Source organism: Lepisma saccharinum, chromosome 21 (assembly GCF_977018435.1).
Source record: "Lepisma saccharinum chromosome 21, izLepSacc3.1, whole genome shotgun sequence".
NCBI classification, from domain to species: domain Eukaryota; kingdom Metazoa; phylum Arthropoda; class Insecta; order Zygentoma; family Lepismatidae; genus Lepisma; species Lepisma saccharinum.
The window spans coordinates 20540245-20662140 of NC_139249.1; the positions used below are offsets into that span (position 1 = coordinate 20540245).

Consider the following 121896-nt stretch of genomic DNA (forward strand, 5'->3'; position numbering starts at 1 on the left):
CCCTTGCAACTTCATCTTCAATTGAAAAAGTGAGAATAACAGTTCAATTTAATTTCAACAATTTCCCCCAAAAATCACGCTGTATTTGAAGTAATACAAGAAGGACCTAGGGGAAATTGTCCCTCTCCCACTTAAAATCCTCCAGGTTTAGCGAATTGTCACTAAAGTTTCCAACTATGTAGCACAGACCTTTTCGAGTCCCCCTAGACATGCCTTGTATATGCTGCACTCTGGTGCCGAACGTAAGAAGTATTGTCGTTTGCATCAGTGTTCGAACAGCGAAGTGAACATCTTCGGGGTATAGTGGCCAACAGCCCCTTAGGTCAGCTCTATGCAACACGCACAGCAATTGTGTTCGACGCCCTCCGTGGAACACCGTAGGAGTCAGTGTTACCAACTATCTAAAGAAAGTTATCAGTCGTGAAATAAGTCGTGTCAGAGTAAATTTTGTGTATATACTCGTACATCAAACATAGTATTTTTTCGAATAAAAATATATGTATGTGTGCATTTAATATGTACGTAATTTAAGATACATGAGTGTTCACGTGCTCATGCGAACATTATCAGGCGACGCGCCTGGGCGTCGCAAAACAACTTCAACAAATGTTGGGTGTTGGCAGATATTATACAACCGAGTGACTTTTCCTTCCAAACATTACCTCGAAAACGCTTAGTTTCTGAGCTATAAGCGCTTAAAATCTATCCTGTATGTATGCAACCCAACATGCATTTAAGAAAAAAACGTTTAGCAGCAATACTTCTCTCTCTGGTAATTTACAATGCATTAGAGACAACAAATTGCGAGCGAAGCGAGCAAGAAAATTTTCAGATCACAATTTTTCCAAAATGAAAACCGTATTGATTTAATATGGCGCAAAAATTTTTATGGAGCGCCATGGCATTCTGTTTACATTTTTTTTTCATTTAGATCTTCGGCGTCCACGGCAAACCCCCGCGGACCCCTAGATACAGTTCTGAAGTTGACAAGGCTGCAAGAAAAGCAGGTATTGCGAGCAAAACGAACAAGAAAATTTAAAAAAATGTATTTTTATTTCTCTAAAATTTGAAATCGAGGGGGCAACTGCTGGTCTCTTGGCCGTCTGGAAGAAATGATGCAAGAAAGACGTCAAAACTAAATCCATCTTGAGTATCCTTTTGTCCTGCTAGTCTTGCTTTCCTTTACTTGCATATTTGCCCCCCTAAAATTAATTTCCGTCCAAGGTTAGGGGCAATGCAATATGGTTGCACCACTGCATACCGTAGTAGTTGCTTTGAACTTTCATCGGCTTGAAAATACTTAATTTTCTTTAAGAGTATATAATATCATTTATTAACGGCGATAAGATTCCTCTATCCTAAATTTCTAGGTGAAAATATAATAATATAGGGGTATGAACGTCTGGAAGGGGGCAAGGATGGCCATATCTCCCCCACAGAAAACGAATGCCAACCTAAAAGTACATTTTCACACGTATAATTTGATTTCAGTCATAATAATTTACATTAATTATTATAATGAATTTGCGATAATTTCAAATTCAAGAAGTGTTTTTTGAGAGGGCAACACTATTCTCGGGGTAATATGCCCCATGGTAAATACCTTGCTTGTCCCTCCGTGAAAAAAACTGCTGACGTCAATGATTAGGGGGCTTTTGCCGCCCGTTGTCCCCCCCCCCCCTTGCGCACGCCTATGCTTGGGAGTCTTACCTGAGGAAAATCCACAAGATTAATGATAATTGCAACGTTGTAAGAAGCATTTACAGTATTTGCAAACTGGCCAAGACAAGAAATAAGCGGACTGAAATTCAAGACTCTTCATTCTAAAGTGTCTTCATTGTTGATTGATTGATTTGGTTTATTGTACTTCGCCTTTCTTCCACTTTTGTCTAATGAGGATTAGTGATGACGTAATGAAATTGATGAAAGGACACTCAACAACACCCATGCCAGGCCGAGATTCGAAGTCGGGACTACGTCACCACGGAGTGTTTCGACGTGCTAGCTACATTAACGAGCGGCTGGCTTTGAAGTCGACGGAGCACGCCCATCAGCTCCAACCATACATTCACCGCACGGTTGAGACTCCACGTGGACTAGACGAGCAGAATGAAAGCTGCGCCCATTGGCTCAAGGACTCCACGTGGAGTAGACGAGCAGAATGACAGCTACGCCCATTGGCTGAAGGTTGAGTGTGATTGGACGAAAACAACTCGCCTGCTGTTTATCCCCACCCACGTTCGTGGCGGCATCTCGCTTCAGATCTTACACTTTAACCAAGTAAAAGCACCAACTATAAAATGCATTATCAACAATAGCAAGGAACACGTTCGACAGAGGAAATCGACGAACAAACAAATGCAAAACATAATGTGTTCGCTGCCAGTATGGAACACGCAAACTGTAATATTATAACAATTTCTTTATTTGAAAATTTTACCTATGTATGCTAGCGTCATTGTGAATCGAATTCGTCACATACGAAAATAATAAGTGCTGTGGCAATTAAATTAAAAACGTCGATTAAACATGAATTAATTTGCACATTAAAACTAAAGGCCGAATCACACGACACTGAAAATCCAGTAGGAATGCTCTAGTTGGCGCTGAACTGACTACGTAACCGGAAGTGCCTGGCTGCTTGACTGGTTTTGAGGGATACGGCATGTTCTAATTGCAACTGGCTTTCCTCGGATGGATTCTGTGGAACAACCAATCAGAGCGAAGTTTGGCCATGTGAAGATAATCTGCGAGTTTGCAAAGGGGAGTTTTTAGTCTGTGGTTTCCGAGTGTTGGCTGTTTTTGTTAGTTTCTCGATAAAAAACGAGGAAAGATGACGTGCAGTGCATTCGTTTTCAGTTCATTAATTTTTAGGTATTTATGCAAAGCTATGAGATGTGTGTACGTACGTGAAAAATATGATTAGCTGAAAATGAAAATCCTTATTATTAGGCCTACAGGTGTATTAAATGTTTGATATATTTAGTTGAAGATTTCTTTTTTTAATGAATGAATCCTGCATATCTCATATATTAATATGCATACCAGAGTTCATTAAAAAGCTTGTTCGGTACGCACAATATGATTACCATATTTTTTTCGAGCCAATTTCTAGTACATATTGTTGCTCTGCGCAATGTCTTACGGGAACAACAGTATACCGACAAGTACAGTAACAAGTATCATGTGAGGCGAAAACTAGCAGATGGGTAGCCAGTTCAGCGCCAACTAGGGCATTCCTACTGGAAATCCAGTTCCGTGTGATTCGGGCTCAATATAGGGATGAACTGCTTATTACGAACCAAAAACAAGAAATCCATACTTATCAAAAGTTGATCTGTATAGCGCGTTCGGAATGAACAATGACAAACACAAGACAACATAAACCTCCGCCGAGGACTGTTCTTGAGCCAGAGTACGTTTAGTGATCGATACATGATATAGATTCATATTCAACATATCTAGTTATTCTAGTGAAATGCCTATGTGTGGATACTTTTGGTGCACCCTGTACTGCTTTCAACAATGCTTGTTGAAGAAATCACTGGATTTCCCAGTTCTGAAGTTCACAGACTAAACTTCGTATCGCTCCTTCTAACTGATAATTTATTTTTAATGCTGTTCCTAGTACCTCATGGTGTCATCATAGCACTTATAGAAAACAAAGACACAATGGTTCTTATTCGCGAGAGGTTTATATGAGATAATTACTTATTGTTGATAACAGGTAGGACAATACTATATAAGGATAGATCTTTCAGAAGGACGACCTAGCCTTTCAAGATGTTTCGTTTGATTGTGGCATCAGTCCTCGTGGCGTGCGCATTGGGTAAGTATTGCCATTTGGGACTCTTTGTATTAATCTATGGTGTGTTAAAAGTGATAATCAGGGGCGGCGTCAGGGGGTGCTTGCGCACCCCCTACGTTCAACTGAAAACACTACATACTTTCCTGTACTGGAGGCAGCCTCTATAAAGATCAGCGGCCGTTTTTTTTTCTTTCGTCAGCATTGTTGTTATGATTTTTTTTCTTCCTTTGTTTCTTCAAGTGGTCTGTTTGTGGTTTTCGATACTTGCCTACAGATCAATGTGAGTTATGTTTTTCTTTCTTTTTCTTTTGCATTGTTGATAAACTGTTTATTTTCCGCCTATTTGTTCTTCCTCACACTGGAGCAAAAAATTCAGCTGCAAGAGACCCGGGTTCCATCCCCGGCAGGAGAGAACCGGGATTTTCCCCACCTGTTCAAGCGGCTCCGGCGCCCACTCAGCGTCGTATAAAGTGGGTACCTGGAGGAAACTCTGGGCGGTAAAGGCAGCCAGGGGCGTGGTGATGATCACATCACCCCCACCTTGGACAGAGATCAAGAATGTGTGCACAGGGGAGCACTTCACTTTTTTTACTTTTACATTATTATTATTATTATTATTAATATTATTAACAATAACTATAAGAAAATATTAATGACTCATAATAAATCATTCATTTCCTCACAATAACAAACTATTTCCGAGCATTCATTGTTCAACTCCTGGTTTTGTTGAATTTTGATTTTTCCATTCAATATAATTGCATTAATTTCTTGAATATTTATTTACTGTCTCTGTCATATATAAATAATTATTATATATTATAATGAACTTCCAATGAACAGTTCATCAGCCCCTTCTTTTACAAACTTAAGCCGAATCACAAGGAACTGGATTTCCAGTAGGAATGCCCTAGTTGGCGCTGGACTGGCTACCCATTTGCTAGTTTTCGCCTCACATGATACTTGTTACCATACTTGTCGGCATATTTTTGTTCCCATAAGACCTTGCGCAGAGCAGACAATTTAAAAAAAGATGGACGAACAATTTGAAGAACGTTGTAGGAGAATTACTGCTGTTATTAAAAATTGAAAGATAAAAGTTTGGACTAGAAATTGGCTCGAAAGATAATATAGTAATCAATGCGTACTGAACAAGCTTTTTAACGAACTCGGGTATGCATATTCATACACGAGATTCGTAGGATTTATTCATTAAAGAAATATATTCAACTATCAAACATTCAATACACTTGTAATAATCAGTATTTTCATTATCGGCTAATCATATTTGTCACGTACGTACACATCTCATTGCTTTGCATAAATACCTAACGAACTGAACACGAATCATTTCTGTTACTTTTTCTCTTATCGAGAAGCGAACAAACACAAACATTCGGAAAGCACAGACAAAGAACTTTCCTTCCGCAAACTCACAGATTATCTTCACATGGGCAAACTGGTTGGCTGTTCCACAGAATTCAGTCGAGGAAAGTCAGTTGCAATTAGAACATGTCCTATTCATCAAAACCAGATAGCCAGTTCAACGCGAACTGGTAATCCAGTTCCGTGTGATTTGGCCTTTGGTCGTCTCTGATACAGCAAACTTTCCTATTCAATGCTACAGATGATATTTAATAATATATGCTTGCTTTATTTCAGCCGCACCCAAGAAAATCAACTGGTTCCCAAATGGTAGAATTGTGGGAGGAACGGAAGCAGGGCAGGGAGAATTCCCATGGCAGGTAATAAATTAATGTCAAACAATTGAAACCAGTGTTGCCAAGTGCATTGACATTTCTCCATGCACAAAAATTTGACTTTGGTATTTCCCTAAAGTAAATATTAAAGATAAATTTGACGGAGGGATTCACTCAGCTCAGTTATTTTAAACGCGCATTTTTAGAATCCGTTTCTATTAGGTTCTATTATACAGGGTGACTGGTAATTAGATGTATGCCCTGAAAGGGGTTAAAGTAGAGACAATTTGCAATAAATTTGACCATATGATACCCCATCCGAAAATTAGTAGTTTTCGAGATAATGCTCATTGTATGGAACTTATTTCAGAATTTTCTGATAGCTAACAAATAAGTGGTTCGTTGGAAAAAAAGTTTTTCCCAAATAACAATCACATGTAAGTACCGGATGGGTCTAAACTTACAAGTGATGATAAAAAAATGCACTCTTAGTTTACTTGGCAACGTATTAATAACAAAAATGGTATGACACGAAGCGTACAAATTACTTTAATTACTTCCTTGTGTCATCTGATATCCAACAAGGTACAAATGTTGCTAACATTCACATTTGTGTACAAGAAATAATACTTCATTCATCTTCATGTGAATGGAATCAATGAACAAAACAATTAAAGAACATTACACGTCTTGCTCAAAGTGGACACCTCCGTTACGAATGCAGGCACGCAGGTTTTTACGGACATTTGGTCTCGTAACTCGTGATGTGATGGTGTCTTTGACGTGTTGACCAGCTGTTAAGATCCTCTCCCTGAGCTCTTCTTGCGAGTTTACCGGTGTCTTGTAAACTGAGTCTTTCATGTGGCTCCAAATGTAGCAAGGCCTCAAATCGGGGAATCGAGCCAGCCAGGGAATAGGGCCTCCTCGGCCAATCCATTTTTTGGGGTAATTTTCATCCAGACACTGTCGCACGCCCAGGCAGAAGTATAGATGGGCGTCATCAACATTCATTTGATGGATCCATTTTTCCTGCCCCAAATCTTAAATGGCATCACTTATGAACATTTTTTGAGGCAGACACCATCACATCACGAAATACGAGACCAAATGTCCGTAAAAACCTGCGTGCCTGCATTCGTAACGGAGGTGTCCACTTTGAGCAAGACGTGTAATGTTCTTTAATTGTATTGTTCATTGATTCCATTCACATGAAGATGAATGAAGTATTATTTCTTGTACACAAATGTGAATGTTAGCAACATTTGTACCTTGTTGGATATCAGATGACACAAGGAAGTAATTAAAGTAATTTGTACGCTTCGTGTCATACCATTTTTGTTATTAATACGTTGCCAAGTAAACTAAGAGTGCATTTTTTTATCATCACTTGTAAGTTTAGACCCACCCGTTACTTACATGTGATTGTTATTTGGGAAAAACTTTTTTTTCAAGGAACCACTTATTTGTTAGCTATCAGAAAATTCTGAAATAAGTTCCATACAATGAGCAGTTTTTTCTCAATTCATCTTTTTATGTGGAAAATTGTCATTTTTTAAAGAAACAATAGAAATTCGATTATCTCGAAAACTACTAATTTTCGGACGGGGTATCATATGTTCAAATTTATTGCAAATTGTCTCTACTTTAACCCCTTTCAGGGAATACATCTAATTACCAGTCACCCTGTATAACTGTGCATTTCGAGTCAGAGAAATCGTTTTTACAGTAAATAACTGACAGTTATTGGAATTAGGAATTGGAATTTATTGTTACCAGAACTTCCAATAACTTTATTTTGAACAAAATCTCCCTCCAACATCACGGATAATATGCAACTGACCGCGAAAATAAGGTCGAAATTTGCAAAGTCGGCGGCAAATGTGTTAGAATTATTTAAGGAAGTTAGAAATCGATAATGATGTAGCCAGCGCTGTAAGGATAACGAACCGGTTGTCATTGCCTTTCACACAATGCACAGGAAACTATGCGTACAAATATTCTTATGTCCGTTATGGACTCAAACCTAGAACGTCTAACTTACAGATTTGCATTAGAACAACAGATACAAATGTTATAGTACATACCCCGTTTTAGAACATTTGTATTAATTATGTACTCTAACGCTTCTTTCAGAGAATGAGGGGGTAGGGGGGCTGTGGTTAATGCCTACCATAATTGCATCCTGAGGGTTCCAATATGGTAAAAGTGCAAAATGAGGAAATTATCAGTAAATTTGCAACCACAGCTTTATAACGCCAAAACCTTGTGCTATGCGCGTGAAACTGTATTGGTCTTATAACAATGTGCACACAGTATATACAATCATGGGCGTATTAGCCCTTATGGCAATGAAGTTCCCCGCCCCCTCCTGAGCCCCACTCCGTAATAATGTTTTGGGCCCCCTTGAACTAAAATAAATTTAAAAGGGTAGAAATTCAAAACAGATCCATTTCAATATCGTTGTGAATATCAGTAGAAAATAAAACATGTCCACTACTGGCAAGTAAAAAAAAAAAACATTAAGTAAACCTCGTATACAAGAAATTTTACAGAATAGTATTCTTAAAGGAAGAAAATAGGTAACAGCATGCATTAAAATAATGTATCTTCTAACATAAAATTAAGATACGTGAAATAAAAAAAGGAAAATAGTAAAACAAATAATACTCCCACTCATATTCATGTTGACATTAAAATTGCGCGGTTGTTTTTGTACTAACATTATATATTTGTGACGTTGGCTATTTGTGGACAGGGTCCAAAAGGGGGGGGGGATCTTTAAGAAGCGAAACTGTCTGAATGAAAATTAGCGTTAAAAATATCTTCATTATTGGAACCGGAAATGGTCCACAAAGATACTTAGCCTTTCTGACTTTGTCGCTACTGCCAAGGCTGCCCACAGAATTTTTCTCAGGGGGGGGAGGGGCAGCAGTGCTTAAAGTGGGGGAAAGGTGGGGTGATGTTTTCTCCCGGTTAATATGAATTATATGAGTCTTTCTAGAAATCTCAGAAGGGCAAGTGCCCCTCCTGCCCGCCCTCTGCGGGTGCCCTTGCCTACAGATATGTTTGTTTAAGCGGAAGCGACCAAGAAGATTTATCTAATAAAGCAGGTTAATATTCCATCAATTGAGCATAAAACGTGTTCAATACAAAGTGTACCATCATTCTCACATTATAAAAAGAAAGCACACTATCTACGTTACTTAAAACTAAGTAGTGGGAAAGTACCTATTATAAACTCAAGAAATGATGAGCCCCCCTCAAGCAGGTTTGGCTATACTTAAAACAAGCTCAACATGAGCATATGAGCTTTTTGCTCTAGTGTAGAACCCTGCCTAATCCAAGATTTTTGTAAAAATGCCCTCATGGATTCCATGAGAAATGAAGAGCCCCCTCGGATTGATGAGGCTACACTTATAAAAGGTACTTCTGTGAGATTGTTGTCCATAATCCTGTCAAAAATATGCCCCTCTTGATATTTTTTTTGGCCACACTTAAAAGTAGACCACTCACACCCACATACACACCCATATACACACCAACAACCACCCATATACACACATATTTACTTCCAGTTTAAGTTTAATTGGACCCCAGCCTCAACTTGCATATCCAATATTAAAACAATGCAATATGCAGAGACCCTCTAGAATTGCTCCGTGACTCTCTCATTTCTTACATCATAAACATATGATTTTTCTCCTATGAGAATAACACTACATATGGTGTCATCAGGTAATGCCTCATGGAATTCACAGATAATTTTAATATTTGTTCTGTCATTCACCACAACTTGTTTTCTTTTTGAAGTGTTGATTACAAACATGGGTCTCTGTGCTTTGAATTCATCTGGTGTGTAATACATGTCAGTATTGCCAGTTGTGACCCTTTTGAAGGATGTAAATGCCTCATATAATTTAAGGAAATCATTCTTGGACATGTCTAAATTGTAATTTTCTCTAGGAAATACCTCATTTCTGCCATTTTTAAGATATATGTTCTTGATGTTGCAGTTATCAAATTTGCTTGAATTTTTTTCCTGATTGTTGTGTCTTCCAGTCTGAAACAATACCACTACAAAATCAGGCATGTCATATTGAATACTGGAGAATGAATTTGTAGCATCAAACTCATAATATGTACCAGATGCGGGCTTCTGTACGCATTGATATGTATAAAATTGCAGAGGAATTTGTGGATTTTTTATTATATCAGCTTTGTATTTAAGAGCATAACTGGCCTCATACTCAACAACAGGGATTCTTAGCTCCATAGTCTGAATAATGCATTTGCCTGCATCTGGTAGGGTATTAGGCAGAGCTTCTCCTGTGGGGTTTATTGCACTGTACCTCATCAAAGCATTATTATCGTTTGCAGCTCTTCTAAATGTGATTCTTAACCCACCCTTCCACATAATTTCTTTGTAATCTGAGAAGAATCCTGGCAACAGGCGCATGGGGAACAGCACTGTGTGGTTCTTAGATAATATCTTATCACCAGCCTCAAATCCCCCGATTTTGTAATATGAAGCCTCGGTTTTGGATAATTTTAATGTGGCCAAAGCTGTGGAGGTAATGCCGGGATAATCCACTCTGTTTATAACAACGCCATGCTTTCTGATCTCAATTTCAGAGAATAGATGTGGCACAAAATTGTCTACAAGTCTTATATTAGAATTTGCCGGATAATCGGTACCATCGAGCTTTACAACATCAAATTTGATGTATAGATCTGCTCTGTGAGGGTGTATAAATCCATCCCCTACATCAAGATCAACCTCAATCTCTGTGTTGGGTTGATTTAAATTTGCAAATGTCCTCCTGTTTGGGGGGAATGATTGTAGCTCATAACTCTCAATATTTTCCATTTTCTTCTTGTATGTATTTTTATTTAAATATTAATCTCTATGATTGCAGTTGTTGTGGCTCCAGCAAAATCAACTAATTCTTCTTTTTCATTAGTGACCATCAATTCAATATAATCTATTCTATTATGGCACACAGGAAAATATAACGTTGGGGATGGATTGTAGATGATGGGCTCCATAAATTCAGAATTAGGTTTGAATGTTGCAATGATGCCAGTTTGTTTGTGAGTGCCTATGCCATTTGATTTGGTGATCATACCCTCAGCCACATTGCAGTGAATATTCAGAGTCTCTATGGCTAAGAATTTGGGTATATTCATAGCAGTGTGTTTGATGCCTGGTTCAAGTTTTGTGTTGTTCTCAAAGCCTAACAGCTCTCCTATGGTACCCAGATCTACTGTTTCTGTGGCAGATACAATTTCTACCCTGTGAGTGACAGAATTTTGACTTAACACTACACCTCTGGGTAATTGAGCATTTAGAGTGGATAGATTATACTGCCCTGGAGTAATGACAATTTTTTCATCCCCTACTGCAATTGTATTGTTGTGGTGTGTAATATTAGGGATCAGGTACATGCCATAAAATGCTCTGAGAGCTATTGTTTTGGGATATACAATATCATCATGCAATTTGAGTTTCAATATTGAATTTTGGCTGGTGAGATGGAATACCCCCATGATGTTTCAGATACCACAAGGCTTTTTGAAAATCTTCAATTGATGGTTTATTTATTTGAGACATGTATCTAAGAACAGATAAACACAAATGTCCGCAATTAACATCTTTGAAGTTTTGAACACGGGCATTATTGTAATAAAGATTAGGTGATTTTAGATATTTTATTAAATTTTCAGGTGGAACACCTCCAAATGAATCAAACACAAATGCCTCATTGTTTAAATATTTAAGATAACAGATCCAGTGAGTGCCCTGATTTTTGTACTCATCCAAATTAACAATGCCACACTCTTTGTTGAGTGGTTGTTCTGGCAAAGAATCAGACATGTACACACCTCTAAAATGTTTGATGCCCAATGGCTTGATTAAAGCTTCAATATCTTGGTTTGTAAGCGGCTCTTGTTTTTTTTAAACTTATTCATGGCTCTTTTAACACCTTTGCCTTGTTTCTCCATTGCCAGGTTATGGCGCCTCTGCTCATCTAATTCTGCCCTATTCTTCTTGGCATCAATTACTGTTTTTGCTATGGCGGCTGAACCCCCAGCCAAGCTCCCCACAGCCCCGAGAGCAGCTAAGATGGCAGGGATGGTAAATATAAATCCCCCCACATGTGATTTTTTTCTTGATTGCTGTAATTTTTTTAATTGGGGGGTACTAAGCAACAATTTCATACCATGGCCCTTTGCAAGACAAGAATTTTTTTTCTTGCGCTGTTTTTTGGTCAAAAGACTGTCAATAGTTTTAAGAGATTTGAGACCTGCATAAGGTATTTGATACATAACACCCTTGGCCTTCATTGTAGGTTTATTATATACATATTCACAACCCCCACCCCAGTTTTTGTTTGGTATTCATAGCTATGGTGGTTCCCAATGCTGCTATTTTTTCCCTCAAAGATGCATCTTTGCTTACAAATCTGCCAAATGCAGCCTCTTCTAATTTCTTGTCTGCAACATGTCTCTTGTCAAGATCGGAATGTGTGTTGTATGCTATGTCATGGTCTCTACAAGCAGCATCTAAGGGATTAACACCAGGATCACCTCTGTTTAATCTATGGTCCAATTTTGTGCCTGGACCACAATATTGATAGCCTGGAATGTGTAGTTCAAATGGCAACTTGTTTATAATGTCATTAACAAGGCCCCGACCCTCAGAAATATTCCAAAATTTGGGGGGTAGAGTATTAATAATTTTTATGAGATATCCAATCCCCTTAGTGTCATTCACTATAAAATTAGACAATTTGGTGCTTATCATGTCCATAATTCCAACCTTTTCATTGTAAAAATTGTGGTTCCCAGCATTTTCTTCCCCAGCTATCACCAATAACCTATCTACAAGTTTCCTGACATCATCAACCCACACAAATTCTTTGGGCAGGGTGTTGTATTGTTTGATTCCACTGCCAGTCTTGATTTGTGACCATATGGGCTTGATTAAATTATTGTATTTTGCTCCACTGCTCGACTTGACTCTTTTTTGTGTGGGATCATTGTTCTGGTATAGAGCATCTGATTTTATTAATATTTCTTTGTAATCCTCATAATCCTGATCTGTATAGCTGCCAGGCCTTTTCCTAGTCATCAGTTCCCACAATCCAGGTGTTCCGGAGTACTTAACAAAAGCACCTTTTTCTCCAAGTCGAGATTCTGAATATACAATTATATCATCTCCCATAAATGTTACTCTGAAATTGCCAATTCTATGTATGATGCTGCCATCAAGCTCTGTGTCAGCATATAAGCCAAACACCTCATCTTTATTGTCTTTAGGTGTGGTTAAATATTTTTGAGCAAGAAGACCCAATTCAATAGGATCCTGACTAGCCTCAATTCTTCTAGGAGCAATAGGACTAGGTGTATGAATACTTGAAAGTGGGGTGAATGGATAATCTAATATGTTCCTTGCAGCTAAAGGTACAAGCTCTGTGAGCAAATTTTGATTTTGCTCTGTAACAGTTTTGATATTTTTACCTAAATTATTAATAGCATCAATTACAGGCTGTTCTGTTTGTTTGTGTTTTTCATAAATTCCACGGTTCTCTGATTTCCATCCCTTAAATCTTTTTACAAGATAATCTCTTAACTTAAGGTCATCAATGATTGGCCTTTTCATGTTTATTTATATACGTCTCTACGTCTAGAAAATTGTTAATTTTATTTCTGTATTTGCCACTATTGGGTGTTCTTGTCATATCAATTGTGACAAACCCATAACTGTCCTGGTTCCAGCACTTGCTGCAAAATTTAGAAAAATCATTGTAGCTCAAGTCCCCACCTACACATTCATCATGTATGTGTTTGAGGTTGGTATGATCCTGATGAAACACACATATAAAATTGCTGTTGTCTCGGATCAGTTGCTTCGGTATTTTTGAAAAAGTCTGTGCCAGGTAGAAGCAATCAATGTTTTTGTGCCGGCCCTGTGTAAAGAAATTTCTAACCTTGTTTTGATTATCCAATATAATGTCATCAAACACAACAACAGAATTATCGAGACATTCATGAAGTGGCTTAACATCTGGTTCAAAAGTGGCAATATCCAATCCATCATATAGCTTCATCAGCTGCTGATATTTTAATTGTTCCAAGCTCTTAGAAAAAATATACAAGTGCCTGTTTTTCCAGTCTAACCAGTTGGGTGCCAATAAAAAATTATCAACCATTAGTGTAGTTTTACCACAAGCAGATGGCCCAACAATAAGACACCTAATATTATCAGGTAACAATTTGCCATTTCTCTTATTCTGTTTTTCAGGTTCTGGCAGCCTTTTTATAACATCCCAGGTGCTCATATTATTATTTTGTTTGCATCGATCCAGCTGTGTTCTGGAAGTCCTAGCCATTTGACAAATAATTTGTTGCCTTTTCTGCGGATGATTTTTTCTATGAGATATGTGTCAGGCTGTTTAGTTTTGCTGAGCTCTTGTTCATAGAACCTGCCTTTGAGAATTTCTCCTCGGTGATCCTTTATTATATATGTGTTAAGGGTCCCGGGTTTAACTTGAACCACTGTAAATAATTCAGTGCTCCAGTTTCTAGTAAAGCCTCTTTTGAATAAGTGCTTATATTTGCTGATTCTTACTTGATCACCCACCCTGTATTTGGCCTTTCTTATTGTTGGCTGATATCTAGGATAATAAACAGTGCTGATCAATTTTTGCTCATCAGATGAAGTTACTTCAGAGGGTTTCATGTTGATTGTGGAATGGACCGAGTTGTTATATTTTTGTAGAAGTTCTGGAAGAATATTAATCCATTTATAATTACCTTGAAGTGTAAATTGTTTATACATAAGATTTTTTAGGGTTCTGTTGAATCTCTCTACAATTGAGGCCTTGAGGTCACTGTAACTCGAATAATGTTTTATTGCCTGGCTTTTAATAAATTGTTGAAACACTGAATTATAAAATTCTTTGCCATTATCTGTTTGCAAATATCGCGGGGATCTTCCACTCTGATTGATGATTGTTCTCAAAGCTTCTCTAACACATTTTCCAGTCTTGGATTTGAGTGGTACAGCCCAGGCAAATTTTGAAAATGTATCTATTACAGTAAGTAGATACTTGTAGCCCTTGTTGATTTTGTCTAAGTTTTTCAACTGTCCACTTGCAATTTCAATCAAGTCCCCCTGCCATAAATCATCTATGCTTTTTGTGACTACTGGGAGTCTCTTAAAATTATGTCTGGCCTGTCTGTGTAATTCATCAACAATAATTTGTCTAGACATAATATGTAAACAAGAATATTGCAACTATGGGGTGTTCAGCAGCTGATACTGCAGGATTTTCTAAATATAATTTGTCCCCTATATGTATTTTAAATTCCAAAGAGCCATCATCTTCAGTATAGGCTGTTTCCAATGTATTGGGATCTGTAAAATCCTCCAATTCTACACTGGTGATTTTCACTTTGTTCTCAGCATTTGTTATTGATAAGGTGGGGAAGTGGTGTGCCTGTGGTTGAAGCCAATATTTGATCTTGATTGGTCTCAATGTGCCCCCAACAAAAAAATGATAATAAAATTGTGCAGGGGACAGCATATATATTTTGCCACCTGGTGTAAATGGAGAATCATATTCTTTGTTGGGGATGCTGTACAATTCAAGAATTACTGTATGTTTTGGATTTTCAATTATGCCTGTTATTTCCTTTTCTGCTGTGAGCAATCTGCTTGTTACAGATTCAAGGTGCTCATTGATAGTCCTAACAACATCATCATGGCCCGGCTTGATTTTTATGTCCACAGCAAGTCTCTTGTATTGCTGCACAATTTCTTGAAGCTGGGTGGCAAAAACAGACAGAGCATTTGCTTGATTGGATTCCATGGTCCCTAGCTGTTGCTTGATATTAGCTACAATTTGTTGCAAATTTTCAACAACTGCCAATTTTGAATTTTGAGCTGTAAGATCATGGACCTGTATTCTGATATCCTCAAACAGGGCATGCAATTCATTAATATGTTGATTGGTTGGTAGAGTGGCCACTGTCTGAGTGAGATGTTTGATTTCTGCTTGGATATTCTTGATATCTTCTGATTTCAATATCCGATTCACTGCCCTCTTAATATTTTTAAGTTCCTGTGATGTAGGAAGATTTGAGACTGTATTTTGCAAAAATTCAAGTGCCAATTTCACATTGTGTAATTCAGAAGCATCAGCCACATTTTGCATAGCATTTTGGAGCAGGGCTATATCTGCCTGAGAGGGTGTGGATTGTTGTAAAATTTCAAGTTTTGTTTGGATATCATCTATCAAGTGATGAAAATGAGACAGTTCAGATTCAGTGTTGAGGTTTTCAAGCTTTGTGATTTGTTGCTGGACACTGATGAGTGTGTCTACAATCCCAGGCAATCTGGATTCTAGTACATTTGCCAAATCACTTTGCACTGCTGCTATTGTACCTTCAAGATGGGTTATGGAACTTTGAATTTTTCCAAAATCTTCATATGTTTCAAGTTGCAGCTTAATATTGGCCACACTCCGAGTTATTGTATTCAAAGCATCAGAAGATGGCAAGTTGTTCATAAAATTTTCAAGTGTCTCAATTTTTTCTTTAACCTCGGCTATGGCATTGTTCAGAGGGTCCAGATTAGGTATTTGGAGTGACTGAATCTGTTCCTTTAGAGTGGAAATCACTAGATCAAAATCTTCTTGTGATTTTATGCTTTTGACAATTGTTTGGAGCTGTGCCTGGACATTATTTATTTGCTCTTCCAATTGTTGTTTCAATTGCTCAGAGTTGGTGGCCTGGGTCTTAAATCTGGCTTGAAGAGCTGCTACAGCTTCTTCTAAACTTTGAAAATTATCCAATGTGGCCAAATCAGTATATTTCTGAAGCAGCAATTTGAGTTCTGAGTCAATTTTAAGAAGAGGGTCCATGCATTGTGATTGCAAATTTGTAATTTCTAATTGAAGACTGGCATTGAGTGTGGTTTGTAAAGCTTGTAAATCACTTCTTAATTTCTTGACTCTGACATCAAGCATCAAAATCTCATCACTGTGATCTTCATGCCTTGTATGGCCAAAAATATCATTAGGCATTTTGTTTAGTGGTTATTTATTATTGAATATCTGATTCTTAATTCTATAAAAAAGGGTATAAGCTTGTCATATGATCCAGGGACCTCAATATATAAGCAGTCACCAGCAGAAACAGTATAAACAGTGCCAGAAATCATGTTTGAGTGCTTAATTCTGTAAATATTTCTCCCTACTGAAATTTTAACATCACCCTCAGGGGTTGTAATAAATTGCAATTGCCCACCTACAGGTAATTGGTAATGATTTAAATTATTGTTAAATATGTACAATGTTTTGCCTGTTTCATCATCAACATCTGTAAATATGCTGTTCAGATGAATAATTAACAAGCCACTCAGTTTAGACTGCATATCAGAAGAGGGTTGTGGTGTTGGCAGCTCCATAGTAGCCTGTTTTTTGAACCCAAATAAGTTCATAGGCATGTTTATTTATTTCAAATCATGCTCTGTAATTGGGCATTGATTCCCATTTTTCAAATCACAATGACCCCATGGTAAAGTATGTATGCCACATGATAAAATGCATCTCTTATCATCATGTGGGTCCAGAGCCACTTTTCTTACAATATTGCTTGTCAATAAGTGATCCACACTCTGAATTCTGGATTCAGATGTTTTGATTAAATTCTGGGATTTGAGGCAATTTTTGTAATCCTCAAAGCCAAGCTCTTTGTCAACAGTCACTTTGCCAATGCCCTTGGCTTTTTTGACAACAGCACTACATGTTTTAAAACTGTACATCTTGGCACTTAACCCAGCAAATTCCACAATAACATCACCAAGTGTCTCATCTTTTAACTTGCCGGGCACTTTTTTGTTGTGGGGTTGAATATTCAAATAGCCTGGCAATTCACTGGTATCAAAGTATTGAAACAATTCAGGCTGTGCCATATCTTGATAAACATCTTCTGTTTTAATATCAAGAACAAAACTATCCGTGTCCATGTATATCAGTTTTACTCTATCACCATAAAAAGGTTTGAACACATCATAATACAATTGTAACATATGTAATTTGGCCAATTCCAATATTACAGCCCCTACATAAATAGGTTTATCAAACTTAATTTTTTTTTTCATGTTGAAAAGTGCCATATTTTCATCATAAATTCTTCTGTAATTGAAATTAGGCTTTGCAACCAATTTTTTGCTCAGGCTGGGGTCAGTAATTATTTTAACATCGGTATGTTTTCTGACATTTTCAATTGTTTTGCCATACACAGAATTGACCATCAATTTAAACAAGCCCTTATCAAATTGGCTCTTTGCAGATGTTCGAAGCTCCGTGTTTGTATCAATGTATGGTTTCAACCATTCTGAGTGCCTGAACCTCAAAACTTTTCTAACTTTGGTCACTTGAACACCATGTTTCATCAGGAACTGGAGGTTCTTGTAATATATGACATAGCCCTGTTTTGCCTCCAGTGTCATCATGAGCTTCTTCTGTTTAGAGCCAGGTGAGCACTGAACCTCGGGAATTGGGGGCAGATCAGAAAATTTCTTATGTAAATGATTAGGAATTGCCAGATCAACCTCTAAGAAGAGGCCATTTTCACGGTCATCAAACTTCTGAAGATCCTCAATATTGAAATCTTCGACCCATTCAAGCCCTGCATATGGCAGTTTATCCATCATAGCGTGACCATAGAGGCTGTTGGCATCTACATACACTATATAATTTGATGGCCGTGCTGGATCATAATCAGGCATATATTTGTTATTTGCTCTGGCATATCTCTGGGAACATTGCACCATGCCTCCTCTTATACCTTGCTCCATAAACAAGTACATATCTTGATCTGGGATCAAATCCAATTGCATGTTAGTGTTTAAAAACATTGCAGCCCATGCTAGGCCCGGGGCACTGAAAAAATACACTGGGTCCAGTCCATAATTTTGCATTGAAGATTTTCTGAATGCCTGCATTATATCAGCTAAGAGGGTCACATCAAGTTTCAAATATGCCATGTGATAATCACCAAATGTCTGGCATTTTAAATTGTTCCACATCAATTGGGCATGGTGATAATCTTCATCAGTGATTCCAGATCCTCTGATTTTGCTGTAAAACTGTTCTTGTGGAGGCAGGGAGCACTCATCAAATTTAGAAAAATCTGTAACATAATCATAGGGATATACACCCTTCCGCCTAATTAATTTCAGATCCTGATTTGGAAACAAGGCACGTGTGATTTTGAATTGATCATCAGATAATTGAGTGGCCAGTGTATCCAGGCTAGCAGATAAAAATCTGTAAGAATCAAGAAATCTTATGTGAATAGGAACACCATTAACTTTAATTGTTTTGCTAATAGATATATATTTTTCATCATTTTCAGCTAAAATATTTAAATTCTGCTTCTCAAACCCCTCATATCTGATCAAATGATGAAAATCATAATTGGATGCTCCATGACAAAATATGGGGACAAATCTTGGTCTCTTGATCTTAATATTACAGCTATTACACAGGGCCATTTTGAATTTACCATCTGTATGAGAATGGTGTTTCACCTTGATATTTGTATCTGAAAATTCAGAATCACATACCGGGCATTTTTCTGCATTGTTGAAATCTTCAATCTGTTTCTCTGTTAAAGGCAACATGGGTTTTGATTTTAATAAAATGTTAGATGCTATGTCACGGCACTCATTTTCTATTCTATGTGCAAATATTTTGATGGCATCTGGTCCCATGTATGAATATTCTTTACTAACAACACCATCCTGTACAACCACATAACAAAAGCTGGAAGGTTCATGTAGCTGGTATGGTGTAATTGAAGATTCTTCAGGATCTGGATTGCAGGATGCAAGAGATTTGAGGATTGATTCAAAATCACAGAGAATATATACTGGGTGTTCCAACAAGGCTTCAAACTTTTTGAATTTGCAATTCTCACTTGGCATTGGCATCACCATATGAACAGGTTTATGATTTTTACAGTATTTCAGATGCTCAATTAACTTGTTTTTTGCAATTTCTGCATTCTTTTTACAAACACCATTTATTATTTTTTTACCATCAAATACACATAAACATCTTCTGCACAACTTGAATATTGTATTGGATTTGTCTAGTTGTGTTCTCACTAAAGCTTCAAGATTATGTATCAGAGTATAATGATATGTGCCATCCCCTTCAATTAAGAGCAGATCAATCGGAATAGCAGATTCATCATCAAATGTACTGATTCTGAGAGGTTCTATGGAGCAATTGCCAGTGGAACAAGTAAATACATTAATAGATAATTGTTTGCCATTAATATCCCGGGCCTTTTTTTCAAATTTATCAATATTCTGTACAGACATTGGATATTCTAAACCCTCCATTGCATCGTCAAAATCATGTTCATGTTGTTTGTAATAATTTATTCTCTGAGGATTCCTTGAAACTGGAAACAAAGCAGCTAATATACACCACAAAAAGCATTTCTGGTCGGTATTTTCAATATTAACCACGGCTCTTCTGTTTTTAATATTATCAGGTAATGGCAAATATGTAGATCCTTGTAATGGAGTGAATTCAGAAATATTAACATAGAGCCTGTGTGGAGAGCCGCATAGGCTCCATCCAGACTCTTTTGCCTCAAATTCAGAGTGTTTAATATTCAATTGATCCATCAACCTGCTTATTATTGTGTCTGAATTTGCATTTGAATATACAGGTACAGTTGCTGTTATGTGGGGCTGTGTAAATTTTGTGCCGTTTGGTTTCTTATATTGTGTAAACAATTTGAGGGACAGCTTATAAGGGCTATTTTGTGCATTTAGAATTGCCTGCACATCAGGATTTACACTGTTCAAAAAATTCTGAATACCACATCTTGGCTCTGATACAAACCGATAATCCCTAAGTTGGGCATTAAAACTGCTATGGATAGGTTCATAGCGTGGCTGCTTTGCTGCTCTGGCATTAACAGGTACTTCATGTTTCCTTTTCAGACCAGATGTAGATGCTTGTGGGGGCAATGTTGATGACTGTGCAGAACAAGTATTTTTATGTGTATATGTGAAGTATTGCATGTTATATTTTCTATTGCATTTGGGGCAAATTTTTGTAGGGGTTCTGTATTTATCTGGGTTACAATTCCTTTGGTGTCTGGCCCAATTGGGGCTGGATATATTCTTATTGCATTGATTACAATATTTTTGATTCGGCATTTTTGTTGTTGGTTTATTATATATATTTCCTGGGCTTCAATTCAAAACTCTATGCTGGATAAGTTGGGTTCAGCACTGTGCTTTGTGTGTGTGTATGTATGTGTATGTGTTAATATTTTTGGCTTTGGTATTTATATACAATTTCTTGGGATTCAAATCAAAACTCTATGCTGGATCAGTTGGGTTCAGCAGTGTGATTTGTAATTCAATTTATACAAATCTGCAATTAAAAAATATGAGCAGCACTGGAACAATACAACCTTACTCTTCAACAGCTCTTACAATACTGGCTGATATGCAATGCAAAATCTCTTTATATACCCTAAGCACGGACCGCATTGAAACAATAAGCCAATCAGAATATAACACATAATCACATTATGTCATAAGCACCCAATCAGAAAACAACACATCTGAAACAATAGGCCAATCAGAATATAACACATAATCACATTATGTCATAAGCACCCAATCAGAAAACAACACGTATCTAATAATTTATTGCACAGCATGATGCAATATAAATAAACCAGAAATAGGCCACAACTTGGCCACAAATAGACCGGAAGTGGTCAAACCGGAAGTGGAATGGAAGTAGTCAAACCGGAAGTAAACCGGAAGTGGACCGGAAGTAAACCGGAAGTGGACCGGAAGTAGACCGGAAGTGGACCGGAAGTGGACCGGAAGTAAATATGTATGTGTGGGTGGGTGTGGGTGTATGTGGGTGTGTATATGGGTGTGTATGTGGGTGTGAGTGGTCTACTTTTAAGTGTGGCCAAAAAAAATATCAAGAGGGGCATATTTTTGACAGGATTATGGACAACAATCTCACAGAAGTACCTTTTATAAGTGTAGCCTCATCAATCCGAGGGGGCTCTTCATTTCTCATGGAATCCATGAGGGCATTTTTACAAAAATCTTGGATTAGGCAGGGTTCTACACTAGAGCAAAAAGCTCATATGCTCATGTTGAGCTTGTTTTAAGTATAGCCAAACCTGCTTGAGGGGGGCTCATCATTTCTTGAGTTTATAATAGGTACTTTCCCACTACTAAACTATCATGCAAAAGATTTCATGCAATTAAACAATCAGATCAGTTACCTTCTCAATGAAAATATAACAACTTGTAACTTTTTATAGCGTTTTATATTTCAAGTTGCTCACTGATGATAGTATAAAAATGTGTAACAGAATGCGATTTCAATTTTTCAACATTTACAAAATGTGCTGCTCGTTGCGCAACAAATTCTTCAAAGAGTTGATGTAGCATATCCTCACGCAAATTAATAAAAGTCCGATTAAAGGCAGTTTTCTCAAGATTCATTTAAAAAATATATTAAAAGTAAAGTGATAAAAAAGTGTTCCCCTGTGCATAGCACCACGCCATGAAGGCGTATAGGGGGTGTGGGGGTAACGCCCCACACTTTCTTGATCCGGTCGTGAGTGGGGGTGATGTGATCAGCATCACGCCCCTGACCGCCTTTACCCCCCAGAGTTTCCCCCAGGTACCCATGTTATTCGACGCTGGGTAGGCGCCGGAGCCGCTTCCAACGTTAGAAAAGTTCCCGGATTTGAACCGGCCGGGGATCGAACCCGGGACCTTGAGCATGGTAGTCAGACACGTTACCGACTGAGCCACCGCGGCCACTACAAGATATAATTATTATAAAAATATTTCTTGCAAAGTTTATCAAAAATGATTTATAATTAGGCCTATTAACGCCAATAACGTTACATTACAGAACAGATCATTTAGTGATTTGACTCTAGAAAGTTACCTCGACAATCTTCCACAATCCTAGAAACTTTTACGATTTCCATTCTACTTTCATAAATACTAATTATTCGTTTGGAACACTTTAATAAGTTACATTTACTCAAAACAAGGACATCCGGTCATCTCGGCCGTAATAATCGCACCGAAAAAGTAATGCGCATTATTTAAAAATCCCAAATAGACACGTATGAACCGTGATCACAAATGCACGAATTAAACAAGCTTGGTCCTACTTGTGTTCACCCATAAACCCTTTACAAATATGTTAAGAAAGAGTATACATAGGGTTGCCAGACGTCCCGTATATACGGGATTGTCCCCTTTTTTAAAGAAATGTCCTGGTATCCCGGAAAATGTTCTCGGGACGCCCATTTGTCCCGTATTTAGCTAAAGAAATAACGAATTCAAATTTCAAAAACATTTTATACATCATATTTTCTATGATGACTGTTCAGTGGACCAAGAACGAAATCGGCTGGAATTAGCAACAGTGGAAAGCATATTGCAAGTTCTAGTGAATTAGAATAAGTCATGTTTTGAATTTTATAGTAATGCATTCGAAAAAAATGTCCTTTTAAAGGATGCCAAGAGTTCGCTCAAATATTAATACATTTTGCCAAAATGTTAAAAATTAGGGATTAACAATGCTTTAAACAGCAATTCATTTTGTAATGTTTAAAAATGTTATAAAAAATAAATTTAACTATATCCATGCCTATAGCTATAATCTGTGTCCCATTTTTTTATTTTAGAAATCTGGCAACCCTAAGTATACGTCATTTCGTATCTTAATTAGGATTGAATAATGTTTGATAGGATATCTAACTTTCCTTCGTCGTAATTAATGCGTCTGATCATGAATGCTTAAATATTTCAAACTGTCGCTGTTGCTTCTTGTTGCATTGTTTCGTGACGAGAAACTGTACTTCAATATGGCTGTCGAGTAGCAATATTTTAAATATTTCGCACCGTTCAGTTATTTGGCTAAGCTAGTTTATTCCTGTTCATTAGCTCAGTCTTTACGCCGGTTATGTGACGTAATCAAATAAACTGTTAGATTTTTCGCCGTGAATACGACTCTGTTAGTTTTTTGAACACTTTGCAATTCTAGTTATTAACCATGCACACCAGTAACAATAAAAAGTTCTGTTTTACCTTAAGAACTCTTGGAAGTATGCTGCAACGATCCTGGCCACAGAAAGCATGTAAGGATCCTTCAACACTGATCACCCCATCTAACTGTGATTGGAAGGCAAGTTAACTGCATCCAATAGTAGCCTCGGTACGAAGCTTTCACCCTGCGACGTCCGAAGGTTGTGGATCGTACCGAGCTTAGTGAAATAAACCCACCATTCAAAGACGAAGTTCGAGTATAAGAAAGAAGATGCTGTCAGGCAAATTTGTTTCAGGCAGACAACAAATTATCCTACTACAGACAGCAAACGAGTCGTGTGCTTCCTTCCTTCCTTCTTCTTTGATTGGCACACACCGCCTATGAGCGATTTCTTGCCAGGGGTCCTATTTGGTTTGTTATGAGAAAGTTTGTTTACATTCCAAGTGTCTGTTTGTTTATGTTACAATGTTGTTTTTTCGTGCAAAGCTGTACAGTATCCACATGACATCAGATCGTGGCTCGTAGAGTAGAGTCGAAAGGGACATCGGAAATGGAATACCCACACGTTGTAACTGTTTGTATAGAGTATTGCGATGTTGTTGTCGAATTGGGCATTGTAAAAACAAATGTGTGGTTGATTGAATAGGTTCTCCACACTGACAGGAAGTTGCAGGCACGGTATATGAACTGGGATGTATAACTACGTGACCTGTACGCATTCGCATGGTAAACACTAAAACTGCACGGGGTAGGTTAATGTGTTGAAACCAAGGACGTTTATTGCCGACTTGTGCATGCCATCTATATGTATTGGTATTGAGGAGTTGCTGGGTGCACCAATCGTCCCATTGTTGTTCTACTTTGATTTTTACCCGTGGGAGGAGGTCAGTGTACGGCAGGCGCATCGGGGTAACAGTTTCTTTCGTTCTTGCTTGTTTAGCCATTACATCAACGCGATCTTGATATTTATTAAGGTCACTGTGGGCGCGAATATATGTGAAGGTCGCTGACAGACCCTGCTGTTGAAGGTCTAACATGATTCGGAGAATAAGATAGGGAAATACCGTTAATTTATATGCTGCCCGACCTGTTCGTGCTAACGTTTGAAGTACGCTCAATGCGTCCGTAAGAATTAACGAATGATCGATTCGTAACTGCAGGGCGAATTGTAGTGCTTTATAGATAGCATAACATTCCGCCGAGAAGATCGACATATCGGATGGGAGTGAAAATTGTCGAGTGATGTTATGAGATGGTACGTAAAAAGCGCATCCCACACCGTCTGCAGACTTCGATCCGTCAGTATAAATAAAGGTTGATGTGGGCCACAATTCTCTATAATTTTCATGTCTGCCATGATCTTCATATTGTATCTCTACTCGGGGTTCTGTGGGAATATTCAGTTGATATAAAAGCGGGTCCGGATGGGTAAAAGTTTGGTGGTAAGCGTCAGGGTCAATATTATAACATTGTAAGAAAAAAAACGTTTGGTGGGGGAGGGGGGGTCGGTAGGTCAAACCATTGTCGTTGAATCGCAAATGTTTTATTAAAGGGATGAGCGTGTCGCGCCCACGATTTGAACAAATATTGCACAGTGAGTTTGATGCGTATGTGTGACAAAGAGGATTCATTGCTTTCTAAATATACACTAACATTGGGACTGGACGGCATGAGTCCTAGACATGTACGTAAGGCTCGTCGTTGTAATACGTCTATAGACGTAAGAAGTTTTGGATTGGCCCCACCATATGCTGGTGCTGCATAATCAAACAATGCACGAAAACAATTTTTATAAAATAATAGCATTGTATGGGGGTGTCCTCCCCACTTGGTCGTGGAAATACAGCGAAGTAAATTAACAATTTTTAAACCCTTTTCCTTGAGATATTGTATATGCCTTGCCCAATTCAGTTTCCTATCGAAGTATACACCCAGGTATTTGACATTGTCGACTACTGGAATGTGCTGTATTCTGTGATATTGTTAGGGTAACTGCTCATTTTTCTCGAGTTAAAAATTATGATTTTGGATTTCGGAATGGAAATAGTGAGTCCTAAGGTATCTAAGTGATCTGTAAGAATCGTGACTGTTTTCTTTAGAGCGAGTAAGCCTTGCGTGGCGTCGGGAGTGCATTTATAGCAGCACAGATCGTCGGCGTATTGTAACAATTTAAAGCCGTGCATATTTAGGTGATGTATATGGTGGGTATAGATATTAAATAGTAGGGGGCTAAGGGGCGAACCCTGAGGGATTTCCGTGCGAGCTATACGGGGGCCTTCCAACCTATCTTCAAACCAGAATTGTAAATTTCTTTCGTGATATAAATTCCAGATTATGGTCCCTACTATGGGATGTATGTTTAGTTGTACCATCATTTTATATAAGATCGGGATATGAACAGCATCATAAGCATGTTCTATGTCAGTGGATAGGCCAAAGCAATAATCATGAGTAATCTGGCTATTTTGGATTTCAACTGTAAGGGTAGCTATGGCATCTTGGCTTCCATGTTGCATGCGGAAACCCATTTGTGTTGGCGAAAATAACTTATTCTTTTCCAACGCCCAATTAATGCGATGTTGAAATGTTCGTTCGAAAAGTTTGGCAACTACTGGTATTAATACTATTGGTCGGTATGACTTTGCCTCCGCGGGAGGTTTGTTAGGTTTTAATATGGGGAGGACTATGTGGTGACGCCACTCGATAGGGATTCGTCCTGTGCGATAGACGGTATTGAATATATGAGCAAGTAATTGTATACCTTGCTGTGGCAGATGTTTGAGCATGTCATAAGTGAGACCGTCATATCCCGGGGAAGTGTTCGGCACAATTTCTAAAATTTGTTGTATTTCGGTAGCATTAACAGCCGGGAAATCGGCAGTGAAATCGAAATTCTGTGCAAAGGATTTTGCCTCTCGTGCGCATACAGAGGGTGGCGTGAGTATTTGCATGAATTCTGCTTCCCACTGTCTATCGAGATTTTTCCGTTTTGGGTGGGCCGGATTCCTAATAGAATGAAATTTATTCCATATGGAACTAAGGCTATCTGTGCAATCGAGAGAATTACAAAATGAATGCCGCGCTTCTCTTTTCGCTTGTAAATATATTTTCTTCGCCTTAGCTTGCAGTCGCCTAAGTTCGATTTTCTTCCCCGGCGAGGGGTTTCGTTCGTATCGTTTTAATTGATTTTTTTTTTGACATTTTATTAAAGCACAGTCTCTGGTCCACCAACTGAGGGAAGGAAATTTAATTGGACTACTATATTGACTTCGATGGGCACTATTGTCTATTGCAACGGTAATCATACGGAGGAAATTTTGGTATGTTATATTTCCGTCATTGTGGGGAGTTGTTTGATCATAAATGCTTTTAAATTGTGCTGTAAATGCGTCCCATTTTATGGAAGCTTTGGTCCAACGTTTCACTGGAACCGACTTCCTATTTTCTCTTAACAAGCCTGTGGAAAACGATCTACGGGCTATAAGTAAAATGGGGGAATGATCACTGCCACGGAGTTCTTGTTCCTTTACCCAATGAAAACTATGATACAAGCGGGGAGAAGTAATTGTGAGGTCAATACAGGAGGGTCGATTACCATTTAATGGATAATGAGTAGGGCTGCCATCGTTAAAAAGTATAAACCGATTGTGTGTAATCCATGCATCTAAATTTTTCCCCAAACGGTCCGCGTACGGATGTCCCCAAGAGGGATGATGGCCATTAAAGTCACCGAGAATGAGATAGGGGCCCGGAGCAAGGGTTATGATCTCTTGTAACTCGTGAGAACGGATTCTTTGGGAGTTGTTTGAGGAGGGAATATATAATGAAATGATAACTATATACCGGTCATTAATGTTGACTCTGATAGCCACTAACTCTAGTTGAAAGGTCTGAACGAGGGAAAGGTTATGTGGAATTTGGATTTCTGTATGAGAAAGGGTTTCATGAACATATATGACAGTACCACGCTGATGCGTAGGGTTGCCGTACAAGTGATAATGGGCGAGTCTATATTTCTCGTGCTTCGTACCTTTAACTTCCTGCAAGCAAAGAATAAGCGGGTGGTATTCAGCAATTAAATCTAATAGTTCGAGTTTACGTGCGGAGAAACTATTCACATTCCATTGTAAGATGGTACCCATTTCCGATGTCACCTTAGGCATTGTCTTCGAGTAACGTCAAAAGTTTGTCTGTCAAAAATTGAATGTGTTGGATGAGTCGAATTCGATGGGCGTTGTCCCGTATGTGTCTAACAGTATCCCACATGCTGGGAATCATATCTAAAAGAGCTTGATACACCTCGCTGTGTTCGGTAGGTTGGTCAGTAATGTGCGAGTGTGGATTATCATGCCTCTTGATCGGGTGCACATATGGTTGGCGTTGGAAATGCTTGGAATGGGAAGGAGTGTTATTTATCGGGTATGTGTTATTTCCTACGGGTTGGGATGTCACTTCCTCTGGGTCGGTAAGGGTCGATGAACTAACAGGGGACTCTATTTCGACGTCATCATCTTCCCATCGCGGACGGCGATGTATTTCTTTCCTCGGAGAAGGGCGGATTTTGGATTTCTTAGTGTTTCGTGGTTGAGAAGTAGTCTGAAAGGATGGCACCTTAAAGCGAGAAGAATCAATTGATGTTTGAGGATCCTTATTTTCAGGAAAGTCTCTGTCAGGTTGATTACGTAGCGGGGAAAATATATTGGCATATGTCCTGTTTGAGGAGTGCCAAGTGTGATTAGTAAAGAAAGGTTTTGTGCGGGAGGTCTGCAAGTCAGGGAATGCCTCTTTTGTCACTCGTGGTCGATAAACATCATCGCGAGTGGGAGTGGGGAGGAAGATGCCTTGCAGCTTGAGTTTCGCCTCCCGATATGATAAATTGTTTTCAGCCATGCTGGTTTGGACAGCTGATTCCAACCGCCAGCTCGCACAGTTACGGTCTAAGGCTGAATGTGGTAACTTGCAATTGATGCAACACAAAGTACTGTCACAGTCCTCTGGGTGGGAGTCCAATCCACACTTGGCACACTTGGGTTTTGATTTACAAACTAAATTTAAATGGCCGTATCGGAAACATTTGGAGCATTGCTGGACTGATCGTATACGCGGTCGAACCTCGAATATTTCACTGTTAATGAGAACTTTCTCCGGCAAAATATTACCGCGAAATGTGATGCAAAAGAGTTTAGTGGGAACTAACTGGAAAGATCCATCCTCTTTCCACAGCTTTTTGTTCATGCGCTTGGCCAAAAGGGCCGGGATAGGACTCTCGAAACCATCGAGAACGTCCTGTTCTGACACGTCATGAGCTATGCCGAATATGAGTCCTTCCCGTTGAATTAACGATAATGGAATTCTCGTTTTGACTCCCATATCATGATGCATTGCACTACGCGTGAGAAACTCATTAGCAGCTTTAGCGGTGGGGAAAGTCACCCGAACGCGATTACGACCGCATTGTTCCACTAAGTGTACTCGGACTTCTTTCTTACGGAGATAGTTACCAACACTTCCAGCGGCAAGAAATTTCTCGTTATTGTCTATACCGTCAAATAGGACTATGTATGGACCCGGCATATCCGTGCCATACCAATATGTAGGTGGAATCTGGGGGGACACATTAAGTGTATCACTTCGGGAGATTTTATCGGGGTGAGCATCGTCCACTTCTTCGCGAGAACGTTTATTGGAACCTTTCTCAGCGTCCATGTCGGATTGGGAGTCCGGAGTATGATTCCCGGCCATGATATAACGGGCCTATTTCACGGTCCCGTAAATGTAATTCAATACTCAAGCACAAGATCACTTCACAACACTATCACTGGTTCACAAATAATTTCCCGTACAGGAAAAGGATATGGAGACAGTTCGAACTGGTATACGGTGGTAGTTACTCAGGACCGCTTTAACTACAGGTCTTGATCCTATCACTTCCTATCGCGAACTCCCGAGTCGTGTGCCTATGCAGTAAAACGGCTGACAGAACTGTGTTAAAGGAAATCGTAAATCGACAGATCAAGCCTCGCGCGCACAAGCGATTAAGGTGGGTGATTTGTTAATCACGGAGAAAAAAGTTGCTCGTGCTTTTGTCAAGTGTGCATTGGCGATAGAATAGTTGCGTGATTTGGGGGACATGGCGCTCTTTTACTAGAGCATTCCGTGACATTCGATACGAGACTCGGCGGAAAGCGGTCCGGCGTCAGCGCTTGTCTTTCCCGGTGAACGGGGTCCGCGACGTCGGCTATTAAAATTACAGTTTTCATATTGTGTACTAACTTTGACTACAGAAGGTGTTGAAAATGATGTCCCTCTGCTGCAACACATTCCTGGCATCTCCGAAGGAAATTGGCATTTACACGTGCAAGTTCGTCTACTGTAATTCTCCCGATTTCTCGTACAATACTGTCTTTTAACTCACGGATGTGTGCGGATTGTCTTTGTATACTTTAATTTTTAGATTTCCCCATAAATAAAAATCGCAGGCTGACCCTGTTACTCTAAACTTTTTACGAGGTTTAATATAGTGGTCCTATGTGGAACGGGACCAGGAAATTTCGTTGCAAAACGTCGTCGCACTTCTCCACAATTCCTCTTTCCGAAGTAACACTCGACAAGATAAATCCTTTGTTGTAATGTAAACGTTTGTGGTGCCATATTAAGCCACAATCTTCAACACAAGGACACGACTTCCGAGGGAGGATTATACTGGCGTCAGTCTGTAACGTCAACAGAAAGGGAAAGAGAGCGAAAAAAACAGACTGTAGCTTACGACCGTCGCGGACCCGTTTACCAGGAAAGACAAGCCCTAACGCCCGGCCGCATTCCTAGTGAATGTCACGGAATTCTCTGTAGTAAACGTCTGTGTTTCTTGTAGCTTTCCTTTTATTTTCAAACTGATGTAGTTGTGGAGAGAAAATGTTTCCTTTAAATAACAATTCGTGACGTCTAAATGTAAAATATCGTGATAAAATAAGAGTTGGAAAAAAATCGAAAACAATGAGTGAAAGAAACTTCCGTTTCATTGTCAGAGTAATTTTAATGTCACTGCTGAACACAGTTTTTCAAACTCTGTATTAAGAAAAAGAAAAATTAGGTCATATATTTGTTTTTCCCTACAAAGTTTCAGGTGGTTACGTGACACTTCTAGCTGGCGTGAAATCGAAACAAGAATTATTCAACACATTCATTGTTGCCAAACGTATTGCGAGAAAGTATGAACTGTTTTCATTTGCGCAAATATTTACTGATTAGCCACTCTAACACAGTTCCTATATTGTATTTTGAACTAGAAATATACTAACATTTTTCAAACATGTCTGAATTTGTCCATCCCTTGGATCTTATTTTCTGCAGGCGATAGTTCACCCCACTGTTCTATTAAGATCTCACGCAATCTCGCCCTTGTTCGAATATTCTTTCAAACGTGCTTTTCAACTTTCACTACAAAACGTTCAGAACTTCTTGCCCGACAGCTAATCAACATTAACTTGGGTGATACATAATCGACAGTGCACGCTAACACGTTCCAATCTGTGCGTTTAATTTTTACGGGCAACAGTTTCATCACCTTGAAAATGGGGCATGCCGCAACTTTTTAATCACCGTGATTTAAAAGTTGCCAGTGTGCGCATTCCCATACCAACGCTTACGTTCTATTTCAATGTTTAAAAAGAGCAACTTTAGATCACTAGTGCGCGCTGGGCCTTCGTGACGTAAACGAAGGTGGGGTTAAGAAAAAACCTGGAGTCTACCGAGAGAAAAGAGAATTACAACTTTCACGTAGATCGAAGGCCGAAAACTTAATGAATTTAATAGACGAATTAATTAAATTATAATGAATTATGGTATTAGGAAGACATGATCTTTATAATATAGCTAAATAGTAATTCTGTATATTTAGATATGGGATCCGACGTGTCAAGCTTACCACGACCCTGTATACAATAAGTATATTATTACAAACATGCTACCATTTTCTGGTGGATGGGGAGCGCATTGGTTTTGGGTAGAATTGCACTTTTCTCTGAATTCTAAACAATGCTAACAACACACCCTAAATGTACAGTCGAGGAAAGAAATATTTCACCATAAGACTACTTGTATTAAGGCTCTAGGAGGAAGTATTTTTTCCATGACTGTACATGGGAGTGGTCAATTTGTCAACTAGGGCCTCCCCGATGGCGTAGTGGTAATGTCGTCACCTTGTAATCAAGGGGTCCTGGGTTCGATACCCGGTGGAGGCACATGACACAGTGGTTCAGATCCCACTTTAAACTGTAGGTCCATCTCGATAGCCTTCTGTGCATAAAGTGGACTTAAAACTTCAAATCAATTCAATTTGTCTACTGTTACATTTGCCGCCAGATGTACTTACATGTTAATTGTACATACTGGAATTATTAAACCAAAATTCAAAATTTGCTTTTATTGTGATGCAAAATAAATTTAATTTTTAAAGGTTTTTTAAATCCTGTTTTCCTTCATCATGAAGCTTAATACATTCCTTGGCTTTCTCCTTGTAGATATCACTGCAAGTTATAGGATCACATATTTGTGGAGGCTCTATCATCAATGAAAATTACATTGTTACAGCTGGCCACTGCTCTGAGTAAGTATTTACGTAATTTGTCACATCTTTACTTCAATGATTCTTCTTGGCAGTGTTGCCTTGTGATTTTGACTATTAATATTTGTAACATACGATGCTTCTTAAAGAGTATTTGGTTCTGTCCATAATGAATTGTTCAGGAATCAGGATAGAAGAAAGAACAATTGCCACATTTGTTATGTGAGTACAGTTCCCTTATGATTAGCTGGTGTAGCTCAGCATTTATCATGTTGCTTTTAATGTGTTTTAACTTCAAACTAGCCCATACAGCACACATCTCCAAGGGATATCCAGATCAGATCCATGGATATCCTATGGATATCCAGTCCCAACGTATGGATGTTCCCTGGATGGACATTTCGATATCCAGGGAATGTCTATGAGACATTCCTGGATATCCTATCCAGAACACATCCATTAGACATGTCCTGTATAGTTGTGTGCTGTATGGGAGATGGAGATTCATGAGAGTTACTTCGCATTACCATTTTTTTAAAATTAATATTGCTACTTTCATTCAATCTAAGTCTTACAGATAAGACCAAAATAAACTTACCCCCCCCTCCCCCCAAAGGAATTCCTAACTCAACACAAAAGTTAATATGTTTCTATAGACTTGAGTAAGTTTAATGTAAGAATTGCATCTGCTCTGTGGGAGATTTCACGCTGAAGCAACAAGCGACACATGCTGCTTGAGAATGATAAAATCTACAGACTGTAGCAGCATGACAGGCTGCACAAGCCTCCATTCGATTGGTGAAATCCTCAAGGGACATATGTCACCTGTCACCTCAGTGTGAATTCTCCCTATATCATATTGTTACCTTCAAAATGCAAAGAATAGTAAAACTAGTTGTTACTTAGTAATATGATATTAAAACTGTATGTTCATGAATTAACAGTACAAAATATAAAATCTACAAACGAGGGAAGAAAAGTTTATATGACAAATAAACTGACAAGTAAAAACTTTAATGTAAAAAGCAAAGACATTAAAAAAAATATGAGGGTTGGGGCATAAGTCATGGCAACTATTCTCGAGACAACAGGACCGGCACAAAAATTCTATATATGGAAGAGAACACTGAATGGGACTGAACTATGTACAACCAGAGGTTGGTAGGGGTATGCCAAAGAAAAAAAAATCATTAAAAAAGTATTGTTCTACATACGTGTATCCTACATAAGGCTACATTGACAGGATGGAAGTTACTCGGCATGAACAGCGATCTTATGTGAAAATAGACATCCTCTGTGAGAGAACTGACAGTGAATACCACAGGGATTTAGTGGAAGCAATTAAGGACAAACATCCAGATCTTCTTGAATATGCTATCATTCTCCAAGAAAATGCAATACCGCATAAAGTAGCATGTCTACCGCAGCTACTTAACTGCTGGGGATAGGAGGCAGTAGAGCACCCAACACAAAAACACCTGATGTGCCCCCATGTGATTTCAACCTCATACCAAAAATAAATGAACAATTCTGGAGGAGACAGTATCTGACTTGAGAGCATTGCCATCGCAGTGAAACATGAGATGTCCCAACTCAAAACCCTAAGAGACAATGTTATTTGACATCTCCCACATCGTTGGCAGCACTCAGGGGAAATACTTTGAGGATTCATAGTGTGTGTGCTTCTTTTGTTTTTGTAGTACCAATGTAGCCTTGAAACTAACCCAACATATAGAACAGTACTTTTTATTTTTAATGATTTTTTTTTGGCATTTCCCTGCCAACCGCTGGTACACATGACCTGCATTGTTCATACAATAGTTGCCAAGACTTATGCCCCATCCTCATAGAAGAACAATGCTTTCCTACTGTTGCCGCTAATTGCAGTGTCATTTTTCATTCTGTTTCTCTCTCAGCTATCCTGCAAATTACTATAATGTCGTAGTTGGAACCAATAGCTTGTCAAGTGGGGGATCATCATACGATGTTGATCAAATCATAAGGCATCCAGATTATGACACTCTATCTAGTGGCATCCCCATTAATGACATAGCTCTCTTTAGGGTAAGTGAAGAACTGCAAATTTATATTACAAATTAGTCAATATTGTACAATTCATGTTCTTGATATAAATTGAAGCTGTATGGGTTTCGAACAAGTGTTCTCGGGTTATCAGTCAGATTAAGTTGATGTTTTAACCTGGCTGATAAACGAAGAACACTTGTTCGAATCACATCCCCAGGAAAGATACATTTCCATATGGGTTTGAAGAAAAATATAATCGAGATATGGTTGTTTTTAAAACGTACTCTGTAAAAATCTTAAAATTGAAATAGGCCTAATTCTCATGCACTTTTTTCTTTTACAACAACTCTCTTTCAAGTCACAAGTTTCAAATTTGAGAGATGATGATGGTTGGGGGTAAGAAAAAGAGAGGCAGAAAGAATGGAAGGATAAGAGATCGAATGAAAAACAGAGAGAGATGGGAAGTGAAAGTGAATAATCAGAGAGAGAGAAGATGTAAAAAGCAAGAATATTATAAAATTAAGATATGTTATGTTCGAAAGATCTCTCTTGAATCCATCCATATTTTCAAAGTCACACTACAATATCTTAATACTTTCGTAAACAGTTTAGTTCAATGTATGCTTTTCTTTCAGCTGAGCTCTCCCCTCACCTTGAGCAACACTGTTCAGGCAGTTGAACTCCCAACTGCTGGACAAGAGTTGGATGCTGGAACCCTGGTTACAATCAGCGGATGGGGTGCAACTGAGGTAAGTGCCATCCCAAAATCGTGCTTCAATCAAAAACTATCATTTAGAAAAAGTAAATATGAGGCATCACAATGACTGATTTACATGCAGATGTGCACATAGAAGGGTTTTCATAAAACTTTTAAGAAGGGTTACACTGTTAGAAGTTACTTTAAAATTAACCATATTCAATCAGTTAAATATAACTCTGCTGTCAATTTACCAAAATCGAAAGCAACCGTTTTTATTTAAATATGAACATTGAATCATCCATAAATACAGAGTGTATATAAATTCCCATTACAGACTTTGAGGGCTTGTAGTGGGGACCGAAACGGTTAAGTTTTGCATAGGAACTCATGTCCGGAAACGTACAGTTTCCCGCTACAAGTAAAACTCCAACACAACACACGTTGAACGCACCCGTGTTTTCGGCACCAATGACCAGGGTATATGTACGTCATCCTTGGCCAGCACGTTCGCCAGACTTGCCTCCACTCGATTATTTGCTGTGGTGTCACATGAAGAGACTGATTTACGAGACCCTGGTGGAATCAGAGGAAGACCTGCCGGCGTGGGGTATGGCAGCGGCGGATGTTGGACTAGCAGGTTTTGGTGATAGTGTGTAGCAGACCATGAAACGTACGTACGGTGTTTGTGTTGAAGTCAATGGTCGCCACATTGAGCCCTTCTTGTAAGTGGATTCTGCCGCTATGCAAAAACAATGTACAGTAAGCAACAGAAGTGGAAGTGTTCAACGTGTGTTGTGGTGGTGTTTTGCTTGAAGCGGGGAAACTGTGCATTTCCAGACATGAGTTCCTATGCAAAACTTTACTGTTTCGGTCCCCACTACAAGCCTCAAAGTCTGTAATGGGAATTTAGATACACCCTGTATAGATCATTATAAATAGCAGTTGAGTGCATCATAAATACATATTTAGAAACTGAATCTTATAAAATTACATTAAGTTAACTCTGTATACCCGGCCCGTACCCAGGATTTCTTTGAGGGGGGGGGGGGGCAGACCCATAGGCAAATTTTAAATAAATTTTCTCTCAGATTATACTATATATATATATATAAAATATGGGGGTGTATAGGAGAGGGTGGGTAGAGAAATTTGCTAATTTTGTTACGAAATGTTGAAGAACAGCATTTTGTAACCTATATGTATGCAACCACGTGACAAATATTTGCAGTTGACACTGACATTTGTTTCTGTCAGAGAGCAAATAAAATATATATCATACGGGTAGACTACATGAGTGCATAATGCAAACAATTCAAAGAGCTTACGTAAAGCAATATATGTGTGTGGGGTTGATAGATGAGGGTTCACATCCACTTTGCAAAGTCCCTGACTTTTCCAGGTATATTACATAACTGTGTAATGTTTTAACATGCTAAAAAATAAGAGTTACACTTCAATTTTGTAAGTTAATCAAATGAATCATGTTTGTTGAACATTTTTGAAAATAAATTAAAAATAAAATAAAAGAACGTTTTTATAAGCAATATTACCCAAAAAGGAAGATTGTTGGGAAGATAAAATGAAACGTGTTTCTGGTCACAAATTCTGCCAAGCAAAAATCATTTAATGCCCCTGTCTTTTCCAGGTTTTGGAAGCTTTTTTAAAAAATAATTTATTTCCAATGACCTCAGTCCTAGCCTTGTTTTCCTGACTCCTCCAGTTGTCCAGGACTTTGGAGTCAGTTTGAACCCTGTAAATAAATTATCTGAAGGGAACAGCTAAGTGACTTCACCCTGGCAGTGTGTCTGCTGGCGTAATATTGTTTCCATGGCGTATTTTCACTTTTAGAATCTTATTCGACAGTAAAAATAAATGCCAGTGGCAACCAAGAAGCTATTAAATGGGGATGCATACATGTGGGTTACAAAATACCATTATCAACGGCTCGTAACATCGAATATTTTGGCCTTGATGTCCTCTGCTCACTGTGAAAGTTGTCTGCCGTACGGTCACACCACTGTGTACTTATGTTCAAGACAATTACAAGTAGAAAAGAAGAAAAGTTGCAGTAAAACAAATTCCGATTGACAGAATTTCGTAAATAATAATGTACTTAATTTCTTGAGTGTTTTGGACAAATAACAATATACAGGTAATGGACAAAATAATATGAACACCAATGCAATTGCAGAAAACTTGTATTAGTAGGGGGTTGGGCCCCCCCTTGCCTGAATGACAGCTTGTATCCTACGTGGGATAGACAAATAAAGGTCCTGTACAGTGTGAACTGGAATACGTAGCCACTCCTCGCACAAAACAGTCTCAAGTTCCGAAAGTGTCATTGGAGGTGGAAACCGATTACGCACTTTGGCCTCCAAAATACCCCGCAAAGGCTCAATGATGTTAAGATCGGGGGACTGTGGTCACCAGATGAGATGTTCTACCTCATCACTGTGCTCATCAAACCATGCATCAACGCACCTAGCAGTGTGAATAGGGGCGTTATCATCTTGGAAGATGGGGCATGCATCGGGAAACAAAGTCTGAACCATTGGATGGAGGTGGTCACCCAGGATGGTGCAGTACTTCTCTGCGTTGATTCTCCCACGCAGGACGACAAGTGGGCCAACACCATTCCAAGATATAGCCCCCCCCCCCAAACCATCACAGACCCCCACCATGTTTCACGGTAGGCACTAAGCAGTCAATATCAAATGCTTCAGCAGGAGTTCTCCACACATAAACACGTCCTGTGGTCTGAAATAATGTGAAAGACGATTCGTCTGACCATATCACATGTTCCCATTGCTGTTGTGTCCAATGGAGAGCTAAATGCCCCTTATATGGTTGGTTTTGTATTGCAGTCATTGAGGAACCTTTCTTCCATAATGTAAAGAGTATAGAAAATTTCCCTCTATTCTAATTATGTGAAACATTTGTGACACTGTAAGAGAAGAAACAATTCAATAATGAAGGGGTTCCTTGTCGAGTGTCAAACAACTGTTTTTGACTCATAAAAAGTTCAGACAATTTTAAAAATGTACACAGTATTCTACAGAAAGTCCTACATAACCAGTACAATGTCTGTAGTGGCACAAAAGTCTTTCTTCCCTTATAGCAAATAGTGTCCGAGCCGAGGCAAAAAAGTCGGGACATGGATTAAAAGGAATGGACTGTCCTGGCTAAATCGGAACGTCTGATAGCCTTGCATCAATGGTTATAGAACTAAAATAGCCCAATATTGCAGACTGCAGACTTCTAGAGCCTGCCTCTGTCCAGAAACAACATATTCATTTGCGCAAGGACAAAATCGAAATTCATGCACAATTTGAAATACAATCAACGTAATTTTTGTAGGCTTCTATACGTTCAAATTACAATTTTTCATGGCTCAAGGAAGGAGGGGGGCATGGCCCACCCCTTAGGTACAGGCCTGATGTATATTTTTAAAACAGTGAGGTCATTCTTTTACAGTGGTAGGTCGACTGTGGAAAGTGACGGTGATAGACCTTTAAACCTACTCAACTAAGATTATAACTAAAGTCCAACAGCTTTTGTGCAAAGCAAGCGAATTTCATTTTCCCCTGCAATATATTATCACATATTTTAGAGAAAGTGTTATCACATATTTCAAGTTTTGAAAATCATGAATGGTGTGAGGAAAATTTCCTATCTCAATACTGATTTTGCAAAATAATTTCCCAGTACTCAGGATGTCAAACACGGTGAAAATTTCGAGCATACTGAAAGCGTTCAAGAGTTGAAAAGTTCTTGTGATTCCACATAGCTTGAAGTTGACAGTAATAGTCTTTTGGTAATTTTTTGTTTGGTTTGAAATTATATGTATGAATTATTCATTAAAAAATAAGAAAAAAGAAACAGTTTTGGTTTATAACCAATTTCCTTGCCATTTCCATTTGCAGGAAGGTGGTGGTGTCTCTCCAGATCTTATGAAAGTGGAAGTTCCAATCGTGAGCAAGGAAGATTGCGACACTGCTTACTCACCATACGGTGGTCTCCCTGCTGGTCAGATCTGTGCTGGCCTTGACCAGGGAGGCAAGGACTCTTGCCAGGTAATTACTTTGCTCGGAAAACTTATTTCAGTTGAGGATATTATATTGTACACAGTCATTATGCAAAAATATAGACTGATGTGTTTGTTTAATCGAGGGATTTGAGGGAAGTGTAAATTGCCTGTGGTTCAGGTCTTACGTGACTGTATTAAGCAATGAATCGAGCAACACCTCACAAACAATAAATGTCCGCTGGATGATGGGTGATGATGAGCAGTGGGCTGAAATGTCACCTGACTGTTGCAAGTGTGCTGTATGGTGCTCTATCATAGATAGGGACGTGAAGTTTTTTTTATTTTCCCCTAAATTTCAATGTTATTTTTTACTCCAAATTCATTGTTATTTTTCACGGTTTAGGGCAAAATTCGGTATTATTAATTCCAAATCGGTGTTATTTTTACATGCATTTTTACTGTTCCTTCTGCGCATAAGATTTTCACATTGTTTTAGTTCTGTAAAATTGAGACAAATTTTAGTATTAATGACAAAAAAAATATATGGCTTACCTTTGTGAGAAATGACCAAATTTCTTCCATTTGAAAAACTATTTCATCTCATCAGCCACTAAATATGAAATGTTTATTGAATGATAACACCGAAATCATTGAACACAATCACACACATCACATTTCCCTAACAATGAACAGAAGAAGTATTAGCCCCAGTTTATATTGCATATTTCGCGATGTTTTTCGCGTTAAAATGTAAAATTCGGAGTTATTCTGAAAAATGGCATAATTCACGTTATTTTCCCTCCTTTATCTACCCAAATACATTTTAAACACTTTATTTTGCTTTCCTCAAATTTTCGGTGTTATCGTTAAAACAAAAACTTCATGTCCCTAATCATTAGATCATTAATGTATTCTTGTGTGCTGTTGACCAAAAGGTTGAGGTTAGGAAAAGTACGAGAGGCAAAGATGTAGTTGCAGAGTGTTAGGAAAAGATTTTTACAATCTTACTTATTCATAGTAACAAAATCAGAAAAGATTCGGTACATGGTACTCAAGTTAATATTTTGGTGGGAAAGAATCACACTTATTATATCCATAAATCGGTGACTACGACAGGGGCCCTCAGGAAACTTTGTGGCTTAACCATTGGTATCTTGTGTATTTAAAATATATAGATTTCTTAAGTTATTGAGATGAAATTGTGAAGAGAGTTTCCTCAATTAAAGAGCATATTGATGACATAAAATTTCCTGCATGGAATCTGTTTCTGTGAGTGCAAAAATAAAACCTCATTGATATTGCAACAGAAGAAAATGTTCATTAATAAAAGGCTTCTGTTTTGTTTCTTAAGCATCAAAAAAACTTTTTAATAATACATTGGCTACAACATTTAGCAAACTGGCATGCAAATTGCATGCTTATGTTTCACAATATCTAAAACGCTGGCAGGGTATTGTTACCATGTATAATATATAACTATGGGCTATATTATTAATAAATTTATTCCATTTCTCCAATGGTAGCATTCTAATTGTTAAATTTTCATTGCATTCTTACACACACAATGAAGTAATTACATTGTATACTGTTACGAACTTGAATGCTTATCTCTGTTGTATTTCTAGGGTGACTCTGGTGGACCCCTTACCCTGGGCAACGTACTGGTTGGTATTGTGTCCTGGGGCAATGGCTGCGCTGAGCCAGGCTATCCTGGAGTATACACTGAGGTTGCTGCGTTCTTGGATTTCATTGAAAGTACCATCAGTTAACATTAGGCAAGAACGAGAAAGGATTTAATCAATGTAATTAGAAGAAAATAAAAACAAGAGGTTAATTCATCTTCGTCTTTTCATTCGGCGTTCTTGAAATATTATACATTACCAAAAGCAGTGTGTTCCATATCTTTATTATTATTTACAGGTAATATCGTGCACATTTAACAGCCTCTCTTACATTTGTGAAGCAAGATATAAATAATCAGCACATTCAGGCAACGAGGAACACTCTGTGTCCAGCCAACAAAGACCCCAAACTGCTCTTCCGCCCCAGCGAGTGGAAGAAAGGGATGTCTGTGTGCTGGATGATTGTAGGAGAGGAAGAAAACATTATGCTTATGGAAGTATTATTTTACTCGTTCTCATGGGAATTTCGATCTTCCGATGATGTAGAAAAACACATGAATGAAAATAGGACAGGTTGAAGATTTTACTTGGGCGGTAAAAATTAAAATCTTGAAATGATTAGCCGAAACTTGAAGTTGAGTTTGTTTCTTCATACAGAATACAGGGAATTCTATAAATACATATTCATCATATTTTTTACAGACCGCATCTACCTTAATAATAAACTTAAATCTTTGGCATTAAAGAGTAATGGTTCGATTATGTGTGGTGTGGCTTGTTGACAAAGATTATGTGTGGTGTGGCTTGTTGACAAACATAAAATTAGGGTTAAATTAGTTGTCAAGCATTGGAGATAATGAAATGACAAATTTCCTGAGAAACTCTTGCAACCCGGTATAATTGATGACAGGGCCAGCAGTTGAGAAACACTGGTTTAGATTTGGCCTGGATTTGCTTCATCTCACCAAGCAAAAATCTTGCAAAATAGGAAAAAAATCATGCCACTATTTATAATATGTTTATGAGAATGAAACATAGTTTCATACCATTTATTACCACTGTATTTCTTCCATTACATACACTTATACACAGCAGTGATTTACAGTATATGGTTGAATAATTTTTCTATAAAAATAGTGTTTTATATACACAAAATATTTAAAAACAGACAACTAAGAGCATAGCAAAAATGGACGATTAAGTAACACTGTAGCAGCTTCTACTGAAACCCACGGATCAAGTAGTTGTATCTTTCTCAAGATATATGTTGAATCAATAACTTGATCAAAAATCTAATTATTAATGTTCTTGGATCTAGCGCTTACTTTATCTGCAAAACATTCATCAATGGTTCTATTAATTTCCATCAAGTGCAATTAACAGAACCATAGTTTTGCAGATAAAATAAGTTTTGATTCCAGTGTATTAATTTACCTTGAAACAAAAAACCTTAGAAATGAAAGTTGTACTGAAGTAAATTACATCACTGAACTAACACATAATATCAATACTGTATTTTGCTTTTGAAACCAATACACAGAGATTATCTTCATGTAAATCCCATGTACGCCCCAGCCCCACTTGGATCTGAAATAGCAATCTTGCCTTAACTTATTTATAGTGTAAGTTGTATTTTTGTTTCTTTGTTTTGTTTGTCGGAGGAGGCTGGAACTGTAAAGGTGGATAATTATGTAGCTGCATTTTAGGGGACATAGGACACACAATAAATTATTTCATAACTGCTGTTTTCAACCTTCAATTTAAGAGTTGTCTCAAGACAGAAATGGAACTCGGAGGCCATTTTAAAATCATTTACTGTCTTCATTTGATAATTTTTATTTTCTCAAATTTTAGAACTGGCTGTAGCTCCTCTGCTAACCACTGTATACACCAGTGTGTACACTTTTAACTGTAGTGAACATTCAATTTTCCTGATCCAAAGAGATTGAAATGTTACAAAATTTTCCTGAATTTGATATTAATTTTTTTAAAAAACAACAACATAGATTACCTTATAAACGTAAAATCGACGTTCCACTGTAAATATACATCTTCCAATGAAAGAGTCTGATATGTTGTTACACATATGGGATTTTAAACCAGTATATATGATTGTTAATGTAAAAATGTACATATACAGCTCCCGTGTGACAGTAAGGGGCCTCCCGATGGCGCAGTGGTAATCAAGGATCTCAGGTTTGATACTCGGTGGAGGCACATAGTGGCTTGTATCCCACTTTAAACTGTAGGTCGTCCCGATTAGCCTTTCTGTGCATAAAATGGACTCAAAACAAAAACTTAAACAAGGCCATGTGACAGTAAATACAAACTCAATCTCCCGTCTGGATCACACCTCTTTGCTCTGTGATGCAAAATGTTCCGCTAGAAGATGAAAAATTGTGGGAAACATCCTTCTACACATGGTTTCATGTAGGTGTCAAAAATTACTCCATGTATAATACACACCATAATTTTTTTAAATAAAATTTTGGAAATATGATACAATTTTTTAAGGTTAGAACTTTATTTTACTTCGCGTTTTGTGCCTCTCGGCTAATTTGCGAAGATGGGGATGAGTGATGAAATTGATGAATGGACATTCACAAACAATCAAGCCCAAACGGGATTCGAACCTGCGACCCTTGACTTTACTGAAGAGCGATAGAATGAAGATACTAATCAGAAAAGTAAAAACAGTGTGTCATAAACAAATTAACATTCTGTGAAGTTCCTAACCACCCCAAGTTTACCAGAAAAAAACTCAATTAAGAAAATTCTCCTCATAAGTACATGGTTCAAGAAATAAGGTACATCCCTCACAAATGTGGAAGTAACGAGATGTCACACATTGTCAGAAGACTTGTAAAGTGAAGAAAAAAGTATCCCAGAAAACTTTTCTTCTACACAAAATATAATAAAGGAAAGGAAGCAATTTTAAAATTCTTGCCTGGCAAGACAGTGTTTCCATACAAAACAAACACAGCAAGAATTAATATATTCTAAAAACTGCTCTGTCTTGCATTATGTTTTTTACAGACGTTTACCTCACATGAAGCAGCCAGGCATTATTGCTTTCTAAATTAAGAAGGTCATCTCATCTCATCTTTACATTTCTTACATAGGTACCAACATCAAAAATTCCAATTCTTACATAGGTACCAACATCATAAATTCCAATTCTTACATAGGTACCAACATCATAAATTCCAACAAGAAATCACTTGCTACATATATATTTCGAGGCCTTGTTCCTTGTTATAAATAAGTAGGTCTGGATATGTGTAGTTATAAGTGTTAATATAAGAATTTAAAGTAAAGAAAATTTAGTAGTATACCATATGAAGTATGTACGAGGGCAAATCGAAAAGTCTTTGTCCCTATTTTCTTCTTAGCCAAAATAATAGTGTGAATAAGAAACAGAGATATACATTCAATGCAATAGTTTTTTCTTGGAACGGTCCAGCGTTAAATCTCAGCTGCTCCACAGCATTGCTCCTGGCAGTTTGCACAGATGGCTGTAGTACTCAACCCGTGCACGTCGTATGAGCAGCAAAGTATTATTCGTTTTCTATGGAGCAAGGGACGAATGTCTATCGAGATCCATAGGTAAATGCAGCCAATGTATGGGGACAAGTGTCTCACTTTGAGAAGTGTGCGGTGGTGGTGTTGCGAGTTCCAAAATGGCCAAGAAGACCTTGATGACAATGAACATCCTCACTCACAATGGAAAACATTGTCTGCGTGACAAACAGGACCATCGACCAACTTCAGTTATTCGAATGGGAGATTCTGGAGCATGCACCGTATAGTCCAGACCTCGCCCCCAGTGATTTCCACGTGTTCTGTCCACTGAAGAAGTTCCTCGCAGGACAGAGGTTCATTTGCGACGATGAAGCGAATACCGCTGTACGGCGGTGGTTCCACGATCAACCGGCCGAATTCTACAACAGCGACAACACCTAACTAGTGGTGCTTTGGGACAAATGCCCGACCCGCTGTGGTGAAAAATAGTGCAAGGTTTAGTTTAGTTTGATTTAGTTTATTTTACTTCGCGTTTTGTGCCTCTTGGCTAATTTGCGAAGATGGGGATGAGTGATGAAAAGATGAAATTGATGAATGGACATTCACAAATAACCAAGCCCGAGCAGGATTCGAACCCGGGACCCTTGGCATTGCAGCACAATGTGCTAACCACTCGGCCACAGAGTCCGGCAAATAGTGCAAGGCACATAGAACAATTCCTATATTTTGATTTCCTTGCATGTTTATTATCATTTTGGCTGAAAAAAAATTGTGGCAAAGAATTTTGATTTGCCTTCGTATTTGAAACAAGATTGTTTGTGGCATATGGTGAATATATCAAGATAATTGTATAAACTTACCTTGTCCCAATGTTCTGGTACAAAAGTTACCAAAAACTACCGACCTAATACAAAAGTTACGAAACACTACTGATAAAATATCCAATAGTGCAATAATGAGCTACACATACATATAATGACTCTACTGTTGAACAATGTGATATGTCTCACACTTACTCAATTCTGTCTACTCATTTTTAAAATAAACACACACATTACAAGATTGTTCACAATGACTGATAACCTTGATGAACACGTTCTTACCAAGATCACCATGTTACATCATATGCAACAATGAGCACATTTGAAATTGTGCTGAAGTAATGATCAATCTTAATTTATAAAGGATATGTAAAAAAAAATGTTACAAACTGAGCTCTTGTGTCAATTAACGAAAACCTTTACATAATACTTGGCTTTTCCTTCAAGTTCTACCAGGATATTAGGTAACTTTTATAACTGACTGTAAATTACAGGTTTATAAAATTACAAATTACCTGATATGATATTACATGTTGATAATAACTATTAACAAGAAAATCTGTGAAAGTACGTAGAGGTTGGATTTTCCTTAAAACACACCCAAAGAGCAACATGGTCAAGATTCGACAACCATCAGATCTAACGAGATCACAAACAAAAGTTAACATTATCTAATATCCTCACATCATACGTAACAGTGACTAGATAAAGAGTCCAAAATAGAGAGCATCTCTTGCATAATAGGTAAGGCAATCACAAAACCCCTACAACAAATGGACGGTAATTTTCTACTAAGGCAAAGAGTCTTCAAATACAGGCACTTGCGATTCCTCCAAGAAATCCTAAACAAAAATACGAGAAATAATTAATAGAGTAATTGTTGCTAATAGTGGACATTTTAGACATACATTATTAATTAATTACAGTGAAATGTTATGTTTTATGTTCCCGAATTTTACCTTTTCCTGCAATTTAAGATTCTTCCCCTGGGTCCTCTAAAAAATGTAAATTCGAGGTTCCACTGTATATTGTTAACAGTAAAGGACCCTTTTCACCATAGCACCTACGGAACAGAGCCGGGAATATCTACGCTGCAAGGTAAAGTTCCCCGTGCTTGTAACACCGTGCCATGAAGGCATATGTAGGGGATGTGGGACCACACATTCTAGATCTTGGCCATCTTGGAGGTGATGTGATCAGCACCACTCTCTGGCCCCTTTTGCCCCTCAGATACCAATAGATTTGAGGGTGGGTGAGCCCCAGAACCGCTTTATACAGGGACAAGGCCGAAAAAATCAGACCTTCAATCACCCACCTTGGGAATCGAACTCAGGTCTCCTGCATGACAGTCAGAGTTCTAGGAATAATAGCAATTGGATTCCTACTGACTAGACCACCACAGCTCCATATCTATGCTGCACTATGTTTATATTTTGCAGATCCTTCTATCCACAAAATTATACTTTTCTAATTCTTGCAGTCCCCGAAATAGCAAATGTTGGCAAACATGGACAGCAAGTACTATCCCACTGAGTAGCACTAGTCAGACTTCTTATAAAATTTTGAAATATGATCTTTAATAAGTCAAGAAGAAACTTGAGAGACTTACTCAATCGTAAACTTCAGGGATGATGGTGTCGTTCACTATCAACGAATGGATTATTCCTTCTCTTCTGTTTCCACTTGTCACAGCCTTGATGTATGCAGGGCAGCTTCCCAATGCAAAATGTGTTTCCGTGCCATCCTCAACGAACTCGCCCTACAACAGAGAGAGTTATTCATTGGAACATTGAACTGTGGATAAACATATTAATGGATTTCATATCAGTACTGGCTGATATAGGCACATTGATGTGTATGTTTATCAAGAAAATTACCACTCTGGTATTTCAATAAATCACTTTGTACAAAATACAGCCATTTTGTTTTAATTTTCTTGAACATCAAGGCATAATTCATAAACTACTAATAGCCAATATTGGACATACTTAAATTACACTTAACTACTCCATGGTTGGTTAGTGCACCAAATTTGGAATAGAATCATAGATCTGCCATAGGTTTAATCATCACCACCGGTAAAAAGAAATCTGTTCACTTCATTGACTGATTTGGTTTATTTTACTTCACTTTTTGTGCCACTTTTGGCTAATTTGCAAAGATGGTGATGAGTGATGACATGATGAAATTTATGAATGGACACTCACAAACATCCATGACCAGGCTGGGATTTGAACCTGGGATATCTGGAGTCACACTTGACAATGAGGCATTCTCTCTAAAATAGTGTTATAATAAGTATAGTTTACTGTAACGGGCAAAATTCTTTATTGTATTGGAAATAGTAACACCAGTCTCAAACAATTAGTTGCATTAAGTAAAATCCTTATTGTGCAGGCTTTCTGCCAAACAAGCCACAGAGACAGCGAGTCCGATACTTCCTCTAGGAAAAGTCAAAGGAAAGATACCATCTTTCCCTTATTCTGGTAAACAACACAGTTGAATAACAGGATGTGGCCTAGCAAACGCAAGAGTGAGATAATCTGTCATTAGAGGAGACGAGGTCAGATAGCAATCACTAGTGTCCTCAACCAAGGTCTCCACATGCACATGTGGTCCACCCAACCCCTCCACGTGCATGAGATAGTGATCGCTCTGATAGCTTGTCCTCTGAAGGGAAAGACAGTAGGAAATGGACTTATGCGAAAATGGCCACTGGAATAGAGAATGTCTCTTGAAGGTTAGGGCAAGTATCGAGACACGCTGACTGAAATGGTATAACCCCCCCCCCCCTTTTTTTTAGGAAAACAGCATCCTGTACTAGAGGAATTGCTGCCTGACGCTGATGGTGTCGCTTCTGCCAATCTTAGGTAAAAAGGACTTTACTATATTCTTCAATAATATGGCACCTTAGATTATCTCCATTCAGTTACTTACAGGATTAGAACTTAGAACTTGGTATCTTAGAACATAGTGTCTGTGAGGTTGGAAATTATGCTATATGCGCATTACTGGTCTTATATATCCGAACTTACGGAACCTTGTGTAAACTAGAGAGAAAATACACATTAGAAATGTATTATTGAAGTATCCATGAAACACCCTGAGCTATAACCCCAAGTGACATCAAAGGACCCTTGGCGTTGCATTACAGCAATAGACAATGGATAATGCACAATTAACATTGCATGCTATTCATAGATCTTGTGTTAATATTCAACAAATTTCAGATAGTTTCTGGTGTAGCTTGATGCACTGACCACACAACACCCAATGAATAGCCAGCCATCTAGCAAACCTTTGGATCTCATCAAAATGTATTTAGTGGAAAACTATGAATGAACTGGCTCAACTTATAATTCAAGCCCCTGCATTGAAAGTACCATATTATGACAAACATTAACAGAAACCAACTGACTACTCACTGTTGCCTCCAACTTTTGACCATTGGCCCATATGTCTAAGGTGTCCTTTTCTAAAAATATAACGGCACTGATCAGTTTTACAAACAAATCACACGGGAACACGAAAATACATGAATAAGCAGATAATCTGTTACACACACGCACAAAGTGCAACACAAAATACGAATTCATATATCTTACATGCTGTCCCCATTATGAATTACAGTAAAACCTCGTTAATCTGGACTTTGGTTAATCCGAACAGGCAAAAGGCAAAACAAAAAGCAGAATGCAAGGTTTATTTAGGCCTATGCCCTTTAAATACACCATAATAAACGTGTTTTGTTGCTATAAACGGAGTTTTAATGCACTTCCTACTGTTCTTTTAGGTTATTTCAGTTAATCCGAACTTTCGTTATACCGGTCAATTTATCCCTCCTTAGTCTGGATTAACGATGTTTTACTGTATTTTTACAAGCATTATGCACATCTTTGCGTTACAAACTTATTCCAGACAGAATCCTGCCTTGAAACACAGTGCGTTACCTTAGTTTTATGTTATAATAACTTTTCATCCAGAGTCCACAGATGTTGTCAAGGCTTAGAAAAGATATATCAGTTATATGTGCAAGACTGATTACTCATGTATAATGAGCACTTTTTTCCAAAACTTTTGCGCACAAAATACCTAATTCAGACAGCCAACATGAAACCATACAAAGTGATTCCATGTTTTTGTGACACTTGCATTGATTTCTAGTCTTTATGCAACCCTAGCATATTATATAACGTTGTAAAGCTTAAATTGTACAGTTTCTGAATATGGCAACAGTGTTCATTTCAAGATGGTTACACTGATGTGCAATGCGGTTGAAATAAGCTCATCATAAAATGAAGGAACATTCTGATTTTTATGGTACTTTGGATGAAAGTAAAGATAAGAGAAGAGAAAATAATAATTAAAATGTGTCAGTGGCCAAATAATATGTATGGAGTGTGTAAATGCCTTAATGGAAGAAATCTTGTCCTGCTAACTGTTAGTTTGAGGGTCCTGAATGTGCCTGAATGTATAGGTGTTACGTTAGTCATGGAAAAAGCATATTTTCAAGTTGTTGTTTTTTTATAAAAGTTAAAGACGGAATTAGTAAATCTCTTACACCAAAGTTAGAGCCTAAATATAACCAATAAATGACTTCATAAACTATATTCGCTCCAAAGCACTAATAAAAGGTGTGATTAATGTAACCACATCGATATGGCTAACATATAGGCTCTACAACATTGTTACTTTACACAAATTTGCTGGTATCTTGGTCAGCACATGTCTTTAAGACCTACAACTACGAAAGGCATTTCTTGAACATGAATTGTACTGCACATTATATATGAAATATACATGTTACAGTCACTTTTCCCTATCAAAAACCATGGTGCGCATTATACATGCATAAATACGGTACTTTGGTTTTGAAAATATTTATTTCATGTGGTAACTTCACTATACTAACCCTACATCCTTAAATACTAAAGTCAGTTTAAAAATTTGAGGAAAGAATGACCCGTAATTGTTCATTTGCTTTAGTCCAGTAAATTTTATGGATTATAATCATGTTAAACAATGACATATATGCATCGAGTACATTAGAGAATACATGCTATTGAGATTAGCAAATAATCACAGCACACAGACATTTCATTGCAAATAATGACTTACCAAGCACAACTCTGTATGTCTCATCATCTAGCTCCACGATCCAAGTCTTCATAATTTTTGTTTGGTTTTCTGTGAATTTCTTGTAATTTTTTCCGTTAACTTCTAGGGAATATGAGTATGAAAAACCTCCAACTGGTTCAACCTTGATCACACACTTTGCCTTCCTGAGTTCAAACACTTCCAGACCAACAAGTTTGAACATCCATTCTCTACGAACTATTTCCTATAAGAATTGAAAAGGGGAAAAAAAAACATCATTTCAAATGTTTCTCGAAAATATTTGTTGCAGGTCGTAAATAAATTTCTATGGAGGAGGGAGGGGGATCTTAGTGGAAATCACTCATTATAAATGTACAAGGTCCGCCCATAAAGAAACCGAACTGTCAAAAAAAAAGAACCAAACCAAATAAAAAGGTACCAGATTCTGGCAACACTCCAAAGAGCTATATCTAAACTTCCCGTCAGTGCATGTTTCAACCTGTTACAGGCAAGCGTGCGTCAGATGCAGGTCATATGAAACAACGTTACAGCATAAAGTTTTGTTACAAATTGGGTAAATCATTTACCGAAACGTTACAGATGATACGGGCATTGTATGGTGAGATGAAACCTGTGTTTATAATACAACCCCGAAACAAAAAAGACAGAGTACGCAGTGGAAAGGGCGGTTCTTGCCCGTAAATAAAAAAGCACGATGTCGAAATCGAAGACAAAGGTGCAAGCACTGATCCATCATGAATTTGTCCCTGAAAACCAACCAATCAATCAATGGTATTACAAGGAAGTGCTTGGTCGACTCATAAACAGGATGAAGCAGGTTAGGAAGGACCTCTGTGATTCTGGCCAATGGTTTCTGTTACACGATAATGCTAGGCCTCATACCGCATTGTCTGTACAATACCTTGCTAAGCATTCAGTGACAGTGATCAATCACCCTCCATATTCTCTGTACTTATCGCCTGCTGATTATTTCCTTTTTCCCAAGCTTAAGATGGCTATGAAAGGGCGAAGATTTGATGACGTCGCGGACATTAAATTAAATGTTACCCGTATTTTGCGAACACTTACTGTTAATGACTATCAACAATGTTTCCAAGACCTATACAAATGCTGGTCAAAGTGTATTGCCTCCTCTGGTGATTATTTTGAAGGTGATAAAGTCATTTGAAGGTAATTGCTTGTTTTCTTTCCTAAACAAAAGTTCGGTTTTTTAATGGGCGAACCTTGTAGTTTCTTTGTGTTGTTTGCTTTGAACAACATATGGTTTCAAATATGACTAAACCCCTTCATTAAAAAAATCTAGCTTAAAAGACCAATTTTCTAACTATTGTTACCCAAATTGTCATAATAATTTTTGTACTTAGGATGCAATTTTGAGCAAAACATACTGAATATCATAGAAAGTATACTTCATTAGCTACAAAATTAATTTTGTTTCAGGTCTCTAGCTCTTATGGTTTTTGAGATATTAAGGTTTCTGTAAACTGCTACATGAACAAAAAATGCGATCCACCATGTTGGAAAAATGGCCACTCCAGGAAAACTAAGCAAAGGAATTTATTTTTTAATGATTGGTTCTGATATCTTGAAATTTATACAAACCTATGTACTAAAAATGATTTTTTTCTAAAATGGTCTTGCAACCACTGTTCGAAGATTTGGTATGGAATGACCCTAACGCAAACATTCAACAAATACGTTATGTATTTGTTACTCTTGTTTAACTTCCGGGATTATTAGATTAAGCGAAAGTCTCACGTGGAAAAGACTTAAATGTTGGAAAAGTATCAGCCAGTATCAGTGCATACACATCAGCATGGGCTCAGCCCTAACACACAAACAAGCAGCTGACTCATTGCAGTGTAATAAAATGACTAATACACATGAAACTTCACATTTAGTGGAGTCAAAAGGGGAACGATAAGGGTTGCAATGATTTATTAGTATTATAGTTTTTCTTGTATGTATGCATTGCTTGCATTGTAGAATTATTTTCCTGTAGTTTAAGGTTATTACAAGCATAAGGAAACAGTTTTTCGTTGTGACGTTTCAGGCTCCCTTCATCAGACATTTATTTTCATTTTGACTAAAGATACAGTTATAACAATGGTTAGCAATTTTTAGAACAAAAATAATTATTAAATATATATAAAGCCCCAATCCCACCACTGACTCACTGACATAAATGTTCTCCATGAAGGAAGCCCCGGAGGCGAAAAATGCCCGATTACGACCCCCCATGAAATCGTCCCAAAAGGCCGAGAAAATTAAAAAATCGCTGAATCGGCCCTTCCTTAAGGGTGAAAATGCCCTTTTTCACGTCCTTAGCAACCGTTGGCACGGGCATTTTTTTGCAGCACACATTGTTTCCTTCAATTCTGAATTGTGTAGCTAAATACATTATATTTCTCACAGATCACACACAGATGAATCAACTCCTGGTTCAAAAAGGTGCCTCAAACAAGGGTGACATCTACATAAGGAGTTTCAGCCCAGACATAATTACTTACGTATATATTGGTAAACTCAATACGAAAATATCTACATCGTGGTTGTATTAATTAAATGTTTAGAGGTATAATAACATACCATTACTTAGAGAGTTTGCGTTGCTTGTTGTTCACCATGGAAACGGACGTTGCTGGGGAACTTAAAGAAAGTTTATTTTCACCCCCAAAACTACTGTAAGTGAATTATGCTAGACTTTTCGAATTTCAAAATATGAGCGTCAGAATTTATTAAAGAGGAGAGGTAGGAATTCGTGGGGAATGACGGAAAACAATTATTTTTGAATTACGTTTAAAAATGCGAAAATGACAAGAGACGTTTCCGAATTAGTGTCGCTATTAAATTCGTTTATACAAAACATCCAACTAACTATCTTAAAACGGTTATTACTTACTTAGTTTATTATTAAGAAAATGGACAATATTTGTAACATATTAGAAACTATACACACATAACATTACATTGAAAACTTTTCAAATAAGGGAACCACGTCGACGAGAGCACGAGATGCTCGCTTAGCCTTTTTCAAAGGGTGAAAATACCCATTTCATACTCCCTAGCAACGTCTGTTTCCATCCAGGGGCTACAAATCCGCCATTTTCCCCTCATGGCTTTTACAACTTCTACATACAATAATTACATTTGAAATTGACATACGTTCTTTAAATATTTTTTAATTGCAAACGAAATTGGAAAATAGTTAATCTTGATATCTAAAATAACAAGAGATCTCCTGCATATGTTTCGATTTCTATGAATCGCACTGATTAATGTAAGCGCAGATGTTGCAATGCTAGATTGAAAATGTACATGGTCATATTCGACTGAGATGACACATGGTGTCCAAGAAAATAATAACAATTCAAGTAACTTGCACTTGGTATCTTTCGGTGCTTAGTTGAGAGTTTTTAAAGACTTCGAACATTTTTATTATCCTCGAGGTAATCAATATCACATATGATTAAATTCATAGTTAGGAAACATGCATCAGACAATAGTGACATCTACATAAGAAGATTTAGTCCAGAGATAACATAAACAGTCATGTATAACTTACTTAATTAATACTCAAAATTCGATACATCATTGTTATTTTAATGAAATGTTTTAGACATGTTATACTGTCTTGTTAGCCATGCCTGTAATTGAACTTGGAAACAGACGTTGAAAATGGTACCTTAATGTCATATTTTTCCAGTTGTGACGTCACGTAAAATATGACTCGTATCGACTGTCCATACCTTACGGAAAATAAATTATGTGAGGGGAATTGACTACCAGAAGAAAACTAAGATTGTGGCTCATGTTGTTTAAAAGTGATTCGTGTGCACAATAAGAGATTCTAACAATATACCGTAGAAAATTATGGGCTGTATCTAACAAGTGAAGATAACATTTATTTCCTTAATTTTCATGTAGGAACACAAATGAACACTGATGTATAGTATGTTAGATATAACTAGAATTACCTTTACCGTAACTTAGGTTTTAAGTTTTGTGCAGAATGTATTTATTGTGTTATCTTAAAAATCGATACTAGGGAACTTAAAGAACGTTTATTTTCACCCCGGAAACTACTGTAAGTGAATTATGCGACACTTTTCGAATTTCAAAATATGATCATCAGAATTTATTACAGAGGAGAGGTAGGAATTTAAGGGGAAGGCCGGAAAACATTGCTATTCCGAATATAGTGTTGCTATTTAATTCGTTTATATGAAATATCTGTTTTGAAACGGACAATATTTACCCAGTTTATTATTATGAAAATAGACAAAAATATGTTGAATATGTATAATACTAGAGCACTTCCACACATAAAGTTACTTTCTAAGCTTTTCAAATAACTCTTCATCCAATACAACATGCAGACATTTTCAAAGTCATTAAGATCTATGAAGAACCCTAACTATAACATGGTTGCGTCCACAACGTGGCCAAAGGTCACACATGCGAGCGTACAAGACGTGGCCAAGGGCCACGTCGAAAGTACGCGAGTCCAATATATATAAAGCCCCAATCCCACCACTGACTCACTGACATAAATGTTCTCCATGAAGGAAGCCCCGGAGGCGAAAAATGCCTGATTACGACCCCCCCATGAAATCGTCCCATAAGACCGAGAAAATTAAAAAAATGCTCAATCGGCCCTTCTTTAAGGGTGAAAATGCCCTTTTTTCATGTCCTTAGCAACCGTTTCCACGGGCATTTTTTGCAGCACACATTGCTTCCTTCAATTCTTAATTGTCGAGATAAATTATATTTCTCACAGATCAATAGCACACAGATGAATGAACTCATGGTTTTGAAAAGGTGCCTGAAACAAGGGTGACATCTACATAATAAGGAGTTTCAGCCCAGATACAATTACGTATATATTGTTATACTCAATGCGTAAATATCTACATCGTGCTTGTTTTAACTAAATATTTAGGGGGTATAATGACATGCAATTCCTTAGAGCTTGCCGTGCATGTTGTTGTCCATGGAAACGGACGTTGCAAGGGAACTTAAAGAAAGTTTATTTTCAACCGGAAAACTACTGTAGTGAATTATGCTAGACCTTTCGAATTTCAAAATACGAGCGTCAGAATAATTTATTACAGAGGCAAGGTAGGAATTTGAGGGGATTGACTGAAAACAATTATTTTCCAATTACGTTTAAAAATGTGAAAATGACAAAAGACGTAAATATTACATTTCCAATTTAGTGTCGCTATTGAATTCGTTTATTCGTTTATGCAAAACATCCGACTAATTATCTTGAAACGTTTATTACTTACTCAGTTTATTATTAAGAAATTAGACAATACTATTTTGAATATTTGTACCTTAGTGCCCATACACATATAAAGCTACTTTCTAACTTTCCAAATGAGCGAACTTATACACTTGTTCCCCTTCATCCAATACAACATGCAGCCATTTTATCCCATCTAAAATATGATTTTGCCCACAACATGGCCGAAGGTCACGCATGCGAGCGTACAAGACGTGGCCAAGGGCCACGTCGAAAGTACGCGAGTCCCTTATATAATGGATGTTGTCAATGTTACATTGTTGTAATATAGCAACCTAACTGTGAAAAGAAACAGCCTGTTTTATTTTTATTTCAGATATTTTCTTTCCTTTCTTTAATCACATTCATATTTAAAATTATGAATCCCAAATATCATCAGGTAATTCAAAGTTATCATTGTTTTCACAGTCTCTTGATGTTTCCTGTAACATTAAATTTTAAAGATGGTGGCTTACTCCATTTGTGAAAAAGAAAACTCCATACTGGATCTATGTTACCATTTTCTGCAATGAACGAAGCTTCCCAGACATTCAACTCTATGTTTCCCGTCAATCTTTTTAAAACCCTTCTCTTTTTGATCAAATGCTTCCCTTCGATGATGTGAGCTGACAAACCTGTTCTTGGGTTTAGATTTATAATGTCCAAATCGAGTTCATGCCATCTTATTGCCATTCTCCTTGCTGTTTGTCCTACATAATCCTTTGAACATGAACAACTTATATTATATATTCCTGTGGTTTCCACATTCGGTAGAGAGTTTCTCATTTTGAATTCATTAAATGTACATTCTTAACTTTTTGGTGATCTAAAAACAATTTTGAAATTAAATCTTCTAAAAATTTTGGCAATTTTATGTGAGAATCCCTTGTGGAATGGAATGCACACAAATTTCTTTTCAACAGATTTTTCAACTTTGTCTGTATTTCTCTTCTCCTTTAGTTTTCTTGCAACTTGTTTTTTTGATTTTGTTTATTCTGTTAGTCTGAAAGCCATTTTCTTTTGCTATATTAAAAAGCCTTTTTTCTTCATTTTTCATATCCTTATTAATAGAACATAGTCTATGTGCTCTCAGGAAAAAAAATTAAAAATATATTATCCATTGGTATACGTGAATGTTCTGAATTGGCATGGATGTATTTTTCTCCTGCTAATTTTTTCCTATGGCCTGATTTTTGAATTGTTGTGTCAATTATCTTAATTTGCAGATGAAGGAAAGGAAGGAAAATGCTGGAGATGATTCCGGATACTGGGTTTCCTATTGATAGACCATTACTTTGCTGATAGATTTTGGCATCGAATATAAAGTAATTGTAATTTGCACATACAGCAAAACCTTGAACCATTTCCCATGATTCTACTGGGTTAACCTTCATCTCAATAAGCCATCTGTGTGTTCTCCTGAAAAGTCACAACGAAAAACTGTTTTCTGCTTGTAATAACCGTAAACTACAGGAAAATGATTTATTACTAGTTGTATGGATGGTTTCTTCTAGTTAATGTTAATAAGAATGGGGTTTCAAAGGAAATATATCATTTCCTGTAAAGAGCATTCTTCCCAAAGCAAATATCCATATACAGGTCACAGAAAACTTACCTTACCATCCACCCTCACAATCCGTCTTCCGGATGTAGTTCCATGTTCAAATTCAATCCTGTGGACTCCATCACTCAGCGGAACATCCCAGTATGCGACAACTTCTCCAGGCATTTCAGGCACTATTCAGAAGAAAATAATAATTATTCCTGTCGCAAAAATTACTGTTGTTGCTGACAAAAATTAAATTGGTTTGCCATTCTTTACACATCTCTTATCATATTGCACCCTTCGCCAACATGTATCAGTCTCTGTGAAGGAGTCCCAGGTTCAAATCTCTGCTTGGTATTCTTTGTGAGTGTCCCTTCATCAATTTCTTCATATCATCATTCATCTTCATCGAAAAGTGGCAGCAAAGCAACACTAAATGAAACATCAAATCAAATAAAATTCTGTGAAGGAGTGCTTAATCTGTGTGTCATGAGCCTTTTCATTAAATGCTGACCTATATCTACATCTGCCTAATTCCCAGTTGTGGACTGATAGCATAGATTCAATGGAATGTTGATATATGGTCTAAACTAAAGCATGATCTAAACTTTTGGCCATTTACACACTTACCTAACAGATCTGAAAGGAAAAGCTAAAACTCTGAAAGGTTCTCTTACTTATATGAAAAGTTTGTTTATGTATCACCTTGGCAATTAAACCTTGCTTATGACATGTTGGTAGATTACATCATCACTGTAGCTTACATTAATCAAACTAGCATAAATATCATCACTAATGCAAACTTCAAATACAGGGTAAGTCAAAAATAATGAAACAACTTTACACAGTTATTGTGTCATAACTAGTAATGACACATCAAATAAGATATCAATGTAAAAAAAAAAATTCTGGAAGTTTTATTCCCACTTGGCACGCTCATGCTGCTTTACTATTGCCCCTCCAGAATCGCTAGTGTGGCAAAACGGCAAGTGACCAGCAGAAGGCGTATTGTGTGGTGGAGTTAGTGAAGAGTGAGACGGTCGCAATGGTGTAGATATTTCCGCATGTGTTTTTGGTATCCCGAGATGGTGGGTTACAGTCAATATAAAGAATTTGATGAGACTGGTTCGTGGGCTTTTTGTGTGCACATCCTTAATTGATTGATTGGCTTTATTTTAATTCGCCTTTTGCGCCACTTTTGACTAATTTGCAAAGATGGGGATGAGTGAACACTCACAAACATCAATGCCCAGGCTGGTATTCGAACCTTGGACCCCTAGCGGAAAATGTCCTTAATTCTGCTCACCGACTCATCGGGTACATCCTGCCACACATCTCTTTCACACAGAGACCCAGTCTCTTTGAATTTGTTAGTACCAACGGTAGACGCTTTTCAGACCAGGCCCATAGCCAGCTCACCTGACAATAGGTAAAACTATTTTGCATAATTTGTTTGCAACGAAGAGTGAAAAATGTAGACAGCAGATATTACTTGGCTTACAACTTGGTGAAGGATAAATTCACAGAAGATGAACAGAAGCGATTACATTTGTTCATTTTGTTTATGAGCAGATACTCTACATTTTAAAAAGTTATTTCATAATATAACTTCTTTATCCGTACCTTCGCCTCCTGTTTAGACAGAAATCTGCAACTTTGACGTCATCATCCACATTCTTTCCACACCTGCATCAAACATCAACAGCTCCTAAGTCTTGGGAATGGAGGGGAGTTTTATTGCTTCAGCCGGGAGTGGAATGTACAATAGGCTCTATGATTGAATATTGTGCATTTTTCTTGTGATATAAATATCTGTACCATCAAAAATAGTATGGAGTGTTTAGTAATGTACGTTGTCAGTAGTAGTCAATTAACGCTTCAAGAAAGGTTTCAGATGTAGAAAAAAACTGCAGTATTTGCACGATATTTCTAAATTTTATATTAACTTAATGATCTCCTCCCACACACACACATACAAACAATTTACCTTCATTTAATACTGTTAAAACCTTGAAAATGAACTTTGTATACAAAGACCCCGTCTCACACTGGCGACCAATTCTAGCTAAGGGTCTGCTTCAGATATGGTGGATTACAACCGAAACACGTGTGGAAATGTCTTTGTACCATTGTGATCGACTCAGTGTTCTCTAACTCCACCATGCCTTCTGCTGGTCACTCATCATTTTGCCACACTAGAGATCCTGGCAAAGCAGCGGCAAATCAGCATCAGTGTGATGCAAAATAAGAACCTTCATAGTTTTTCTTCATATTGATGTCTTCTTTCTGCGATTAATAGTTACGTCATAATAACTGCGTAAAGTTGTTACATTCTTTTTGACTTACTGTGTATTATAGATGACCACTCAACTACATTTCCTCCTCTAACACACAGTACACACTGTAGGGCAAGAATATTACATATATGCTACAAAAATTATGCGACATCTACAAGTAACAGCACGTTACATGTTATTGACAGAAATATGAGATCAGTAAATTTATCCATACATTTACCAATCCCCTAATACATCATTCATTAACAGTTGATAATTATTACTACCTTAATGCCTATGAAAGTCAACAAGTGATTTATTTCTAACATTATTGAAATATGTACTTTGATGGACCAAAAGCTACGTTTTCCATTGGCTTACCTGTAAATTGATTTCACAGTGAAATAACTGAAAACCACACAGTATTATTCTTGAATTGACTTCACCATTACAAATATTTCTGTACTGCCCACTATTGTAATGATATGACCAAATCTATTTCTTGTTTCATAGTTGATAAAATAGGCTTCATCCTGAGAAGGAAAAAATAAGATATCGTCATTTGAAATTTCACTTTTACAAAACTACGATCTAATTTTATTCCATAAGTTTGCATTGCCTAAATTGTGCAAATTATGTGCATTTTACCAAAAAATAGCATGTGTAAGAACAGGTCACTTTCTAGGATTCAATGAGAAATTCCGCAGAGTTCCACTGTGGGCGAGTGGATGAAATGAAAATCTTTTGGAGTATCAGCAGGTCTCACCATATCAACTGGATATTTTTTAGTCCCAGGCCCACACGTAGTTGGCTACAAGGATAAGTTCCTTTCATCTCCTATAAAAGTTTACTTTGATGTCTCTCTTAATGTCCAATGCAGCTAGTGTATATTTGCATTCAGAATGCTACGAAATAAAGTACTTTACTACAAATAAACATAACAGCACTACAGCTAATTGTACAGGAAAAAGTATCTTGTTACAAACTTTTGACAAAAATTATTTTCTATATTTTGAATACCACTACAATTAATGGGAATTACAAAGAAACTTAAAAGTATTAGATGTATTATTGTTATCGGCATGAAGAATGTAAATTAATGGTTCTTTATTTTATTTTAATATTATCGTATTGTTTCCGACTTCAGTACATTGGATGATGATGGTGGAGGCACACAGTGGTTCGGATTCCACATTAAACTGTAGGTCCAGTCCCAATTAGCCTTACTGTGCACAAAGTGGACTTCAAACACAAAATCAATCAATCCATCAGTACATTGGATGATTTTTGCAGGTTTGTATGAGGATAGAAGAAAATATGAGATAGTTTTCAACTTTCAAAATGAGTGTGAATTAATATTTGAAGTTTGTAGGAAATGTATTTTAGTTTGGAGACATTGTGCAGAAATTGGACAACAAAAAGAAGTTTGTGGAAGTAATCGTTCTTGTAAATTTTGCCTTTTCGAATTCCATTTTCAGGTAAAACTATGTTTATGAATACCCTGAATTCATGCTTGCCTAGGCAAGAATTTACAATACCGGGTCCCTCCCCGATTTTTGTAATATTTTGCATACTCACTAATTGAGGCCCCCCCTAATCACGAATTCGATGTTAAAATTTGGTGGTCATGTGTAGAAATTGCAAAATAAACAAAATTGAGTGGTCTGTGATAATGATCTGTGGTCATTATTTACCGGAAAATTTTGTAAATAATGACCAATCGTGCCGATCACAGACCACTCAATTTTGTTTATTTTGCAATTTCTACACATGACCACCAAATTTTAACATCGAATTCGTGATTAGGGGGCCTCAATTAGTGAGTATGCGAAAAATTACAAAAATCGGGGAGGGGTCCAGTATTGTAAATTCGCTCCCTTGCCTAACCTAACCTTATGTGAATGGTTCAATGGGCTACGTGAATGGTTCGTGTGGCAAGTATGTTTTCCACATTTACTGAAGACGTCATACTGTCACATGTAAAGCAACCCTCCATGAAACAGATAGCGAACTTCACTTGTACACATCATCAAACATGGCGACCATTAGTATGGACAATCATAGCGGTAATGTATGCACGGTATTCCACATTTTCTAGATGTGACCGCCGATTTTTAACTGCAGATTCGTGATTTTGAGCAATCGGAGATACTCCCGGTATTCTGTAATTATACCAGGTAAAAATGTCATAGCCGGGAAATGGATTTCTTCAAATTTACAGGAGAAAGTACTTTCGGAATTGAGTTTCTGCCTAATTTCGGAAGGTCGTAGAAGTGTTTTCTCGCATTTTCAATGTATTTGGCCCCTAAATCAGTATTTTTCTATAATAATGTCCGTCCGATGCACGAAAGCTGTTGCTTGCATTTCCATCCATGTACTTGAACCGGATTTTGCGAGCATCTGATGATGTAATCCCCAGTAAGTGTTTCCAAACACACAGTTTTTTTCACTATATTGCCCAACCTAACCTAACCTTACCGTTATGGTGTGTGGGGCTATCGTGAATGGATTTTGGGGCTATGCGTGAATGTTTTTTGGGGATATGCGTGAATGGTTTTTTGGCCTATGCGGGAAGGGTTTTCAGGGCTCTGTGGGAATTTTTATGTTAAGAAGGTTGAAACACTGCTTTGCCTTTTGAAACACAACGCTAGTCAAGATTTGTCCGCCATTTTGCATGTTCAGGAAGCGAGAAAAGAACGAACTAATTACTCGATATGTCGATAATAGATACTAATTTCGTTTTAAAAAAAAGCGAAATCCCTTGTTAAACAATCTTTCGCAATAGAGAATAGGTAAGTACGAATGTCAATAATTACAGAATAAACGAGTTACAGACATTTCCCGGCTTTGATAGTTTTACCAATGTTCTATGTATATGTAAATAAGAAAGGCTCGGGTACCCTTTTCTACACCCTCGATTTTTCGCACATTTCAAATATTCTCGTTACGAAAATTAGTTCTTCATAAGAAACGATGTTTCTAAATAGCGCGGAAAGTAATTTTTTTAGATCTACGTGCTAGGAAACTTACGTTTTTCAATATTTAGATTCCTTATGTAACGTCGAAACTGTTTTGCAGGGATTTGATCATGGCGCATCTTAGATTCATGACACAGGCGCACGTCTGAATATTTTCTTTTTCTTTTTATCTTTGACTTGTGCAATGGGATAATTTGCAATTTTTTCTTGTTATGAATGACTTGTGCAATGGGATAATTTGCGATTTCAATATATTATTTATTGTAATTTATTGGCGGATTGGATATTTGAGACATTGCAATTGTTTTGTGCGACTTTAGACATTGGAATTGATTTGTGTGACATTGAATTAATACAAAAGGACTAAATATGAGATTGACACACGTTCAACGGATGAAGGACATAGAGGACTTTGTTCGACGAGACATACGGGACATTGTACTTGACTTACAGGGAGATGGTCTGCTGACCCACGAACCATTGGCGCTAGCCTCACGAACCATTGGCGCTAGCCCCACGAACCATTGGCGCTAGCTTCACGAACCATTGGCGCTAGCCCCACGAACCATTGGCGCTAGCCTCACGAACCATTGGCGCTAGCCCCACGAACCATTGGCGCTAGCCCCACGAACCATTGACGCTAGCCCCACGAACTATTGGCGCTAGCCTCACGAACCATTGGCGCTAGCCCCACGAACCATTGATGCTAGGCCCACGAACCATTGATGCTAGCCACACGAACCATTGGCGCTAGCCCCACGAACCAATGGCGCTAGCCCCACGAACCATTGGCGCGTGGATAGGTTAGTTCAGTTAGGTTGAGATCGATAGTTAAAATTTGGTGTTGTGATAGTATCACGATCTAGAAATTGGAAATAATTGCGAACCATTTCAAACGACAAAATTTCGACTTTAAACGGCTGTACAGTCGTAAATACTTCTTTCCGCGCTCCAATTTTTTTTTATTCACAAATAGGATCAAATAATGTTCATAATGAAAACAAAAATATTTCAAAATTCGAGGGTGTAGAATAGGGTACCCGACCCATAAGAAATACACCTGCAGAGGTTCTATGACAATCACACCAAATCTGCCTAACAGACTCACATAATTTATCTTCAGATTAAAAATGTTCTTATATGTATGTAAAGCAGAAAAGGTATGGAAATACGAAGGCAATGTAACTGACTCTGCCTAATCAGCAAGATTCTGTAAACACTATACATGAAGACACCTTTATCACTATGCTAGCAGGATTGTTGAGTGGTCGATTCAAGAGACTCACCGCTAAAGATTTCGGATTCGAATCCTTGTTCTTCAGAGAATTTTAAACAAGTCGGGTCGGGTGCATGCTTTTAACATAAATTCGCATAAAGGAAACGTAAGAGCACAGACGGAGTGAGTAGTAAGACTGTAGAAAGACGAGTTTCCTTCATTTACAACAGTACCAAAATCGCTAAAATGGTACCTCAGACTCAAACATTCACTTGGGTGCACTTGTAATTTAGGCCTTTGTCTAACACAGGTTCATTAACTAATTAACGTCCATCACATAATCGATTACTTTACATAGAGTAATTTGTTGTTGTTGTAGTTAAGGAGCTGTAGTGCCGTGTTTGACAATTTGACTAAACAGTAACCAGTGTTGCCAATCCCTTGCAGTAATCATACGCAGAAGTATTGCTCGGCAAATTGTCCATGACTACTTTCATTAATTTTTCGGTAGAATCTCTTGCCACGCGCGTGTCAGCAGTAAGAATAAGCGTCAAATTTGCTTCTGTCACGTAATTCATATGCTAAGAGGATGTTACAAATCTTAAAGAACAGATGAAGACGATAAAAATGCAGGTTTATGACTAGTGGCAATGAATGTACAGGTAATTTAGATTTTTTTTTTTTAGAAAGCTGTTAGCGATATTATTTTAATGATAACAGAACCTAACCTAACCACGAGAGCATTTAGCTTTATTATTAGAAGAATGCTAAGGGACCTAAACCTGACTCGCGTTCAACAAAATCTTAAAACATTTTTGTGTAAGTAATCGCTAAAACTTCAAAGTATGTGTTACAGACGTAATCACGATAAAACAAAGTCCGAGTCTGCTGCCACGCGCATGTCTCTTTTGAGGTTACAGCAGAAAAAGAACGTGGCAGCAGACACTACCTAATTTTTCTCATGCATCCCATGTTTTATTAAGGACTGTATTCTTACGTGCGTTGCTGCAGAAGTTGTCAGCTGCGTGTTCGGCATTTTGTTTCAATTCTGGGAGCTCTCATTGCATAAAATAAAAAATAAACATGGTGATGGAAAATTTGCTTGGTAATACCATTATGCATTCCACTGTATAATACGACAAAAATCTACAACACGCATAGGCGCAGTTTTGTCCGTTGGGGGCTAGCTGGGGCTAACCATGGACGTCCGCAGGATTTTTTCCAGGGAGGGGCAAGGAAGGTATTTTTTTCCAGGGGGGGCCAAACAAGGCACATTTTCTCCAAAAAGTGTTGTTCTCTAAAAAAAAATTGCTTAAATTTGAATTTATGATGTTCATGCAATAATTAACACATATTATTGTGGCTAAAATGAAATTATATGTGTGAAATATATCATTTTTGGTTGACTTTCATTTTCCAGGGGGGGCATGGGGCTAACTTTATTCATGCGTTTATCCATTACAAAAATCATAACAGGCATTGTTTTTAGGCCTCCCTGATGGCGCAGTGGTAGCGTCGTCGCATTGTAATCAAGGCTTCCCGGGTTCGAATCCCGGTGGAGGCACACAGTAGTTCGGACCCCACTTTAAACTGTAGGTCCAGTCCCGATAAGGCTTTCTGTGCATAAAGTGGATTTAAAACAACACTTCAATATTACAGGCATTCTTCTTAATCTTGGGAGACAGGTGATCCCCACATAATCTTAGCCAAAAGAAATGGAATAAATACGCTATTATACATAGGCCTATGGTTGTAAATTTATTAAAGAACACATTTCTTCTTTAGAATAAAGAAGGTATAATTTTAATATATGGTAATATTACTGGGTAATCCTGTGTGCATGGTACTGAGCAAATAATCCTGCAAGGCATTTAAAAGCACAATCTACATAGGTAATGGAATAGTAAAAAATTTCAGTTTCCTTAATTTCTATACAACGAAACTTGGCATTTTCCTAATTTTGCTAGAACTGAGAACCACTTGCGACTAGATTCATGAAGAAAACTTTAAGATGAACTCAGAGAGGAGAGAGGAGATGAACTTAGTTGGTTTGCCTTCTTAATAATCTTATAAATGTTTGCAAAGAACTCCCCAGAATACTATTTAGTAGGCTGTAATTAGTTTACATTCATTTAAACCTCACATGCAGATTTTTTTTTTACCAAAATACAATTCATGCTTATAATTTAACGTTATTTGCTAAATCATGGCCACCCGCAAGATTTTTCTCGGGGGCGGGGGGCAGAGGAACTTTAAGTGGAGGAAAGGTGGGGTGATGCTTTTCCCCAGTTTAGAGAATTCTCTTATAGCATCCGCACCACTAGAATAATTTGCATAGGCAATTAATCTGCTGTCTTTCACCTCGCCCCTCGTCCATGTTTTCACGCTACAATTTCAAAATTTGAATTGTATAAAGTGTTTCCAGATATCTCCACTCCCTCTGCGGGCACCCTTGTGCTTAATATCTAATCGAACAAACAGAAACCAATGCCCCAATGCCATTCTAAGTCTCGTAAATTCAGATTATAGTCCAGTACCGCCTATTGGCAAATCGGATACCAAATAAGAATGAAAAGCAAAGTATAAGTTTTGCAAACATTTAATGAGCAGCGAGGTATCTTTAGGAAATGCTTAACGAAATAATGGGTATTTTTATATGTAAATACATATGGGACTCTGAAATGAAGTGCACTAAACTGGAACACCATAAGATTATGACGCTTTCTAATCTTAAGAAATGTCTATTGAAGAAGTGAATTAAGGAAACGAAGAATTACGAAGAATTACAAAAATTGAGAACCTCGCAAGTTACTGAATTATTGCGAAAGGTGCGCTATTCTTGGTCTCTATGTAGGCTTAATGATAAATTCATTTTTTATTCAAATAATTACCATTCGTGCCTGAAAACAAGGTCTGAATGAAACAAAATATATAAAGAAGAACATGCACTACTAAATGATGGCATGACGAATGTAGAAAGTTGCTATCTATAGGCGAAATATTATTTAATTAACCTGAAAACTAGGCTTTTAAATGAGGATCGTCGACCAAACATAACATTTATATAACACTGACCAAGTGACTTCAAATTAAAACCGATTATGACATTTGAAGCAGGTTTTATATGAAATCTTTGCCTATGGATTCTTCAAATTTTTTTTCTGAATTTCAATAGTCTAAGCTTGTTTGCTCGACGCCTGACTTTTACTATTAATAAACTCTCTATTAAAAGGAATAATCATTCTGTCATCTGTGTCGTAATATCACAAACAGTACGAGCACATCAAAAATTGATTTTCCGATAATTTCCAATCTCCAAAAGATGGTTAAGATTTCTTGCTGTTATTGAACCAGCATAAACACGTGTCCTTCCACGATAATCTTCCTGTGGGTTACTCGAAACAACAAATAAGCTTCTTCTTATCTCCAGAAGAATGAATCTATCTAGAGACTCGAAGAGATTCCTAGAGCAGCATCCCTAGAAGTGATCCACGAGATTCGCCCGTCACCAGGAGAGTTGAACACAACTTTCAACTGCACCGCCTTCGTGCAATGAAAAATCCAAATAAACCTGGCACATATGCATGCATACTGGTGACGCGATGCAACTCACACTAGGGTGACCATCCGTACTGATTTTCGCAGTACAGTCCTTTTTTTTTGATGGGCTGTCCTGCAGAATGCGAAGCCATGTATAAAATTTAAGATATGTCCTTTCTTTCACATATGTCCTGCGAAATGTCCTGATTCCTACTCTGGTCTCCGACGTCCAAATATTTATTTTCTATTTATATTTTCTTTTGTTTTTTCCATGTCAACAGTTTATGCAGTACATACTTTTCTGTTGTGGTCGGGCTGGAGAGAATGAACATCCGGTTAGAACAATGCGTAGTTACCACGGCAGAGAGCAGCTTGTATACAGTTGCGAACAAAAGGGTCAGGTGGCGCCGATCTGTCCAGTTGTTGCGGGGTGCGTAGAGTGGAAGTCTCGTTCCTGAAGTGCACGTCTCGTATTTCAACACTGTCGGGTGAAGATGCCTCCTAGGAGGAAATGTGCATTTAATTCAGAACTGAAATCTCTTTATCCATTTCTTAAGAGAGGCAAGAGCGATAGTGATGTTCACTGTGAAAAATGTTCAGGTCAGTTTTCAATTGCAAACAGTGGAAGGTCTGAAATAACACGACATCTGCAAACAGCAAAACACAAATCTGCCGACACTGCTGCTGCATCTAGTGCTACTCTTTCTACATTTTCTCGAAACAAGAATTTTGGGCCTAAAGAACAAAAATTGGCAGCAGCAGAAGCGTGTTTTGTATTTCATACAGTGCAACATAATCAATCGTTTCGTTCTACAGACTGTAGTTCGAAACTTGTTAAGAAGTGCTTCGAACCACAATATCCTTGTGCAAGAACAAAATGTGAAGCGATCGTGACAAATGTGATAAGCCCCTATGCAATTGCAGAGCTTCAGAAAGAGTTGGATCAGGTAAATTACATTACAGTTTACACAGATTCGTCGAACCATAAAGTTACGAAATTGTTTCCATTGTTGGTGCGCTACTTCCTTTCTTTGAGGGGAGTGCACGTTCAAGTTCTGGATTTTCAAGATCAGTGTGGTGAAACGTCCGATATTGTGTCTTCGTATATCCTGAAGACATTTAAATGAATACAACATTGAAACTAAAGTTGTTGGATTATGTGCTGACAACACCAACTGCAACTTTGGAGGAGCAGCAAGAAAAGATAAAAAAAATGTTTACAGTATTGTATTGTTCAGGAATGCTTAAACAAACCAATTGTAGGTGTAGGTTGTTCTGCACATATAGTGAATAATTGTGTACAAACTGCGATGGACTGTTTACCGATTTGCATAGAAAGTGTGGTGCACTGATAGAAGGTTCTGCATTGATTGCAGAATTTAAACAAAAAAAAATTTGCCTCTTATAGTGCAGTCGAAACTGAAAAGTCTGGAGGAAAATGGGTTTGTTTGTATGTCAAGTTTTAAGGAACATGTGCGTTCATTTTATTCAACTTGTATTGAATATATTAAGCACTGGTCCTCTCCCTTTTCTGAAATGACTGTGTTGGATTGGGTAAAACTGGATTCGATGATCGAATGGGACAGGGTGCAAAATACCGTACAATTTTTCAACAAATGGTCAGGAAAGCAACTTAATGATTCTGATCTCTTTGATGAAATTTCAAATGTAAGAGCGTATGCTACTCTTGAAAAACTGAAAGCATGGTATACTGCTCAAATGAGAGTAGATTTAAGATGGGTTGAGATATTCAAATATTCTCAGGAAAAAATGTATTTCCTTTTATCAGGTATTTGATATTGTAGAGTTCAGTTTGTGCCTTCCAGCCACAAATGCACCAACTGAGAGTGTTTTCTCATTACTGAATAACATGTGGACTGCTGAGAAATCTCAATTGAAAACTGAAACTCTGAAACACCTAATAATAACTAAATATAATTTCAGTTGTACCTGTAGTGAATTCCATGATATGGTTATGGAAAATACAAAGTTATTACATGCTATTCACTCGAAGCAAAAGTACAGAACCATTAAGGATGATACTTAAATATTGGTACATTTGATTATGAAATATTTGTAAATTTGAAGTTATTGGAATTGTTTTAAAGACTTAAAGTGTAAGTGACATGTTCTCAACAAAATTTTGCTCACAACTGTAGTTTGTTTAATATGTCAAATTTTAAATACATTTAGTTTTCATTTTTGTTTTATGCCACTCATATACTTTGGGGATTCATCAAATAAAAGAATAATTATTTTTAAAACTTTTGTCCTTTATGACTTTCCTTTTTTGAAGAAAGTTTGTCATGGTATGTGTGTGTACTGTTTTTTGCTGGTAAGGATCTGGTCACCCTAATCACACAAAAGACTTGGAAAAGAGTGATTTCACAATGAACTGTAGTGATCACCACTTAACAAAACAATTATGCACGATTCAATCGTTTCTACAGGATCGCGACACATTCATGCGACATTTAGGCGTACTACCTCTGTACCTCTTTAAATCCCCCCCCCCCCCCGGCGATACAAATCCACAGAAACTAAATTCACTTCTTTCAACTAACGCCTTTTCCGTATCAAAACTGCTATTCTGTTTAAGTCCCTACAATGACGGGTTTTCTTTTTCATGTTAGAAAAAACACAATTGTAGAAACTCATTGTTGAAAGGCTACATTTATATAAACACTGGTTGCAACACCACTATTTTTGGAATGTAACAATATTAACCTAACGCTCCAAGGTGGAAGATAAAAGTAATAATAATGGGGATATGTATTCTTTGAAATCTTGTTTCGGAACATATGGTTCCCGTAAAAAGGCCCACGCACATAAAATTTATTCTACATCAGGACATAATTTGAAATTCTTTCCTTAACTGTGACTGCCACACCACGAGAGTAATACATGAAAGTTTCATGAGAATTATCTAATTTCTCTTTCTTTAATTATTTTATGCATGTCACATGCATTTGGGGGGGGGGGCTAATGGCTGGTCCTGGGGGAACTTAGCCCCCCTAGCCCCTACCTAACTACGCCTATGACAACACGGATTAGGCAACTTTCTGCCTGACTAGAGTTTGAGGAAGAAATCAACCTCTCCCCTCCTCTTTAGTTGTTGTTACACATTAACCTACTATGTTCAGATTATTAAATATTGAATGTTGCTGAAACTACCATGAGTAGATACGTATGAATGTTTAAAATTTGCCCTATCTACTGTAAATTGATTGATGGACTGAGTTGGTGTTTTAAGTCCACTTTATGCACAGTAAGGCCAATTGGGACTGAACCTACAGTTTAAAGTGGGATCCGAACCACTATGTGTCTCCACCAGGTATCGAACCCAGGACCGCTTGATTACACTATCTACTGTAAATAATAGATAGTGTAAACATTGTCGAAATTAACGCATTGCATGACATATTACCAGGGCTATAGCTAGGAATTCTTAGTGGTAGGGGCGCAACCATCCATCGCGCAGACCTCTCTTTCTCTAGCTCGTGGCGGGGATAGGTCTGTGGAGGAGGGGTGATTTCCGGGTGTTTCCAGAACCTCGGATCGTGTGCACATGCATGCATGTCAATTTAATGTGAGAATTTGTGCCTTTTTCAGAAAAGGAACGAGAAAGCAGAAATGCAAAAAATTCAAATTACATGCAAGAGAGATGTTAACAAGGTTGTTCAGAGAAATGTAAGACTGTACTAATACATTCCATATACTCCCCCTCCCACATACACAAATTCGAATTCTGTTTATTTTCTCCATCAAAATTTTCCGAACCTATGTTTTTATTATCTTTTTTTCATTGTTTACATATGGGGAACACACTCCTGAAATTATGCTACTTAATTTTGGTACACCCTATAAATTTTTTGCTCACGATAAAACCATTATGAATTTAAATATTAATGATTTAATTGCAAATTAGTGTTAAAATACTTTGAAAAATTCAGAATCTTTATTCAGAACCGGTATAAGGTTGCGTGTTTTGAAGCTTTTACGTTCACGCACTGTCCACCTATTAAATCAGTAGTTAGTGCACAGCGGCTCATCATATAATGCGAATGGCACCACATACATAACTAACTGGAGTGTGTCAGCGCACCTAAAGCATATCGAACTTAAACATACGTGTACAATGGAAATCAACAATTGTCCAATGCAATTTTGAGTTGAGATGGAAATTTAAGGTGGGGATGAGGGACAATTCCTACGTTCTTACTCTTGGGGGGGGGGGGGTTAATGAATAATTTATATAATATCCCGACTCCAGTAACTACCGTACATCAAGAGTAGTTGCTGGAAACCGCCTTACCCGCTGGAAAATTTTGAAAAACCACACTGAAGATAACAAACAAGACCCGTTGGTCAATTTCTAGACAGTTATATGTAGTATAGTATAGTAGTATGTAGGTATAGTAATATTTTGTTGTCCATTTTAACTAAGTTTGCTGTAGCCCATATTTTAGAATTTCAGTTTTTCATACGGCAGAAGAAAATTCTAGTTTTGTGCATTCTAAAGGATAATAGTTCACATAATCTATTATATATATTGACGTGTCCAGCAGGGGGCAAGAGGGCACTTGTGCCCCGGGAAAACAAATGGTGAAAATTTCGTTTCGTTCATTGTGCTTCATATGTTGAAAAGTAAAATAAATATCATTAACTTTTCAAATAATTCAAATTGCCACAATTTCAAAGTAATCATACGTATATATGTCCTGCCGACCCTGGAAAAGCGTTACTTGACTCCCCCCTCCCTCTTTGGAAAAAAAAGTTTTGTTTTGTTCTCCCGGGAAAAAAGTCTGGGTACGCCAATTATTAGTAGGTAGTCTCACGAATGCACCTTTCCTTATTTTTCTTTGTTTCTGTATGAAAGCAAGTTGAAAGTAATATGCCAAATGTACAAGACTGGTTAGTATATCTAGAAAAAGATCACTAATGAAATTGTATGTGCAGTTAGGTTATTAGCTATTTCTCAAAAACGTCTTTGGCCATTTGATTCGTTATGTATTTCAATTCTCTTTTACAAACATCCCACCAATCCAGAACCAATTACTGGATGTCCATAACTTGCATAGTGCTACACGTAAAGTACATTTTCTAAAATTGCATTCCAAAACCAGTTTTAACTTAAAGAAGAAGAGGTTACTATACTTCAACATCACCCTCATTCTCTTAACAATAATTATAACTGTTATATTTTTCATTTGTATGTAATACATGCCATTGCCCGCTGCCGTAAAACTACCCGAGCATCAAGAATGATAGTGCCTTGTCTTGTTCCTATGTTTGGTGCCTGAATCAAATGCTCTTCTGCCACTTTTCACAGGTAAATTGTGACTAAATTGCTACGTCAGGACAGGTTAAATGTGCCGTCATGGTGTTCGTCCTCCATAATGGTTAAATCGTGCATCTGCGCTACATTAAGCGATGTCTTGGCACTGGCCTCAGTTAATGTAGTGTAAAGACGGACACAGCTAAGGTTTATACTCTGTCCTCTCACCTCTGTAAGAACAAAGACAATGTAAACAAGTACACGTGACTTCTGAGAACTCCTATTGGTTATTTCAATGGCAGCTCTGCATAAATCTTGCGCGTAGGAATATAGTGCATGTGATACAACCATACCACTCAATGTAGCTGATATATTGAAGTTATGGAATCTTATATCATGAGCTGTACAGCTACCACCGATGTATTCATGCGCAAAATAACATCAGAACTAACACACGGGAAAGGAACTATTTCTCAGAAGTCACGTGGTTTTGCTTGAGTAGCTACGGATGATATCCAGACGAGTGTCTCATCTCGCCTCGTGTGTTCATTTTTCGTTCCATGCCAGTCTTGTTCTCGTCTTCATTTATGAAATAAGCGTTTCGGTCCCGTCTCGAAATCACAGGCAATATGCACCGTGTGTGAGCGAACCAACTTTTATAGCAACATAGACCAGTAGGGTCTAACTTAAAATAACATTTCACAACAACGTTTACCTGTTCGACGACTCGTTTCGACGCTACAAACACTAGAAAAACTTCTTTTCCTTTTTTTGCTGAATGCATGCAACCACGCTGCACATCTTCCTAGTTGCCACTAATGGACTGACTTTTGCTTAATAAATAAATAACTAAACATTTAAAAATAAAATAAATAAACAAAATATATGATTTTCATACATGAATAATCGAGAAGATATCTGCTTGATATGTTATTTTATTTCGCTTTTGTACCACTTTAGGCCACTTTTGGATATGATAAAACTGATTAAGTGACACTCACAACGAGCACCTATGTCCAGGTTGGGATTCGAACCCGGAACCCCTGCTAACTACTCCGCTACGGAGATCGGCTTGATGTATTTGAAATAGTACCATACTAAAGTAATGAAGATTTTAATATATCGTATATTACAGTTTGTAGCTTACATATATAGTTCTCTCGATTTTACAGAGACCTCTGTCGTTCTTGGTGGTCTCTAGTTTTAGTGCAATTTCCTTAAAAAAAATGCGGAAACCCTCATGATGAAACCTCAGTCCTACGTTGGGGTGTCACAGATGACCCTGTCTGAAGGCACCCCAATGTCAACCTATCTTCCAAGCAGTACACTCTGGACTGCATTTTGCATGCTGGCAATGCTCTGGTGACTGGTCTCACAGCCAGAATAATCCTGTGGTTTGTGTTGTGTGCTTTCCATGGGTGTTTGTGATTGTTCTTTCACTAATTTAATCTTATCTTTCACCCTCATCTTCGCGATTAGACAAAAGAGGCATAAGAGCGAAAATAAAGCAAATCAATCAATGAATCGAGCAGTTCCGCGTTAAATGTACGATCTCGACGTGAACATGAATATAACAAATGGCTTTCAAAATGTTCACGTTAACGATACATACCAACAAACTGTTGGCCAAATTCAGGAAAAGTTGGCAAAATATCGGACTGATTTAAACAAGAAATGGCATAACCACAATCCTGGGCACGCTACTGCTTATTGACTGTGAAAGTTCGGCCCCCCTATCCCTCGTTTCTATCCGGCCCTCTGGATTTCTTCCTACTTTTATCCCTCAATCTCTCCTTTCACCTCACCCTGGGTGCCAAGCGAGCAGATTATTTTTGCACCGGAATTACAAAAGGGGGTTTCACATAATAATTTATATTTTTAGTCCCTGGTTCGTTTACACATGTACAGCAAGTGAATATACAACTGGTTTTAAATTGACAGTACCGTAGTTCTTTGAATCATAACATTCTAGTAGGATATATTGGTTTATTATACGTAGTTATATATATATATATATATATATATATATATATATATATATATATATATACATATACATATTTACATTGCGTTTCCATGCGTGTCTTGCATAGACCAAATTAACAAATCTCTAAATCAATATAATTGCGCACCTATGGCATAACCATCAGCACTTCCTTTACCGCAGAGTTAGCATAACTATCTCTGCGGGCCTACCCTCAGCTTAAATGATATTCCGCTCCTTACAAATGCGTTTCCTTACGCCTTCAATCTTTCTTTTGGGCATCAATTATTCAATACGAAAATATCCACATAATCAAAGCTTTTTCTAAAAGGGGACTTGGGACAGCAACAGGGGTTGCTTTAACCAAATGCTACATTATTATAACTAGTCTAGCCACCATAAGTGGACTAAACTTGAGGAGACGTTCCTCTTTCGTCGGTCAATGGGGAAACACTGTGTTTCTCTAAAGCCCACTGGCCCTTTTTATAGTCGGGGTGGACGTGGACCCCGTAGCGTTGGAAAATTCCACTGTAACGGTCTTTTGAAAGACAGCTAGCTTCCCCAACCGGGGAGGTAAAAAACAGGGGAATCTAATATCCAGCAAAGCACATACACTTACATGCAATAATAACATAAAAGTACACTCATGGAAACATATTACTTAACCCTACACCTTGTAGCTAGCCAGCAATTAATTAATACAATATACCAAAACCAGTAATGGTCAATCCGAACATGAATATAACAAATGGCTTTCAAAATGTTCACGTTAACAATACATACTAATAAACTGTTGGCCAAATGCAGGAAAAGTTGGCAAAATATCGGACTGATAAAAATCAAGAAATGGCATAACCATAATCCTGGGCACGCTACTGCTTATTGACCTACCTGTATGTGAAAGCTTATAAACGTAGGGCACAGAAAACACGAACAGGAGTGAAATGAGCAGTCTTATCTGGAAATCACATTTTGGATAGTCTCACTGGATTTTTCGATTCGACGAAGTCGAACCTTGGAATTCATAATTTACCATCGCGTGCTTTCGGCATGAGTTCATCACTAAGCACGGATTTTGTATTTGACATTAGACCTGCAATATTTTATCATATCGTGACATCTCTGTAAGCATGCAATGCTGCCATAGCTTCCGTTCAAGTTCAAGTCTCGGTACAACGAGATAATAATTTTAAAATAATGCAAAACCCGAACCTATTTTATACAGTGATTTATAATGAAATCACCATTACTTTGACAATTTCACTTTTATTTAATGTAATACAGTGGTATCCATGAGTATTACCGTGCAAATTGTCCGTCACCATGTTCGTGCACTTTATTTGACCCAATAAGAGCTTCAAGAATTATAAGAAAAGACAGAACAAGCTGTTCACAACTTCTGCAGATGCACCACCATACATAAAAATACATCGCTTAACCATTTGCTGCCCAAGCGTCTCGAACGAGATACCGAAAAGTAACCTTCGGGGTACCAAGTTTCTCGATCGAGACGCTGTGTCAAGGTCGTAGTTTTTACGTTATAACTTTTTTATTTTTGGCTAGAATTTCGATTTTATTTTTTTATATTGTTCCTAACACATGTATTTAACAAAAATGTTTTTTTTTTGCATTTTTTTTGCCTTCATGAAAATGGAGGGGCAAAGGCGGGAAAAGGGACTTCTCTTTTGCGTCTCTTTCCAAGCTCAATTTTTTGCCGACAAAGGAAGACCGGCTTTGTTGTTCTAAAGCAATGCTTTTCACTCCCTCCTGCTAAGTGCATTCAAAGGAAGCTTGTTTATCAGTATGCAATGTCAAAATGAAAGTTTTCCTTGAGGGCGCAAACAGGGGGTGGGGGAGGGGGAAGACTGGTTGTTGAATCTGCGTTGTAAGAATGGAATTTTGAAGCGCGCTGAAGGAAACCGTTGTTTTTTTTAGAACAAGTGGCAACAGGGGTTACCCAGCATTGTCTAAAAATAGAATTTCAAGAAACTGCAAGAATTGGCTCTCATTTGTCACAACGTTCTAGCTTTTCGTCCGTGAATGTTGTGCGTAGGTGTCGTTTTGTGCCCAAGTGCGAGGACATTTTTTGGGTGAAGTGACAATTTTTTAAAATAATTTTTTGGGGTTTTCTCCCTTCCCCTCCATATATACACCAAATTTGCATAAATTTTGCATTTTGTGCATTTTGACATTTTTTTTCAGGGCGGGGGAAACACCATTTTTTTAAGAAAAGTATTTTTGAGGGAATTTCCCCCTTTCCTCCTCCATATGTACGCCGAATGTGCATAAATTATATATCGTCTGAATCTGTGATTCATTCTGCGTACAACGGTATATCTTTCATATCTCTAGGGCATTTAGTTTCTGAGCTATAGTCATTTCAAGGTACCGCTGCATTTTGAAGCTTGAATCAGTGGCGTCCCGACCATTCCTTTTGGAGGTACAACTCAAGTTACATTGGTCATACGACAACGATGCATATATTTTTCTGTTTCTTACATGCCAGCGATAATTTCTATGTGCATTTTGAACTTTTCATATCCTTTTTTTTTTTTGGCGGGGGGCGAAACCCCCATTTTTTTAAAAAAAAGTATTTTCACGGGATTTCCCCCCTTTCCCCCTCCATATATACGCCGAATGTGCATAAATTATATATCGTCTAAATATGTGATTCATTCTGCGTACAACGGTATATCTTTCATATCTCTAGGGCATTTAGTTTCTGAGCTATAGTTATTTCAAGGTACCGCTGTATTTTGAAGCTTGAATCAGTGGCGTGCCGACCATTCCTTTTGGGGGTACAACTCAAGTTACATTGGTCATATGATAATAATGCAAATATTTTTGTGTTCCTTACATGTCAGCGATCATTTCCATGTGCATGTCGACACTGTCATGCACTTTTTTTCTTGGAAGAGGGTGGGGGAACCAAAGTTTTTTTTCCGAAATTTTGGAATTTTGAGAGTTAGACCCTCCCCCCTCCACATATACTCCGAATTTTCAAAAATGTCATATAGTCTGAATCTCTGGTTCATTCCGCGTACAACGGTATATCATTCATCTCTCTAGGGCAATTAGCCTCCGATCTACACTCATTTAATTGAAACTCTGCATTATACTCAAAATCGGCTCGGGCAATAGAAGCTTACTTGTGAAAAAGGCCTTGGGCGGCAAAAGGTTAAAACACATACAATGTAAGAGAAAAAAATAATGAAAATGGTCATGGACTGTTTGCACGGTAATATTCATGGATCCCACTGTACGATGTCTACCTAGAATGCAAGTCTATTTTGCCTGTATGTCGTCGCAGACAAGCTTTTCAGACGCAAAGGGGCACAGACATATTTATATTTGATATTGTCGATAAAAGCATGATGACTTTGACATTACAAATGAACAAAAATCTAAGGCAAATTAAAATCATAAACATGTTCGACAATAAGAGATGTTAGATTTTTTATTGTACGTATATTTGCATTAGTATAGTATAGGACTAAAGTATAGACATTAGGTAAGTTTCTTATTTGCATTAAAATTGTGCTTATTATAAATCTGTGTAATGTAATTTACGTATGGGTTTGTGAGTAATATTTTCCTCTAACATAATCTGATTTTTTTTTATGCCCAGTTTACGCACAGATAGGCTAATCAGGACTGGACTTTCAATTTTGAGTGTAATCACTGTAACCACTATGTTCCTCCACCGGGTATCGAACTGTGACTCCTTTATTACAACACGACGACGTTACCACAACGCCATCTGGAAGGCCATATTTTCTCAAATAAGCCTATGATGATTGGCTCTTAAGCAAAACTTTGGTGAACGGTTGGATGCACTGAAGTTTGCATGTACAATTTTGTTCTGAAATGGCACAGTGAATCTTTTGGGGTTGAGGAGGAAGGTCTACATACATAGAACATTTATACAGATGTTTCAGTCTTTGATTTAAAAGATGAGTTTACCCAAAACGACTAGAGCAACACCACCTGTGGTGGCGGGAAGTCTCCCGTTTACCCAAACTTCCACTGGCGTCAAGCGTGGATGTATGAAAACGCAGTTTCGAAAGTGAACAGACATAATACAGCGTTAGAGCTATTTTTTCCAAACTACGAAGAAAGCGATTTTCACCTTGTGTTTCTCTGCACGTAGATGGCGTCCCAAATTGCCCATGGTCAGGTGTCGGAAGGTCTGAAGCGTGGAAACAAGCAACAACTTTCATCGGGAAGGAATTCGCAATTCTTTTTCCCCGTCTTGAAGTTGGAGAATCACGCACGTAGTGTAAACCACCGTGAAAACTTGAAATTTCCTGCAACGGAAACTGAGTAAGTAATGTCTCCTGATTGTCAAGGAAGTGTACGAAGTCTAGTAACGTGACGAGGAACTTCGCAACAGGAGGACACGACATTTTTTTCCCGTAGTCGTTGCTGAACTTACCATACTTGCCAGTGTTTGTAATGTTGGTCGCAAATTGTGACTGTAATTTTTTAATATGGCGCCTAACTGAATCTCTCTGGCAGCCATTTTTATCAACTATGCAATTCTGATTCTTATAAATATTATGAAAAATGTGTTATATTGAAAAGTTTAAATTCAGGGGTATGGACTATTTTATATTTAAGATTGAATTAAGGGTAAAATCTTTCAGCCTGAGTCAATTTTATACTTCGCTAGTGTAACTATGGCCTTATAGTGACTGAATACCTGATGAAAACAGCCAAAGAGAATCCCTTGGTACGGATATCAATCCAGGATCTCTAACATCTTGCAGTCAAACATGGAAATGTGACATATCTTCACTTCACAAAAGGCCTCGTGCAAGATACGTTAGAATGCATAAACAATGGGATTTTGTCCCGGGTTCGATACCCGGTGGAGGCACATAGTGGTTCGAATCGCACTTTAAACTGTAGGTCCAGTCCAAATTAGCCTTACTGTGCACAAAGTGGACTTAAAACACCAAATCAATCAATCAAAGCATAAACAATGGGATATTTAAATAAGTTTGAATTGCATTCATTTTTTTTCTTATTGAGTAGTCCTACGTACTGTAGAAATGTTAAACAAATTAACACATTTTTAGCGATGTAGAAAGCCAAAAAAAGAGAGTGCTGAATTGGGACTTGATGTCAGACCTTGGTTTTCAAAGAACTGTTGTGTCACGGTTTACTATAATGTGTTTTAAAAAAAGCAAAACCAAACGATAATTCGTTAGTGAATATTAGTCATGGTGAATATTGCATTTCCTTTTCCTTTAAAGAAAAACTCATTTATAGACCAATTGAGATTTGGTTGGACGGGAGTCTATCCTAGTAAATAACTATTTCACATAATATCTCTATTTTTGATTTTGAAGAATCACAATGGTATTGTAAATTCAATGAAATTAGCTCTATTTAGAATTTGCTCAAGAGTATCTAGGGCAATTATAGTGTTGGTTGCTGTTATTTAGTTGCCAATTGAAGCACTGGCTTAGGGTGCCACTTACAAAAATCTAGGGGTGTGGATTAGGGATAGTTCCGATTCCTAAACGATCCTTGAAAATCGAAATGAGAATGAGACCAGATATTTCGAGACTGGTATGGACAAGGTTGAGTACGAGACAAACTTCTGTAAAATTGAGATGAAATGAGACTTGGTGTCCGAGGTGTTGTTAAACTATAATGAAAGAAATTTGAAAACCAATATTGCTTTATTATGCGACTTATTCATTCCCAAACGCACAGATTCAAAACAAGGCAGCAGACAGAAAAACATTATCAAGAAAAGTTGTTAGCCTATATGGCCTCTATACGCTGTGTTTCTGGGAGAAAACTAACAATGAATTTCCAGACTGTTCGGGATTCCTAAAATCGGGAAGTCATTTCCCGTAGTATTTCTTCCGATCCTTATACCGATATTTTGGGATTGCATACACTTTTACTAAGATCTAGAGAGCAGAAACATTTGATAAGACAACCAAAAGACATTTTTACCCTTAGATTTAGCGAAAACCTGTCCAATAAATTCCCAAGCATCTAAATTCAGGGTTGTTAAAGGTCTAGGAATTTTAAATAAATTCAATTCCGGTCCAGGAGAGAAAAATCAGCAAGCGTAAATGGGTTCTGGACCGTAAAGAACCTTTTTATCTGTAAAGAATGTCAATGCGGTCCAGGAACCCTTTTTCGGATGAATTTAAATACGGTCAAGGATCCTTCATTCCGGCTGAATTTAAATACGGTCCAGGAACCTTTTTCCCGGCTGAATTTAAATACGGCCCAGAAACTTTTTTCCGGATAAATATAAATGAGGTCCAGGAACCTTTTTTCCGGCTTAATTTCAATACGGTCCAAGAAACTTTTTTCAATAAAACAATACGCAACTTGGACCAAATTTAAATTGTGCGAGGGAAAAGGTTCCTGTCCTGCAGCGGAACCCAATAGAACACATTTGAATTTATGTGTTCCTGGACCTTCAACAACCCTGTCAAAATTCTTGTCTGTCTTGTCATGGTCACATCCGCCAATATATATACAATACCTTCTGCTTCTTAATTCGTATTCAAGACTCGTTTAATATGTAGCGAGGGTAGCAACAGAAGCTTGTACGGTTCATGGTCCGTGCTCTTCACGCAGTGTGGCCAGGCACGAAGGAAGACGAAAAAGAATCCTCAACTCAACTTATCTTAATAGGAGGTGGGGAGAAGCCGGAAATAATACAAGGATATTTCGCTTGCCAAGCTCTGTTTGCTGTGTGGATAGGTGCGACCAGAAAAGCATGAAAGTCCCCTTTCTTTTCCACGTGACCCTAAAATATGTGGCGCGTGGCCGTTAAGTGCTGCTGCCTAGCTTTTCATTTTGGAGATAGAACCAGCCGCGACCCACTATCTTGTTGCTCCCATCGGAAGGGTCGTCGTATTAACAGTGCGGTCAAGGATTTCGATGCAAATGTGAGCGAGAGTAAAGCGAGGTGATCTTGAACATTGACATAATTACTTATGCTGGGTGCTCGCTATGACGTCACGGGATATTTGGAGATCTGTTATTACAGTGTGTGTGCTTGTTGCGGTTGTGTTGACGCAGGATGCAATACCTGAAGGTACAGTAAGAATCGTAAGTAATAGAAGTGGTAATTTACAAATTGATACGTGGACGGTGTTACTTGTTGAGCGTTTTCCTATTTTGAAGGTGTGTGATTTAAGATAACACAGTCTAATTTTGTTCATTTTTTCTTTCACATTCAATGTGTTGTTAGGAAATCGAATTGTATATAAGCTGTGCTTGGTGCTTTTGTTTCAATTTTTGAACCACATTCCGGAAAAATATTGCGAATGAACAGTGAACACAACGATGGACAATTTGCCTTTGTCGTCGGCGGTATAGTCGACAGCGTAAATGATACCAGTCGGCCTATATTGACGGTTGCCATTTAAATTTGCTATTTTCTTACATCCTACGTGCACATAAGGAATGGGATTGCACCTATGCTGGTGTATAGGCTGTCAATTGCTACGTTAGCGTTTTGTTTCAGTTCTAGCATTGCGTAAAACAAAGTGAATGAACAAAACTTGATTTTGTACCAGGAATACACATAACTAACTATTACTTTTTTCCTATCACTGTTCACGGACTCTTGTCGGGACCAGAGGCGTATATTCCAGGCTATCTAGGCTACCTGCGAAGCCCAAGCTCAGTAGAGAAGAAAAATCGATCGGAAAATATGCATAAAATTGTTCATTTCTATAAGAAGATGATGGTGTGAATGAACATAGCTGTGGAAAATTTGCTTCGTGTTACATTTTACACTCGACTATAGAGGCTACGACAAAGTTAATAATAAACAAATTGTTCATCGCCATCTTCCTAATCTTTGTTTTGTCAAAAGGAGCTAGGTTAAAGAAACTGGAGACAACTTCTATAGGCCTACTCAGCTTAACAATAACTCCATTTCTCAAAAACACACACAAGAAGTAAAATAAAGGAGAACGAATGTAGCAATGGACAATTTGTTTACCATTATTCGCCGTCAGCTGTACTTTCTACATGTATAGACGCACGAAATAAGTCCTAGAGAAAAGGACAAAGTCAAACAGGGATTTGAAGATTCAAAACTTTAATAACTTCGGCAAAGGTCATTCGGAAGGGGTGCCATGCCCTCCTGGAAAATGAATATTCCAATAAAATTACATATTAGACGCATATATTACATTTTAATCACAGTAATTTTAGTTAATTATTTGAAGGGTGTTGCAGAAATATGATAACTTCAAACTGAAGGACCGTTTATTTTGGGAGCCAACACTATTATGGGGGAAAGTGTGATTGTTTGATCATCTGGAAAAAAATACCTTGCTTTCCTCTACTGGAAAAAAATCCTACGAACGTCCATGTCTGTTCATCGTGAAAGAAGTACAAAAGACAAGGAACTATTCATCAACAAAATGGTTGATGATTATGGAAAGGAAGCAAGTCAAATTCAATTTCTATTAAAATAGGGGACTAAAGTCTGAACTTGACAACAACGCCAAGGTATTTTCAATTCAATTTTATGATTTGTAAAATAATAAAAGGTAAAATATGAGTTTTTATGACTGAATGGCAACATATAAAATCTTACTCTGCCCCTTGGTGCTCGAAGTAGAAATTCCTAGCTAAGGAGAGGGTTAGGAGGGTAAATTATTCACTTTGGGGAAAGGTGCGTAGATGCTTGTATGGATTAACATGAAGAAAATGCATTGGGTGAGGGATACCTATGGAAATTATATCCTAGTAAGGGATACTTTATGAGAATAGCATCTCCCACGTTTTTTCCAATTTGAGCACTGCTGCCCCTTCCCCCTGAGAAAAAATCCTGCAGGCACCCTTGCTAATCTGGCTCACTGAATCAGCATAAGTAGGTGTATAATATGGTTCAGTCAGTACATGTCTGCAAAAAACACATACCTTGTTCCTCACAATACACTGTTTACTTTTTAACGAAATTGCGAAGCCTTTGAACCTCTAATAAAATAAAAACATTATAATGATTATTCCCCCATTCACGGATATTTTCAATATTATTTTTGATAACAGATTTTTAAATATTGGATACAATTTTGAAAATGATGCAAGCTGGAAAAGTCAATAGATTCTGAACATTAAATTGGCGAGCAATTACTCGTAATATAAGTATCTCAATGGTTTATGTATGGTTGTCCAAACACATTTTGACAATGTTTTGAAGATAAGTCAGTGTGAGCTAAGAAAAGCATAAGTAAATGTATCAGTGAGGGTCGTTCTTATCATAAGTTCATTATGTTTGTCTCCAGAAAACGAAAATGAAAATCCATAAAATACATTGACTGTGTTGCGCCAGTTGCCTTGAATTTCCATCGAGAATTACATCTGATTTCATCTCTCGATAACGATTTTGCGATAAATGGAAATTTTATCATTTTATAATCAGTGACTTCTTTCTCCAACATCTTGTCGTAATTGTGCAGAATAATGTTTGGCAATCATCATAACTATGAGGAAAAGTGGGTGGGCTTGTTTTTACTGCAGTTTTGAACGTCGAACACTGAAACTATTCTAACAATCTACTAGATGCCTAAAATTCTATCAGTGAGTTTCGGCTTGAACATTACTGTTCCTTTATAGGTGTGCCCTCATCAATCCCATCTGAGAGATCTCAGTAGCGGAGTGGTTAGCACAGAGTGCTGCGACACCAGGGGTGCCGGATTAGATTCCCGGCCTGGGCATGAGTGTTCGTTGTGAATCAATTTGATCATATCCTCATCTTCGCAATTAGTCAAAAGTGGCAGAAAGGCGAAGTTAATTAAACCAAATCAATCATTTAATCAAAGCATTATCCGTCATCAGCTTCACCGTTAACCTGAACTGGAACAAAGGCTACCAAAATAACTTTCAATATTTTCTTATTTACTCGGAATACCCAATTATTTATCTGCCAAATGGAGCTGAAAACGAGCCTCCTAAATTTATTGAAAATTTACAAATTAAAGTTTGAAATAAAGGATAAATAAGGGAATACGAACACGAATAGCTTGCCGGTAGTTTGAAATCACATTTCAAATTTTGTGTGTAGTACTGTACAATGAGATTCTTGCAAGGCAGCCTCTTGCGTGTATCAAATTATTTTGGGGTACACAGGCAACAATTTGATTCGAAATGTTTAATGGGTTCATGTACCCCCTTCCAGTAAATGGGCGGAAATGTGCCTCTGTACGCCATCGTTCCTACGCCACTGAACTGAATGATTAAAATAGTCTGTGAAAGAAACCATTCCATATCTTCTTTATGTTATTTTTTAATATTCAGTGGGTTAGATTTGAATCCAATCATCCGACTAGGTGTGGTCATTTAAGACATAAGAGAAGTGATGTCATCACACGAACTTCACCCATCCCATTAAAAGGGTGATGTAGGACAAACATTATAAAATTTGATATTGACTTGGAGATTAGTCTGAGAATAGATCGTGCTACATTCATTGAGATAAGTGAAACAGATTTCGTAAAGACACATGTATATCTCAAGATCTTAACTGACGATAAGATTAAGCAACAAAACTGCTCGTATCAGGTTTTATTCACACTGTCTAACAACTCGCGTAAAAATATATCTTTCGTGCATTACCTGTGTTTATTTTCCAGGAGTAACTGTGCTTTTATCATTTCACGTTCCATAAGTTGACCACACCTACAATATATCCCACAGGGTTTTCTGCGGATTATTCGTTATCTTTTTAAAAATCGAGAAGGTAAAGTCCCTCATTTTTAAGTTGCATGCTTAACACAGGTAAAGCGTTTCTTCGTACGCAATCTTGAAATGTGTTGATTGAACACCCTCAAATAAATAACCATACCAGTATAGCATCTGTAAACATTCAATTCAAGATGGTTTAATTTATGGAAGTTAACGCACTGTGCGAATTAAGCTTTTTGTTTTAAGGGGAGAGGGATGCCCGCTCAGTGGCGTACTTGTGATTTCATTTTGGGAGGTAGGCTTTGGGTGGGGTGCAAGATTTGTATACGTTACCAGTCAATAAATTAAACTATTGCCTGGCGGTTCTAAGTACCTCAGAACAATGGTTATAACCTAGGTCTTTAAATCTTATGATAACATTTATGACGTAATTTAGAAACAGTGTATTTACATTCTAAGAAATCCCAAACTCATACGCAAAAAGAGCTAAAGAAATATTAACACCGAAAGCTTGACCAAATCTTCCATTGCCAAGTTCAAACTTCATGTTCATTTAACCTACGTACAAGTTTCTTGTGACCACTTTAACACCTGTAAATTATCAGCACTATGCCATGAAAACTTAAGTGGACAACAGCTGCTGTCGTCTCGGCTCGGTGAGTTGTTCAGTTGCAGAATAGTGTGTTCTTTTTTAATTCACAAGGGCGCACACTTTTTCGACAGGCAAATCTTTGATGACTGATGGTGAAGTTGCAAACTCCTAAGAAATCAGGTTGCCAACTCCAGAAAATCAAAGTTTTAAAATACGGTGAATTGTTTGGGATGTGTTGAGGGGGTTAATCTCGGTGTCTTCAAGGAAGCCATGCAAACTGCAGAGAGGTTGCTAACTCCTAAGAAATCAGGTAGCCAACTCCAGAAACATCACCATCTCTTTACCGAAACGAACATTAATGGACACGAATGATTTTTCAATTGTGTTCGTTCCGTAGTTAAGCATACATGCTTCTCAGATTCATTTCCTTTTGAGTGGTATAAAAGCATTCCTGGCAGGGATAAAATTAATTTCCTTTTGCCGGTGATAATTTTTTTGTGCGGGGAGAGATCCCCTACTCTCCTCTCCTGGCTCTCGTAAACTACTCGTTATATTTTAATGTTTAATTTCGAGTAATGCCCTAAATCTCTTGAGATCAGTGTCTTAAGCGTAAACGAATGTGGTTTAGACCGAGTCGTGAAGCTATCGACCGAATTCAGAACGCCGAGGACCAAAAGGAAAATTCTGTGTTTCTTCCGCCATCTTAAAACTCGTCGTCGAATTTCGTTCAAATGCAGCACCACACGTGTCTTACAACATATCTAGCAGCGTCAAAATTTTTAGCCTAAAAGTTATATAATTATGGCAGCTATTGTGTTAACAAAATTGAAAATTGACCACTTTGCCCATTGGAGAACGAATTCACAGACTTCTTTTTTTTTTTTTGGAAAATAATGGATCACAATTTGAATTTGTTAACAAAAGTTTTCAAATACAGTGAGTTGTTTAGGATGGCTTGAGGGCGTCAATCTCGGCGTTTTCAAGGAAGCCACGTTGCCATTCCAACTGCATACAGGTTGCAAACTCCTGAGAAATCAGGTTGCCAACTCCAGAAAACACCACCATCTCTTTACCGAAAATATCAATTTTATCCACAATGTTTAATAACTATTTTGTTTTCTGTATTTTTAGTCTCGGGGGTTTTGGGCTTTGCAGATACCCTTGTTAGCCAAGAATAAGAATATATGCTCCTATTTTATACCATGCTCCTCTTCAACTCAACTTTTTTGTTTTTGTTCAAATTGTCTACAGTGGATCTCTGAAGGTGGCTTATATAAGGGAAAGATTTAAAGGGCTCAACTCTATGAATATTTTGCATTCGTCACATAATCACAGCAAGAACAAGATCGCAGTAACACTGTAATTTTTTAAAGTATTTTGATTTGGTTTATTTCACTTCGATTTTCTGTCACTTTTGGTTAATCGGGAAGATAAGGATAAGTAATGATATTATGAGATTGATTAAGTGACAGTCACAAAAAAACATCCATGCTCAGGCCGGGATTCGAACCCAGGATCCTGGCGTCGTAGCGCGATGTGCTAGAAAAGCTTTTTTCAAAACCTTACACATTTACTAATGATTTATCTACATATTCTCCCTAACATATTCTTTAGAGACTCTGTAGACTTAATTTATAATATATTTCGATTCCAAAGACGCAATCTTATGGAAAAGTGACCTCCTTCGAATTGTCAAAAATTCTCAGGTACTGTGTTTTATTGAAAATCTATTTATGTGATCCTGAACAAAAGCTCCAATTTAAAAATATTTCCAAAATGCCGGTTCAAATCCGGGAACTTTTCTAACGTTGGCGCCCACCCAGCGTCGAATAACATGGGTACCTGGGAGAAACCCTGGGGGATAAAGGCGGTCAGGGGCGTGATGCTGATCACATCACCCCCACTCACGACCGGATCAAGAAAGTGTGGGGCGTTACCCCCACACCCCCTATACGCCTTCATGGTGTGGTGCTAAGCACAGGGGATCACTTTACCTTTACCTTTTTTATTGATTAAATGAAAAGTATTTTGTCGTCTTCAATAGAATTAACATCAAGTCAATGTTTACATTCCAAACGTTTCTAAAGAAATATTAATTGCTCAATGTAACCTGGTTAATAATAATTATAATTATTATTATTATTAGTAGTAGTAGTATTAGAATTATTATTATTACTGTTGTTGTTTTAGCATTCTTAGAATACTCAAAATTGTACCTCTTCCATTCGGCTAAATTTATATATCTGTCGTTTTTTTTTTCGGGTGGGGAGGACATAAGTCCAATTTTGACCAAAACTAAATTTGTCCATTTTCTGGGTCATTAAAGTTGCGCACCTAACTGATAAATAGGATATATGTGGCACATCATCCGTAACCTATCTTAATGTCTTTCCTTCTCCCGAAAATCAACTTTTTCTTTTGAGGTATGCCCTTTTACCCGCCATTACTGATATATACGACCGTACCTGTGATTTATCCTCCGTCCATCAAAACTTTCACATACCCTGAATGCACGTGAAGCAGTTACAGGACACTAGACTTACTACATTCGAAAGCTGACCTCGGCTAACAGACCCAACGGGAATACGAAGTGGTGCACATCTTTTAATGCTTTCGAGCGGATGGAATAAAGGCTGTGATTGCCTCGCGCGTTGCCCGCCAAGAACATATTCCACCGCCTCATTATCGCCTGCTGTTGGCCTCGATTATGCATTCTCTCCCCGCGTGTCACGCAAAAGGGACGAAATCCGCCACGATGCGTGTCTCTTCTTACCGTTAAGCCACGTCCAAGAAGATGTCAATGGAATTTGATATAATTTTAGTATTATTATACTGTAATCACTGCCGAAACTAGGTTTCCCGTCACGCCTGTGACCTAAGTAGCCGAGAGCGTTGATTGGTTGACTCACGTTCACGTCACGTCAATCCTAGGAAGGTTCTTATTCAATTTAGTGATTTGATGATGTTGGATCAAATGATGAGAATAGTTTTCTTATCACTTTCATGGTTTGGTTTTTTAATTATAACTTACTGTGATGTTATTATAATTATAGTAATTAATAATTATAAATAGTAGATAGGTTATTATAAATACTATAAATAGAATAAATCAGTTTAATGGGTATATCTGTGTAATTAAAAAATATATTTATGTGGATAATTTAGGTTTGACATTCCTATGTTATTATTAACTAACTTTTTCATCATAAGTAGTTGTTAATTACTATTTTTGGTTTAAGAGACAATTACTTACTTTTCAGTCATCTCATGATTCTTGTAAAATTCTTATTAATCAATTAATAAAATATTTATGAGTTGTGGTTTCAATAACAATTGGTATACATCTGTGGTTTACCCCACAAATTTCTGAGCATTGCCCGAAGAATAGCCCTATTCGACTAATGTTTACTCCTGCCTGATTAAGTCGTTCAGCGATGGCATCTATTCTAATTCCTATTGATGGCATAGCTCATGAGCTTCGTGGTGTAGTGGTTAGTACGCTACTAGTCCAAGAGTCCCGGTTCGAATCCCCACCTAGGCATGGGTATTCTTTGTCAGTGTCCTTTCATAAATTTCATCATATCATCGCGATTAGCCACAAGCTAAAATAATGCATGCAAATTGGTTAGGAGAGTTAAGTTACGTGTTATCAGCATGCTTGAGAAACCAATTTACACCAAGTGTTAGCAGCTGGATGTGTCCCGCACAAAACCCTCCTAAATCGGGGATAAACCTTCATTTGCCTCGCCTCCCGTACTCTCCCAGATGACTTTTTCTTTGCCCCAAAGCTAGCTTTTGTTAGAGCAGTTAGACACACTTCTTTTTAAATGGAATCTTCAGTAGTTGTATTGGCCCTACTATGAGGACCACTTATAAGTGTAGGAAAGAAGAGGTTATTTGATTGAACAGCCTGATTTGCTTACACTTAAAACAATGCCAAGAGGGGCCTATACCCCAATTCTTCAGGTGTGATATGCTCTGAATTTTTAAGAATTTTGAATTCTAGTGTAGAAAGGAAGAAGCCTCAACAGCCCGATTTGCTTATACTTAAAACAATGCCAAGTTCCCATATGATCTTATTGATTACAGTGTGTTTTTCTGTCAAAATCCCAGGAATCTTGAATTGATATATTGTTTTACCACATGTATTTCAATCTTATACATTTTATCAGGACTCAAACCCGAGCTTTTTGTTTACAAGGCAACAATATTAACACTTTGCAATCAGGGGAGGCTTCACATTTTATCAGGATTCTAACCCGAGCCTCCTGATTACAAGACAATAAAAACCATGGAGCTATGCACCACACTCCACTAGGTTCTGAGACCCAGTAGCTATGAGCTTTATATCAATTCAAGATTCCTGGGATTTTGACAGAAAAACACACTGTAAACAATAAGATCATATAGGAACTTGGCATTGTTTTAAGTATAAGCAAATCGGGCTGTTGAGGCTTCTTCCTTTCTACACTAGAATTCAAAATTCTTAAAAATTCAGAGCATATCACACCTGAAGAATTGGGGTATAGGCCCCTCTTGGCATTGTTTTAAGTGTAAGCAAATCAGGCTGTTCAATCAAATAACCTCTTCTTTCCTACACTTATAAGTGGTCCTCATAGTAGGGCCAATACAACTACTATCTTCCGTGACGTCATCTCACGAACGGGTTACTGAATGGAAATAATTTGGTCGAACAACAAGGAAAGAAACGTGTCCATATCAAGTTGAATATTTACCAGGAAGAAATCTTGACTAAAAAGTGAAATTTTGAACTTTGGGCGTCCGGAGGGGGGTCAAACAGGTTCGTCGCTTCAAGTTGCAAAAAAAACAACAAAAAAACAACAACCTTGTTACCAAAATAAAGTTCAGTTAGTTGTTATTCGAACAGATTAACGAAGTACAATAAATTGCATTAAACCGAAAATATTGGGAGTAAAATAAAAGAACCAGTATATTTTTTTCATCTTCGGCTATTTGAACCAAAGAATTAATGGTTTCACACTTTTCAAAATTCTAAAAAATAGACTATTATTGAAGAGGGTACAACACGAACACTATGGCTAAAATTTACTCCTAAATTTTAAATCTTTTTCTTTTAATGAAGTGTTTAAAAGTTAATAACGAAATAGAATAACTATGCATTTCGTGCACTAACTGTGTGAAATCTAAATAGTAAGTAACAAAAGAAAAAAGTTGTGCTGGAATTCATTCATTTGGTATCGGGTCAGAACAGTGTCCCCAAGTATATAATTATAACAACAACAATACATTTTAATAATAAATACTGTAATAATAATTGTCTATTTCTACTATTCAAGTTACATTCATATGCTTGAACCCCCCCCCCCCACAAAATTTTCTGGCGACGCCCAAGCTTTGAACCCATAAAAAGGAAATTCTGACCTTAGGTTGTGGCAAAACTGCATTCCCGTTGTGAGAATTGTAGCAAGTTATATCTTGGGGGTAGATTTTGATGTAGTATTAACGCACATCTTGTTTGTTTGTTTCTTCTCAGATAAGAAGAGTGGCGCTAGCAGTTTCCGCTGCTATTCTTGCACGGCAACCTCTCCTGGCTCGGATTGCGAGCTGCAACCCAACACCACCAACGCCCTACAGTGCACCCGCAAGCGCTGCACCATAGTGCGCGTGGAGGCGAAGCAGTCCGGGAGGGTCATCTCGTTCTACAGAGGTTGCGACGAGGAATCGGCTGTCTTCAGCCAGAACAACTGCCATCACGATCCAGAACTCACCACCTGTTTCTCTGCATGCAGCGGCGACCTTTGCAACGGCGGTCTGGGGAACGAAGAAGAGGTGAAGAAGAAGAAGGAACGCGAGAGGAAGGAGCAGGAGGAAGAACTGGTGGAAGATGAAGATGAGGAACAACAGACCAAGGAATTCAGAGGGAAGAGCATTGAGTTCGATGGATCTGGTGCATCGTGGCGTGCACGTGCAGTGCCGCTAATCGTGTTGCTGACAGTCATTAATTTATTTTGTGCCTGAACTGCAAATGCACACCGTAGAGTCCCTCGGGGGCAGTGGCGTGCCCAAAAGGGGGGGGGGGGGGTCAAAACTAGGGATAAGCCGATACCGATGCTGATGTATCGGTATCCAGGGCCGGATTAAGACGAAATTGGGCCTAATGCTGCATACCGTCGATTTTTTTGTATAGTACAACTAACTTTCAAGGTGAAAATTTTACTACCTGTGTCTAGCTGTCCGAAATTGGGGCTCCAAATTTCATTCTAAGATTTATTTTCAGGTTAACATAGCAAAAGAAAACTGTTCAGCTTTCGGAAAATTCTTGTCTGTTTTCATCTGGGCCTATTTCAGGATTGGGCCTAATGCTGCAGCATCAATAGCACCCACCTTAATCCGGCCCTGTCGGTATCGGTTGGAGTTCATACACCGTTACTTATCCGACAATTTCACGAGATCCGCAAAAATGCCGCGCGACACCTTCCCCTAGACTAATTATCCTGGAAATTATGCAAGATTCAAACTTTCTTTTTTTCTTTGCATCAATTTTGCACGAAGAACTGTATTTTGTGATTGCATAACATCTATTTTAATATTCTGATTTAATTCTTGAATATTTCAAAGCAAATTTCTTGCTAAATTGATGCATATAATTGTAGAATTACATCCCAATATTGATGTAGGGCTAGGATTTTTATGATATAAAAGTCACCAAAATATGCAAAAATAAAATATGCTCTTATGACCTAAAATTTTACAAAATATGCCATTATAACTAGACTGTTTCAAACATCAATATCTAACTTATGCTGAAATATTTTCATATACATAGTATTTTTAGTTCACTATGGACCCTGATGAGTTGAAATGCAGAATGAATACTTTCTGTAAATTTTCAATTAAAAATTAAAAATATTTTTCTGCAGCCCAAAAAAAAAAAAAATCCTCGAGTGAACATGGGAGTAAGAACGAATCTACTTCGAAAATGACTGTATATTTCCTGAAAAAGCGAAAATATGCTGAATATGACCGAAAATCCATCAAAATATGCTTTATGACGTAGAAATGGCCAAATATCCCAAAATATGCCCTTAAGAAGCACCTTAATTCAATTAGTTTCTTCATAATATGAATTTCTATATATTTAGGGAACACATCACCCTTACCAAAAAAATATATGCTAAGTCATAAAAATCCTAACCCTATTGATCAATATTTTGAACAAATTTTGACTGTTGCAATTTCCAAGTACCGCTATCGGTATCGGTGGGAATCGGTAAGGGTGTCGGTATCGGAATCGGTTCAAAGTGGTATCGGCTCAGCCCTAGTCATAACCCTATTTTGACCCAGTAACAAAAGAACGTCAAAGACAGGAAAAAATGGCAAAATGAAAGCTGACTACTAAGAAAACTATACGTAACACCCACGCCACTGCCCAGAACAAAACTAAAGTCATCAATTGAAACGGGCACATGAAAAACCTTGCACCCAACATAAACCAAATGCCACAGAAACAACAATGTTGCTTTCTCTTATGTGTTTTTTCCTCAAACGGTGACTGTTCACCGAACGGCAAAAGCAATAGTAGGCGAATTGTCCATCAGCATCTTCATTCAGTCTGTTTTGTACAAAGTAATGATCATGGATTGAAATACAAACGTCAATAGTAGAGGATAACATTTTCTTCGCATCAACACAATTCTATTCCTTAAAACAACAATAAACGTACAATAATAACAAAAGAATGAAATAGCCATGGACGATTTGCTTATTGCAAATTCTTGCATATGCTATTATACATATATGCCGTTTGCCGTACATCCCCCACTAACCTGCGACAACTTAAAACTATTTTCACTCACATTCAGGTTTGTGAACTAATCAGATAATTCAGAAGACATTTATAGACAGTGGCGTGCCCAAGGGGCATACCTCTCTTTCGGCCAGAATTCCTTAATAAAAGAACGTCAATGGCAGGAAGAAATGGCAAAATGAGGATTGACTACTAATAAAATGTATACATACCCCCCTTTCCAAAATCCTAGGCACGCCACTGAGTTTAGATACTATGTAAGATGCAGAAAAGAAAATTAAAATGTCCCCCATCCGTCCTACCCCGTTAATCCGCCCATGTCAATTAACATTACATTTCTATAAAGACATTTAATCAAAATTAATCTTCCATTAAGTTAGAATAGAAGGAGGTTCCGCTACTTAGAACTAACTAAGTGACCATACTCGGAAACATCTAAAACTAAAACCGAAAGACAGCTATAAAGCAAACATCCGCCCCTCGAGAGAAGGTGGTTCATCCGCCACTGGTCGACATGCTCAACAATTGTGATCTGCTTTTTTATAACCTTGGATGCGCCTAACCTATTTGTCCGGTAATAGAACTTCCAATTCAAAGACAGTGCATAACATTTAAGATAATACAAGTGCGCACAGGTTGTTGTAATCGTACATGTATGATGGATACGCATGCTATCTTGAACTAAAACCAAAGAAGTGATTGATCAAGATAAATATTTAATATGAAAATTATATATATTTATAATTCTACGTTTATTTTTTTCTTCTCAGAACCCTTGAGTATATGTACTGAATGAAACTGAAGAGAATATCACCAGTTTCTTGCAATTTACACGAGCATGTACAGTGGAATACATAAGTATTACCAAGCAACTTCAAGAACTGAAACAAAATACCAAACAAGCTGTTGACAAATGCTGCACCAGCATTCCCTTAAAGGAAGAGAAAAACTAATGAAAAGTGATGAACAATTTGCCTAGCAAGACTTGTGCATCCCACAGTACACTGCTAAACAAAGCCTTTTCAAAAATTAAATACATGGTGATACAAAAGTCGGAGGACATAGAACAACTTCGTTATTAGTGCACATAACGAAAACGGGGAAAGTTGTTGAAAATATGTAGTTTTCAATCTACTGTTCTTGAATTTTCAACGTAGAACGAACCGTTGAGGCTGTACAGTGGGATCCATGAGTATTACCGTGCAAATTGTCCATCACCATGTTTGTGCACCTTATTTGACCCAATAAGAGCTTCAAGAATTAAAAGAAAACTCAAAACAAGCTGCAGACAACTTCTACAGCAGCATACATAAAAATCTATAGCTTAAAAACACATAGGATGAAAGAGAAAAATTAATGAAAATAGTCATGGACAATTTGCACGATAATACTCATGGATTCCACTATACATTGGTACGGGCTTCAATGAGAACTGAAAATGTTGTCTCTAAAGTAAGCATTTACGTAATCGCAATATCGGACTGTACTAGGTAAATTGAGAAGTGATGACCATAATTACAGGCAAAGTAAAAAGCGTGAACATGTAACGCGTGCAGATCCTACTTACCTTTCGTCCCCTAGAAACGGTAAAACACTCAGAAATAAACGTTTGGTTACGCCCCTTGTCAGTGACATCTATTGGCGTCTACTTCATTGGAAGACGCCATGCAAAAACGTAAATGTACCCCTTTATGCACCAAGCATGTGAAAACAAAGTATTTTCCTTTCTCAATGAGGCTCGTACCAGTGTAGAGCCTCAACGGTGAAAATTCAAGCAAATTAGATTGAAAACCACACTTTTTTTAAAATAATTTTTCTCTCTTTTCAATTTTCGCTATCTGAACTTGCCTTATGGTGCGGACTTTTTAATAACCCTGAAGAGAATGTATTAAACTGAATTAAATACATGCATAAAAGAATGACTATAGTATATTTCAGAAAACCACGTAAGGAACTCATATTGAGACATAGGTATTGCAATGTATTTTCTGTAAAACTACAACACACATGCCCAATAGTACCTTGCATACCCGTTGCATAGAAATACAATCAACTTTGCTTAATTCTTAATATCGTATTAAGTAGTGTATTGTACATTTCGTCACCAGAAGGACATTGAAAATTAATCCAATTAATAAACAGCCCGCACCGAAGTTTAGGCCATAATCCTCTCGACGAAATAACATTAAGAAAATTCAAGATATACCCTGACTGAGGGAGATTTCACGTTGAGGTGACAAGCAACACAAGCCACGGCAAGGAACCAATCAATCGCAACGACTGTGGCGGCACGGCACGCTGTAGAAGCATGAATTCGATTGGCTGATCCTAAAGTGACAAGGAACAGGTGTTGCTGCAGTGCGAATTCTTGCATTTTTGCACACTCAACACGTTGTTCGAGCTCAAGAAAAATGAATGCACGACAGATGTCTTTCGGCAATGATTATATCAATTTAAATTATATTTAGAAAATATACAACTTACGGGAGCTTTCAGGCCTAAGTGGCAAGCTACAAACGACTAGTGACACACGACAGGAGCCTCTCTGGTCTTTAAGAAAGCATTCATTACACACGCGCTACCAACAGACAGAGGTGACACCATGCACATTATTGAGAAAACGGTCCAGTCCGAACGACAAGCAATCACGTGCAGTTCGTCGTGTCACTTCCGCACGAAAGGCTGTAGCTTGGTTTTCAAATGACAAGTGTCTCGTGTCACTTGTCACTTCGGTCCGAAAGCTCTCAAATGGTTAAAACATAAAAACAGCAAATGTGCCTGTCGTTTTGTATGGGTGTGAAAGGTGGTCCCTTACACTAAAAGAGGAAGATAAATTACAATTTATTTTCCGAAAATAAAATCTTGAGAGCTATTTGGACCTAAGAGAGATGAAGCAACAGGTGAGTGGAGAATGTTACATAATGAGAATTGCACAATCTATATTCATCCTATGATGTCACTTGAATAATTAAATCAAAAGGACTTGCGTGGCCAGGCATGGGAGAGGAAAGAAAAGTTTATGTGTGATTGTCGGCAGAGGAGGGAGTCGAAGAGGTCCATCGAGCCCCTTCCCCCACGCATGAAATGCAGTAAATGTTTAGGAAAAGAGCTGAGCTGGATAGTCACTTCCAGTGGATCTAGTATAAAAATCTCCTCAAGGATATAATTGATTATTATATTGAGTTTATAATAGTTATTATTTTATAATATTAATAAACTTGAAACTAATTGTAATTTATTCAGTATTCAAGTTGGATCATTTGCTCGACCCCATACAAAAATACATGGTTTATAAGTTTTTCCTCGGTTAACCTGGTGGTAAGGTAACTGCAGGAAGACCAAGAAAACGAAGATGGATTGGCAATATTAAGAGGGACCTGAAGAAAATTGACAAGGATGGTGAAGAGTGCGTTGAACTTTGTCCAGAATAGGGACAGGTAGAGAAGACATATGTTACTGTGGCAATTCGAGAGAATTAGTTTAGTATTAATATACAAATAAAAGTTGCAAATTGGCAGACTACATGAAACGAAAGTTGATATGGTTTTTATTATTTAGTGCCACTTTTCTTCCATATTTGGCTAATTTCACGACGATGAGGATGATTGATGATATGATGAAATTGATGAAGTGATACTCACAAAGAACACACCTTGACTCGTAGGGCGCGTTGTGTTAACCACTCTGCCACGGAAGTCGGCACAACAACAAAAGTTGAGTATTATAATGTAGTGATATGTGTTCGTATCCTTGCATATGTTGTAACGGTGTACATATTTATCTTTACAAACATGTATCGATTGGAGGAGAAGATAGACATGATTGAACATGCAGATAATCTTTTGTGCAATCAGATGTTACAGCAACTGTTATACATTTTCATGGAAACAATCTATTGTGGCAGATCTTAATGTACCGGTAATCCATTTATGGTGAAGAAGTGATCTTGACATTAAATTCCTATAATATTAGGTATAGACTACGCCCATAAGCAAAGTTTATTTGGTGTCAATAAAGTACACTCGATGCTTATTTAACTTTACGCAATGAAAGTATTGGAGAAAAAAGTTAACCTGGAGGTGCTAGGGTTCGAACCCAGGACTTTCTGCATGCGAAGCAGACACACTACCACTTTTTTTTTTTTTTTTAAAGGAAAGCCCCTAGGCGGAAGCTTTCCCCATCACACTTCATTCACTCATATCATTTACATTTCTATTTCAGGACTTTTCAGGACAGACAATCACAAATACCCATGCCTTACCCGGGACTCGAACCCGGAACCCCTGGCGTTGTAGCGCGCTCTGCTAACCACTTCGCCACGGAGGTCGACACCACTGAGTTACATCCCCGACTCCATATAAGTTCTTTCCTCGCCGTTGACCTTGAGATGCTGCCTTTGCTGCCATCTGTTCGCTGATAGGGTAGTGACTTTCTGCCAGGTGTGACGTTTTACTCTTGGGCCCCACCCGCACTCTTTGTGATATCTCCTACATCCATTCACTAATCACCCTTATTTTGGAGGACATGGCAGAAGCAACGCCTGTGTGCACAACTAGACCTCAATGGAAGCTCGAGCAAAGAATATACTGCGTGAACCATTACTACAAGACAGGCTCGTTCAAGAAAATCCAGAAGACGTGAGAAGGCCCCCTCCAAAAGCAGAATACAGAATTGGGTGGACCACTTTGAGAAGTGTGGGACCGTGGAGAACCTCAATGCAGCAAGTGAAAACCGTCAAAGCCACTCAGGACGTCCCAGGAAGCGTACAGCTGAGCTGGTCGAGAGCGTGAGAGAGTCAGTTCATCAAAGTCCGAGATGCTCTGTGCGCAAGCAAAGTCAGTCACTCGGTATATCCCGTGAGACCAGTGGCGGATTAAGCTTCCTCGCCGCCCCTAGGCACAAACTTAATGTGCGCCCTTCTCAAAAGAAAAGTAGTAACTTATTTGCAATATTTTTACAGGCTAATATAAAAATTAGTGAACATACTGAAATAAAAAACAAAGGATAAAAATCAATAACAAACAATTCATTTTCTGTATGTGCTATACCTAAAATTATGTAATGTATTGAGAAATTAAATTCACCACTCACCACTTTTCGTGTGATGCTAGAATATTTTAAATGCTTTTCCAGTCTGAAATACCGTGAGTTGCGATGTTTGTCTTGCCCTTGAACAACCTGCATGATGCACAATAAACGGCACCAGTGCTGCACGAATATATCAAATAATTCCGCAAAATTGATTCGTCATTTACAAGTTTACGAAAAAAAACCACTATTATTTAAAAATCTTGTCTTACCTGCTATGAGTCTTTGCGATTTAGAAAAATCGTTTTCAGCATTCTGATTAATTCCACGTCTTAGAAGAATGTCAATTGTAGACTCATTCAGAAACCACTCGGCAGGATCATAACTAACGAAATGTGCACTCTCGGTGGCTCAGTCGGTAACGCGTCTGACTACCATGCTCCAGGTCCCGGGTTCGATCCCCGGCCGGTTCAAATCCGGGAACTTTTCTAACGGTGGAAGCGGCCCCGGCGCCTACCCAGCGTCGAATAACATGGGTACCTGGGGGAAACCCTGGGGGGTAAAGGCGGTCAGGGGCGTGATGCTGATCACATCACCCCCACTCACGACCGGATCAAGAAAGTGTGGGGCGTTACCCCCACACCCCCTATACGCCTTCATGGCGTGGTGCTACTCACAGGGGAACACTTTACCTTTTTTACCTTTTTTTTTCACTGTCACAATCAGGAACTCCTACGAAATGAGGGGACAGTACCTAAGGTGCACTTTCTTCCTCCACTAAACCCACAATATTTTCGACATTTTGCGTTTCACAGAGTTCACTCGATGTAGCCGCTTCCACTTCAATTTTTGAACTGCTTTCGGAAATCACTTGTTCCTTTCGCTTAAAAAACGTGTCCACTGTACCAAGCTTTTTCTGTAAGGTTGCTTCTCTTTCACGCTTTTCGTTTGCAAGTTTACGATAAGCCGCCCCACTTAACTTTCTTCGCTTCATCCTGCCTGCTGCATGAAAAAAACAAATTAAAAAACCACCAAATCGCATACGCACCAGCAACAAACTGAATGCACTCACTATCAGCAGTGTTTGTGTGTTTATTTTTCTCAAGACTGGCATTGTTACAGATGCGAGTTTCAAACAATCAGTCTTTTTTCCTGCCTGGCCATTAACAAAAGCTTAGTGGAAGATCGAGGGGTATGTATTTACAAAAACAAACCAACAAGGGCTGGGCGGCTTGCATTGTCATTGTAAGCAATAAAAGCCACAGCACGGGTTAAAAACAAATTGATTGGCGCCTGAAGGAGGCAGAGCAGACGAAACATTTCTTGATAACACATAAATCCGATACATCAAGGTTTCATAGGTCTAAATTGTCACTGTGTACGTAAGACACTTTTTATTATTCTTGATATTCTGGAAAAAAGATTTGCCGCCCCCAAGAGTTGCCGCCCCTAGGCACGTGCCTAGTGGGCCTATTTGGTAATCCGCCACTGCGTGAGACTGCTAGTAAACGAAAGTTCTGGTTCCAGCAAGATGGAGCATGCTCTCACACCTCAAACCTGTCCCGAGATTGGCTGAAAGAGAACTTTGGAGGCTGTGTGATGAGTCTCAAGACTGATTTTGAGTGGGCACCTCATAGCCCAGACCTTAGCCCCCCAGATTTTTTCCTTTGGACTATCTCAAGGAAACCAACAGGGGGAGATAAGAGCCATTACTCGGTCTGTTTGTAAGGACGTCTTGGAATACTTTGTGCTGCGCCTCAAGAAAGGCATGGAGCTAAATGGAGGTCATCTCGAACACATGCTCTACAATGAAGAAGAAAAGGCCAAAGACTTTCATGTTTTAATTTGATGTTCTAAACACAATAAACTAGTTATAACTGAAGTTGCATTTAATTCCGACAAAAAATTAAGACATGAAGCCTATCGAAAGTTGGGGCCCATTTTTTTGGGTCATACTGTATTTAAGTATAGTCTTTGATGAAATCATTGTTTTAACCTTGGAATTTTCATGTGAAGTAGCATCATGTCTTTTATTTATAATAAACCTATGCTATTAGTACTGGGTGAGTAGTATATATTCACTAACACTTCTGGGTTGTAACAAATCCGTTTACTTTCAACAGGATCATTCCAATCCATAAGTGTCCGTAAAAAAGGGTTCAATTCAGGCGCTAGCCCCCCTTTTTTTTCAGATGCCAGCTTTTTCTTTAAGTTGGAGATAAGTATTCCATGAATCCAACTAAGATAAAGCTACACATTTTGAAATGTGATTTTAAAATATTTAATTTATTAATTAATACAAGATTGGATTGGAGTTGAGTTGAGTTGTTGTTTTAAGTCCACTTTATGCACAGTAAGGCTAATCGGGACTGGACCTACAGTTTAAAGTGGGATCCGAACCACTTGTGCCTCCACCGGGTATCGAACCCAGGACCCCTTGATTACAAGGCGACGACATTACCACTGCGCCATCGGGGAGGCCACAAGATTGGATTAAAAGTAATTAATTCTTGCACCAGAGTGGACTTCCGAAAGATATGGCCGACCCTACTATATTGCCGCACATTTTAAAATTCGGCTAGCGTCAATGGAAAAAAAAAATGATAATGGAATGTTTTATATTCTGATTTAATGATACACGTGATACAGAAGTCACACAAACATTAAAAAAATAAATAAATAAATAAATATATATATATATAACAGTTGGGCTGAAAAGTTCGTAGGCTGACTCATAGATGGCGTTACTAGAATTAAATCCATGTGATTTTTACTTAGTACTAACCTTCAAAAGATACGTGTATAAATTTCACAGCTGCCGGATAATTAGTTCGTGAGATATAGCATTGTGAGTGAAGCAGCTTTTGTTATTGTGAAAAAATGGATAAAAAATAATTTTGTGTGTTAATAAAGCATTGCTTTTTGGCGAAAAAAAATACTGTTGAAGCCAAGGCTTGGCTTGATAAACATTATTCGGACTCTGCACCAGGAAAATCAACCGTTGAGAAGTGGTTTGCTAAATTTAAACGAGGCGAAATGAGCATCGAAGACGATGCACGCAGTGGACGCCCCAAAGAGGCTGTTACCGACGAAAACATCAAAAAAGTCCACAAAATAATTTTAAATGATCGTAAAGTGAAGTTGATCGAGATAGCTGAGACTTTAAAAATATAAAAGGAACGTGTTGGACATATTGTGCATGTATATTTGAACATGCGAAAGCTGTGTGCAAAATGGGTGCCGCGCGTGCTCACAATCGATCAAAAGCAACAACGTTTTGATGAATCGGAGCAATGTTTAGCGATATTCAACCGTAATAAAACTGCTTCCCCATCCACCATATTCTCCAGATCTGACCCCCAGTGACTTTTTCCTGTTTGCAGACCTTAAAAGAATGCTCGCTGGAAAGAAATTTAGCACTGATGAAGAGGTAATCGTCGAAACTGAGGCCTATTTTGAGGCTAAAGAGAAATCGTACTATAAAAATGGCATCGAAAAATTGTATGACCGCTATAATCGTTGTATCGCCCTCGAAGGCAACTATATTGAATAATAAAATCGAATTTTGTCAAAAAAATATTTTTTACTATGTTAGCCTACGAACTTTTCAGCGCAACTGTTATGTTTTACTCGTTATTTTAAGGTGGCCGCGGTGGCTCAGTCGGTAACGCGTCTGACTACCATGCTCAAGGTCCCGGGTTCGATCCCCGGCCGGTTCAAATCCGGGAACTTTTCTAACGCTGGAAGCGGCCCGGCGCCCACCCAGCGTCGAATAACATGGGTACCTGGGGGAAACCCTGGGGGATAAAGGCGGTCAGGGGCGTGATGCTGATCACATCACCCCCACTCACGACCGGATCAAGAAAGTGTGGGGCGTTACCCCCACACCCCCTATACGCCTTCATGGCGTGGTGCTAAGCACAGGGGAGCACTTTACCTTTTTTTTTACTCGTTATTTTTATAAGCGAACTCGAACTATTTAATATATATATATATATATTTATAACAGAATTTGAAAATTCAGGCGCCATGAAGAAAGTTCGTGAGAAATTAACAGATCTACAATGAAGTTCAACCACTTTCAATTGCAAGGCGTCTCACACCAAAGGCAATAACGTTAACAATTTGTCTACGCAGAAACCCACCAAGGAGCCGAACCAAGAAAAAACTGCTTTGTGGTTGAAATGTGAATCCTTTCTTATATGTAACTAACAATCTGGTATAACTTGGCCTAAAAGCTACGTAACTGAAAATGTATATAGATTAGCCTTTGGCCACCATGACTGTATTGGTATAGGTGTAGTATGTCTCCACATTTAATGACGGCAGTATCCACATTCTCGACATACGAAAATCAGTAGGATAGGTTAGGTTAGGTTAGGAGTGTTCACTGGTGATAACGTTTCTAAATCATGTTTTGGAAGTCTCCTCTTAGTCATGTTCTTTGCAAACATTTTCATCATTCTTCTAAAAGTCCTGATTGAGTCAGTTTTCTGATTTGCAGTGTTCACTGAACACTCCTAACCTAACCTAACCTAACCTAACCTAACCTACGTGAAAGTAAAATAAAGAAAACATACAAAAATGAAGAACTTCCTACCTATTGCCTTTCTTCTTCCAATGTGGAGACATACTACACCTATACCGACTGTATTCTTCCAACGTTTCGTTTACGGTAGGTTCAAAGCCCGCTATGTTGAAGCACGTCGAACGATTTCGCTCATATGTAATTCAACTTAAGTTCTAAAAGACCCATAGCTGTTAAAGAATCTGTGGTGCTGAAGCAGATACCGGCAATAAAACTGTGACACCTAGCTCTGAAATACTAGCTTCCCTGTAAGATGTCGCAAAGCTTCAAATCGGGGGATAGAGCCGGCCAGGGAATTGGGCCTCCTCGGCCAATTAATTTCTTTGGTTAATTTTCATCCAGCCACTGTCACACGCCCAGGCAGAAGTATGGATGGGCGTCATCAACAATAATTTGATCGAGCCATTTTTCCTGCTTCAAATCTTAAATGGCATCACTTATTAACATTTTTTGAGGAACGGGATGGCAATGTTGTTGGAGGATGTGCCTCTAGCTACAAGACGTGACATGATTTACCAGCATGATGGCTGCCCAGTTTGATCCCCAGATCGATTTGACGCCTTGCGACTTTTACATTTGGAGCCTCATGAAAGACTTAGTTTACAAGACACCGGTAAACTAGCAAGAAGAGCTCAGGGAGAGGATCTTAACAGCTGGTCAACACATCAAGGACACTATCACATCACGAGTTACGAGACCAAATGTCCGTAAAAACCTGTGTGCTTGCATTCGTAACGGAGGTGCCCACTTTGAGCAAGACGTATAATGTTCTTTAATTGTATTGTTCATTGATTCCATTCACATGAAGATGAATGAAGTATTATTTCTTGTACACAAATTTGAATGTTAGCAACATTTGCACCTTATTGGATAGCAGATGACACAAGGAAGTAATTTAAGTACTTTGTACGCTTCGTGTCATACAACTTTTGTTATTAATACGTTGCCAAGTAAACTAAGAGTGCAATTTTTTATCATCACTTGTAAGTTTAGACCCACCCGTTACTTACATGTGATTGTTATTTGGGACAAACCTTTTTCCAACCAACCATTTATTTGTTAGCTATCAGAAAACGCTGTTTTTTTTTCTGAATTCGCATTTTTATGTGGAAAATTGTAATATAAAAAAAACAATAGAAATTCGATTATCTCGAAAACTACTAATTTTCGGACGGAGTATCATATGGTCAAATTTATTGCAAATTGCCTGTACTTTAACCCCTTTCAGGAAATACATCTAATTACAGGTCACCCTGTATAGGATGTCGTTGTACATTACTGATAAACTTTCTCAGGATGAAGATAACACGAAAACCAACAACTGCTGTTCATAACGTTTTGCTAATTTTGGACCTCCCATTGGCGTAGTAGTAACACTGTTGCCTTGTAATTAAGGCGTCCCGGATTCGATCCCCGATGGAGGCACATTGCGCGGTCGAGTGGATTCCACTTTAAACTGTAGGTCCAGTCCCGATTCACCTAACGGGCATAAAGTGAACTTAAACCTGCTTTGAATTTGACAAACAAATTTTGACTTTTATTTTTGCTCATTTTAGTGTTATGAATCTCAGAAAAACGGCATTTTCTATCCTATATGTATGCAACCAAGCTAGATAATACACGGTTGCCAAAATTTATTAAACCATGCGGATAGACCAGTCACCCTGTTGAGTGTTACAATTTTTTTCGTTCATGGGAATGCATCAATGTGTGAAATGCATACTTTTAGCGTGCCATTCATTTTCAGGGGGGCAGTGCACCCCCTCGCCCACCCTTCCGGACGTCCATGTATGTGTGGTGATAATCCATTATCCGAAGGAAATGGCTAAGATCAGTGACAGGGCAGTATAAATTTGCAGTCAGCATGAAGTTCTGCTGAAACAATAGGTCTTTCATAGTAGTTCATCGTTCCACCGGCAGGTGACACACAGATCCAAGAGTAAAACGTCACACCTAGCAGAAAGTCATTACCCTATCAGCCAACAGATGGCAGCAAAGGCAGCATCTCAAGGTCAACGGCGAGGTAAGAACTTACATGGAGTCGGGGGTGTAACTCAGTGGTAGAGTGTCTGCTTCGCATGCAGAAAGTCCTGGGTTCGAACCCCAGCACCTCCAAGCTAACTTTTTTCTCCAATACTTTCATTGCTTAAAGTTAAATAAGAGATAATGTCGATTATGTAATCAGCATTAAGTGTACTGTATTGGCACCAAATAAACTTTGCTTATGCGCGTAGTCTATACCTAATGTTATAGGAATTTAATGTCAAGATCACTTCAGAAACTTCTTCTACACCATACATGGAATACTGGTACATTAAGATCTGCCACAAATAGATTGTTTTCATGAAAATGTATAAGAGTTCCTGTAACATGTGATTACATGCTCAATCATGTTTATCCTCCAATCGGATACATGTTTGTAACAACAGATACGTACACCGTTACAACATATGATGCAAGGATGCGAACCTACCCTTACAACCTCAATTCGCTACGTGGTGCGGGTTTGTTCTGGATTGAACAGTGGCGTACCCAGGGTGTATGTGTAGATCATACTCTCCTTTTTGCCACGATTTTCGTACAGAATAGAACGCCAAGCGCAAAAATAGATGTCAATATATATATATATATATATATATATATATATATATATATATATATATATATATATATATATATCCCTCCACTAACGACAATATAGTATCTGGTAATGAAATTCGTGGGCACTCAACTGAGTGTGACATGTAAGGGTTTGCGGTGATCAAAAATGAACATTGGCGCTTGATCATCATATGACTCCTAACCTATAGTTTAAAATGTATCTGCCAAGTTTTACTTGAATTAATAAATATCAAAAATTAAAATTTGAATTAATCAAAAGACAATATTTTTCACTCTTGTACTGATTAACAAGTTAAAAAAATATAACGAATTACATGTTCAGTTTAATAAAATATAATTTGTTTTAAAATGCAGAATATTTCAGTAAGAATTCGATGTGTTCTCAGTCCCATAATTCACACATAAAGGGTGTTCCGTATAGGACGCCGATTTTGAATCGAGTGCTATTGTTTTGTTTCGAGGTTGGCAGACCTGTTTTTACCAATGTTGGCATCTGTTGTCATGAAGATTAATGTAGCCTCAATTGTTTTGACTCATTTGTTGTGGTTTCCTTCCGAAAATCCTCGAATAATCCAGGAGCGTTGCTACCTTCATTTGGTGCAAAGGTACATAAACCTTAAACTTAAAACTCAGCTAGCTTATCTACAGGGTAGGGTTCTTTGTAGACAACGAAACCAGACAGGATGCCTTCCAATGGAGACGTTTAAACGAATATATTATTTAAACACAGGATACATGGAGTAAGAATTTTACATGATAAGCTACATTCTTCTATAATTTTCTCGTTACAGTCAATTTTCATCTCAATATTCTTTTTATTATTTATTTTTTCTATCTGTATATTCTTCTATATGTACTTCCTTCGTAGTGGGCAGATCTGGATCGGGACTTCCTTCTCAATGGGCGGTCTGGACTTCCCTCTTAATGGACGTTCTGGGTCGGGACTTCCTTCTTGATGGACGGCCTGGATCGGAACTTCCTTCTCAATGGACGGTCTGGATCTAGACTTCCTTCTTAATATGGAGGATATGGACTTCCTTCTCAATGGACGTTCTGGATCGGGACTTCCTTCTTATCTTCTTTGTAAACTTCCCTCTGGATTTCAATTTAGGTTTTGACTATTTAACGAATGCCTTTATCCTTTTCCAACTTTTTCCTCCAAGCTTTGGGAATAATACTAATATCCTCCCTTGGGGCTGCAATCGGAACGCGCCACCACTAACTAGGTACAACAGAGTGTATACTTGGTGCAGCCGATTGACATGCGCATCCAAGTAGGTGCTACAGTTAAACTGCGCAACCAAAAAGTGCTGTGGGGCGTCGATCAGAACGCGCTCGCCACTGATGTAAACAAAATTTCCGCTACGGGAATGGTAAATCAACCAGACAGATGCAATATCTGTTCAAAGACACAAACTTGTATCATTGCTTTGACTTCCTTAATTTTCATATTAACTTACATGTGATCATTGATTTGATTTATAAGATATATATATTAATTTACTTCTTTCATATTTATTCTTTGTCTTCTTATAATATATTCTATTGTTTTTCATCTTTCCAATTTGCTTTGTTCTTATTTGTAGAATTATTCACATATATTATGCCAATTCTTAACCATGCACGCCTGGTGCTGCCATCTCTATTCGTCTTTGGCAAACTATTCACATTACTTGGTCCTAATGGGTACGTAACACAATATTCCCCTCCTTGAGGATGAAACATTTCTCTATTGGAAGAAATATTTTGGAAATAGATAAATTTTTCCACTTTCTCTACATCTCGTTTGAATCTTCTCATTGGCTCTCATTTCTACTGCTTACATTCCTTTTCACTTTCTCTGTGCAATTATATCTCCTGGCATGCAGCATTTTTCCTCATCTCTCGATTTATCTCTTATTTCTATTTTTCGTTCCTAGATATCTTTTCACCGTTCCGGAAATATTCGTGACATCTCAAGTTATTTCTAGATACAAAATATAATTCTTCAATAGTTCATCTCCTGCAAGTCTGCTCGTCTGTTCTCTCCAAGATAGTCTTTACCTGATGATGTCTTGCCAAAATAGTAATTTTCGTTTCACCCTTTTCTTCTTTCAGCAATCTCTCTACAGATTATCAGTTAGCTCAGATTTTTCCGTTTCAAAGAACTCTCTCTCTTCTCTAAGTTGACCATCTAAGTGTTTCCATCAGCTACAATAATTCTTCACATCAGCCTTAATTTCATATCAGCATGTATCTAGATATATTTATTTTCTGTGATTACAACCCATTCTCGGAATACAACCGATTCTTCTTTAACTTCTGGGATCACAACCCGTTTCATTTGCACTTTTCTAAATACACGATGACTTTTAATCGTCTAAGCTTACAAAGAATATGTTTTACTGATACTATTCGATCTTCTTTCATATTTTCTTCTCCTTTTCCTGAGAGTTTTCTTCGTAATTAACTTCCTTCTATGCCTAACTGTTCTATCTTCTTCGTTCTTCTGTTCGTACAATTGAAAAGTTTACATCCATTTTCCATATTACTTTCTTTGGCATCTCTTCTTTTACAGGTTTGATCTTTCACTATCAGTCTCATTGTTCAATCGAGTGGTGACATAAATTAGCAGTTATCATTCTTTCTTAAGATATCACTTGCAGAATAGATTTTCCTTAAACGATGGGTATTATATATCCTTTTACATGAACTAACATTAAAGAACTAAAATTTTCTTCTTCCAAATAGATCATTAATATTTGCCCAAACTAATAATTCCACGAATTTTTCTTTTGGTGAACTGGAACCTTTTCATACACTTTATTAATTCTAGAAACGCTTGCCAGTCTGTAAACCAAAACATCTCCTTACTTTGCACTAGTCAGTTTTATTTGTTCCTTCCGATTATTTCAGATACCCGTTGCTTGTCACTATCTTGTTTTCTTTTTCTCTTCCTCTATTTCTTCTCTTTCTTCTATTTTTTCTATTCTTCTCAAGATCCTTCTTCCTCCTCTTCCAACTTTCTTCCAGTAAAGAAATTATTTTCATTTGTCTCTTCTTCCAATCTGGTTTCTGCCAAGATTTCTTCTTATGTTCTACATTTTCATCAAATGCATTCTCTCCTTGTCTTTTCCGTTTCGTCTTCTTCTTCCTTCTCTTTGGCGAAGTAGCATCAGAATCCATTTGATCTATGCCGACCCTTTTTAGCATATTTTTAACTTTCTTCAGGTTCTTTTCTATTTTTAATTCCTTTATCTTCTTCTTCTTCCATGTCTTTAAGTGAATATATCTAAATTTCATTTTACTTTTCTTTCTTCTTTGTTCACATCTTCTGCTCGGCTTATGCTTCTTTTCTTCCTCTGTCAGAGACTCGTCACTGGAACTTTCTTCTTTCATCTTCATTTTAACATGGATCTCTTCATCATTATATTGACAACTAAATTTTTCATCTCTTTCTATTCCTCTTTCTTCTTCTTCTATTTTCTCATCTTCCTCTTGTTTGACCTCTTTAAGTTCCTGAGTGTTTTCTTCTCGTAACTTTATAGCTACTTCTTCTGTCTTGCTGTCATGCTCGTCATTGGACCTTTCTTCTTTCATATTCCAACTTCTATCTTCGATCAGGACCTTTGCTTCTTCTATCTTGTCTTCATTTGCATCTACTCTAGAAGATACTGCTTCTATTTGCGATTTATTTTCAACAATTTTTCTTTCCATACTGTTGGTTCTGTGTATATTCTCCTCTCTAAGTTTTGAAACTTCTTCCTTGATCGTCCTATTTATATCCATGCTTTTGTTTTCAATTAGCAGTGTTGTTTCTTCTATCTTCTTTTCCAATGATCTTCTATTTTCTTCACATGTCTCGGTTATTTTCTCGTACATTTTCTTGCTTTCATTTCTTACTTCTTCTAACTTTTCTTTCACTTCCTTGTTATTTTCTTCTAACTTTTCTTTCACTTCCTTGTTATTTTCTTCTAACTTTTCTTTCAATTCTCTGTTATTTTCATTTATCTGCATTGCCAGCTTTTGGAACATTTCCATCAAGTTTATTTCTTCTGTCTTCTCCTGCTTTTCTTTTAGCTTTTCCTTCTTGCATTCCTTACATGTATAATCTTCTTCCCTTTTACTTATTGCTATGTATTTCTCCTTTCTTATTCCTTCACACGTCCAATGTTTCATTTCCTTACATGTGACACAGAAAATAATTTCTTCCTTGTTTCCTTCCTCTCCGCAACAAATGAAAGTTTCCCTTTTTTCTCCGTCTTCCTTCATTGTAGCTTCTCCATTCTCATTTCCATCTTTATCCTTTTCCTCCATTTTCAATTATTCTTTCTCTCTTCGCTGTCTGGTTCCTAATTCTCTAGCCCCTAAAGTTGGTCGCCATTTATTTATGCTACCTTCATTTGGTGCAAAGGTACATAAACCTTAAACTTAAAACTCAGCTAGCTTATCTACAGGGTAGGGTTCTTTGTAGACAACGAAACCAGACAGGATGCCTTCCAATGGAGACGTTTAAACGAATATATTATTTAAACACAGGATACATGGAGTAAGAATTTTACATGATAAGCTACATTCTTCTATAATTTTCTCGTTACAGTCAATTTTCATCTCAATATTCTTTTTATTATTTATTTTTTCTATCTGTATATTCTTCTATATGTACTTCCTTCGTAGTGGGCAGATCTGGATCGGGACTTCCTTCTCAATGGGCGGTCTGGACTTCCCTCTTAATGGACGTTCTGGGTCGGGACTTCCTTCTTGATGGACGGCCTGGATCGGAACTTCCTTCTCAATGGACGTTCTGGATCGGGACTTCCTTCTTATCTTCTTTGTAAACTTCCCTCTGGATTTCAATTTAGGTTTTGACTATTTAACGAATGCCTTTATCCTTTTCCAACTTTTTCCTCCAAGCTTTGGGAATAATACTAATATCCTCCCTTGGGGCTGCAATCGGAACGCGCCACCACTAACTAGGTACAACAGAGTGTATACTTGGTGCAGCCGATTGACATGCGCATCCAAGTAGGTGCTACAGTTAAACTGCGCAACCAAAAAGTGCTGTGGGGCGTCGATCAGAACGCGCTCGCCACTGATGTAAACAAAATTTCCGCTACGGGAATGGTAAATCAACCAGACAGATGCAATATCTGTTCAAAGACACAAACTTGTATCATTGCTTTGACTTCCTTAATTTTCATATTAACTTACATGTGATCATTGATTTGATTGATAAGATATATATATTAATTTACTTCTTTCATATTTATTCTTTGTCTTCTTATAATATATTCTATTGTTTTTCATCTTTCCAATTTGCTTTGTTCTTATTTGTAGAATTATTCACATATATTATGCCAATTCTTAACCATGCAAGCCTGGTGCTGCCATCTCTATTCGTCTTTGGCAAACTATTCACATTACTTGGTCCTATTGGGTACGTAACAGCGTGAAATCCATCCATCCGCTGAGAACGACTGTGTGGTGTGGGTTTTGGCAGGTGGAGTGTGCCCTGTGATTTCTTCTTACGGGGGTTTGTGAAATCACAGGTGTACGCCAACGAACCACGAACCCTTTTGGAACTGAAGGCGAAAATCATACGGGTGATTGGAGGCATCGGGACAGACATCTCCAAGAGGTTATCAATAATTTTGTGGAGCGTATAAATGCATGCAGACTCAGTAGGGGTGGCCATATGTTTGACATTGTCTTTCATACGTAAATGGGAGATATTACTGCTTACATATATGTGAAATATAACTCTTTTCATGATATTTTCCCTATTTTCTTATTTAATTTTCTAATTCGGCGTCCTCTAAGGAACACCCTATACATAGACACATCAAAACCAACAACGAAATTTGTTTTTTATTTTTGTTGAATCGGCTATGAAGAAAGACACAGTGTCGACGCTAGAGGGGATGGACCGCCCCCTCCCAAGTCAGTCGGTCTTACCCACTCAAGAATTGACAATTAAACAAACATTTACACAGTGATATATCCATACATCACGAATCCCGCGAAATTTCTATCAACTTCACCCTAAATTTTTTTTCGCAAAATATCAATTAGTGGCCATTTTGTGGCTAAATATACCCTTCCACCTCCTCCCCTAAAAAACGACGTTACACCCCAGGATGGACAATTGTGGATAGAAACCTGCTTTTACACCAAATATGAATTGTCATGTGATAAAATAAATTGATTGTCGAAGTGTTCCGCAATACAGGTGTAAGAAATTATACTATTAAAAATTGAATTGAATATTGGGCTCAAACTTAGTACTTTGTTTGATTGTGTGTATGTAAAATGTGTATGTATACATATACACAGAATATATATATATATGGAGGGTGAGTGATGCCCGGATAGGAATCACAATTAAAGCAAAAAATCGTGAATTTCAAGATTCTGCTCTGCTTCGTTATGTAATTAACAAAATTCAGTCCCCTCCCTGAAACCGGAGTACCCAATACCCAAATATATCCTCGATTTTTACCCGGAAAGGATGATCGAACGTCATACAAATATGTTTTTTTTATGTTTGCCTTTGTTTTCACTAATCATTCTGATATGTCGATGTCATTCATCATGTGAATCTTTGAAGTTATCAGTGTTTCGCTTCGAAGGCATGTTATCTTGTCACTTAACAGATTGCATTTCGTTATCTTTGTTATCAGTTAAAAGTATGAATAAAACGCGCATATTTCTGGAACTGGGTTGTATGCGATGTGACGTGAGCAACAATGAAGGTTCTTCCAGTCGTCCTGTTGGTTGTCTTCGTGTCCCAACATGCAACAGGCAAGTACAGAAATTCAGTATTTGAAAGTACTGTTTTACGAACAGAGAAGTTTTTACCAGGGTATTTTCGAGGTTCGAGCGCGTGCTCAAGGTTCGAGCAACTTTTTGATCACCAGAATAGATTGATAGCGTTGATAAGGGAATGTGCACACTGGCAAGTTTTAAATCACGGCGACGAGAATGTTATCGCATGCTCCATTTTCAGTGACGGAACGGTTGCCCAAAAAAATGAAACACACAGTTTGCAATGTGTTGGAGCTCACTGGCGATTGCCTATCTCACCGCTCCCAGAGACAGCCCGCAGTTTCCACGGTTTAACGGACATCGCTGTAGTGACATAACGTGCGGTGTTGCCACGTTCAAGATACAACCTTAGTCCGTTGAATATAAATCTTTATAAAATCGGTTTCGCAATGTGAATTATCAATGCTAATGGGATTTAGAAACAGCTGCAAAGAGTTTCAGAACGAGACCAAAGTCGCATTTTGGAGGACAATCCAATACTGAGAACAAGTCGTTCCACAAGATTCATAAGAACGGTTTTTGGCATATTAAAAAAATCTGAAAAATTAAAAATTGTATTTTGAACCTCTCTACCTGCACTGTATTTACATTTCATCACGACCACGCGTTTTCTATTTATAAAATTTTAAAGAGAAAAACACAAAAACACCCGCACTTTTTTTGTTCTCACGCCGATAAAAAATCGAAGGCATACTCGAAAAAAAAATTGGCTACCATAGCTTAACGCAGAATTGAATAAGCTAAATTTCAATGTAACTCTTTTTTATGTAAATCTACTGGTTAATTTTTAATTGGAGTACAAACTCGAGTATCCACAATTCTTAATCCGATACTGTATTCTGTCCGGGAATCTGTGGAGCAAGACCGCACATAATGGTAGAGAAGGGGAGAAAGCGAGTGGGCGGAGCGAAGCAGTACACGCTAGTAGCTGCAGCCACATTTTCCTTTTCATGCATTCACTTGCTCTCACGCGTTCATTGGCCAAGCTCTCTCGATCCACTACTTGCGCAGAGACTAATTTTCGTTCGGTTGCTCCAATGTATCTGGAAGTTTGCTGTTGTGCTGGGAGAATGTACAATGTCGTTTGATACAGAACGTTTCATAGTGAAAGCTGAAATGAGACTTGCATCGCATAATAAACGTTTGAAAGAATATTCGGACAAGAACGAGAAAGAAAATCTGTAGCTAGAAGTGTGTGAGATCTACATAATAGAAGGTCAAAGTTAAGGACAAATTCAGACATATTTAAAAAAACGTTGGTATATAGAAAATACAAGACAAGAACTTGGTTTGGTTTGATTTGGTGTTTTAAGTCCAATTTGTGCACAGAAAGGCTAACCACTATGTGCCTCCACCGGGACAATACAAGAACTGTGCTACGCAAAATCACACAACTATTTTACCACAAGTGCGCGCTTGAAGAAAGCGGAAGGAACTCTTTTTCCTCTGTGATTAACAAATCACCCATTTTTAATTGCTAGTGTGCGCCAGGCCTAAATGCACTGTTTTCATTGTAATGAACTCAAGAACGTTTCAATGTTAATTCACGTAAGTACAAATGGCTGCGGACACTCGGCTTTTGCTGGAGGCCATGCACTCTTTCGCATGTGATTTTGTAACATTGTGTAATGTCCATTAGGAAAAGAGTAATTCTCACTTTGTGAGGAATGGTTAGTGCAGCTAGCGTACTACTTTACGAAGTCAAGTGTCGTATGTTCGTATCATCAACGATCAGATCAAAGACAATTCCTCATGAGGGCTTTTCCATCGTGAACTTGACCGACGTGACACGCGACACATATCACTTGGTTTACTTTATTTTGCGCCACTTTTCTGTCACCTTTAGCCAATCGCGAAGATGAGGATGAATGGTGATAAGATGGAAAGGATGAAGGGGCAATCACAAACAGAAATAGGCAACAGAGGATTAGGATTATACTGGCTGTGAGTCTAAACGCCAGAGTCTCGTTAGTCTGCAAATGCTGTCCAGGGTGTACTACGTGTGAGATGTGCAGCTTGTCGTGTCGCTTCGGTTCGGAAAGTAGCAAGCTATTACTGAGGGTTTGTTTCTAAGTGGAACGAGACGATTGTCGCTTTGGTCTGAAAGTTTCCTCAGTCGATAAGATAACATTCACCGCGCATGCGCGAACAACAGACCGAAGCAACACGCTTGAGAAATCGGCTACACCGAGCAACACGTGCGGCTTGACGTGCCACTTCAGTTCGAAGGTTCCATGTATTTCTGAAGGTTGGTTTACAAGAGACACATGACGCTTGTCGCTTCGGCATGAAACGCTCCTCAATCAAGTCCGCTGGCAAGATTTTTTCCTCGGAGGGGGAGCAGTATTCACAGTGGAGGAAACGTGGAATGATGCTATCCTCCCAGTTAAGAAAATTCGCATAAAACATATCTTGCCCCAGCTAGGAATTTCCACTTAGAACACTAGAGGCAGAGTAAGATTTCACATGTGGCTCTTCAGTCATAAAATGTATATTTCACCAATTATATTATTATTATTAGAAATCATAAAATTTAAATTGAATTGAAAATACCGTAATAATCCTCAAATATTGAAAGTGCAGTAGACTCGCGATTAACCCAGTCTCCGGGTTAACCGAGGGAGTGGTTGGAAAACATCGCTCTTCATAACGCACCCCCCGTTTGCTTACTAGTAAGTTGGAGTCAAGTCACCGTCCGCGCTGCACGTGTTCGTTACATTGTCAATGTATCTGAGTGGCAAACAGAAAAGGTGTGTCCAAAAAACTATGAAAGACTTTTTGAAAAAGTAATCTTCTCATTTATGTTGTACTAGTAATAAATAATTACTATACAGTTTTAAGTGTTGTTTCGTCATTTACTACCTATTAGCACATTGTCTCCGTATTATCCGAGTTTTTCCGTATCCGAGGTAGTCTCGGTCCCAATTAGCTCGGATAATCGCGAGTCTACTGTACGTACATTAGATTAAAACAGCTCAAAGTTCCAGACACTGGCCATCGTTTTCCAGCCAGGATCTTAACAATCAAGAATGTAGCATCAGACATTACCTAAGCCCTTCCTGATCATCAGCGGCGTACACATGTAAAACAGGTAACTGACTCTGCAATACTGAGTAAAATCTATGACAATAAATATCTGGGACACGAGAGGTCATGAGGCAGTTTTAGAGCGAACATTGAGAGGGGCAGAACGGGGATTGAGCGAGGAAACGTTGGCGCGAGTTGCAGGTCAAACTCTTGAGAAACTGTACGGTCACGACCATAATCGCTCACCGCCGAACTTCCATCTCCAGGCAGAGACAGGTATATCATTCCAATTTACCAAGCTGATCTTTTCTTTGGGGGTATAGAACTCAAGTATTGTGTTTTGCCATTTATTAGTATGTATTATGTGATAACATTATTATGTGTTTTTATGATATGAAAAACGCAATATGCTGACCAAGGCAGTAATTTATTTTATTATAAAACATAAACTAAATGTAACGTTTCAACCTTCTAGCAAGGTCTTCTTCAGACTCTTTTTCCACTCTTTCTAACACCTTCTTCCATTCTTTGTTTAACTTAAGTCCCCCAATTCAGTTCATTGTGTCTTCTTCGCCTTTCTTCTCTATTTCCTTGGCCTCCTTCCATTTTCTCACTAGCATTCTCTTCTCCCTTCCTATCTGCTTAGCCTCATTCCACTCTATGTTATGTCCTGTTTCTCTCGTGTGTTTAAATATCGCATTTCTCTCTCTCTTAAGTCGTACATCATCCCTATGTTGTTTCAACCTGTCATTCAGCCTCTTTTTCGTTTCTCCTATGTACACACTCTGATATTCTTTACATTTCACTTTGTAGATAATCCCTTCCCCTTCCTCTTCTCTGTTTTCCTTGTTCTTGTTTGCATTCTTCGCTATTCTTAAGATGCTACTCCCTCCCTTCCTGTAAGTTTTAATGCCAGCTTTCCTAAGCACTTTGAATATCTTTTCTGTGGTCTTCCCCGTACTCCTTATTCCAAACCTCCTCTCTGTTTCTTTCTCTTCCAATTCTCCCCTGCCACTTTTCTTCCTTCTTCTGTTTATGTCCAGTCTATCCTCCTTCTGATAGCCATTCTTTTCCAGCTGTTTCCATAGGCTATTTATTTTTCCATCTTTTTCGCATTCTTTCGTGCATATTTTCTTGATTCTGTCATCCATATTCTTTATAAAATTTATTTTTGTCACCTCACTTACATCACTTCTTTTGTGGCAGAATACCCCTGCTGCACACTTCTTCTGATGCCAAGCGGTTTCAATTTCTTCTCCTCTCTTCCTTTTAATCAATATATCTAGCTTAACTTGTCTTCTTCTTCTATTTCGAGTTCCAATAATATCCCTCTTTCTTCATCTTGTATTTCTTTGGCAAAAGTGTCGAGCTGCCTCTTCGTTCCCTTCCATATGCCAAAACAATCGTCCACATATCTGCAAAACAGAATTATTTTGTCACCTCCTTTTTCTATCACTTTCTTTCCCATTCATTCATAACCAATTCAGCCAATGCTGGGCTTAGGCTAGAACCTATATTCAGTCCTTCACTCATTAACATTATTCTATCCCCCATTATACTGTAACTGTTATTCCAAATGGTTTCCAGCGCCTTCACTACCCTTTCACTATCCCATTCTCCTATAATTTCTTGTCCCATTCTCTTTTTAACAATGTCCAAAACGTGTCCCCTCTTGATGCTCGGGAACATACTTTTCACGTCTAAGCTAAACATTGTCGTCTTCATCTCATTTAACTTAAGTCCTTTTATGAGGTCCACTACTTGTTCACTGTTCTTAACTGAGGAGAGAAGAAGGAAGAGGAATGAAGGAAAAAGAGCGTGAGATAAAAAGTCCAACCACATTCTACGTAGATGGAAGAAAATATGTTTAGCCTTTTAGGTGAAAGTTGACAAGGGAAAGCCACCTGCTAGAATGTTCCAGAACAACTATCTAATAGTCTGGAGGGGAGTAATGTTTGTGTATATAAATCGTCCTGTTTTTGTACCTTGTTACATTTGTACTAGGTGCAGAGTCTGAAGAAGACCTTGCTAGAAGGTTGAAACGTTACGTTTAGTTTATGTTTTATAATAAAATAAATGACTGCCTTGGTAAGCATATTGCGTTTTTTATTATATGCCATTTATTCACCTTCCGCACATTGCCATTAAGTTAACCATGAACAGCGAGTACGCCGTAATTGAGGTTGAATGATGAAGAGAACTACACTACCCAGATTCGATCCCAGTTCCCTTGAGGAATGTTACGATCTTTTCCCCCGGAGTTGTGTCAATCAATGGCGTTGTTGTCATCCTCAGATTTGAATCAATTATTTAAATAGAAACAGGACTCTACGTACTTCCTTTCCATAAGCATCTATGATGAACAATTCTTTATATTTCTGTCCTTTTTCACGATATCAGAGACCATTTAATCTGCTGTCTTTTGCTTTAATTACAGTTTTCACGCTACAATTTCACCATTCGAATTATATGAACATTTTGCAGGTATCTCAGGGGAGGCAGTACCCCCTCTTATGGCGTTCTTGTTCTCAATAGTGTCCACTCGGTCCGTTGGCTGTATGAAGTGAACGGTATTTTGCAGGCTTGTCGTCCGAGTCGCTTCGGTCTGAAAGATCCTTAAGGATTTCTCCTCTTTATTTTACGTTCATTTTGTTTGCAGGCTTGCTGTGCTACACATGTACCCTGAGTGGAGGGGACACTGACCAAAGATGCATCACCGACCCTGCAAACGTAGTGTCGGGATCAGCAGTCACCAACTGCGACAAGAAGTACTGCACCATCATCAGAATGGAGTATAGGGAAACAGGAGGTATGAAAGAGGCCCCATTCAATTCTTGTAGCTACTACGTATTTCTTTCTTTTAATTTATATCGAATTACCGCTTTTTGAATTTTTCCCATATCACTGTACTTAAACATAGACAGCATAGTTTTAATTCTTGTCATAATAGACAGTACAGTTTGAGTTCTTGTTATGTAGTAAAAAATGAATTAGTTTTGAAACTTGAGTAAGGAAGTTTTTGACAGACATTTTGTTTCCTTGCCAGGGCTTGTCCTCAATTTTGATTTCGTTAAGGGGACTTCTCCCCGTACTGTGTGATGGGCCAAATATTTTTAAAATATTATTTTTTACGCCAACGTTTTCTACTTTCAATGTTATTTCTAATACAATCACCACTATATTTATCTCATCTTAATGTAATATGATAGGTGACGTGAATATTATACATTAATAAAATTTATTTTTATCACCACGTCTTAACTTCGTACACAATCTCTATCTACTCTTATATAATTTACATAATGTCATAATACACATAATGAATCTGTGTAACCTTCCTTTTGTTTAGGCTTCATTATATACTCGTACACCTTTATAATCATAGCATATACAGTATATATAATCATGTAATCACAGCTTTATGTATCAATTTTATATGTTATCATGTAATCAGACAGACTAACTAACTAACTAACTCTCTAGCCTTCTTAAACCCGAAGGTTCATGGCTGCAGCAACACAGGCCTTCCATCTGTTCCTATCTTGAGCAAGATCTATATATTCTTTGCCATCCTTACTGATTTCCTTTAGGTCCATCTCAACGTTGTCCCTCCATCTTCGTCTTGGCCTTCCTACAGGTCTCTTACCATCAGGTTTCCCAACAAGAATCCTGTAAACTCCTCTTTCCTCTCCCATTCGTGCCACATGGCCTGCCCACCTAAGTCTTCTTGATTTAATTATTCTAATAATATCTGGACATGAATACAAATTATGTAGTTCTAAATTATGTAACCTTCTCCACTCACCTGTCTCCTCATCCCTTTTAGGTCCAAATATTTTCCTAAGGATCTTATTTTCAAATACTCTCAATGTATATTCCTCTTTCAATGTAAGGGACCAAGTTTCACACTCATATAATACTACAGGCAAAATTACTGTTTTGTATATTTTAACTTTTAGTTTCTTAGATATTAAACGAGAAGACAAACGTTTATGAAGAGAGAAGTAACATGCATTTCCAGAATTAAGCCTACTTTTTATTTCCTCTTTAATATAATTTTCACTTGTTAATATTACTCCTAAGTATTTGAATTTGGAAACTGGTTCAAACGAGTTGTTATCAATAATTAGATTTTGATTATTACCTAACACTTGGTTTCGGCATGTAATCAGACAGTCATGTATCAATTAAATGTTTCTGTGCCAAATGTACAGTGGGATCCACTAGGATTGCTCGGCAAATTTCATGACTATTTTCATTAATTTTTCTTTTACATCCTATGTGTTTTTAAGCGATAGATTTCTATGTATGCTGGTGCAGAAGTTGTCAACAGCTTGTTTTGATTTTTCTTTTAATTCTTGAAGCTCTTATTGGGTCAAGTTAAGTGCACGAACATGGTGATGGACAATTTGCACGGCAATACTCATGGATCCCACTGTACAACACTATAAATGGGCATTGCCTGAAGTGTGAAGTTTTATAAAAATAAATTAATAGATAAAATAGCCTCTGTGCTGAAGTGCCCATAACATAAAATCATTCAATCAATCAATCAACCATCACCGACCTAGCTAAGTAGAAAAATGACGAAAATACGAAGGAGCTAATCATTCCTTGTGTAATTCTCTTTAGGAATATACAGCTTTGGACGCGGCTGTGACGACAGAGGGACGATCGGAACAGTGGAAGACGCCAGCTTCACCTCGTACCGCAGTGCCTGCCAGGAGGCCAAGTGCAATAGCGGCGACGGGAAAGATTCCGGCAGCGGAGGGGGAACCGGAAACGGAAATGACGATGATTACATTCCCATTGAAGGATTACATAACGACGGCGCCACCATCGCTTCCTGCTCAACCCTGTTCCTTCTGTTGGCTATTCTACTTCGGGCGTATCTTTTAAGTTATTAATGATGACAACACCTTAATCGTCTCAAGTTCCTTAATTGTTGAACGGGGATACCAATATCGCTTGGCATAATTTTCAATGATTGCAACAATATATACACCCTGTTTCGGGAATTTATGGAGCAAGACCGCGCATAACTGTAGAGAAGGGGAGGAAGCGAGTGGACGGAGCAAAGCAGTGCACGCTGCTGCAAACGGTAGTTGAAACCGCGTTTTCCCCTCCATGCACTCACTTCTCCTTCTTACACGTTAGTTGACTCGCTTGCTCCACATATTCCCGGGACAGAGTATACACAACAATCTGAAAACTTAGTTGAAGAAAAACATCAGTGCATGAAATACATAAACATTATGTTTCACTGTGGTATCGAGTAAAAAGTAAAACAAAAGTAAAATTATTAGCATTTGCTGTTTCTTACAAACTCCCAGTAGCTAATCAACTGCTATGTTAATACAATGCCATTTCGTTGTGAGAGAATTGTGGCTATTTGTTAATTATTTTAATGATATTAATTCAGTGTTTGCCAAGCGCAATTTGTTGTATAAAAATAAATACAACGATTGGGAATTTGCAAGTAAATATTACCATTTTTGCAAGTTACATATTTGAGCCATTTTAACATATTTTCTTAGCTAATTTTACAAAAAAACGTACTTACCGTACTCTACAATTATGAAAGCAGGCAAAGCGTCGAATATGTCTACTTAGAAATTTTTGAACGGCTTTGGAAAAGGCTCTGTCGCACGCAATCGCTGTTTAGTCGCCAAAAGTAGCGACTTGAAAACTTGTCAAAGAGCTAAGAACAAAAAATCTAGTAATCTGCTAATTTCGAACACCATTCCATTTGAATTCCATTCTTGTTTAAGACAAGCTCATTTCAAAACATATATGGATTTAAGTCAGTGGGACTTAATGGCGTACCCAAAGGTTGGGGGTGGTTTTTTGGGGGGGGGTTATAATCCACCCCTTTGGTCCAGTATTCCTAAAAAAAAAAAAAAAGAACGTCAAAGACAAGAAAAGATGGCAAAATATGAGCTGACTACTAAAAATGTATACATACCCCCCACCCTTTTTCGGAAATTCTGGACACGCCACTGTTTATAGTATTTGTCTACATTGCGACGCAGTCGAATGTTCAAGTTATGTTCTTCGCCTGCGAGCTATTGTTGTTAGATTGAGACTCGCTTCAAGATCTATTCCAAAGGGGCAAACATTTTGTAGGGAAACTGATAGCATATCATATACAGGGTGGCTCAATAAGTCACTTAACACCCTCAGTACAAGGCCACTGCGGCATGGCCATCTTGATGTCCGCCATCTTGAATTCAACTTCAGAATTTTAAATGGGAAGGGGGTCGTGCGACATATCAAAATGGGCTAGAATTTCACGAGAAATGCAATGGTGAAGGTTTTTTCGACGTATCTTTAACCAGTAAAAAGTTATGACTGAATTCTTGTACCAATTTGCTCATTTTCGAGGTGTTAGAAAAATGCCTTAAAATTTGTTTAGCGCATCGGTAATGCATCGAGATCAAAGTGGACTTTTAATTCAATGGAAGCGTCACACTGTGAATTGTTCGCGACAACCATTCATAATGCGCAGCTCTTCATGGATGTATCCGATTAAAATCGTGTGCAATGGCATGCGAACTTCTCTCCCTAGACGTCGCCGACCGTGTGGGTGGCGTCAATGTGGTTCCCCCT

The 121896-nt window shown here is 37.9% G+C and overlaps 4 protein-coding genes and 1 non-coding gene across 6 annotated transcripts; 4 read left to right on the forward strand and 1 right to left on the reverse strand.

The window, feature by feature from the left end:
• Nucleotides 1–3783: 3783 nt before the first annotated feature.
• On the forward strand, nucleotides 3784–40804 carry LOC146004472 (trypsin 5G1-like). Its single transcript, XM_083143329.1, has 7 exons — nucleotides 3784–3829; nucleotides 5471–5553; nucleotides 32171–32256; nucleotides 34131–34278; nucleotides 34875–34988; nucleotides 38863–39012; nucleotides 40592–40804. Exons 1-7 carry the CDS (start codon nucleotides 3784–3786, stop codon nucleotides 40733–40735), a joined length of 771 nt encoding a protein of 256 aa, XP_082999455.1. The 3' UTR covers nucleotides 40736–40804.
• Nucleotides 40805–42581: 1777 nt separating this feature from the next.
• On the reverse strand, nucleotides 42582–75110 carry LOC146003944 (fas apoptotic inhibitory molecule 1). 2 transcript variants are annotated; one of them, XM_083142456.1, is made up of 7 exons: nucleotides 75046–75110; nucleotides 59540–59691; nucleotides 56952–57073; nucleotides 50050–50272; nucleotides 48357–48406; nucleotides 46541–46690; nucleotides 42582–45773 (listed from the first exon to the last, which is right to left on the reverse strand). In XM_083142456.1, exons 3-6 carry the CDS (start codon nucleotides 57063–57065, stop codon nucleotides 46541–46543), a joined length of 537 nt encoding a protein of 178 aa, XP_082998582.1. In that variant the 5' UTR covers nucleotides 57066–57073; nucleotides 59540–59691; nucleotides 75046–75110; the 3' UTR covers nucleotides 42582–45773. The 2 variants fall into 2 exon arrangements, with proteins under 2 accessions (XP_082998582.1, XP_082998581.1); XM_083142455.1 differs by lacking the exon at nucleotides 75046–75110 and adding an exon at nucleotides 63423–63765.
• Nucleotides 75111–80999: 5889 nt separating this feature from the next.
• Nucleotides 81000–94002, forward strand: LOC146003909 (uncharacterized). Its single transcript, XM_083142393.1, has 2 exons — nucleotides 81000–81229; nucleotides 90945–94002. The coding sequence occupies exons 1-2, from the start codon at nucleotides 81145–81147 to the stop codon at nucleotides 91427–91429; spliced, it is 570 nt and encodes a 189-aa protein (XP_082998519.1). The 5' UTR covers nucleotides 81000–81144; the 3' UTR covers nucleotides 91430–94002.
• A 10875-nt stretch (nucleotides 94003–104877) lies between these two features.
• On the forward strand, nucleotides 104878–104949 carry TRNAA-CGC (transfer RNA alanine (anticodon CGC)). Its single transcript has one exon. It is a non-coding gene; the product is annotated as a tRNA-Ala (tRNA).
• A 7210-nt stretch (nucleotides 104950–112159) lies between these two features.
• Nucleotides 112160–121194, forward strand: LOC146004231 (uncharacterized). Its single transcript, XM_083142907.1, has 3 exons — nucleotides 112160–112236; nucleotides 117947–118096; nucleotides 119920–121194. The coding sequence occupies exons 1-3, from the start codon at nucleotides 112182–112184 to the stop codon at nucleotides 120192–120194; spliced, it is 480 nt and encodes a 159-aa protein (XP_082999033.1). The 5' UTR covers nucleotides 112160–112181; the 3' UTR covers nucleotides 120195–121194.
• The last annotated feature ends 702 nt before the right edge of the window (nucleotides 121195–121896 follow it).

Bases quoted from the DNA above. Each gene is read 5' to 3' on its own strand.
- LOC146004472 (XM_083143329.1), top strand. From the start codon at position 3,784: ATGTTTCGTTTGATTGTGGCATCAGTCCTCGTGGCGTGCGCATTGG. The intron at 3,830-5,470 runs GTAAGTATTGCC...GCTTTATTTCAG, and splicing joins CCTCGTGGCGTGCGCATTGG to CCGCACCCAAGAAAATCAAC. The intron at 32,257-34,130 runs GTAAGTATTTAC...TTTCTCTCTCAG, and splicing joins ACAGCTGGCCACTGCTCTGA to CTATCCTGCAAATTACTATA.
- LOC146003944 (XM_083142456.1), bottom strand. From the start codon at position 57,065: ATGCCTGGAGAAGTTGTCGCATACTGGGATGTTCCGCTGAGTGATGGA. The intron at 50,273-56,951 runs GTAAGTTTTCTG...CAATTCTTATAG, and splicing joins TTGTGAGGGTGGATGGTAAG to GAAATAGTTCGTAGAGAATG. The intron at 48,407-50,049 runs GTAAGTCATTAT...TTATATTTTTAG, and splicing joins GACATACAGAGTTGTGCTTG to AAAAGGACACCTTAGACATA.
- LOC146003909 (XM_083142393.1), top strand. From the start codon at position 81,145: ATGACGTCACGGGATATTTGGAGATCTGTTATTACAGTGTGTGTGCTT. The intron at 81,230-90,944 runs GTACAGTAAGAA...GTTTCTTCTCAG, and splicing joins GCAGGATGCAATACCTGAAG to ATAAGAAGAGTGGCGCTAGC.
- LOC146004231 (XM_083142907.1), top strand. From the start codon at position 112,182: ATGAAGGTTCTTCCAGTCGTCCTGTTGGTTGTCTTCGTGTCCCAACAT. The intron at 112,237-117,946 runs GCAAGTACAGAA...TTTTGTTTGCAG, and splicing joins CGTGTCCCAACATGCAACAG to GCTTGCTGTGCTACACATGT. The intron at 118,097-119,919 runs GTATGAAAGAGG...AATTCTCTTTAG, and splicing joins GGAGTATAGGGAAACAGGAG to GAATATACAGCTTTGGACGC.